At 45.3% G+C, this 121,896-nt stretch overlaps 1 protein-coding gene across 1 annotated transcript; it reads right to left on the minus strand.

The window, feature by feature from the left end:
• Positions 1 to 34,331: 34,331 nt before the first annotated feature.
• Positions 34,332 to 115,670, minus strand: SCD5 (stearoyl-CoA desaturase 5). Its single transcript, XM_007065635.4, has 5 exons — positions 114,968 to 115,670; positions 65,996 to 66,126; positions 54,711 to 54,916; positions 46,169 to 46,401; positions 34,332 to 36,268 (listed from the first exon to the last, which is right to left on the minus strand). Exons 1-5 carry the CDS (start codon positions 115,194 to 115,196, stop codon positions 36,078 to 36,080), a joined length of 990 nt encoding a protein of 329 aa, XP_007065697.1. The 5' UTR covers positions 115,197 to 115,670; the 3' UTR covers positions 34,332 to 36,077.
• Between the last annotated feature and the right edge of the window lie 6,226 nt (positions 115,671 to 121,896).

Below are 121,896 nucleotides of genomic sequence, written 5' to 3' on the forward strand. Positions count from 1 at the left end.
AATGAACTGGTGATGGAAGTCCAGCCCCATAACCTCAGCCGTGCAGAACACAGTGCCATCCACAGCCTCAGAAACAACTCTGACATCATAATCAAAAAGGCTGACAAAAGGAGGTGCTGTCATCCTCATGAATAGGTTAGACTATGAACAAGAGGCTGCTAGGCAGCTCTCCAACACTACATTCTACAAGCCATTACCCTCTGATCCCACTGAGGGTTACCAAAAGAAACTACACCATCTGCTCAGGAAACTCCCTGAAAAAGCAGAAGAACAAATCAGCACAGACACACCCCTAGGATCCCGACCAGGGGTATTCTATCTGCTACCCAAGATCCATAAACCTAGAAATCCTGGACGGCCCATCATCATCTCAGGCATTGGCACCCTGACAGCAGGATTGTCTGGCTATGTAGATTCCCTCCTCAGGCCTTACGCTACCAGCAATCCCAGCTATCTTCGAGACACCACTGACTTCCTGAGGAAACTACAATCCATCAGTGATCTTCCTGATGTTACAAATTACACCTGAGAGGACACGCACAGTTTGAATTTAGGCTGAGGCACAGAAACAAAGTCCACAACTGCAGAGTTCTTAAAAGAAACTAAGTTTATTACGCTCGAGTGTGGTGCCCCCCTGCTAGCCATCCTGAATACAGATGATATAAAGGTTATATATTTTTTAGCAAAGCATGTTGCCCTCGTGCATCGGAAACCTTAGCCAATAAACAAACTCTTGTCTTATCTACCACCTATCCCTGCTTGGTGCATTCCTCATGCTATACCGGTATGTTAATTACACAGCATGGTCTTAAAGCCATGCATCAGTAACTTTTATTATTAAAATAAAAGGCCTCACATCAAGGCCAAAAAATTAAAAACTAACAAAAACCAAATACTAAAAGTCAAGGCAGGCTAAAAACAAAAAAAATTTTTTTACAAAAATTCAGTATCTAAGGATCACTCCTCCTGGTGTATAATGTGCTGGCATTTAAACAATGGTGGGCCCCAAACCAAAATAAAGTCACATGTGCTAACTTTTCCTTAACACTGAAAAAACACTCCTGGCCACTATGGATGTAGAAGCCCTCTACACCAACATTCCACACAAAGATGGACTACAAGCCATCAGGAACAGTATCCCCGATAATGTCACGGCAAACCTGGTGGCTGAACTTTGTGACTTTGTCCTCACCCATAACTATTTCACATTCGGGAACAATGTATACCTTCAAATCAGCGGCACTGCTATGGGTACCCGCATGGCCCCACAGTATGCCAACATTTTTATGGCTGACTTAGAACAACGCTTCCTCAGCTCTCGTCCCCTAATGCCCCTACTCTACTTGCGCTACATTAATGACATCATCTGGACCCATGGAAAAGAAGCCCTTGAGGAATTCCACCATGATTTCAACAATTTCCATTCCACCATCAACTTCAACCTGGACCAGTCCATAAGAGATCCACTTCCTAGACACTGCAGTGCTAATAAGCAATGGTGACATAAATCACCACCCTATACTGGAAACCTACTGACCGCTATACATACCTACATGCCTCCAGCTTTCACCCTGACCACACCACACGATCCATTGTCTACAGCCAAGCTCTACGATACAACCGCCTTTGCTCCAACCCCTCAGACAGAGACAAACACTTACAAGATCTCTATCCAGCGTTCTTACAACTACAATACCCACCTGGGGAAGTGAAGAAAAAGATTGACAGAGCCAGAAGAGTACCCAGAAGTTACCTACTACAGAACAGGCTCACCAAAGAAAGTAACAGAATGCCACTAGCCCCCAACTAAAACCTCTCCAGCGCGTCATCAAGGATCTACAACCTATCCTGAAGGACGACCCATCACTCTCACAGATCTTGGGAGACAGGCCAGTCCTTGCTTACAGACAGCCCCCCAACCTGAAGCAAATACTCACCAGCAACCACACACCAAAAACACTAACCCAGGAATCTATCCTTGCAACAAAGCCCGTTGCCAACTCTGTACACATATCTATTCAGGGGACACCATAATAGGGCCTAATCACATCAGCCACACTATCAGAGGCTCGTTCACCTGCACATCTACCAATGTGATATATGCCATCATGTGCCAGCAATACCCCTCTGCCACATACAGTGGCCAAACCGGACAGTCACTATGTAAAAGAATAAATGGACACAAATCAGACGTCAAGAATTATAACATTCAAAAACCGGTCTGAGAACACTTCAATCTCTCTGGTCACTCGATTACAGACCTAAAAGTTGCAATTCTTCAACAAAAAAAAACTTCAAAAACAGACTCCAACAAGAGACTGCTGAATTGGAATTAATTTGCTTGGACTCCATTAAATTAGGCTTGAATAAAGACTGGGAGTGGATGTGTCATTACACAAAAGTTCAGCTATTTCCCCGTGTTTATTTCCCCCCCCCCCCGTACTGTTCCTCACACCTTCTTGTCAACTGCTGGAAATGGCCCACCTTGATTATCAATACAAAAGGTTTTTCCCCGCCCTCTCCTGCTGGTAATAGCTCACCTTACCTGATCACTCTTATTACAAGTATGTAGGTAACACCCATTGTTTCATGTTCTCTGTGTATATAACATCTCCCCACTGTATTTTCCACTGCATGCATCCGATGAAGTGAGCTATAGCTCACAAAAGCTTATGCTCAAATAGATTTGTTCGTCTCTAAGGTGCCACAAGTACTCCTTTTCTTTTTGCGGATACAGACGAACATGGCTGCTACTCTGAAACATGTCATAATTGATATTGTTTATCAGAAAGGATGAGTGACAAAACCTGGAGAGGGCCCTTCTGTAAGAAGGGCACATTAGGCTGGAAAAATAAATTAGCTTGTCTCTGCCCATGTTGCACGAATTTTAGTGGATAGGTCTTCTGTAACATTTCTGTTCTACCTTAATCCAGATGAGATGATTCTGTGCTGGCTTCATTATGGTCACTTTGTGCTTTACCTAGGAATAAAACTAGGGTCCTGTTTTCCCGCTGCTTGGAAACCTAGTTTATTAAACTGGATAATGCCATCGATCTATTTACAGTATAAGGTTGATACAGAGTTGTAACTAACATTAAGACTGAAACGCACTACACATTTAAAACTAAAAAGTGACTTTGTAAAAGTGACATGGGTTTCCAGCTCTCTTGTGTCTCATTCAGGATGGAGTGCCTTGTGAGGTGTCTCTACGCTAGCTCAGTGTCACAGACTCACAGCTATATTAGTTATTTTAAATAATATTTCTGAGAATCTGACAATTTCAATAGTTATTTCTTTTAAAAAAAAAAATACCCTTTAAGTTATGTCGTATCGAAAACAACTTTCCGGGTCACAAAAAAGAAAATGAAAAGATGAAATAGAATTAGCTATAAAAGCACAGAAGGGTTCTATACTTAAGTTTGTACGTCATGAAAACAACAAAGTTGCTCAAGATTATCAAATAACTGCCAAACAAAAATTTTATGCACATGAAGTTCAAGAAACTCAACAAAACATGGATCATTTGAAATAGATGCAGACACAAAACAAGAAATTACAACAGTTGAAACTGTACTAGCATGGGATATAGATGACATTGGCACATGGCCACAATCTTTGAACAACAAATTACGTGACATTATACTTGAGAAAGGATATTTGAGACCTTCTATTCTCACAGGGCCTAAAGACATTAGAGGTAGGAAATTCACAGAAAACAATTACTACAAAAGACTTTCTAATGGTGAAATTGTCAACAGATGGTGGCTTGTGTACTCTAAAGGCAAGGATGCTGTATTTTATTTCCCATGCAAGATTTTCCAACAGTTGCAATTTTAACATAGCGACCGTGGGTATTAATGATTGGCAAAATCTTAGTCAAACATTACTGCAACATGAAAAGGCACAACACCACATTAAGTGTATGCACAAATGGTGTAAGCTGATTGTAAGGTTAAAAAAAAAAAAACCCACAAAAAAACCCTAAAACAAACAGAAAACTCTTGATGCCCAAAACATCAAAGATTGCTGGAGTTGGAGAAGCAGCATTGGCGTCGTGTTCTTGAACATCTATTATTGAATATCAACAAACAATCTTGCTTTTTAGAGGAAGCAAATTATATAAATTTGACAAATTATACCAGCCCAAAAATGGCAAATTTTGGGCCTTGTACAACATCTTGGAAAATTTGACACAGTGATGAACAAACATCTCCGAAGAATAACTGAAAATGAAATACTTGACCACTATTTGGGACCAAGAATTCAAAATGAACTGATCATGCTAATGAGTGGTAAAGTGAGAGACAAAATTGTTTCATTGGTTTCTTTGGCAAAATATTTTGCTGTAATTCTAAATTGCACTCTGGCCATAAGTCATTGAGAACAGATGATGTTAGTAGTGAGATTTGTCGACATTAGCGATTCAGCACAGATTCCAGTTAAGGAATCATTTATCGCATTTTTAGAAGTAGAGGACACTACAGATTTTGGACTTCTTCAAGCTCTCCATGAACTAAAACAAATGGTATTGTCCGTAATGAACATTAGAGGACAAGGCTACAACTGTGGCGCCAATACGAGAGGATGCATTTCTGGTGTGAAAGCTAGATAGCTAGTGGAAAATCCAGGAGCTCTTTTTGTTCCCTGTGCATACCACAGCCTTAACTTGATTTTGTGTGATATGGCCAAGTCTTCTGTAGAAGCTATTTCTTTTTTTGGTTTGCTGCAACACATTTACCTGCTCTTTTCAACTTCCACTCAACTATGGCAAATATTCAAAGCACATGTCAATGGTATTACTGTTAAGCCCCTATCTGAGACATGCTGGGAAAGCAGAATAGAAAGTGTAAAAACATTGAGATGTCAATCTGAGGAAGTTTACGAAGCCAGAGATCCAAAGCTGAAAGTGAAGCACAGTCATTGGCCTCTGAATATCCAGCTTCTAACATCTGTCATAATCTGGTTTGACATTCTTGTTAAAATCTCATATGTAAGCAAAATAATGCAGAGTCCAATGATGCAGCTTGATTCAACACTTACCTTACTGAACAACACACAAAACTTTAATGAAATACAGAGAAACTGGATTCAGAGAAGCACAGGTTACAGCAAGAGAGTTTGTGGGGGCACCCTGCAACCAAAATTTCCATGTCCGAACGTGACAAGAGTTTTGGGGAAAAAATGGCAAGTGGAATATGAAAGAGCAGATGAGCCAATAGAAGATCCAGAAAAGAAATTTGAGGTTGAATTTTTTTCATGTTGTGATGGATAAAGCAATATCTGCCATTGATGAAAGATTTAATACCTTACAAGCACACCATGAACAGTTTGGATTTTTGTATGACATAACCAAATTCAACGAAATAGGAAAACAAGAGCAGCTAATGACAAAGAGCAAAACCCTAGAGAGCCTCTTGAAGCATGGTGATAGTTTTGATTTAAATGGACTTGAACTGTATGAAGAATTGAGAACATTGTCATCCATGCTGCCACATACAAAATCGGCGGTGGACATTGGATAGTTTATTCATACCAGCAAACTTGTTGACATATATCCTAATGTGTACATTGCCACTCATATTCTAGTGACAATTCCTGTAACAGTAGCATCAGGAGAATGGAGTTTCTCAAAACTGAAGCTCATTAAAAACTATCTCCACTCTACAAGGAGTCAGGAACGCTTGCCTGGTCTTGCTATTCTTGCAATGAACAAGACATCACTTCGTATTTGTCATACGATGACGTTATTACTGATTTTGCAGCCAAAAAAGCCAGAAGGATTGCTTTTAACTAAAAACAAATCCTTGTTTCAATACCTCTTCATAGTAATTTCCAATAAATGTTGACAAATTAAAAAAAATTATTTGCATCATTCTGTCAATAAATCAGATTTTTTCTATAGCACTACTTATTTAGTGCAAATATAGTCCATCAGCATTATAGCGTGCTTGATTAAAGACAGTTTTAAAAAAATTAAGTGCATGTGGCAAGTTTTCCAATACGTAAGCTTACATTTGTGTTGCTAAGAGCAAGTCGGGCGTAGGGCCACCAGTTTAATAATACTGCGTAGGGCCCCATAAATCCTAAAGACAGCCCTGCTGAGATGCCTACATTCCGGTAGTTGTGGGACCAGCTGCCTGAGCTAGGGTTTTCTGTCAAGCTATGACTTATTTGGGTACACTAACATCACTGGCAGACATGGCTTGATTTTTCTTATTTTTGGAAAGAGCTACTATACAGATCAAGCTCAGTTACAAGAAAATCAGTTCATTAGTGTAGAAGGTTCTCTAAAGTCAGCAAATGTAAGACCAGTGTCATCCCAGAAAAAGGGAAGTACATGAGGAATTCAGCAATAGTGACAAGTGGAAAAATGATTCACTTTTTCCCCAAACAAAGAAATTGAAGTTGGTGGCTAATTATTAGAATTATACAAATAATGGATATTTTGGTTTGCTGCAAGCTCCAAAAAAAAAAAAAAAAAAAAAAAAAAAAAAAAAAAAAAATTGTAAATTTTTTCAGGTCCAACTGAAAACAATTTTTTAAATTTTTCAGCAAATCAAAAAAAAAAAAAAAAAAAAAAAAAAGAGTCCAGAAAAATTAGTTTTGGGTCAAACAAAACGGTTTGTTTCAACAAAACAAACATTTCATTTCGCTTTCAACTATTTCAAAATTTTGATTTTTTTTTTCATGAAATTGAGGAAATTTTGAAGTGAAAAATAATTTTGAACTTAAAAATCAAAACTTTTTGTTTCAGAATTGTCCAAATGAAGTGTTTTGATTTTCTCTGAACTTTTTATTTTTAAGTCTTCTTTTAAACCTCACACAATTTCGCAAAACCAACACAAATATGTGAAACATTATTGCAACTTGTTATATGGAAGGGCCAATGAGTTCTGTGTAGGTACAACTCATAGCAGGATCAGGACCTCAGGCTGTATAAGAAATTTTATATTGTATGATTATAACTCATTAAATATATCATTTCCAATGAACCATATTTTAAAAGCTTCAACATGGGAGCAGAGCTCAGCCTTAATTCTGCATATCCTGACTCATGAGTGCTTGATTTCTTAATCTTAAAAGCTAAAGAAACAGAAAATAGGGGGGGTTTGTACTTCTTTGTGGTATATGTAAGAGGCCTAAAAGTCTACCCCACCTCCCCTGAAAAAGAAACCCAAAGACTCTTTATTCTGCTTGGTTTTTTTACATTAGAAATTTAGATCTTGTCCACACTTTTTTTTCCCTGGAAGACTATACAGATAGCTGGAGAATTAGTAGTAGGTTTATGATAAAATAGATACCATGGATGTGAAACCTGATTAATTGCAGGCAAATGATTTTTACTCAGGCTGTTCAAAATTGTGTTTGTTTTAATTAACATTTATTTAATTCAAATGCCTAAGAGCACAGTTGGGAGAAAAGCTCTCTTGTTTAAAATTTAACACATCAGCCCATTCAGTTAAGTACTGAGTGAGCACCCATTCCATATATCTGGGTTCTCCGCTGAAGTCCTCCAGCTAGGCAGAGAGGGAAAGAGGACTGAGGGACTGATTAAGCATTACCTTGCACAATGTGCACTTATTTTACAGCAGTGCAAAGTAGGTATAAAATGAAGCCATTCAGATTTGGTAGTGTTTTATGCTCACTTTGCACCGTTATGAATGGCTGTGCATGGTGCAGGCCAACAAAGGATCAGTCCCTTGATATTTCTATGGAAAGGACAAGCAAAATAAAACAAGAAAACTTGTAGGCCTTCCACATACATGATAAAGCAAAAAGGGCACATGCCTGTTTTATTTTAATCCTCTCCAGTCATCTTTGCCATGGTGTCAATTTTACTTTCATTCTTGTGGAATATATTTATTAAAAGATAGCTTTAACCACCTGACTTATGTCAGGCTCCCATCCTCTCCAAAAGCACAGCCAAGTCTGGGAAAAAATTGGCCAGCCAGCAACTCCAAAATAATAAGGAGATAAAAAACTGGCAACTGAAGATTTATCAGCAGAGTTGTGTAACCTGCATTTATGGAATAAGACTCTGTTAACCAATCCATGAACTAACATAGCAACCAAACTAACATTTCTCAAATTCAAGGATAGCCATACAGTTTATAAGCTAGATCACTCATCGCCATCTGCTCATCCATCTCATAGTTTTATAAAAATACTGAGATAATTAAAAATTGCCCTACCACCAACATGAGCATTGGTATTCGGTCTTTACCACTCACATTTATTCCAGTCTAGTCCCACTATAATAAGTGGTTCTCAACTCCCCATTGTAGGATTTCCCACTGCAAAGTGTTCAACTGTTAATTGTCTTGATCAGCAAGTCAAAACATCCCTGTAAATTCCATTGCAAGAAAGTGAAAGTGTTTAAACTCTGGAAGTGAACTAGATGGCATCAAACTGCAGAGCTATTAGCAATTTGACCATTGTATTATTTTTAGATTGCAACTGTATAGTGAGACAGTGAGTATTCAATCTACTTTTAAAATGGGACAATGTGGTATAGAACAAAATGGATCAGTACACTGAGAATACAAAGTACCCCCTCCCCCCCAACACACACACACCCCTTGCATTTGGATACATATAGGTGAACACTTGTACATGTGTAGAGCTCCATTAAAGTTAATGGAGCTTTGCCTGCACAGACCTAATTGTGCGATCGGGGCCTATGGCTCTGAAGTCGTAGGTGTTTTGCCCTATGCTACTATTTTAAACAAACAAGTGTACATTTATGAAACGTATGTGACACCTCCATACATTGCTAGCCATTGGGTTATTCCTTCACTCCAATGAAAATAGTCTTATGAATAATAGCAGCACTCAGCTAATACATCGCACTTTTCATTAGTAGATCTCAAAGCTCTGTACAAAGGAGGTCAATATCATTATCCCCATTTTACAGATGGGGAAACTGAGGAACAGGGCAGTGACGAGACTTCCCCAAAGGTCACACACAAGTTTAGTAACAGATCTGGGACTAGAACCCAGGTCTCCTGAGTTCTAGTCCCAGTCATTACGAATAGGAGTATTTCTGGAAGGCTCTTTATTCAGTTGTGTTCTGCAGAAGATGTAACAACAGAAGAGTGCTAGGATTTCCTCACCCAATGAGAGAATGAAATGTTCTGAAATTCTTAAGTCCCAGTTCCTTACATTTTCATCCTTTCCCTGGTTGTTCTTGCACCAGTACCTATGTTACCATCGTGTTTCAGACAGGTTAATTCTCCCTGTTTAAGACACACACTGCAGCAACAGGCACCCTAGAAATAACTAAAATTAATTATTATTATTATTAGCCTTAAGTCACCGTTGCACCCTTTCAATTCTGGGTCAGTGGGGAAATGGAACAGCCCCTGCTGTAAATCAGGCAGCCCAGAATGGCTGTAGCAATGTGCACTATGGCCCCTTCCCCAGCACTGCCCCCTACTCTGGGACTTGTGAGGGGGCCTGTGCATGCCAATCTATGGTTTCCACTGTTCAGTTGCTCTATAGCACAAATTCTCCCCTATGTGACTAGGCACTGCGGGTACAGGAGCTGGAACAGAGAAGAGAACCCCTCACAGCATGCTTACGCTTTTTAAAAGCCACATGCGGTAATTTAGCCACAGCCTTCCTCTTCCCGGTGTGTGTTACATCCTCATATGGCTGCCAGTGAAGTCTTTCATTTAGGGTCCAGACTAGTGCAACTCCAGCTGAAATTTGTGGAAAGATTCCATTTGACTTCAATGGATGTTGGATCAGGCCTTTAGACTGTATGCTATACAGGGCAGGCCTTCTATGTATTGTCTGTGAAGAGCCTCACGCTACTGTGAGTGTGAAGGAGTAAGAAAATTGTATTTGATTTCTACCCTCCCCTTTTATTTATTGGCTTTTCTATGGCAGTTGGGACCATAGAGTCTGAGGTGCTCAGCCATTGATTTATCCTCAGAACTCCCCCACGAAAAAGAGGAGATTGCCTGTCTATAAAATGGGAATAAACTAAACTGCAGGGATATTAAGGTCTATCACAGTAGTGGGTGGGCAAGGTTCTGTGACCTGCAATGTGCAGGAGCTCAGACTAGATGATCATGGTGGTCCCTTCTGACCTTAAAGCCTGTGAGGCTATAAGATCTTTAAAAGGTATTGGTGTGTCTAACTCCTACTGAATCCGATGGGAGTTAGGCACCTAAATGCCTGTGGAGATCTGGGTCTAAGGAACTCGCCGAAGGTCACAGAGGAAGTTTGTGGCAGAACTGGGAATTGAGTCCAACTCTCCTGAGTCCTAATGCTGGGCTTTCATCACAAGACCGTCCTTATTCTTTTACAGTTCTTTTCTAAGCTTGTAAGATTTTATTGTGCTGTAATGTCTTTTCTGTAAGCCTCCTCCTGTTTTCACACAGACTTTTTTCCTTCATATCTAAATCTTTCCCCAGATGAGGACAAAAGGGCTCACATGAGAACAGTTGCCAACCACCTCTCAGAGAGTTCAGTTGAATTTGGATGACGGCTCAACTTCTATATTAGTTTCCTGGTGCGTGTCCTATTTGCCATCATCTGTTCCATAACACGTGTGCTATTATCAAAAACAGACTGTTGATCAAATACATTAAGACTGTTTACAGTTCAAAACACTTTTTTTTAAACCTGTCACATAAATCTTAAACCTTGGTTTCTGTGGGACAGTTATATCTCAGAGATGAGCAAAGCATATTACATTTTATCAGGTCATTTGGCATCTGCTTTTCTAATCCTTCACTGATCTAGTTTTCTGAAAGGTAGGGCATTGTTAAAGCAAAACAAACCCAACCCAACGACTATAAAATAGTCTTAGCTATCTATTTTAATTGAGCTAAGTCTCACACAAATTTTTCGTATAGCTAGAAGTATTAATTTCAGTGGTCTTTTTAGGATTCCTCCTTTTGAGATCAGGTTCTATGGGAACAGTTGTCAAGGAAACCCACATCACGTGACTTTTCTAGTAACTAGTTCATTCTGTTAGTCCCCAATATAGACAACACCACTCTTCTGTTTTTATCTTTGTAGCTTATTATTACAGGTTTTTTCCCTTTGTCTAACGTAGCAAGAGTGTAGAGGCTACTTGGCAAAAAGAAAAATCCCTGTTTTGACGGTGCTTTAAAAAAAAAAAAAAAAACCAAACACCACATCTAGCTGTTATTTTTCTGTGACTGCATTTTAATAGATGCATCGTCTAACCATTATTTTCATAATCAGTTTCCCTGTTACAAAGCATACCTTTGTAAAATTGTGTTTCACTGTAATAATGAAATCCAAGACAAAACCATGAGAAATTAAACAGGATTGCAAATACTTAGCACTAATATAGGCCACCATTTTCAATAGTGGCCATTTGCTTTCACTGGTAGGTGGCTCAGAACTGGGGTGCCCTACCCAGTTAGAGACATGTTCGGTCTAATTGTCAGAGCTGTGATCTCTGCAACCCAGCTCCCTTTGGCTCCACTTAGCATTTGGGCTCTCCACACTTCTGAAAGTAGGCCCTAAGGCTAAGACCTCAAAAGGTATTTTGGTGCCGAAATCCCGTTGAACTCCATGGAAGTGAGATGCCTTGTTAGTCTCTAAGGTGCCACAAGTACTCCTTTTCTTTTTGTAAATACCTTTGAGAATCTGGAAAAGTGTCTGAGTCTCAAAAAAACAAAACCAGTGATTTCTTGATGTCAATGACATTTTCAGTGCATTCAGCTCCTAAAGGCTGATCCTGCACCACTGAATTCATCGGGTGCAGACTTCAGCTCCGACTGAGGGTGCTGGGAGTTCAGGGCACTCAGCCCTTTGGAGACCCAGACCTGCAGGATGCTGGACAGAGATTGGCACAGTTCCTAAATGTGTTTACTCATGTGAGCAACAACAATCCTGTCTATCGGGGGAGGACCTCATTTGTAAGAGCAGCGTGCCAAGGCATCTTGTTTTATATTATTATTACAGCAGAACCAAGAGGACTCAACTGACAGAGGGGCTCCATTGTGTTCGGTGCACACAATGGACACAAACAGACCACCCCAAAGAATATACTGTCTAAACAGACAAAAGGTTGGAGGGGATACAATTACAGGTGAAGTGCCTTGTCCAAATCACACAGATGAGCAGAAGCAGAGCAGGATAACATAAGAACGGCCATACTGGTCAGACCAATGGTCCATCTAGCAGTCTCCTTTTATGAAAGAATGTACCTGTATTCATACCCTACACACTATGGTACAAAAGTACACCTTGTAAGGTATCATTTGAAAACATATTTTACCAGGACAATAATGACCAGTAAATTGAATGTGGCAACATTGTATGTTTAGTTATAAAATTCCACTGTATGGTGTTATTAACAAATGTTCCAAACCACACAGCTCCGCCCAAACTGAGGTTTGCAAACAAAGGAATGTGTGCTCTGCTTAATTTGCATTTAAGCAGTAAACAGAGTCATTAAGCAGGGAGGGAAACAACAGAGGCTCAAACAGCCAAGAAAAAAGCAGCAGGGAACATCCTTCCACATAGATTCTGTCTCCTGATGCCCAGCTGGAAATATTTTTCAAGAGGAGGACTAAAACTATAAAAGGAGGAACAAACATCCCAAGTGAACCCTATGTATAGTTGGGATTATGTTTTCCAATGTGCATTACTTTGCATTTATCAACACTGAAATTCATCTGCCATTTTGTTGCCCAGTCACCCAGTTTTGCGAGATCTCTTTGTAGCTCTTCGCAGTCTGCCTGGGACTTAACTACATTAAGTAGTTTTGTATCATCTGCAAATTTTGCCACCTCACTTTTCACCCCTTTTTTCCAGATCATTCATTTATTAGAACCAAGATTTGGATTCCCAGTCCTGTGCTTTATCCACTAAACCATACTGCCTCTCCTATTGGTATTTGCCAAATAGCCAACAGTTATCCTTGATGCTCAGAGACTACTGAACAAGTACTTGATCCTACAACATGGACCCTATACCCACATGGAATCCCCCTGACTTTAATCCTTTTGCAGAGCTGGAGCCTATGGCCACAGAATAAGTTATGAAGAGCGGAAGAATTTGAGGAAGATAGAGAGACTGCGAAAACCAGCTATGGGTCACATAAGAAGGGATCTCTGGCCATTAGAAAGGTAGGTAGCAGCATGGAGCTAGTGTAGTGGGAGAAATTAAGTGCCCAATCTTGCAAACTTTTCTCTACGGGGTTATTTATGAGAATAAAGATTTGCAGGATCACACCCTGAGAAAGGCTGGTAGATGTGAACTGGGCTAGGGAGATCTGGTGAGGAGTGTCTCCTGGACTGGGTTGGGGATAATGCAAGGGGCTTCTGAGACTGGTAACCCTGCACAATCCTGTGCTATTAACACTGTAGAGCACACCTGGCTTCTGACATACTGTACTGGGGGCGAGGGGAGCTATTTTAGCTAATTCATGTTTGTAACAGGCATTAATGCATTTGAATACACAAACTAGCAAACCACCAGTATTTGTGGATGAAATAGATCTAACGCACAGTTCCGATGCTATTTTGATAAGGATAATATTGTTGCTGCTATCTGTCCATATTGCTTTATGTCCGTGTCATAAGGCACACAATATTCTGTTACCTTTGTCTGGTGAGATCCAAGAATATATTCGCAACATCTCTGTGCACAGTTATGCTCTGGAGCAGCCCTTTTTCATTAGATGGGGTTTTTTTACATAAATCTTACAATTTAAAATGCGGTAAGAAATGACAACATGTAAACCCATTAGCCTGATACTAGGAAGTACTGAAATTAAAACAGAAATGAATCCGAAAGATTGGAGAAGCAGCAGTTTACAGTAATTACTAAAACATTTCCTAACTCCTTCTAGGATTCCTCGAGACCTGGGAAACATTATTATGTACATACACATACTCCCTTCTAAACTGTCCATTCCCTAGCTTTAAACTTTGAATTACCAGCTATAGAAGACCATTCCCTCTATTATATATTTGTTTGCCATATCTTTTCTTAACTATACAATGAAGTGCTGTGCTCAGCTTTGAAAACTTGGAGAAATGCTACACCACTTCCTATTTCTGGGAATTGCATAAATAGTTCACTGTTTTCAAAAGGCAGTCAGTCATAGTTCCCCAAAAAATCATATCATAAGTGAAAGTGTCAAACAAAGCTGTTTAGACCCTTCTCTCTGCCTCAGCACCTGGGAAGCTCCTGCAGTACTGTATGCTTCACATGGCTTTCCACCCTCCCCCCCGCCTACTTATACAGTATTCAGGGAGATATCAACAGCGCTAATTTAGCCCCAAGTTTAGGCTTCAGGAAAACAAAATATTCGCATAACCAGTAAAAATGCTGTTTGGAGGTTTTAAAATTCCATGTGAAAGCTTTGTAAACTAATATACTTTCAGATCACACTTTATAACCCAACATTGCAGGACTGAAAACCTGAATTTAAACCCCACTAAAATATGAAAAATTACTTGATTGATTTTCCTCACACCAGCTAAACAAACATTACTATCAACCTGAAACTTCCCACACTGACTGATGTGATTCATCTTATTAGTCAGCCAGGCTGACTACTGCTATAAAAGGTTGACAGGCTCAAGCTCTTTGGTTACAAAATAGGAGTTAAACGGCATGCTGTTCTCTTCAGTAACTCCAAGAAGCACTAGAAGTCAGAGTCTACATCTTTCATGGTGAAACCACGCCTTGGTTTTTTTTAAAAAGGTTTTTCTAATTCATCTACTGCTGCCTCGGTCACATTTCCCTTCTATTGATGATATTTGATCTGTTATCTCAGGATTACTGTCCTCCCTTTCCAACTCACACTTCTCTGATTTTCCTTGTAGCCAGGGGATTGAGTATCAGGGTGGATTAGTTCAGCAGCTAGGGAGTGGATAACACTGTGCAAATGGCTTTCAGGGCAGGCAGTTAAGATAAAATTTTTAACAATGCACGGAAGAGCCAGCTAAGAGCCTCTAAAATCAGCAGGGCAAAGCTGGAATAGCAACCACAGAGGCCCTAACCTGATTTCCCATTCATAGGTGTTGGAACCAGGGGTGCTACTGCACCTCCTGGCTTGAAGTGATTTCCATTATATACAGGGTTTACAGTTTGGTTGAATGGCTCTCAGCACCCTCACTATAAAAATTGTTCCAGCACCCCTGTTCCCATGATTTGAGGAGGCTGAGACATTTTGTATTGCCGAGGCCACAACTCGCAGTGCCATATGCGCTGCACTTGTGGTTTTTCTTCTTGATAAAACCATGGAAACCCATGCCTTAGGGGTTTTTTTAACAAATGAACCAACCCACCCTTACCAGAAGAGCAACGCCCAAAACAAGGAAAAATGCACCCCCTTTGAGTTGCTCATTATTACTGTTTTATTAGATGCAGTGTAGTTGTAGCCAGGCCAGTCCCTGGATAGTAGCAAGACAAGGTGCATGAGGCATAGGCGCCGACGCCGTGGGTGCTCGGGGCTGAAGCACACATGGGGAAAAATTAGTGGGTGCTCTGCACCCACTAGCAGCCAAGCTCCCCTTTCCCCCCCCGCGAGCTTGCCACGTCCCCACTCCTCCGCCTACCTCCCAGCGTTTCTCACCCAGCCACTGCCAAACAACTGTTTGGCAGTGTTAGCATGCTCCAGGAGGGAGGGGGAAGAAAGGCAATGTGGCGCGCTCAGGGGAGGAGGTGGGGAAGAGGTGGGGCTGGGGCAGAGCAGGGGTCAAGCACTCAGGGGAAAGTGGGGAGGTTGGCGCCTAAGGCGTGAGGCAATATATCTTAGTGGATCAAACGTCTCTTGGTGAGAAAGACGAGCTTTCAAGCCACACAGCGAGCGCTCTTCTTCAGGTCTGGGAAAGGTACAGCTAAGTGAATGGTGGAACAGATGATTGTTTAGCATAAGTAGCTGGCACATTTCAATGTAGAATGGTCCCTTAGAATGTGTGTTTGTGCTAAACAAACAATCTGTTCCACCGTGCATTTAGCTGTGACACTCTGTGTACTTTCCCAGACCTGAAACAGAAGTTATCCAATAAAAGATATTAGCTCACTCACCTTGCATCTCTGTTTTATTAGACTTGGCTGGTTTCAGTTTCTCTCAGCATCGCATACAGTGGGTGAAATTCTGGCCCCAGTGAAGTCAATGAGAGATCTTTCTTTTGATCAGTAGGTCTGTGGTACAGACCTTAGCGGGTTTGTATTTTTGTTAATCGGTATTTGTGTCCATACATCTACTCAGAAGTTTTATCTCACTAGATTTTACAGTCTTTTAGCTGCAGTTCTATACCCTCACTCCTATGCTATAATCTGTCCTTCTTGTGTACTTTATTACTAGGGTTTTCAGTATTCAATCAAGAAAGTTTAGTGTCAAGTACAGATTAAGAGTGATTCCATTAACAATATGCCCCCAGAGAATGCTGCACAAGTGGGTCAGGCCACTGCAAATCAGTTTAGTGCCAGAGTACTCCCTCTGAGCACGAGAATAATGCTACTGTTCTTGCACAAAAACCCTCCATCTTCCATTGCCCAATAGCCCGGAACTTCCAAGCCTTAAAAATATCATGCTGGCACACTTTGTGATTCTGAGCTATGTCCCATTTATTCCTTTGTAACAGATATACAGTTTAGTGTTTATTTAATGATAATCTAGCCATGCCAATATCCGGTAGCATTTCTCTGGCAGCTATACTGTGTTGAAGGATCTGTTCACATTACGCCAAACAACAATACTTACCCAGTTGAAATAGCAGGGGAATTTACTTATGGAGAATATGATTACCTGAGTTGGAATTTGGCCTGAATAGCATTCCTACATTCGCAAGTTGTTTAATGAGATTTGTGTTCACCACAGTGGCCAGGATCTCGTCTTTCAAAACACCATCTCTCTCCAGCAGCACAATGCCTTATGACATGTTGGAGGACCGAGGGAAGAGCACCACTTACAGCAGGGGTCAGCAACCTATGGCATAAGTGCCAAAGGCGGCACATGAGATGATTTTGAGTGGCACTCACACTGCCTGGTCCCCGGCCAGCGTTCCCAGGGCTCTGTTGCCATCCTGGGGTTCCAGCTACCGGCCCGGGGCTCTGCTCCTGGCCTCAGCCCAGGGCTCTGCAGCTGCCCTGAGCTCTGGCCCACTGGCCCCAGCCTGGGACAGTGAGGGGTGCAGACAGGGGCAAGAGGGGGCACAGCTCAGCGCCTCCACCTTAAAAATTGTTCCAGCACCACTGTACTGGGATATTTTTAGTCCTGATTTGCTGTTTACATCACTATCACGTCACGTGGAACAGCGCATTGCGTTTCATGTTGTGTGCACCGTCTGTCATGATTTTCACACCCCCCCCCACTGTAAGTTGAGGGGTACATTTGACAAAAATGTCAGCTCCTAAGAAAGCAAAGTTAGATGTCTGTTCATTTCAGCCTTCTTGGACAGACACATTTGGATTTATTCAAAAGAAGGACTGTGCTGTTTGTGCTTTTTGTTGTGAGTGTTTTGTTGCACATCAAGTGTTTGACGACATTTTCAAACGAAGCACAAGAAAACCTTTCATGACAAAGCAGACAAGACTGAATCAATCAAAAAGGCAGTAGCAGGATATGAGAAGCAAAGCAGTGTTTTTAAATGCTTAAGTGCAAGTAAAAATCAAGCCACAGAAGGAAGTTACAAGATTGCACAGTGCATTGCAAAAAACGGAAAGCCATTTACAGATGGGGAATACATAAAAAGTTTCTCTCAGCAGTTCGGAGGTTTTCTTCAATGATTTGCCAAATAAAAAGATTCGTATCTAGAATAAAAGAACTGCCTGTCTCTGTCAGAACAGTTGAGAGACGCGTAAGTGAAATGGCAGAAAACATTAACGAAAAGCAGACAACTGCATTAAAAGACACAACAGTGTTTAGCATTGCAGTTGATGAGAGCGTGGATATAAACAACGTTCCATGTTTGGCAATTGTTGCATGATATTGTGCTTCTGATGAAATCCAAGAGGAACTTTGTTGCCTAAAACCCCTGCACGGCACAACAAAGGGGGAAGATATAGCGGAAACTTTTGTAAACCATTGTGAAGAACGAGGAGTTGACATCAGAAAAATATTGTGTGTGACAACAGATGGTGCTCCTGCCATGGTCGGAAAACAAAAGGGATTTGTAAAGTTACTTGAAGATCAAATTGGCTGCCCGACAGTCAAATTTTACCATACCATCCATCAAGAAAACCTAAAATTTCTAATTCAGAGCTTAATGATGTGATGGATACAGTGGTGCAAATTGTGAACGTCCTTGTTGCTCGATCTGCTTTGACTCACAGACAGTTTCAAGCACTGCTAGACAAGATGGACAGTGCTTATAATGACATTTCACTTCACAGCAACATTTGGTGGCTAAGTCATGGCAAGGTTTTGGTACGCTTTGTAAACCGTTTTGATGCAATCAAAGCCTTTTTGTTGGAAAAAGGACAAAACTACACCGAACTGGATGGTGACAAATGGCGGTGTAAGCTCATGTTTCTAACTGACATCACCGCTCACCTAAACAAGCTTAACCTCTGTCTCCAGGGTGCAGGGCAAATGGTTCTGAATCTTTATGAAACCTGGAAGGCGTTTGTTGTAAAACTAGCAGTTTTTTCTCGGGATATTCGAACTTTGACTTTCCGCTACTTCCAACACATAAAAGAGCTATCGATTCATCGACACTCACAGTGTCAATGAGATTGGATTGTACATGCAAGAACTGGAATCAGAATTTTGACAGATTTCAAGATTTCCAGTGATTTGGCCCAATGCTTTCTTTTCTAATTAAACCTGAAAAGTTCAACAAAAGCGACTTGGATTTGTCTATATTTCAGAGGTTGGGTGTTGAAGATTTCGAAATGCAGCTCATTCAGTTAAAAAGCTCAGAATTGTGGGCATCAAAGTTTGGAGATCTGCAGAGTGCACTTAAAGCTACCGAGAGAGATCATGGGGCCTCTATTCTGACCTGCTGGACGTCCCTGTCAGTGAAATTTAACTGTTTGAAGAAAATTGCATTTGCAATGCTTTCAGCATTTGGATCCACATAGCTGTGTGAACAGGTATTTTAACACATGAAATCTGTCCTCTGTCCCTCTCCGAGCTGGTTAACAACTGATCACTCAGAAGCCTCTATGCAGCTTAAAGTATCCAAATAATGCCAGACATTGGAAAACTCAGCAAGGAAAAGCAAGGGGAAGAATCACACTAAACTGATAGTGTGATTTTATTTTATTTATTAATTTAATTTATTTATTAATTTAAAAAATTCATTATTAATTTTAAATGAAGCTTCTTAAACATTTTAAAAACCTTATTTACTTTACATACAATAGTTTAGTTATATATTATAGAGAGAGACCTTCTAAAAACATTAATGTATTACTGGCATGCAAACCTTACATTAGAGTGAATAAATGAAGACTTGGCACACCATTTCTGAAAGGTTGCTGACCTGTAACTTACAGCATCACCCTACTACTTCTTGCAATACCCTACATTATCCCTAGAGATCTTGTCTCTACCGTGAGGGCTGATCTGGTCACAACACTCTCTTGCTTTGGAGCATCCACCCACTTACGGCTCAAGTTCCTTAACTGTGAGTTAAGATTTGTGTGCTTGTGTGACTGTTGTTCCTGATGAACCAGTAAGAAACTCTGAGACAAGTTAGCCTCAGTCCTTTCAAGACACTAAAAATAAGGCTTTGCTAATATGTTCCTAAAGCTATTACCTTTTTTGGCAGTTCTCCTGTCAAATAAATTCTCATCCACTCTGGAATGAAAACTCAAGTCCATCTGACACCACTTAGACTTGAATTCATCCAGGCAACAGAGTAAGAAAGATATTAGTTTAACGGGCTGGAAGAAATCTCAGCTTAGTCAGTAGTCCTTCTCTCTTGCATTCGGCAGAGCTACTTAAACTAGTCTTCTACAAAGGGGTGGGGACTGTGTTACTGGAACACATATTAAACAATGCAAACCAGGACCCACAGGGATTATTAATCGATTAGACAATTTCCAATAGAAATTTGTGCTGTTTCAAGGCTGCTTCAATAGAAGAAATCAAAAACTAGTTTAAGTGACGGTCAAGTAGTCAGTCATATAAGGTCAACTACCTTCCTTCAGGAGACCGCCCAGAGCTTCATCATTTGTGAAGTACAAATGTTTATTAATATTACTAGGTTCTGGTGATATTCGTGCTAGAAGCAGGTATCTAGGTACCCATAGGTTTATTAGTGGTTGAACTGTAGACATTTATGTTTGAACATTGGCCTGATATTATTAGAGAGGCATGTTCTAGTGGGGTGAATATAGGACTGACAGCCAGGAACTCTTTACTTCTAATACCAGTTCTAACAGACTCCCTCTTGACCTTGGACAGGTCACTTAGACCCAGATCCTCAGAGATATTTAGGCTCATCACTTCCACAGTGAAATACCTTGAAGATCTGGGCCTTAGGGCCTTTAAAATAAACCATGTTGGAGGGACTGGTTACAGGATGATTGTCCCCCAGCACACTTAATGCATTGTTCCATGCTGCAGTATGGATAAGACTTGTGTTTCCCTGCAGCCTTGAACCTTGCTACAGAGCTGAATGTGTGTGGAGATATAGGTCCCAATTATACTGCAAGACAGAGCCATATTTTAACCCTATTAGGTTACAAAGGTGGAGGAAGAATAGGAGGTGGAAGAATTGAGGACAGGAATTTTCAGAATTGCTGGAAAAAACAGAGGACAAAAGAAGCTCTGCAAGCTGCAGTTGTTCCCAGAGATCCAGCCAGAAAACTAGGAAAAAAAAAAAAAAAAGCAGTTTTATCTACAGGATAGCTGATTAGTGACTGATCTGTTAACTACCTCTACCACAGAAACAGGCTACCCTGTAAGTCGGATACTACTTATTAAAAAAGCTTTGCCAGCGTGTCCATATGACATTGTAGCATTTATTTAGAAATGGTAAGAAAAAAAGCTGCCTTCTAAAGTGTTCCTTGTAAGAGATTTAACTCCCCTTTTAAAACTGGGTGCTGAATCTCTTATTTATTAAGCATTATCTAATCTGGGTCCATAAAGTGTTCTCTTGTATGCCTTTCACAAATGAGAGGGTCTATGCCACCAACAGAGGAATATAGTGTTTGCACTGAAGCACCTGGACTATGACCAAACTGGCAGTTTTCCAGAGCACTAAAACAAAACAAAAAAATGTATAAGTTCAGAGCAAGCTGCAACCAGCCATTCACCTCACAGGCACTTCCCAGAACTAGCCACACCCTGCTGGTGCCAGTCAGTCTTTATTGCTTTTGAACATCAGAGCTGTGCCCTTGAACAGTGACAGTTTTAAATTAAGAGAAGACATTTTTAATCAGATACTTTCCAAGCTCAACTATAGTTTTATAGGATATTGAAACTTTGCCTTCCTTTTCTCTGTGATGCTTAAAGTCATTAGTCCACACCAGCTTCTCTCAGTCCTGCTAGAGGAGGATAGGAAAGACATGGAGTGAAAGAGTCTCAGAGTTATAGATTCTACATGATCTTGGTCAAAAAACAACCCACAAACTTTTGATCATACAGTATGAAGTTTTCTTCATAAAGCTGAAAGAGTGTGAGGGAGTGGGAGTCCTGAGGAACCCTGGAAACAAAAATATCACTCTGTACAAATTTCCTTCCTATAATAAAAAGGAAGTCACCAAATTCTTTGCTTGAAGCACAGCTATGCCGTTGTTCAGTACATCCTCTCTGCTCCAACACCAGGAATTTTTTAAAATATTGTCTTAGCGACAGCAGTAGTATGTGACTCAAGCCACATTAGAAAGGAGCCCTATGATTGCCTCTACAAACATATCTATATTGCCCATACAGGAATTATACAAATCAGGACCCATCTTGCAGTGATAATAATCAAGCACTCAAATGCTGGTTTTGAGGTCATGTTCTGGGTTCAGACACAGGCATGAGGTTCTGATTGCCTTCAAAGGAAGCTCTTACCGACATATCCAAAACCAGAGATGGACTCATGATATACCCTGGATCTAAACTTCGGCTGTGGGTCCAGATGTGAACTTGAATGTGGGTTCATCTCTGTATTAGACTAGAACACAGCCATTTGTATCTTTGCACTAATTGCTTATTAGAGGGTACTGGGGGTGAAGACAACCTAAGTGTGGTCCACACTATAACATCTGTTGCTACTAGCACCAAAGGGGTGGCACCAGAGGTCAACTTTGCAAGAGCACACAAACCCAGACTGGTGGGGTTCTCAACCCCACCAGTCCCCTCCCAAGCTGAACTATGGAGAAAACTGGTCATTCATTTTCCACATGGCTAACTTTTTATATATTGCACATCTCATCTGAACTGTTCTCTCTCTCATTCAAAATTCTCCCATACACACAAGCTCTTTTAGCCCTGGTCTACACTAGGAGTTGAGGTCGAATTTAGCAGCGTTAAATCGATTTAACCCTGCACCCGTCCACACAACAAAGCCTTTTTTTTCGACTTAAAGGACTCTTAAAATCGATTTCCTTACTCCACCCCTGACAAGGGGATTAGCGCTGAAATTGGCCTTGCTGGGTCGAATTTGGGGTACTGTGGACACAATTAGACAGTATTGGCCTCCGTGAACTATCCCAGAGTGCTCCATTGTGACCGCTCTGAACTGCACTCTCAACTCAGATGCACTGGCCAGGTAGACAGGAAAAGAACTGCAAACTTTTGAATTTCAATTTCCTGTTTGGCCAGCGTGGCAAGCTGCAGGTGACCATGCAGAGCTCATCAGCAGAGGTGACCATGATGGAGTCCCAGAATCGCAAAAGAGCTCCAGCATGGACCGAACGGGAGGTGTGGGATCTGATCGCTGTATTGGGGAGAGGAATCCGTGCTATCAGAACTACGTTCCAGTTTTCGAAATGTCAAAACATTTGTCAAAATATCCCAGGTCATGAAGGACAGAGGCCATATCAGGGACCCGAAGCAGTGCCGCATGAAACTTAAGGAGCTGAGGCAAGCCTACCAGAAAACCAGAGAGGCAAACAGCCGCTCCAGGTCAGAGCCCCAAACATGTCGCTTCTATGATGAGCTGCATGCCATTTTAGGGGGTTCAGCCACCACTACCCCAGCCATGTTGTTTCACTCCTTCAATGGAGATGGAGGCAACATGGAAGCAGGTTTTGGGGACGAGGAAGATGATGATGATGAGGTTGAGGTTGTAGATAGCTCACAGCAAGCAAGCGGAGAAACTGGTTTTCCCGACAGCCAGGAACTGTTTCTCACCCTGGACCTGGAGCCAGTACCCCCCGAACCCACCCAAGGCTGCCCCCCAGACCCGCCAGGCAGAGAAGGGACCTCTGGTGAGTGTACCTTTTAAAATACTATACATGGTTTAAAAGCAAACATGTTTAAATGATTAACTTGCCCTGGCATTCGCGGCTCTCCTGGATGTACTCCGAAAGCCTTTGCAAAAGGTTTCTGGGGAGGGCAGCCTTATTCCATCCACCATGGCAGGACAGGTTTCAGAGTAACAGCCGTGTTAGTCTGTATTCGTAAAAAGAAAAGGAGTACTTGTGGCACCTTAGAGACTAACCAGTTTATTTGAGCATGAGCTTTCGTGAGCTGTAGCTCACTTCATCGGATGCATAGCATATCGTGGAAACTGCAGAAGACATTATATACACACAGAGACCATGAAACAAAACTTCCTCCCACCCCACTCTCCTGCTGGTAACAGCTTATCTAAAGTGATCATCAAGTAGAGCCATTTCCAGCACAAATCCAGGTTTTTTCACCCTTCCCCCCCCCCCCGCAACACACACACATACAAACTCACTCTCCTGCTGGTAATAGCCTATCCCTCTTTGAAACCTCTCTTTATAATGCGCATGATAATCAAGGTGGGTCATTTCCAGCACTAATCCAGGTTTTCTCACCCCCCCCCCATACACACACCCCCCTCCAAAAACCACACACACAAACTCACTCTCCTGCTGGCAATAGCTCATCTTACAATGTGCACAGCAATAATCCAAGTTTAACCAGAACGTCTTGGGGGGGGTTTGTAGGAAAAAAACAAGGGGAGACAGGCTACCTTGCATAATGACTTAGCCACTCCCAGTCTCTATTCAAGCCCAAATTAATAGTATCCAATTTGCAAATGAATTCCAATTCAGCAGTTTCTCGCTGGAGTCTGGATTTGAAGTTTTTTTGCTTTAAGATAGCGACCCTCATGTCTGTGATTGCGTGACCAGAGAGATGGCAGGACACTTTACCACTCCAGGCCAGTAGCACGTACTCGGGAATCATTGTAGAACAAAGCATTGCAGTGTATGTTTGCTGGCGTTCAAACAACAGCCGTACTTTCTCTCTCTGCGTTATCTTCAGGAGAGTGATATCATTCATGGTCACCTGGTTGAAATAGGGTGCTTTTCTTAAGGGGACATTCCGAGGTGCCTGTTCCTGCTGGGCTGTTTGCCTGTGGCTGAACAGAAATGTTCCCCACTGTTAGCCATGGGGAAGAGGGATGGGCTAGCCACGCGCTGGGGGGAGGCAAAATGTGACCTTGGAACGAAAGCACATGTGCTATGTATGTAATGTTAACAGCAAGGTTTACCGTGAAAGAGTGTACCCATTGTTCTATAAAATGTGTCTTTTTAAATACCACTGTCCCTTTTTTTTTTTCTCCACCAGCTGCATGTGTTTCAAGGATCACAGGATCTTCTCCTTCCCAGAGGCTAGCGAAGATTAGAAGGCAAAAAAAAAAACGCACTCGCAATGAAATGTTCTCTGAGCTCATACTGTCCTCCCACACTGACAGAGCACAGACGAATGCGTGGAGGCAGACAATGTCAGAGTGCAGGAAAGCACAAAATGACCAGGAGGAGAGGTGGCGGGCTGAAGAGAGTAAGTGGCGGGCTGAAGAGAGGGCTGAAGCTGAAAGGTGGCAGCAGCATGATGAGAGGAGGCAGGGCTCAATGCTAAGGCTGCTGGAGGATCAAACTAATATGCTCCAGCGTATGGCTGAGCTGCAGGAAAGGCAGCAGGAGCACAGACTGCCACTACAGCTCCTGTGTAACCAACCGCCCTCCTCCCCAAGTTCCATAGCCTCCTCACCCAGACACCCAAGAATGCGGTGCGGGAGCCTCCGGCCACCCAGCCACTCCACCCCAGAGGATTGCCCAAGCAACAGAAGGCTGGCATTCAATAAGTTTTAAAATTTTAAAGTGCTGTGTGGCCTTGTCCTTCCCTCCTCCACCACCCCTCCTGGGCTACCTTGGTAGTTATCCCCCTATTTGTGTGATGAATGAATAAAGAATGCATGAATGTGAAGCAACAATGACTTTATTGCCTCTGCAAGTGATGATCAAAGGGAGGAGGGGAGGGTGGTTAGCTTACAGGGAAGTAGAGCGAACCAAGGGGCGGGGGGTTTCATCAAGGAGAAACAAACAGAACTTTGACACCGTAGCCTGGCCAGTCATGAAACTAGTTTTCAAAGCTTCTCTGATGCGCACCGCGCCCTCCTGTGCTCTTCTAACCGCCCTGGTGTCTGGCTGTGCGTAACCAGCAGCCAGGCGATTTGCCTCAACCTCCCACCCTGCCATAAACATCTCACCCTTACTCTCACAGATATTGTGGAGCACACAGTAAGCAGCAACAACAATGGGAATATTGGTTTCGCTGAGGTCTAACCGAGTCAGTAAACTGTGCCAGCGCGCCTTTAAACGTCCAAATGCACATTCTGTTAGGATATAGATATTCAGGCCTGTCGGTAAAGGCCTGTACTCTAAGAATTTAGGTGTATTCTTATCACTTGGCTAGTTATAGAGGTATAAAAGAAAGAATCAAAATCACTGTCTGCTGGTGTAAGGTCCTTCTCTTACCGTGACAGGCTGAGGCCCTGTTCTTAGGTTAAGGCGTTTGGCTAAGCAACAGAGGCAGCCATAAGCTGGGAAGTGAACGGTCACATCCTCACATTCCAAACTAGTCACATTGAAAGAAGGTGCTATTGGGCTGTTAGGAATACAATCCTGTCCTGATCATGCCGATCGAAAGGGAAGTGCCTAGAAGATGTAAAAGGAAACTTAGTTTGATAGCATCCTGTCTGGCAAGAACTCACTTATCAATAGCTGAGATGTGAAATCCTCACTTCTGTATTGTTTTGTCATTATAGTTCCCACTTTGCTATTGTTTGTCTGTATAATCTCTGTCTGGTTCTGTGATTGTTTCTGGCTGCTGTATAATTAATTTTGCTGGGTGTAAACTAATTAAGGTGGTGGGATATAATTGGTTACATAATCATGTTACAATATGTTAGGATTGGTTAGTTAAATTTCAGGAAAATGATTGGTTAAGGTATAGTTAAGCAGAACTCAAGTTTTACTATATAGTCTGCAGTCAATCAGGAAGTGGGTGGGTGGGGAAAATGGGAACAGGGAATGGGGGTGGGGAAATTGGAATCATGTTTGGCTAAGGGCAGGAATGGGAACAGGGACACAGGTAATGCGGAGAGTGGACCAGATGATACGTCTGAGAGAAGGGAGCAGGAGACTCCGCTGGTTGGAAGGCATGAGATGCACTGTCCTGAGATGGGGGGTTCCACGACCACCACTCCCAAGAGAAGGAGGCGGGTGGTGGTGGTCAGGGACTCTCTCCTCCGGGGGACTGAGTCATCTATCTGCCTATCAACTATTCAGCCTAATTTCATAGTGTAGACATAACTAATATCTGATCTTAGGGTAAGGGGAAGGACACAGATATTCCAATTAAATACCTATAGATTGAACTGAAGCAAAACTTGTTAGTATTACTTTGAAAAAACAGTGTCACAAATTGCAGATTACTGGGTCTGAAAAACAATTAATACTGCAGAAGTCAGAGGGGATGGATTCAGTTTGCATTGTTCTTGCTAGTTGAACAGGGAGATTCTGGATGTGGATCACCACTCATGTTTAAGACAGGAATGACAGGACTGTTGAAATGAATAGGAACTGGAAGTAACCTACCAAATAACTGATCGCTCCTCAGGGCAGTTTCCACAAAGTAATTCATCACTGTGATCCATGACTTAAATATCTTTGAACAACATTAATCACAATGGGACTGATCCTGCATCCTTTGAATAGCCATAGGTGCCACTGGAGTCGGGGGAGCTTTGGGTGCAGAGGGAGTACAGGCTAAAACCCCATATCTAATTGCAAAGAAGAGTAAATCACTAAAAAGCATTTGGGAGCCTTGGCTGTATGAAACAGACAGGAAGTCTTCACCTTGAGAACCCTAATTATGGAAAGTAGCACTGAAAGGGGTGGCTTTCTTGTTACAAAGCATGGGAAGTCAACTCATCCAAGTTTTAGTGCAAGTGCTGCAATTTAGTATTTTTTGTGTGTGTCACTTAATAGCCATTAAACTGATTGTTCAATTAATCCTACCGTTTTAAATTCCAGAGTTTGCTTTCAACAGTTTCTAATACCTGCTATTTTTGAACTGCAAGTCCATTCCATTTATTTATTATTTGTATTCCAGTAGTGCCCAGAGGCCTCAGTCAAGAATGTACATATGGTAGGAAACAAGTTCTGCCCCAAGGAGTTTACAGTACAGGGCCCTGACCCTGCAAAGGCTAGTAGTCCCATTGAAGTTAAATTCATGCATAATCCCTTGCAGAGTCAGGGTCTGAAGTGACTGATAGAGGGTGGGAGAAAGGAAGTATTCCCATTTTATACATGGGAAACTGAGGTAAGTAGTAACTTGCCCACAGGGATTGTCACCAATCCAGGAAGTGAACCAAAATATCCTGAGTTCTAATCCAGTGCCTTAGCCACAGGGTCCACCTTCCTCTCATTCAGTTCTATTTTATATTATCAACAGGGGCATCTACTGGAAAGCATCATCGCTAAGGTGATTGTCCCAATAAAAGGCAGCTCCCCTATTCACTGAATGAGTTGCTGAAACACTGCTGAGGTGGTTTGTGGGGGGTTTTAAAAGGAGTACATTGATACAGCAGCACTCGCGCTGGTTACGTGTTTCCATTCCACCCCTTAGGTTTCTTTCATTTAACTTCTTGAAGACTTTCAAAATTGGGTCTGAAATTTTCCAGATTTGGTCCCACCCAGAGATATGTTATAAATCAGATCAAAAATAGGTTTACAGTTTGAGATAGGGGGAAGCCACCTATGCTTTTCCACAGAGATTCTTGCAACCTTTCTTGAAGTACTCTGTAGCCCAAACAGCTAAAGTTAGGTAGCTCAAATGTAACAGAGAAACAAGCCACAGTGAGGAGAAGTGCTTTTGAATATCTTGGAGAAGAGTTAGGTTTAATTCAACTGAAGGTATGTCTACACTGCAAAAAGTGTGATCTTAACTAATGTGGATTAGCTAAATGGAGTTAACTTGGGTTAGAACAGCAGTGAAGACACAGAAATTAATATTAACTCAGGTTAGCAGCTGAAGTAAAAGCCTACAGGGATCTTGGGGTTGAACTTGAGCTGCTAACCCAAGTTACCATGTTTTCACTGCTATTATAACTCAAGTTAGCTAACCAAAGTGAAGAATGCTTTTTCTTTTCTTTTTTTTTTTTTTTGTGGGTCAGGGGGAAGGTATATGCAGAGTTATGAGCCTTTGGGAAAATAGGTCACATTCGATACACACCTAATACAACTTTTTAGCCTTGTCAGGAGTGCAGACAAGAGAGGCTGTACACACCTGGCTAATTTAGCAGCAGCATTAAAGACTCCTTCCAACAGCCACCACTCTCAGCCAGTCCCCATCTCTTGAAGAAAGGCACCAAGCCTTCATTGGGGGTTCACAGGTAGAAGCTTCAGTCTCACCTTGTCATCCACAAGTGCTTCATCCACATCCATCTTCCTCCTTCGTTCCAGTTAAGGGGGCATCTACTGGGATCTACAGCCCATTGTAACAAAAGCCAAAGGGCTGCTTACATCAGGTTGCCATGAATAGAAGAGTCAGTAAACAAGCTCACCAATGCTAAGTTCCAGCTATCCCAGTCCATCAGCTGATATACCTTGAAACCCCTCACATACACCTCTCCAGCAGGGCCCAGCCTACTTCTCGGCTCACCCCAGTGCTTTGGGAGCAAAGCCAATTTGTAAGAACAGGAGCTATACATGAGCCCAGCTGGTCCATCTCCTACCACTCCTTGGGCTTACATTAACCCCTTCCTTACCCTCAGGGAGCATGGGGTTCCTACAGCCCCTCACAGACACATTACAATGTTAGGTCCAGGTGCAGAGCGAATAAACTAGGGCTCTGTAGGAGTCCTTGCCTCATTCAGTGCATATTTATTTTGTAGGACAGATAGCAAAGGGCTCGCTGCTGTGGCAGGAGCAGGGATAGAGCATTCCAATGGGATTTATCCCAGTCTGTCTAAAGCATAGAATTGCTGATTCCTTTAAAACAAAAGCCTACCAACCCCACCTCCATAAAACTACACTAAGAACATTAGGGCGAATAGCAAGCAACTCAAGACCAAGGAAATGACAAGGCCTTCAACAGATCTATGTACATGCATCGTACTAAGCATTGATTTAAGCCTTAGCAGGATCAGGACCAAAACAAGGCCTGTCACGCTAGGGTGGTCCCCTGAGAATCCCTTTCAGCCTCAGTCACTCACCACAACAACTCCAGATCACCGTCATCACCTTTTATTGGATTCTTCTAGCAGGCCGTAGCCTGTGGAGTTAGTATATATTTACAGTCCATAGCCAGCTTTCCCACTTGCAACTAGGAAAAGGAATCATACTACCAGTATCTAGGCCTGTCTATGCCAGGCTTCCTTCATGTCTGTTTGCATAATCCCAGCTGCTGCAAGGGGGGGGATCTTCCCCCTCAATTAGCCCTTCAGCTGTAGCACTACTCAGTTAATTGAGACCCTCTGTCAACTATCTGGCTTTGAATTAGGTCCTAATTACTATAGCCTGGTGGGTATTAGAGACAGGGTGCTGATTTCCCTCCTGATTTAGCACCCCTGTAGCAAGGACCCAGTCCTGCAGCTGGTCCTATAGGGTCAGGAGCTCATGCAGAGCTAATTGCAGGACAAGGCAAGGCCTATGTTTGCATTAGAGCCGAGCAAAAATTTGATGTTATTGATTTGGGGGCTAAACCAAAATGTCTGAAAAATAAAAAATGAGTTCTGGTCAAAACAAAAGTGGGGTTGGGTTTTTTTCAGTGTTTCTCAGCAAAACAAAACCCATTTGGTTTTGGATCAAACAAAATATTTCATTTGACCCTCAAACAATTTTTTTTTCAGTTTTTTTGTTTAGTTTTGGGACATTTGGGGATTATTTTTTTTAACCTTTTAAAAAAATAGCTACATTTCAAAATGAAACAACACTTCTGAACTAAAAGTTGAAACAAAACATTTCAAAATGGCTGAGATGAATCATTTCAACTGTTTCAAAAAACAAATTCTTCTTTTTTTTTTTTTCAGCCTAAACTATTGACCGAATTTAATCTGAATTCACGAGTCATGTCCGTGCCTGTCAAAATGAATATTCTGGCAAATGTACTGTTTCCTGAAAAAATGTCGTCAGCTCTACTTTGCATGTGCAACCTTCCCCTGGCCCATTGTTTGTGTGCATTATGATTTGGGGCCTGATTCTGCACTGAGTGCTCAATGGGTGGACCCTGTGTCCATGCACAGCCTCACGACTTCAATGGGGCACTGTGTACCTACGGAGTCTGCTCTTCCAGAACTCATTGCAGGATCAGGGCCAAAGCAATACAATACGACACCATTTGTTTCCCTTACAAACTTAAGTGAAACTCTCTAGCATCTTGAAAGATGGGCTACATATGCCAGACAAATGCAGCCGTGAAAGTCATGCACACAGTAGACTGTGCTAATACAACGTGTAACACAGACTAAGTAGAATAACATAGGCCTTAGCTACACAAGGACAGTTTTTGAAAGTGTTCCTACTCTTGTTTGCGGGTGAACCAAAATTAATAATAGTGGGCAACTGCTCCAATATTTCCCTAGTATAGCCAAGGCCTCAGGGTAATGGAGAAAATGTGCAGATAGTCAAAATCCATGTTAGTTATCTGCATACTTAACTGGTTCATCTCCTGCATGGCCACTAAAGAAGGCTGTGCTGCTGGTTGATAAGAGAATGTGTAGTACACAGGTCCTAATCCTGCGGTGAGCTCCACCTGTCGGGACCTTATTGCAAGACCTGGCCAAAATTAAAGAATAAAACAGATTAGAAAAGTGATCAGAGAACAACTGTCTAGAAATCTAGTGTGGAACACCGTGGCAATAGAATAGGGTAACCCCCAAAGGATGCAAAAATATGTCAAGCTGTTGCTCCTGTATTTAGGGTAGTAGAAAAATCCTGTCTCAGTGCATTATCTAATAGGCCTAAACTTGCAAAAGTGACTGATTTGGGGTGCTCAACCTGAGACACCTGAAGGGGCCCTAAATGCTGAGTAGCTGCCCTCTGAAAATCAGCCCTTTTTCAAACATATCAAATTGGACAACCTGAAGTTGAAGTACCAAAATCATTAGCCAGTTTTGCAAATGCAGGCCACAGTATGCAAACATGTAATGAAATGATTCGTTACCGTACGCAGAGCCCTATTTTGGTGTTGAGTTATTACAGACAATATGAATTATTTCAAGAGCACAGTGAAACCTGCCTCACCAGCTAACCAGTCCCTCTGCCCTAACAGCCTGTAAGAGATTAACTGCATCCTGCCATGTAGCCAATTATATGGCCAAAATAACTGCAATGGCTGTTTTTCCAGTGTTAGACCTACGTGGAGAATGTTGTTGGGTCCTCAGAACTCCATTCACCATGGTGTACTTCTGGACAGTGCAAAGTGGGTATATCTGACCACACCAGTATGGGTTTTCTCTTTAATGTATTTTATTTTCCTATGCGTGCCTGTCACATGCTTCAGCACCCTTTCCCCTCCCAAGGTGTCACTCTGTTAATAAATTGTAATATGTCTGACATATGGCATAGCAGAGGTGTGTACACAATCTGTCTGTTAAGCAAAAGGTATTATAAGCGTAATCCTGTCTGCCTGCAGATCTGGGAAAACAGAGCAAGCTGCTGACTGAGAAAGCTGGGACTTGAACTGCAGACCCACAGAGAGCTATCCTGCTCATGTAAGTCGGCGTAGCTCCACTGAAGTGGCTAAAGAGCTGGCCCGCAGTTTGTGAGCTTGTGAAGAAGTCTGGCTGTCCCAACAGCATCTGGCACAGAGAGGAGATCGTCAGAAAGGATGTTTGTAACAGGGCAGGCTGTTACCATGACCTTGGGTCAGACTGTGCTCTTAGCCACTCGGCTGTATAGCAGGCATAACACTTGAAATCCAGGGAGTTACTCTGGGTTGCTGATGGTGTAACTGACAGCAGAATCTGGCCCTGTGGCTCTGAACTACATGTGAGGGCCAGGTTCTCAGCTTGTGTCAATCAGCATCACTCCAATGAACTCCACCGAAGAAGAAGAAGAAAGGGATTAGGTCTTTTGGAAATCAGGCACTCAGCATGAACAGTGTGTGAATACCAGGGGATAATGGGCTGAATGAAGTCTGTTGGAGGGCTAGGGAAAATCAGAGTTCAGGGATATGGTTTGGTTGACTATATTTTAAAACAAAAAACCCCATTGCCATTCCCTCCTAGGTTCTGTCCACTGGCATATTTTTCACCCTGTTCCCTCATACTACTTTTTTGCTCTTCATCCGTCCTCACCTCAAGTCCTACCTTCTTCCTTGCTTCTCTGCTCCAGTGTTCTGCCTCTGGAAGGTCAGCCCTAGCAGGCTGCATCACTGTTTCCACAATGGCTCAATGAGTCTAGTATGATGAATATTACAGGCCCCAGTTTAAGGATAAGGAATCTGCCACCAAGGGAGGGACTTGGTGATGTTCTGACTTGGGGGATTTCAGTCTGGTATGATACGTGTAGATAAAGCTTGCTCCTACTCAGATTGAGATCAAAGGGAGCTGTGACATTAGCACCTGTGAAAATCAGGCTGCTTTTATTCAGGAGCCTAAATATCAGAGCCAGTTGAAATTTGTTCACAGAAATATTTCGGTGACCAAAAAATGGGTCTTCTGATCAAACTGAATTTTTGTCTTAGAAATGCCTTATTTTGGTGGAAATTTTCTGGGCTTCTGATGAAAAATGGGAAACTGAAAATGTTAACATATATATAAATTTTTTTACCAAAAGCAGTTTGCAAAAAGCAAAACATTTTCCATTTCTGGTTTAAGATTTTTGTCAAAATCTTTCAAAATTTCCCAGGAACATTTTTGTTTTCCCCCAAAAATTTCCTGTGAAAATTATTGGTATTTTTCAACCAGCTCTGCTGCATGCTGATTTAGGTGCTTATCTTTAGCCACCGAAATGCAAAGTAAAGAAGAAAGTAAAGCACAAAGAAGTACAAAGCACATTGTTTTGATTTAGTAGCCTTAATTTTTTTTTTTTTTTTTTTTTACAAAATCATGTTTCTTTGCTGGCTCTCGAATTCACAAAAAGCATCTGTTATTTGCAAAGTTTTAGGTCCTAGTACTGCTGAAATGTGATCTAGTGCAGATCTCTTACATCAGTGCAAAATACCATTGAATTCAGTTTAACTCCATGCAGTCATAAAGATTCACACCAATACATCTATTTGCAGGATTGGGTCCATAATAGGAAGTAGTGAAGTTTTGCTCTATAGATGTGCTTGGTGAGAAGTGAACTCAACACAGTCCAGGGATAGTACTGGTATAATTTTGAGATCCTTCATTCCAAAGATTAACTGAAAGCTATAAACCCAAATTTAGCTCTCCATTGAATTCACGTTATTTCCCCAATCTGGTAAACCACAATAACAACAGGACTTTTTATAAAGGAACAAATCATCTATGAGAGGCATATGTATCTCTCCCTTGCCACACTCCCTCACATACACATCATGACCTCCAAATCCACCAACCAGCTACATTTTGCACATGTGGGTTCCTGCTCATTTTAGCCACTCTTTGTTGGGCCCAACTGTAAGATTCAAGGAAGCGAGAAAGCAGGTGATGATCTTGTAGCTAAGACCTTGGACAAGGACTCAGGAGATTTGGGTTTTGTTCCTGGCTCTGATACTAATGTCCTATGCGAACTTGAACAAGTCCCTTCCCATAGCTGTGCCTCAGTTTCCCCACCTGTCAAATAGGGATGATGTGAGGATGAATTCATTAATGTTTTGAGGTGGTAGATATTATGGTAATGGGTGGAGCCATGTTCAGACCTAGATGAGACTTCACAAAGGATTGTAGTAACCACTGGCCACAGAGCTGGAGTGTAATATTTTTGATCATTCATTCATAAAACCGCCATTTAATGAAAGATCTTCAAATAAGGACCAGGCCACAGGCTAATTCATAGCTGTTTATTGTAAATTATTCAAGAGTTTACATGTCATTAATGGCAAATTAACACTGTTAAACGCCTGCTGGATGAAGTACAGAATAAGGAAAATTATTTTATATTGGCATCATTTAAAAAAACAAAACTAAAGAAAACCGAAACAAACCCAAAAGAACTGAGTTTGGTTTGAAAATTGTACATCTTTCCTGAAAATAACTTGGCCTGATTCTCATTTATACTAAGACTATCCCTCCCCCCTCCCTTTGCAGTGTAAATGGGCGTGAAAGTGGCCACATGCACGCTGCCAGAAAAGGGCAAAGGGAATCTTAGGCCTGGGCTACACTAGAAAATTAGACCGGTTTAACTATGTTGGTCAGGGGTGTGAAAAATCTACACACCCCAGAGCATAGTTAAGCCGACCTAAGCCCCTATGTAGACAACGCTAGGTTGATAGAAGAATTCTTCCATCGAGCTAGTTACTGCCTCTCGGGGAGGTGGAGTACCTAACCCCTCCCATCAGCATAGGCCGTGAAGCGGTGCAGCTGTAGCATTTTAAGTGTAGACAAACCCTGTAAATGAGAATCAGGCCCTCTGTCTTCAAAAGTGCTCCAGTGCAGACAATATAAAGCCTTTCTCCTGCACTGGCTACCATCTAATACAAAGGGCTGTAGGTCCCATTAAATCGGACGTGCTGCTTTTACAAGGCAACTGTTAAATCCAGAAGCTATATAACTTTTTTAATATATATTTTGCTCTGAAACCAATAGAGGCTGCATGCAGTTGTAACATTAGGAAAAACTGTGATCTAGATAAAGGCCAGGTTTTAAAGACCTGATAGTGAAAGCTGGGAAAAAAATTAAGACACCTATTGTGCAGAAGTAGCTAAAATATGCATGCAGCTGTGGCTGTGACCTGTTAGAATATAAATTAGGTCTCCAAACATTTAAATCGAAGCTTTTTTTGGTTTAAGACGTAGTTGAGCAGTATATCATTACGAGTTACAATGTTTATGTGACAATGAATGAATCAGCTAAGCATGGCATCAGTTTGTATTTTGGCTTGTATAGTGTGTAGCTTTTAACACAAAAGCCTGCTTAGCAATAAATGAATTTCATACAAACAACGACAGTGGAGCAAGGGTCTTACAACCAGGATAAAGAAAAATAAGGAAACAGATTTTCAGACAAACATCTTTTTTAAAACTGATTTTTCCCCAGTACAGGGGATTTTTTAAACATTCTTTTCTGTTTGTTTTTGCAACAGCATATCAGGCCCTATCTGCAACCCCCCTCGCTGCTCCCCCCCCCCCCCCCAAAAAAAAAAAAATTATGTCTCAAAGTATGTTTGGTTGACTAGTAAAAACAAAACAAACATTCACCTGGACCGCACTTTGAAAGGATAGTTAACTCCTCCATCTTGCCAGGGTTAACACGAACAAGCATATTACAGTGTACACTGGACTTAAACTAGAATGACTAAAATCAAAGATCTAGGATGTTTAACACTAATATTAAATAATATCCAATATTTTTACACTTAATAGTCTGGGATTTGGACATAAAACAACTAATACGAAAAAAATTGGGACGAAATTCACCCCTGACATAAAGCCACTAAAGTAAATGGAGTTATCCCAGGGATTAATTTAGCCCATTTTATCTGAAAAAACTATTTTTCCCAAAGGAAAAAATGCACACACACACACACATACAGACACACACGACAGCATCGATTTACACAGAAATGTTACATTTTCAAGCACTGCCATCACCAGTCCTCTCTTTGCGGGCTAAGATCATCTCCTTGGGAGCCTGTTTTCGGTCAGTAACCAACCCCAACCAAAACATGAAGTCAATGAACCATGTGGTTGGGTTGAATTTCAAGCCAAGCTCGCTGGCTGAATAATCAAATGGAAAGGTGTGATGGTAATTGTGGAAGCCTTCACCTGGAAAAGCAAAAAGAGAGATTTTAAGTGCAGTGGCCAACATACGTCTTGTGATTAGATAGATTAGGGAGATAGATAGAAGATACCCGACTCTGTAACATGTTCTACCCTGGTGCAACCCCACCAGGTGCATCATTGATTTAAAATGCAGAGGGAAAAAGTTGCAGGATCGTGGCCTCATCTATCTATCTCTGGCTTCCCTTTTTGAAAAAGTTGCACCAGTTTCACAAATATTGGGTTTTACATTGATTTAGTTAAACTGGGCAAACTGCGGTGTGGATACTCATCTCAATTTACAGTTGGTTTACATCAGGGGCGGGCAAACTTTTTGGCCCAAGGGCCACATCGGGCTGCGAAACTGTATGGAGGGCCAGGTAGGGAAGGCTGTGCTCCCCAGAACAGCCTGGCCCCTGCCCCCATCCGCCCCCTCCCACTTCCCGCCCTCCTCAGAACGCCCGACCCATCCAACCCCCCTTGCTCCTTGTCCCCTGACCGTTCCCTCCCAGGACCCCCTGCCCCAAGCCGCCCCCCCCCCCCCGGATCCCACCTGCTATCCAACCCCCCCCCGCTCCCTGTCCCCTGACTGGCCCCCGACCCCTATCCACCCCCCATCCACCGACAGGCCCCCCGGGACTCCCATACCCTATCCAACCCCCCCTGTACCCCGACCCCTGACCACCCCGCCCCAGAACCTCCGCCCCATCCAACCGCTCCCTGTCCCCTGACTGCCCCCCGGGACTCCCTACCCAACCCCTACACCGCCATGAGCATGCCACCGCCGCCCCCTTACCATGCCACTCAGAGCGGCAGGGGCCTGCAGTGCTGATGCCCGCGCGGCAGCATGGCTGCGGGGGAGGGAGAACAGCAGGGGAGGGGCCAGGGGCTAGCCTCCCAGGCCAGGAGCTCAGGGGCCAGGCTGGATGTGGCCCATGGACGATAGTTTGCCCACCTCTGGTTTACATTGATGTAGCTTAATTCAGTTCACAGGAAGCTACATCTTTATCTATACAAGGTTTCTGTAGCAAACTTGGTCATCACATCAATAAAATGCATTGTGGTTTTGCTTCCCCCACTGAGAGGGGGCAGCAAAGACATTTGACAAACAATCCCCTATTGCTAAACCACATGATGGAAAACAAGAAGGGCCTGGGGTGCCTACTTCACAAGGTCTGAGTAGAGAGGAAGAGGCAATTAACCCTGAGACAGGCTGCACAGGGAGGCTGGAGAAGAAGAGTCAGGGCTGAATGTTTTTAATGAAGTAAATACTAATGGAAACTGCGTGATCATGGGAGACTTTAACTTCCCAGATATAGACTGGAGGACGAGTACTAGTAATAATAATAGGGCTCAGATTTTCCTAGATGCGATAGCTGATGGATTCCTTCATCAAGTAGTTGCAGAACCGACTAGAGGGGATGCCATTTTAGATTTGGTTTTGGTGAGTAGTGAGAACCTCATAGAAGAAATGGTTGTAGGGGACTACCTTGGTTCAAGTGATCATGAGCTAATTCAGTTCAAACTGAACGGAAGGATTAACAAAAATAAATCTGCAACTAGGGTTTTTGATTTCAAAAGCGCTGACTTTCAAAAATTAAGGAAATTAGTTAGGGAAGTGGATTGGACTGAAGAACTTATGGATCTAAAGGCAGAGGAGGCCTGGGATTACTTTAAATCAAAGCTGCAGAAGTTATCGGAAGCTTGCATCCCAAGAAAAGGGAAAAAATTTATAGGCAGAGTTGTAGACCAATCTGGATGAGCAAGCATCTCAGAGAGGTGATTAAGAAAAAGCAGAAAGCATACAGGGAGTGGAAGATGGGAGGGATCAGCAAGGAAAGCTACCTTATTGAGGTCAGAACATGTAGGGATAAAGTGAGACAGGCTAAAAGTCAAGTAGAGTTGGACCTTGCAAAGGGAATTAAAACCAATAGTAAAAGGTTCTACAGCCACATAAATAAGAAGAAAACAAAGAAGAAGAAGTGGAACCGCTAAACACTGAGGATGGATTGGAGGTCAAGGATAATCTAGGCATGGCCCAATATCTAAACAAATACTTTGCCTCAGTCTTTAATAAGGCTAAAGAGGATCTTAGGGATAATGGTAGCATGACAAATGGGAATGAGGATATGGAGGTAGATATTACCACAGCTGAGGTAGAAGCCAGACTCGAACAGCTTAATGGGACTAAATCGGGGGGCCCAGATAATCTTCATCCAAGAATATTAAAGGAATTGGCACATGAAATTGCAAGCCCATTAGCAAGAATTTTTAATGAATCTGTAAACTCAGGGGTTGTACTGTATGATTGGAGAATTGCTAACATAGTTCCTATTTTTAAGAAAGGGGAAAAAAAAGTGACCCGGGTAACTACAGGCCTGTTAGTTTGACATCTGTAGTATGCAAGGTGTTGGAAAAAGTTCTGAAGTAGTTAAGGACATTGAGGTCAATGGTAAATGGGACAAAATACAAAATAGTTTTACAAAAGGTAGATCGTGCCAAACCAACCCGATCTCCTTCTTTGAGAAAGTAACATATTTTTTAGACAAAGGAAATGCCGTGGATCTAATTTACCTAGATTTCAGTAAGGCGTTTGATACCGTGCCACATGGGGAATTATTAGTTAAATTGGAAAAGATGGGGATTAGTATGAAAACTGAAAGGTGGATAAGGAAATGGTGAACAGGGAGACTACAGCAAGTCCCACTGAAAGGTGAACTGTCAGGCTAGAGGGAGGTTACCAGTGGAGTTCCTCAGGGATCAGTTTTGGGACCAATCTTATTTAATCTTTTTATTACTGACCTCGGCACAAAAAGTGGGAATGTGCTAATAAAGTTTGCGGATGATACAAAGCTGGGAGGTATTGCTAATTTAGAGAGAGACTGGGATATCATACAGGAAGATTTGGATGACCTTGTAAACTGGAGTAATAGTAATAGGATGAAATTTAATAGTGAGAAGTGTAAGGTTATGCATTTAGGGATTAATAACAAGAATTTCAGTTATAAGCTGGGGACGCATCAATTAGAAGTAACGGAGGAGGAGAAGGACCTTGGAGTATTGGTTGATCATAGGTTGACTATGAGCCACCAATGTGATATGGCCATGAAAAAAGCTAATGCGGTCCTGGGATGCATCAGGCGAGGTATTGCGTTACCTAGGGAGGTGGTGGAGTCTCCTTCCCTAGAAGTTTTTAAGGTCAGGCTTGACAAAGCCCTGGCTGGGATGATTTAGTCAGGGATCGGTCCTGCTTTGAGCAGGGGGTTGGACTAGATGACCTCGTGAGGTCCCTTCCAACCCTGATATTCTATTATTCTATTTCCAGTAGAGATAAGGAGGTGTTAGTACCGTTATACAAGGCACTGTTGAGACCTCATCTGTAATACTGTGTGCAGTTCTGGTCTCCCATGTTTTAGAAGGATGAACTCAAACTGGAACAGGTACAGAGAAGGGCTACTGGGATGATCTGAGGAATGGAAAACCTGTCTTATGAAAGGAGACTCAAGGAGCTTGGCTTGTTTAGCCTAACTAAAAGAAGGTTGAAGGGAGATATGATTGCTCTCTATAAATATATCAGAGGGATAAATACTGGAGAGGGAGAGGAATTACTTAAGCTCAGTACCAATGTGGACATAAGAACAAATGGATAGAAACTGGTCATTAGGAAGTTTTGACTTGAAATTAGACGAAGGTTTCTAACCATCAGAGGAGTGAACTTTTGGAACAGCCTTCCAAGGGAAGCAGTGGGGGCAAAAGACCTATCTGGCTTTAAGATTAAACGCTATAAGTTTATGGAGGAGATGGTATGATGGGATAACATGATTTTGGCAATTAATTAATCTTTAAATATTCATGGTAAATAGGCCTAATGGCCTGTGATGGGATGTGAGATGGGGTGGGATCTGAGTTACTACAGAGAATTCTTTCCTGGGTATCTGGCTGGTGAATCTTGCCCATATGCTCAGGGTTCAGCTGATCGCCATATTTGGGGTCGGGAAGGAATTTTCCTCCAGGGCAGATTGGAAGAGGCCCTGGAGGTTTTTTGCCTTCCTCTGTAGCATAGGGCACGGGTCACTTTCTGGAGGATTCTCTGCTCCTTGAAGTCTTTAAACCACGATTCGAGGACTTCAATAGCTCAGGCATAGGTGAGAGGTTTTTCGCAGGAGTGTGTGGTTGAGATTTTGTGGCCTGCATTGTGCAGGAGGTCAGACGAGATGATCCTAATGGTCCCTTCTGACCTTAATATCTATGAATCTATGAAACTTTTAGTTGATGATGAAGCCCAGCTGAGCAAGAGGCAGACTAAACTGCTCTAAATCCAGGAATTAGGGAATAAGAAGGGGGCTGCAGTAACTTTCTGGGCTTAGAGAGGGAAAGGAACAAATGGGAGGGGGGATTAGAAGCCCTGGGAAGGGAGTACCCAGATGAGGGTAGAGAAGGAGCTGGAAAGAGGTGAAGTAGGAAGCAGCTAAGGGAAACAGCAGCAAGATCTGGGACAGTGCAGACCTTGCCCATTGGTTGTAGAAGTCCCTGGGCTGGAACCCAGAGTAGGGGGCAGGCCTGGGTTCCCTACCAGCCACTGGGGAAGTGGCACAGACTGGGCAGTAGAGCAGAAGACTGCTTGAGTCAGTTTGTCCAGTAGGACTTTGAGACCCTGGAAGGGAAAGACTACAGTGACCTGGCCAGAGGACCAAGCCATGAAGAGAGAGCACCCTGAGGGATGGAGGGGCAGTAACCTGACTCCAGAGAGAGAGAAGAGAATGAGACAATGGGGTGAGAAACTGAAGGAGGGGGGCGTCAGATTGGTCATGAGCTAATCCCCAGCTGTGGCCACAGGGAGGTGCCCCCCGAGACAGGAGTGATCCAACGTGATTTTACAAGGACACCCCTGGATGAGAACTATGGAAGAAGTTCCCTTTCGGCTCTATCACAAAATTGGCCTATTCCAAGGCTGTCACAAATGAACCAAAAGGCCCCACTGTTGAAAACAGCTTGACTGCTAGCGTAGGCAAAACAAATCTCTTTTCAGCTCAACCGAGACTTGAGGCTCAACCATGCCTCTATCACAGGGCGGCGCAAGGTTTTTTGTCTCACACACGCTATAAGCTAAACTGGTTTCAGTATTGGTTCCAGTCTCCCATTCCTGACAAGCTTTGGCAGCATCTAGCCCAGCTATTAGACAGGACATGCTGCCATCAGCCAGAGCCCTACACATGTATCTGAATCAGAGCATTGAGGGTTGGACTAGGTGACCTTCTGAGGTCTCTTCCAACCCTAATCTTCTATCATTCTGTGAACCCAAAAGAATAAGTTTAGCATTCTGAGGAAATAGCTCAGGTTCCCCATCAAACAGCTCGCTGCTGAATGGATGTTTCAGTTAAGGTAACAGAGAGAAGCGTAGCAGTTCTTTCCTAACAGGGCTTGAGTCATATGCTGGTAGAACTCTTAAGACAGTTATAAGAGAGAGGGATAAAAACTATGCAGCAGCAGGGAGCCGAGAAAACCTGCAGTGGGAGAGAGTGGAGGAGTCAGGCGGAGGTGAGAGCAGAGATAAGCTCCCTGACTTCCTTTCTATTACAGAAAACACTGAACATCCCCTGTGGCAGCTAATAACCCTTCCTATTCATTTCATTGCAGCACTTGTTCAAGGGGAATGTGCCCAGGCCCTGACATTTGCATTCAAGGGTGTCTGACATTCATGCAGTATTTACGTGTGGCAACAGTGCGATTGACTGTCAAAATAGCCACTATACTAGTCTATTCAAATAATAAGGGAAGAGGGTAATCATATGGTATGAGGCTTCAATTAATGCTGGGTTAGCCCCGGGAAGTGGGAAATATCTGTTTTTATTGGTTAGAGTAGCAGGCCAGAGCTTTGGTTTTGGGACACAGATGTGTGCCGTCCAGTAGGCAAAATTATTGTGATTAAAAGGGGAGGAGGAGGAGATAGACTATCACAAGCTCAGAAGCACGGATAGTGGGAAGAGCAGAAGTCAGGTTCAGTTATGTATGATGAATACAGAAGCTAAGATGGTCCGAAGTAGGGACCTCATAGGAGCCTAAATCCATACTTAGCATCTAAGGGTGGAATCTGTAACAACTTCCCAACCCGAGCAACCTCTACATCACCACCTATTACTGTTCTAATTGGGAAGAACTGTCCAAGGAAATGGAAAAAAGAAACCCGATTTCAGACATTTAATGCCTACACACTGTACAAGACCCCTACTGAGGCAGGGACCAGAAGCAGGCAATACAAACTAAAGCTGACGATGAACAATGCAAGATTTTCCGCTAACAAACAATATACAACCTCATCAGTGACAAAGCACCCAATATAGTCTGCATCCCCAAGACCTGACTGGATTCAGCAAGCCCTGTGCTCACGCACCTCATTCCCTCAGGATACCAGGTACATCACAGACCTAGACAGAACAAGGCGGCAGACGGCCCTGCATTCATCTTCTCAGTAAACATCCAACGCAAGAGATGTGCCTCATGTAAGACAACTTCTTTTGATTTGATGCATCTGGCAGTCGAAACCAGACCCAAAGCTAACATAGGTTTTATGCTCATTTACAAACCACCACAGATTAAATGATTCACAAAGGAGCTCACCGACCCCTTGTCAGTGATGGTGGTGAAATGCTGCTGACTTGTCATCCTGGGAGATTTCAACACACACATTCGACTAGGCCACAGATGCCAAAGCCCCCTAACTCATCTCCTCACTTGCCACCCTAGGACTTGAACTGGTCACCCCTGATCCAACCCATGCGCTGGTCACACCTTGGACCTATTTTTTGGCCTAGATGTCAAAATGGAGAACATCACAACACAGCCACTGTCTTAGACAGATGATCACCTCATGAAGGCAGTGGTCAGAGACCTTCCAGCACCCAGGCAACAAGAAGGTCCAATGATCCTGATTCAACCACGAAGACTCATGGACTCCAACCAGTTCCAAAGCCTGACAAAGGACAATAGCACTCCATCCACAGGACGAGGGGTTGAGAACCTTGTTACCTTTCTACAATCAGCCACTGACACACTGGCCCCCACACAGCCTCTTCTTCCACATTGCTCACACAGATCTCCGTGGCTACTGACGCCTTGTGCTGGGTGAAGAGAGAAGGATGGAAATTTGAGCACCAATAGAAGAAAACAAAGGCTGATTTAGAGAGGATGAAACATAGATTCCTCAAAGCCTAGGCCGAGGCTATATTACAAGCCAAGAGAATCTTCCTATCAGCCTCCACTGTGGCTGCCAAATCCCTCTCCAAGCAGTTATCCAGGATGGTAAACAGCTTCATTAATCCTGAATGAAGACAACCTGCTGTGCAGCAGAGCACCAAGTGCTGTGAAGATCTATCGTCCTACTTCACTGAAAACATCACGCAGCGTTAGGAAGCCTGCTCAAACAGCTGGAATCCACTCCACCTCCACCCACCAACCAAACAGCCCACCTGCATTCCCAGAGTTCATTCATCAAGAAGTTCTTGACACCTTAAAGGAGTCTCAGCCAAGAGCTGTGAATCCAGCCCATGCCCTTCCTGACTTGTGAAAGAGTCTTGAACAACTGGTGCCACTCCTGACTGAAATGATCAATGCCTCATTCACAGAAGGAAACTTCCCTTCCTCCTTCAAACACACACTAGCCTGACCATTGCTGAAGTAACCCACCCTAAATGCTTCGGTCCTAGCCAACTACCATCCACTGTCAGACCTCTCATTCCAAGCTCATAGACAAGCTAGCAAAAGGTGAACTACAAGCTCATGTAACTGAAGCCAACATGACCTAGACCATCTCATTCTGGATTCAGGCCAGGACAAAACCAAAACTGCCCTAGTGGCACCGTTGGACGATCTCCTCCTGCCAGCGGATAGAGGAGAGACATCCATTCTCATCCTTCTGGACCTCTTGGCAGCATTCCACAATGTTGACTGAGATTCTGTTGTCTCACCTGAGAGAGATGGCAGGGATCCAGGGTAACATGCTAAAATGTCTTAAGCCCTTCCTGGAGGGGTGCATCCAACAAGTAGTGCAGGGAAACTGCACCTCTGCTACCAGACTACTCACATGTGGAGTTCCACCAGGATCAGTTCTCTCTCCAGTCCTTTTCAACATCATATTCACACATGACCACAGCACTACCACCAAGAGGGCCTAGTGCTTGGATAAGATCAGCTCATGGGTGAAGAACAGCTAGCTGAAGCTGACCCCGAGCAAGACAGAGGTGATGCTAGTGGGCAGAGGAAAGTATGGTGAAGAGCTTGCAGCTACGGTGCAGTCTTCATTGGTTGAAGATAAACTCCCACAATTGGTCAGCTAGGTCCATAGTCTAGGAGTACTCTTGGGTTCCTTGGAGACACTGAACTCTCACCTAGCAGCATCCATGAGTAACTCTTTTTACCATCTCTCCTTGGCTAGGAAACTCTGTCCCATGTTGGCAGATGAAGACCTGCCCTCAGTTATTTATGCCTTCGTCCTCTCTTGGCTGGATTACAGCAATGCAATATACCTGGGCATGAAGCCTTCAGCACTTAGGAAAGTCCAGCTAGTTCAGAACACTGTAGCACATCTCCTCAGCAACACGGACTACAAAACCATGAACATATCAAACCTGTCCTCCACTCTCTATGCTGTCTTCCCAGAGATTTGCAAATTAAGTTCAAGGTCTCAGGCCCAGGGTATCTAAAGTTCTGTGATGAAGCCTGTGGTCAACAACTACGCTCCTCTAGCACCACGGAACTCTCAACAATAAGGTTAAAGCTCATCAGTCCAGGAGACACAACTTTCTCTGGGGGCCAGGCCAAGACGATGGAATGAACTCCCGCAAGGAACTAGGGGCCGTAGCAAACCTCATTTTCCTCTCCAAATGCAAGCCACATTTCTCTGGCCTTGTCTTCTCTAATATAAAAAAAACATAGCAACAGTGATATAAAACGCACCCTACCAAAACAAGACACTGCACTGCACACACTTCTCCCTCTGGGGAGAGGATGAGAGGACAAACAATATATGCCAAATGTGTAGTGATGTTGCTTAATGCATGACTGAAAGGCGCTCAGATACGACGGTGATGAGCGTGGTTTAAGAACCACCTGGAATACAATAGGCTTCCATGGAAACAAAGTTAGGCTTTTGAAAATCCCACCCCAAATACATGGTCTGATTTTCAAAAGTGCAGCATACCCAACAGCTCCCACTGGGATGGCCAAGTGTTCCTGGGCGCTCAGTATTTCTTGAGATCAGCCCAATTACTTAGGCACCTACATACATGAACTAGGGGAGATTTTCATAGGCACAAAGGGCAGTTAAACACCCTACTCCCATAAGTGCTGGGAGCCTAACTGCCCTTTGTGCCTTTAAGAATCTTCTCTGTAGGCACCTAAGTTGAGGCACACATTTTTGAAAATCTTGGCCAGAAGCAGTGGCTTTATATAGTGGCCACAACGGTTTTGGGGCTTTGCTGCTTGTAAGCTTTGGCTGAATTTCATCCCACTTCTCCCTCCGAGACTGTAATAATTGTTTCATAACTGAGTGCCATGGGAGTGCCTGGCCTGCTGGTGACATGGATTTAGTTGAGCGGCCCTTGTGAGAGAAGAGAGACAGGGCTCAGGTCAGTGTAATAAAACACACAAGGAATCTTTACTTAGGATGCTAGACGCTCATGGCCTGCTGTCTGGCTCACACGCTGTGCTGCACAGGATTACTGCAGACAGACTGCCTAAATCCTGGCCAGGATTAAGCACTCAAGGAATGGATTGCTGACTATCCTATGTGCATGATTCTAGTGGCTGCTCTGTTTGCAGTGAAAGGAAATCCCATTGCTAGCTAGAGCTCGGCAAAGTGCAAAGTAACCCAAGTTAAAGCTTCAGAGGGACATTTTGCCTGGTACTCACCAATGGCTCCTAAAGTGACAAATGCATTCTGCCGGGGGCTGATGTACTTGTCATAGGGTCGATTGCCATACATGTGAGCCGCGCTGTTGACCAGCCAGGTGACGTTGAGTGAGACGGTGTAACGAAGGATGGAAGCAAGGAAGTAGGAATTCCACAGACTCTCCTCCCAGATGTACCAGGGCACCAGGGTGGGGATCACAAAGCACATTAGCACTACTGAACTCTTATAGTACCTACAGGGAGAAAAAGGGACAGGAATAACAGCATTACTGTGACCAGAGCGGGAGCTGCATGGTTACTGAACTGGACTAGGATTCAGGATACTTGGGTTCAATTTCTGTCTCTGCGACAGACTCCCTGTGTGGCTTGGGGCAGGTCACTTGATCTCTCTGTGTCTGGATTCCTCATCTGTAAAATGGGAATAATAGAACTTTGTTTGTCCGAGTAGTCTATTTAGATAAGCTTTTTGGGGCAGGGGCTGACTCTTGCTATGTGTATATACAATGGCTAGCACGATGGGACCCTGAGCTCATTCAAGGTCTCTAAGTGCTACTGTAATACAAAATAATAATAATATTATTATATGAAAAATATATTTTAAAAGAAAATCGGTCATGCAGTTCCTGTAATTCCTCCTTTCCTCTAAGCCTTGTACAGAGCTATTTACTGGGAGATTTATTTTCTTGAACAGAGAAGAACATCTGTATATTTCACAGGCTATTGGGCAGTTTACTCACTTGGTGCTGACCCGGGAGTTTTTACTCATTTCTGATAGTCATATGTGCTTGTGCTGCCTAGCGGACAGAGCACGGGAGTAGCATTAAGGAGCTCTTGGTTTAGTCCCAGCTTTGCCACTGGCTTTCTGCATGACCTTGGGTAAGTCACTTCCCCACTCTATGCCTCAGTTTCCCCATGTGTAAAAGTGGAGATAAGAGAATCTATGGATAAGAAGCGTTATATAAAAGACAGGTATCATCGTTATTATGCCAAAGAAAGTTCACTGGAACAGAACTGCAGCAGATGAGGAGCTCTGCAGATTACCAACTCACTCCAGCAGGGGAAAAATAGTCTAAAATCGAGCTGGTTTTCCAAACTGAAACAAATAGCATCACAGCAGATATTAGCTGCAGTCAGCCATTTGGACCTTAATTTGTTTTTGCACAAAAAAATGGTGCTGACATGGCAGCATTAACTAAAGTAAATGCAATCTGCCCTCCATTTTACCTTCGAGTGCAGAGTTCTGCTTTATTAACACAGAGGACATTTTCAAACCATTATTCGAAATACTCAGAAACAGTTGCCAGCAACAACCATGCATTAGGAAGGTAAACAATTTTTCATTCTTAAAAGCTTGTTTCCTCCCTCCCTTGCTCGGCACCTTTGTGGTTATGTTTCCAACAGCCCGCTCGAAAGAAAAGTGTGAAGCTTAATTACTCATGAGCGGTAAGGCCAAAACACTGCTTGTTAAATGTCAGGAGCTTTTCTGTTCCTCCACAAGAATGTTAGCAGTGGAGTGTTTGGTCGTTTTGTTTCAGCTCTCTCCTTGCCTATTTGTCAGCTGCTGTCAATAGGCTACATGGAAGATGTGTCGGCTTTTAATGGGAAGTTGCACAGGCTGACTAAAAAAGGAATAATTAAAAGCCTTTGCTGAAGGGAAAAAAATTACCATAAAATTGCAGCTGTTTTCTGTCAGAGTGAAAATTGCATTCAACATTAATCTGTCCACGGGGAAAAGACAGGTAACGTCAGCTAGGCTGGGGGAAGGCTGAACGCAGCAGGGGAAGCTCCAGATATGCATAACTCGCTTGTTTTGTGTTTCAAGGGGAAAAGGACTAGTGATTCAAGGTTTTATGACAGTCAGAGTATTTAAAGCCATAAATTACAATTGATCGAAACACTGGAGATCAAACTGTACAGCGCAAATCCTCTATCTGAACACCCCGGAACTTTGGGAAAGTTCCGCTTTGGCTGCAAACTTTGCAACTGGGGCCTGACTCTACGAAATGCACCAAAGACCATTTGCCCTGTGTCCCAGTACGGCAATTAAGGTATATCAGCTGGGCTGGACTGTCCAACTATGTTTGTGTCAAATGCACCATTATCCTACAGCTAGCGAAGATTCTTCTTGAGCCCCAACCATAGGAAACGCTGCTTTTGGAGCAGGGATATTGGCGTTCTCTCCCCACTGCTGCATGAAGCACCAAACGACTACAGCGGCAGAGCGAAGACAGCCATGAAAAAAGGTCCAAAGAGGCTACAGGTCTGTTACAATACATATGAAAGTTCTGTCTAGGCACATTAAGCCATGATTAATTTCCCTAGCAAATCACAACTTGCACTGGCAGCGGTCCCATGCCCTTAGGTCTGCTAATCACTTGACATTAGTAATAGAATGGACTGAGAACTTTGATGCTAAGGAATTAGCAGAGATTCAATGAGAGGAGAATTATCATGCAGGTTCATGTCTGTCGATATTTTGATATTGAAGCACACTGAGCATGTTGGCCACTGGCACGGTTTTTATTTTCACTTTCACCACTCAGATTGCAAAGGCACAAACTCCTCCATAAAGGAAGAAGAAAATTAGAGGATATGCTCTAGCTCAAGCAGAAGTGAAGGGCAAGAATTATTGGGAGAGGTTCTATGACCTATGTTACAGGTCAGACCAGACCCTAATGGTTCCCTCTTTCTTCAAAATCTATGACTGAAAATTCTGTCATTTAAGCGGGTAACACAGATGTAACTGCAAGAAGATTTTAGCCTTTTAAAAATCTTCTGGTATCTAGGCTGATTTGATTGGGCACCAAGTCCCCATCACGTCACAAACCCTGGGCCTGAATTTGCCTACCTGGCTATACAAGCAGGGCCTTAGCCAGCACCCACTCAAGTCAATGGGAGGCCTTCCATTGACTTCAATGGGCAATGTATCATCATCAAAATCTTTTACTTGATTTGTGGTAGCACTTAGGGTCCCCAGTCACAGACCACAGCTCCACTGTGCTAGGCCTTGTACAAACACAGACCAAAAAGACAATCCATGCCCTGATAAACTTACAATCTAAGTCATGTCTGTGGTCCGCCCACTTCTTTATTTTTAATTATTTGTATTCTCACATAGTACAAAAATAGAGGAGGGATTTTCCTCAAACTTTCCAGTGAAAATCACCCCTTTGCTGAGACTGCATAGAAGATTTCAGTCCCCACCGCGGGGCATTTTGGAGACAGTTATAGGCACATGTAAAGAAGAAATTATAAAACAGAGGCAGATACAGACCAGGTGTCTGAAGGTGGAACTCCAATGAAGGCCAGGGGTTCGCACCCGTTTACTTTCAATCAAGCCCCCAAATCTATAAGCAGCTGTAACAATGACCGATCTATTTCTTCCTCAGAATTTCATGAGGAAAAGTAGTTTTCAAAGCCCTGAAATGTGACAACTTGCTCCCACAGTTCAGCCAAGTTTGTACAAGACACATACACAAAGGTGTGGAGGAAACAAAGCTGAATAGTGCAAGAGGCAAAAAGAAAGGGAGAGAAGGCTGATAAGTGAAGCAGAATGCTAAACTAAGCCAGGAGGGAGGCAAAAAGGTGTGTGTGTGAGAGAGAGAAAAGAGTAGGGTTGCCAACTTTCTAATTGCTGAAAACCAAACATCCTTGCCCTGCCCCTTCTCCCAAGGCTCCATCCCTGCCCTGCCCCTTCTCCGAGGCCCCGCCATCACTCACTCCATCCCCTCTCCCTCCATCGCTTGCTCTCCCCTACTCTTGCTCAGTCGCTCATTTTCACCAGGCTGGGGCAGGGGTTGGGGTGCAGAAGTGGGTGAGGGCTCCAGCTAGGAGTGGGGGCTCTAGTATGTGTCTGGGGATGAGGGGTTTGGGGTGCAGGAGGGGGCTCCAGGCTGGGGGGTGGGGCTGAAGGGTTCAGAGTGTGGGAGGGGCTCAGGGCTGGGGCAGGGGGTTAGAGTGTGGGACGTGGTGCGGGCTATGGGAGGGAGTTTGTGTGTGGGAGGGGGTTCTGGGCTGGGTCAGCGGGTTGGGGCGCGGGAGGGGTTCCGAGCTAGAGCAGGGGGTTGGGGAGCGGGAAGGGGTGAGGGATACAGGCTCCAGGCAGCGCTTACCTCAGGCAGCTCCCAGAAGCAGCCACCATGTCCAGCTCCAAGGCGGAGGCGCGGCCATGGGGTCTCCATGTGCTGCCCCCGTCCTCAGGTGCTGCCCTCGCAGCTCCCATTGGCCATGGTTCCTGGCCAGTGGGAACTGCGGAGCCAGCACCTGGGGCAGGGGCAGCATGCGGAGCCCCCATGGCTACCCCCCAGCTGGAGGGACATGTCGCCACGGATCTGGGTAGGGATGGGAGCCTGCCTGCCCCGGTGCGCCACCGACCAGACATTTAACGGCCTGGTCAGCAGTGCTGACCAGATCCACCAGGGTCCCTTTTCAACCGGGCGTTCCAGTCAAAAACCGGATGCCTGGCAACCCTGGAAAGGAGGAGTGAATGGCAGAAAGAGTATAATGTGACAAAGGAGCTGGCAAGCCATGTGGAATGATTCAACAGAGAGAGGAGCAGCAAAGAGGCACAAGAGGTGAGGAGAGAGACAGACAGAAGATAATGCGCCATAAGATGGAGAACAGGCCAAGAAGAGCTGAATAGTCTGAAGACAAAACAAAATGAGGGGCTGGCAAGAGAATTTAAAGGTGCCACAGGCAAGCCTGCTTAGCAGGGTAATGCGCAGTGTCCCACAAGGGCTCGGCACAGGAGAATGAGAGGCAATTTATCCTCAGACTGACAGGCAAAGGGAGCCCTGGCTCAGCATCCCTCGGTACTTAAAACTGTGGGGGGAAGGTTGCAAGGGGTCACACACAGACCTGGCAAAAAGCACAATTATAAAAAACAGGGTGGGTCATTGAGGGGAACTCTTTGCTGTCTTACCAAAGTTGCTGCTCCCAGATTATGACAGACACCCACCCACCCACCCAAACTTTTTTCAGGCCACTTTAAGCATGAGTATCCCTCTGAACTAGGCCTCCTCAGACAGGGCGCCTCTTATTTTAAACCCAAATTTACCCCCATACATGCTGATCTCACAATATCTCGCTTTCATCACTGCAAAACAGTGGCACCAGAAATGCAGCTGTAGCTGAGGCAACATTATTGTTAGACCTGGTCCAAAATTAAAATAAAGAAAAACATTTCAAAGTTGTTTTTGTTTTGCCAGGATCAAAATGGATCCCATTTTTATTTTTGTGGGGTTTTTTTGTTTGTTTGTCAAGATGGTTATCAAAATGTTGATAGAAGCTTTTTATTTATCAACAATTTAGGTTTCAGCAAATGAAGTGTGTCACGACACATTTCAACAAAAAAATGCAATTGAAATTTCAATTTAAAAAAAAAACACAAAAAGTTTTAGCAAAAAGTTAAAGAATTCAGTCATGGCCACCGTTTTTTGCAAAAAAATGTGGTTTAAAACGTCAGCCATTTCACAAGGAAGAAAAACAGTTACTTGAAATCTTTCGGCCAGCTCTGATGATTACTTGTGCAAAATAAGTGAACCTCCCTTTTCTGCAAACTCCGAGCACGATTGTATGCGTGTATGTCCTTAACTCTGAGCTTTGGTCCCGTGCTGTGCAGTTAAAGGCCAGCGATTGTTGTACCTTTACGCACACAGAATTGTTCCTTACACCAGGGGGGCTCAACCTTTTTTTTTCTGAGGCCCCCCAACAGGCTATAAAACCTCCACGGCCCCACCGGTGCCATAACCACTGTTTTTTTGCATATAAAAGCCAGGGCCGGCATTAGGGGGCAGCAAGCAGGACAATCGCTTGGGGCCCCATGCCACTGGGGGCACCATGAAACTAAGTTGCTCAGGCTTTGGCTTCAGCCCCGGGTGGTGCGGCCCAGGACCCCGGGCTGCAGTCCTGTGCAGCAGGCTTTGGCTTTCTGCACTGGGCCCTAGTGAGCCTAAACACCAGCCATGCTTGGTGGACCCCCTGAAACCTGCTTGCAGCTCCGCAGATGGCCCTGGACCTCTGGCTGAGAACCACTGCCTGACACGGAGTAGTTTCATTCCAGTTAATGGAGCTGATTATTCATGGACTAAGGCACGACTCAGTGGGCCAAGTTCTGCTCTCTGTTACACCAGCGTAAATGTAGAGTAGTTCCATTGAAATTAATGGTTTTACTCCAGATTTACATTAATGTAACTGACAATGGAATTGGACCCAGAGTGAGTCAGGATGTCACATAATCTGGTCCTAAGAAATCCACTAGAGAGGTACAATTCACCATTATTATTACCAATCAGACGTCGTTTGTTTTTCCAGGAAGTAAATAATAACCTTCTGTTCTTACAACATGGTGTTGACATAAACAGGTTTACGTTCCTGAGAAAAAGAAAATGTAAACTCTAAATTCACTAGACTAAATAGTCCAAAACTCAACTGTCAAGTCCAGAGCAATATCAATTGCTAAGGCCTTGGCTACACTTACAGATGTACAGTGCTGTGAGTTAAACCCGCCTTCGTACAGCTGAGTAGGGAAAGAGCAGCAGTCTGTCCACACTGCCAGCTGCCAGCGCACCGTCTCGTGGCCACATTTGCAGCAGCATTGGGAGCGGTGCATTGTTGGCAGCTATCCCAGCATTCAAGTGGCTGCAACGTGCTTTTCAAATGGAGGCGGGGGAGAGAGAGTGGGTTTTTGGGGGGCTGAGAGTGTGTCAGCGAGCTGTCTTGTAAGTTCAGACCCTCCTCCCTCCCCCGCCTCTCTCTCACTCGCTGACTGAAAGCAAAGGGCAGCTGTTTCTTTTTTTCCTCATAGACGAGCTAAGCAGCCGCTTGCCGAAACAGACCCCAATGCCCCGGCACAGCCGCCTCTCTCTTCAAGCAACCATTAGCTGTCAGCATTCCAGACGGAGCCCCCCCGCCTGCCTCTCACTCATTCCAAGCCAACAGGGGCTGTGTTTGTTTTTTTGATAAGCAGCCCCAGAAACGGAGCTTTGAAACGGCATTTCTGCGTCCAGAGTTCACAACAAAACAAGATTCAGAGTAGCAGCCATGTTAGTCTGTATTCGCAAAAAGAAAAGGAGGACTTGTGGCACCTTAGAGACTAACAAATAAATAAAATTTAAGCATAAGGTTTCGTGTAGCTCATGAAAGCTTATGCTCAAATAAATGTTAGTCTCTAAGGTGCCACAAGTCCTCCTTTTCTTTTAACAAAACAAGAGAGGACGCTTCAGTTAAAAGGCTTATGGGGAGTTTCCGGAGGTCAATAACGTTACTCCCCGTTTACACTGGAGCTGGAGCATCTCAGCCAATGCGCAACAGCTGTTAATCCTCTCGGGGAGGTGGAGTACCAGGAGCGCTCCAGCCAGGGAGTCAGAGCGCTCTATGTGCCTTGCCAGTGTGGACAGGGAGTAAAATGGAGCACTCTGGGAGGCTTTACTGCAGTATAACGTGCAAGTGTAGCCAAAGCCTAAGACAATCTTCCCTGCACAGAAATGTACCTTATGCCACAGTTATATAAGCACTACAGAAATGCCTGTCTGAGATGGGAAATGATTCACTCAAGCAAAGGTGAGAAGACAGTTATGGAAGCTCAAACACACTGCAAAGGAGACTTTGCAAAGTCCTGTGGAATTCTCCACTGCTCTCCAAAAAGCAGCTAAAAGAACAAGACCAACTCATTGCATCAGTTTCATCCCTGGTCCAGTCCCATTGACCAGGGATTAGTTCAGCCCTTCCTGGGGATTTCTGCAATGCAAAGATAGGCGTGACCACCCTCTCTTCCCAGTAGTGTCCAAAAATAACACTCTGGCTACCAAACAGAATTGATCCTATCCGGCTTTTAAAACCCTCCTGGTCACACATTCACCACTGAGAATAGTGCCTACACCCTGTGCAGTAACTACTCGAAAATATTATAATTTCAATACTGGCTGAAGCATCCAGATCAGTGTCCCCTACCATAGTGATGATAATGGACTGGGGAAGGCTGCAGTCTGGGCTGTACTAACCCAGCGGGCCAAGCTGATGACATCTCATTTTATAAAGGAATTAAGGTACTGGGAGAGGCAGCAGTTCAGCTCGACTGGGCCCTGTGGGTCAGGTTGGTGATCAGCAGATAATTCAGACAGAGGGATATGTTTTATTCCTCATTGAGGCTGTTAATGATGATCATGTTTATTGCATTCATTGATATAATCCAATTAAAAGCTCCAAATGCAGACTTTTCTTTTTTTCCCTGTGACTGCATGCCCTGGTGTTTTTGGAAGAGGGGAAGGTAAGAAAGGGCTAGTTTGCTCCGGCAAGGGGGCCTGGAAGTAAGAGCTTGCAGGACTGATCTCCTGGTACCCAACAGGTTACCACTGGGAGGGTGGGCTCTACTATTTCCAAACAAGTTTAGGGAAGGGCATGTTGGGGAGGAAAGAAAAGGAAAGTATAAAATAATGTATTAAAAATAGACTAAGTGAACTCCCCTCCCCCATCTCCAACCCTCGTTCCCCCCAAACCTCCGCTCAGATCCCCCCTTGGGAGTAGTTCCAGAGCTTTCACTTACTTTCTTTGAAACCGTACAACAGGGTCATCCAGCAGGTCAGTGAAATCCAGCTTCCTGCCTTTTTCTATGACATCGCGATGCTTGCGGACAAAGAGCCAGCCGATGTGGGAGAAGAAGAAGCCACGACACGCATTGTGGGGGTCAGCGTCCGTCTCTGAGTACTTGTGATGCACCCGGTGGTCTCGACACCACTCAAAAATGTCATTCTGTGCAGACAGCAAGGGAGGGGTGAGAGATGCAGACTTGGCATAATGACTTTGGTAGCACCTTATCTCACACCCCTCCACACACACCCCAAACACACCCTAATATATTTGAACCACAGAATAATTCTCTGTATCCGCTAAGAAAAATAAATCACGTAAGGATTAAATCAGGGACTGAAACCACTAGGGGAAACATGGGTTTATATACACAGAGGGTTGGCACTCTGACAGCCAGACCTGCTGTTTCCTAGAATCATAGAAGATTAGGGTTGGAAGAGACCTCAGGAGGTCATCTAGTCCAACCCCCTGCTCAAAGCAGGACCAAACCCAACTAAATCATTCCAGCCAGGGCTTTGTCAAGCCGAGCCTTAAAAAAACCTCTAAGGATGGAGATTCCACCAGCTCCCTAAGGAACCCATTCCAGTGCTTCACCACCCTCCTAGTAAAATAGTGTTTCCTAATATCCAACCTAGACCTCCCTCACTGCAACTTGAGACCATTGCTCCTTGTTCTGTCATCTGCCACCCCTGAGAACAGCCTAGCTCCATCCTCTTTGGAATCCCCCTTCAGGTAGTTGAAAGCTGCTATCAAATCCCCCCTCACTCTTCTCTTCCGCAGACTAAATAACCCCAGTTCCCTCAGCCTCTCCTCGTAATCTCCCTAATCATTTTTGTTGCCCTTCACTGGACTCTCTCCAATTTTTCCACATCCTTTCTGTAGTGGGGGGCCCAAAACTAGACTCAATACTCCAGATGTGGCCTCACCAGTGCCAAATAGAGGGGAATAATCACTTCCCTCAATCTGCTGGCAATGCTCCTACTAATACAGCCCAATATGCCGTTAGCCTTCTTGGCAACAAGGGCACACTGCTGACTCATATTCAGCTTCTCGTCCACTGTAATCCCCAGGTCCTTTTCTGCAGAACTGCTGCTTAGCCTGTCGGTCCCCAGCCTGTAGCGGTGCATGGCATTCTTCCTTCCTAAGTGAAGGACTCTGCACTTGTCCTTGTTGAACCTCATCAGATTTCTTTTGGCCCAATCCTCTAATTTGTCTAGGTCACTCTGGACCTTATCCCTACCCTCCAGCATATCTACCTCTCCTCCCAGCTTAGTGTCATCTGCAAACTTGCTGAGGGTGCAATCTAGCCCATTTTCCGGATCATTAATGAAGATGTTGAACAAAACCAGGCACAGGTCTGAGCCCTGGGGCAATCCACTTCATACTGGTTGCCAACTAGACGTTGAGCCATTGATCACTACCCACTGAGCCCAATGATCTAGCCAGCTTTCTATCCACTTTATAGTCCGTTAATCCAATCCATACTTCTTTAACTTGCTGGCAAGAATACTGAGGGAGACCGTATCAAAAGCTTTGCTAAAGTCAAGATATATCACATCCACTGCTTTCCCCATATGCACAGAGCCAGTTATCTCATCATAGAAGGCAATTAGTTGGTCAGGCATGACTTGCCCTTGGTAAATCCATGTTGACTGTTCCTGATCACCTCTCTCTCCTCCAAGTGCTTCAGAATTGATTCCTTGAGGACCTGCTCCATGATTTTTCCAGGGACTGAGGTGAGGCTGACCAATCTGTAGTTCTCCAGATTCTCCTTCTTCCCCTTTTTTAAAGATGGGCACTATATTTTCCTTTTTCCAATCGTCTGGGATCTCCCCTGATCGCCACGAGTTTTCAAAGATAATGGCCAATGGCTCTGCAATAACATCAGCCAACTCCCTCACCACCCTCAGATGCATTAGATCTGGACCCATGGACTTGTGCACGTCCAGCTTTCCTAAATAGTGGTGAAAGAACAGGTGAAGGACTGAGGGCTGCTCACCTCCTCCCCATACTGTGCTGCCCAGTGCAGCAGTCTAGGAGCTGACCTTGTTCGTGAAGACCGAGGCAAAAAAAGCATTGAGTACCTCAGCTTTTTCCACATCATGTGTCACTACGTTGCCTCCCCCATTCAGTAAGGGTCCCACACTTTCCCCGACCTTCTTCTTGTTGCTAACATACTTGTAGAAACCCTTCTTGTTACCCTTCGCATCCCTTGCTAGCTGCAACTCCAGTTGTGCTTTGGCCTTCCTGATTACACCTCTGCATGCTCGAGCAATATTTTTATACTCCTCCCCAGTCATCTGTCCAAGTTTCCACTTCTTGTAAGCTTCCTTTTTGTGTTTAAGCTCACTGAAGATTTCACCGTTAAGCCAAGCTGGTCACCTGCCATATTTGCTGTTCTTTCTGAACATCTGGATGGTTTGTTCCTGCGCTCTCAATAAGGCTTCTTTAAAATATAGCCAGCTCTCCTGGACTGCTTTCCCCCTCATATTAGCCTCCCAGGAAATCCTGCCCATCAGTTCCCTGAAGGAGTCAAAGTCTGCTTTTCTAAAGTCCAGGCAGGGCCATCCTTAGGATTTATGGGGCCCTATGTAGTATTATTATACTGTTGCCATTACGCCTGATGGCAGCCCGGGCTCACAGCCTGGGGGTTGGGGGCAGGAACGAGGCAGCAAAGGATACTGCGACGCTCGGCCCGCCTCACGGCGACAGAAAGTCACAGTTCCCCGCAGAGACACCGGTACCTTCTCCCTCACGCAGAATGGACATGCAGAAGGTACCTAATTAAAAGCACTAAATTTGGGAATAAAAAATGTCAGTTACAGGTTTTTTGATAGGCCCTGAAATTTGTCAGAGATTTATTTGCAAAAACTTTGTAGTAAGGGCGAGTCAGCTGTCTTGCTGAATACAACGTTAAATATTATGGAATACATGACGCAGCTCTTCTCTGTTTTACATTTTCTTAATCAGTATTTCTAAGCTGATTTTATATTTTAAATGTACTCTTAAGCCTTCATAAAATAATCATTCCAGATTACTACATATTTAACTCACTGAAACAAAGACATTATTTTAAATTAATCAGTCACAAAGGTTTAGTGTGTTCATTACAATGTTCATTGCTTTTAGAAAAAGGGAACTCTAATTTTCTTTGGGTGATCTCCATAACAATAGACATGTTTATGAAATTTCACCAACTTTAAAAAATATGTTTCCAAAGATTTTAGGCATAACAAAGGATTTTATATCTTATAAGGTACTGATTTTGCTGGAGGGTTCTCTTAAAACTAGTTCATCAGATAGTCAGAAGTAAAGAAAGGGAAACTCTTTGTCCAGCTATCTGGAAGGAAAGGGGTGTTGTCCTTTTAAGGGCTCTCTTCAACAGGGGGTGAAGGGAGAAAGGGATGGATAGAAAGGATAGGAAGTTTTTTTTACTATAGTAATTACAATTAAAATGTGTATTTTAGATAAGGGTGGTCTTTTGAAGGATTTATTTAAAAACCTATATGTCTGAAGATCCAAGCATTTAAGGCTAAAGATGATTGTGCATCTAAAAAAATCTATGCAAGGATTTTTTAAGAGATATGATTTTATAATCTTCACCAACTCACTAATGAAATATTATTAAAGCAAGTTTTAAACTAAGGTCCTGTAGACTAACATGTTCTGAGTAAATATTACAGTAATGCACGACTGTTTTTGTCAGTAAATTCAGAAACTGACAGTATATACCTGGGGTTTGGCAAATGCTTGTTAAATGGCTTCATTACCGCTTGAATGGCTCTTTAACAGTTTCAGTGTTGTGCTAATAGGGCTGGCAGGCTTTTTCACTTTTAAGTTACAAGATCCCCTCCAGAGTAAGAGTCACCAGGCTGCAGCAGCCAGCTGTGGGAGTCTGCAGGAAGGGTCAGAACAGGGATAGGAAGAGCCGGGACGGTGGACACCAAGACCCAGTGGTGCCCCAAATTTTCAGGTGCCCTCCTCAGCCTCGTATTCTGGTCCAGGGTCCGTATTCTGCTGCTCTTCTTTCTTCCTTTTTTCAGGATCCTGAACTCGACCATCTCCTGGTCACTGCTGCCCAGGTTGCCACCCACTTCTACTTCCCCTCCCAATTCTTTCCTGTTTCTGAGCAGCATGTCAAGAGGGGCACGGCCCCGAGTTGGTTCCTCCAGCACTTGCACCAGGAAGTTGTCCCCAACACTCTCCAAAAACTTCCTGGATTGTTGGTGCACTGCTGTATTGCTCTCCCAGCGGATGTCAGGGTGATTGAAGTCCCCTGTGAGAACCAGGGCCCGTGATCTGGAAATTTCCCATTAGTTGTCCGAAGAAAGCCTCGTCTCCCTGCTCCACCTGGTCTGGTGGTCCATAGCAGACACCCACCACCACATCACCCTTGTTGCTCTCGCTGCTAAACTTCACCCAAAGACTCTCAACAGGGTTTTCCTCTAGTTTCATACCGGAGCTCTGAGCAGTCACACCGCTCCCTGAAATACAGTGCAACTTCCCCACCTTTCTCCCCTCCGTGCTTCCTGAACAGGTTATACCTACCCATGACAGTGCTCTAGTCATGTGAGTTACCCCACCAAGTCTCTGTTATTCCAATCACATCATAGTTCCTTGACTGTGCCAGGACTTCCAATTCTTCCTGCTTGTTTCCCAGGCCTCTTGCGTTCGTGTACAGGCACCTCATGTAACTAGCCGATTGCCCTGCTTTCTCAGTATGAATCAGGAGCCCTCCCCTGTTGCACCCTCCTCCTTGTGTTTCCTCCCGGTATCACACTCCCCAACTTACCTCTGGGCTTAGGTCACCATTCCCCGGCGAACCTAGTTTAAAGCCCTCCTCACTAGGTTAGCAAGTTTTCTTACCCAGAGGAACCAGCTCTGCAGTGGAAAGGAGGTGACCCTGCAGAAAGGATTTTATGACTCTGCATTCCTGGAGCACTGTGGAGCTCAAGGTGTCCATGTCTCTTTCACCCTTGCTCTAAAATTGGCCCAAAGCCCAAAATTCAGAAATGGTTTCAGCCTCTCCTAAAGTTGCTGGACTCCAGAGTGTTTTCATAGAGCCCATGATAGAGATGGGGCTTGTTGTGAAGTTTAGATCTGGATTCAACCTTCCCCAATGGTTGTCTTATTCTAATTTGGGGGTGTTGATTCAGGCCCATTTCCAATTCTAGTAACAAGGACACCAAGGAATTTGTTCAGTGTCAGAAAATAACCACCCATAGTGGCTGGTGCATCAAATGTATCCAGATAAAGGCAACAGACACTGGTGGTGCTGAAATCCAGAGTGTCCTTCTTACTGAGCCAAATGAGACAACAAATCTGCCCTAATCTTGTCCTTCTTAGTGATTTCCAATAAGCCATACTGGAAAGTCACAGCTGCTGCAGGCCCAAATAATGCATCCCTTTCATCATGGACATTCTTCTTTCCCAGGATGCAGATTCACTACCTTAGGAAGAAACGAGTGTTTGCGAGACCCAGAGCTGAAAGAAATCAGATTCACCTTCACTGTGGTTACTGGAGCGCATATCCATGAGAGAGCTCAGAGGATATTTTTTGAAGATAGTTTTCCTGTGGGTCTCTGAGTCAGCAGCATCTGCCTGGAAACAGGTAACTCTCACTCTAAAAAAATCAGACAGCTGTTCTACTGCTGGAGGAGATGCAGTTGGGAGGATGGCTTACTCCCGAGTTCTGGTTTAGTCTGCTCAGCAACAGAGCCAATGTCACTCCACTGTCCACAAACCAAACGATGGTACCCATTCATTATAGCTCATCATCATCATCAACTTCTCTAGGGACCAACGCAGCACAGAAAATGGGTCAGATCTTGTGAGGTGTCAATGACCTTCTTCTCCCATTGAACTTATCGGGAGTTCAGCACCCTACAAGAGTGGGCCCAATGTGTGACAATGGACCAAAAAGACCTGGGAGAAGGAACAAACTGCAGTAGCCTATCCCTAGGCCAAAACAAAGCTCCAACAGAATTTTAAACTCCTTAGCTACCTGTAGCTTCAGCACCAACAAAAAACTGCCCACAGACATGCTGGAAAATTAAGGCTCAGAAAAGCCAAAAATGATTTTCACTCACTGGACTTTTGTCACTAGTTTTATTTTCATCTTCAGGTCTTTGTGAGAGTGACTTGGGAAGCCAGCTATAATGATGGTTGTTGTTGGAGGGAGAAGGTAGGACGTGTACCTGATTTAGGTATTAGAGTGTCTTTGTTATAGGATCTGGTTCCTTTGTGTGCAAATGGGCTGGGACTAAAACCTTAGATCTAAAAACCCTGAACATTGGATCTCAGGTCAGGGTACAAATTACAGCTCAGGCTCCTGTCTGCTCAAGTTGTCATGAGATATGAAGGTCAGTTAAAAGTCTGATGGCAAAGAATGGCTGTTAACAAGCTTACCTGTCCCATGGTAAGCATAAATTCTATAGCCACAGATTTCAAGAGTGGGTACGTAAAACGAGGCACTTGAAGGGACTGAAATACCGTAAGTGGTCTGATTTTCAGTGGTCCTGACCATCCAGTGTCTGCAATGACAGCTGCTGGGTGCTGGACATCTCTGAAAATCAGGCCACTTAACTAGGTGCTTAACTATACATTTGGGCTCCTAACTTTAGGCCCCCACATTTGAAGATGTTAGTCTGTGCTCTCATCTATAGCAGTGTGTTAAGCAAAGTCCATTCCGCAGAGTGGCCTCTTCTTCTTTCCCCCTCTTGGCACAACATGGAAGGCAACACAGCATATGCCCTCCAAAGCAGCAAGTGTTTCAGGAAGGGCAATAGCATCATCACTGTCGGTTGCAGCAGCTTTCTTTTCAGCAGGAGAACAGAGCAGACGGACAGCTGGGGGTTTCTGTGAAACATCCAGAGTGAGGCAATAACAAAAGACAGAGCGTGCGCTATTATTGTTGAAGAATGCAGGAAGTCCAAGAAGACAACTGCATAGGTCCACAGTTTGTGAACGGAGAAGCTTTTGTTGCCAGAGTTGGTAGACATCACTGCCCTGCATATCAGTTGCTGACTTCTGAGAGACTGTATGGTGTGAATGATCAGTACTGCTGAGGGGGACTGAGCCACAGAACCAAAGAACCTATCTCCAATCTGTAAATGATGAAAATGTCATCATCCTGAAATTGTACCTGGAAGACTTCCAGGACTGCACATAAATAACTCCTTTTGACCTCCGTTCCAGCAGAGAATTAAAGAACAATGAGACAGTGGAAAAACCCAAACTCAGCTCGACTATTGTCCCCCACTGTAGCAAAGTGAGACTAAGTGACATTTGTATGGGAATGTTAACATACCAGTAACCACTGAAGTCCTGATTCCTGTCATGTGACAAGGGTATTAGTTTTATATAACATTAACCCATGTCAGGTGACTGGGACCAGGAAATACAGACAAGTCTCTTTCCAGCATTCCTGTCTGTCACACCTTTATTTCCATGATATCAGAAGAAAACGAAAGCTTTGGTAAAGTGAAGTAGATGAAGTCACCGGAACCTCCGTCTGGCTGAGAACTATCAGAGATAGTCGCGCTGCTTCCAAATCTGACAGGAAGCAAGTAGCTTTGCGGAGAAACCACAGAGTGTGAAACCCTCCATAAAGCTACAAGGGGCAGGTCCAGAGGCACTGGAATTTTACATTACACTCCAGTGGGAGCAGGACGAGGCCTGAGGACTGCTAGACAAAAGTCATTTATAAATGACAAAAAGACACAGGAATGTCACTTGGCAAAAGGCACATTTTCTTTACCAAATGAAACTATTGATCACCATGTTAGAGGCCTATACAATAAAGCTATTTGTGGTTGAGCCACCAATCAGGTCAAAGCAATGTTAGTGCAAGAAATTAACTTGGCTATTCATAGACCAAAAAATATTTGCAGGGCTGGTGAAATACGTGCTTTCCCCAAATGAAAGTGTTAGCGAAAAAGAGAGAAAGAGCTGAAGTGCATCTAATTAAAAATGCATCATGACAGAATCAACAGGCAACCAAAACAGCAGAGACCAGAACGGTTTGTAACAAATACAGAGGCAATCACAACGTGATATGTAAAGGTGTCAGACATGAGGAGTGTGGTGCCAGACATGTAGTAGCAGCACACATTTGAAGTAAATACAAGAGTAAAATACATACACGAACATACAGCTAGAAGACAAAGCTATGAGGAAGATGCAGACCAGATGTCTTTGCTGGGTCTCTTAGAAAGCTTGCAAAGTGAGGTTTTCTAACAGGCTGGTTTGTGACATAGGAAATAATATGAGCTCAAGTGAAATTCCAGACAGATACTGCAGCTGAATGCAAGGTAATCAGAGCAAAATGATTAGTGACTACCTGATGTTAGGGTCAAAAACGTAGCTCTTTTCATACAGGGGGCACAAAATAAACCCATGCGGTAGAATCACAATGGCACATCTCAGTAAGAGTGGATATCACTCAGCAGGGTTTGACATAGTGAACGAAAGGAGCCAAGCAACAGGTGTGTGAAGTAAATATGATTCAGCTACTGCCCCATTTTTGAAACAAAAAAAGTGACTCAACCTTACGAGAGCTTGAGAAAGTAACTCTAGATCAGGGGTGGCCAACCTGGGGCTCTGGAGTCACATGCGGCTCTTCAGAGGTTAATATGTGGCTCTTTGTCTAGGCACCAAGCTACAGGCGCCAACTTTCCAATGTGCCGGGGGGGTGCTCACTGCTCAACCCCCCTGCTCTGCCACAGGCCCTGCCCCCACCACCCCTTCCCGCCCCCTCCCCTGAGCCTGCCATGCCCTCGCTCCTCTCCCCCAGAGCCTCCTGCATGCCACGAAACAGCTGATCGGGAGGTGCAGGGAGGGAGAGGAAGGCGCTGATCGGCAGGGCTGCTGGCGGGAGGGAGGCACTGGGGGCTGGGGGAGTGCAGCTGTTGGGCGCCTGCTGACATATTACTGCGGCTCTTTGGCAATGTACATTGGTAAATTCTGGCTCCTTCTCAGGCTCAGGTTGGCCACCCCTGCTCTAGGATGGATGGTCAAGAGAACCCGCTCAGGTACCTCCAAGCACAAAAATCTACTGGGAGTATCGAGATGAAATTCCTGCATCTGATAGGGTTTGTGCAAAAGACATCATGCCACGATAGTACGCAGCGTGAAGTATAATCCACAGTGCCTGTGGAGACGTGCTTATACTGAAATATTAGACATGGCGGGATGCTGTAGCTCCTCCAGTGCGACCTGCTGTCCCTGAAGCCAACATAGGGCAATGGTCAGCAGTCATGGCTACTATGATAGTAGTCCTGTGACTGGCTATTAAGGGGAGTAGGGCTCAGCCTGGCCTGTGCCTGATCAGCTACCCCTCCACCACAGACATTGGATCCTGATTGGTTAGGGATCATCTGGCCCTGTCCAGTTATAAGTCCCATGCAATGCCTGCAAAGGGTTGTGAGAGCTCAGCTGGATGGAGGGGGGTTGTAGAATGGAGGGCTGGTTCCTCTGGTAGGCCCTGGAGAAGGGACTCCCAAGCATGCCTGGGGAAAGACTAAGGAGGGCTGCATGAGGGAGGCTGGCTCCTGTGCCGGGCTCTGGAAGAAGGGAAATTCCCAGAGTGGGGAGAAGCCCTGAGTCACTGCTCTGTAGGAGAATGGGAAAGAGCGGAGAGCTGAGCCAGGAGGAGAAGTAGACCCTTGTGTTTACGTTGCACATGGGGCTAGGGTCTAAATTTGTTACCAGCGCCTCACCAGTGGTGCTGAGGGAGACCACTGCCAGCGTGTGTGTGGCTGAGACAAGGTGAGTAGTGCAGTGGCAAGCCACATATGGGTGTTGTGGAGGGTGACCCTGCCACAGGCCCCCCACAGGTGAAGTGAATTAGAACAGCCCTCAGGCTGGTATAACTTCCACTGGGTGACCTGGATGGCGCCATTGTAACTAAGTAGGGGTGCAAAGGCAGCGCAAAGCCATTTTTAGGCACCCCACTTATCTGGATTTACACTGTACGCTCTTCAGCCATCGCTGATAACTGAGGCCAACGTATCCAAGTGTGAAATCTGCAGAACACAGGAAGCAGAATTCAAAAGAACCACTGAAACCACAACGGTCCTGATCATCCGGATCCGAGGTGGAGGCAGGTCTACAGCAATTAAGTGGGGAAGATTTCCTCTGAATAGTGGCCAGCTGCTCCATTGATTCTTTGTTGACTGTTCATTGATTCAGCTTAAAAGTTGAACTGTTGTTCATGCAATGTCATGACACTTTGCAGGGCTGCTTTGCATCAGTGGAGTGGCAGAAAACAGCCAGTGCTCATAGAGGGAGCGAGGGCAGTATGATCAAATCAAACATCTCCTAAACTGCTTTAAACAACAGCTCTGCTGTGCTCTTTGTAATGGGAGGAGAGATTAAGGAGATTAGCGCTATCTAGTTTAGAGAACAGGATGAATAAGAGGCACCATAACAGAGTTATACAAAATAATGAACGGTAGAGAGGTCCCTAGGGTGCTGTGATTCACCCTCTCTCATAATGCAAGAAGTAGAAGGTGGCCAATCCAAATGAAAGGAAACAGGCTGAAAACTGATAAAAGGAAATACTTCATAAAGTGTAACTTAACCTGTGGGACTCAACGCCACAAGATGTTATTGAAGCTGACAGATTATTTATATTAGTAATAAGATTATTTACAGTTACACTAAAGAAATACATGTAAGTGATGCTGTGTTGCCGAATAGATAATGCCCTGGACTAGGATTCAGGAGGTCCGTGACTTGCCTGCTATGTGACCTTGAGCAGATCACTTCTTATCCCTGGGCCTCAGTTTCCCCATCTGTAATATGGGGCTAGTGATACCTCCTTTGTAAATCTGCTGTAGAAAACCATGACATGTTGTTTTATTAACTAAGATAAAAAATTCGCCTAAATGATATCATAATCCAATCTTGAGTTGCCTGGTTTTAGGAAGAAACTTTATTATATGGGTATGGTAGCATGTAATTGTCCTCAGAAGCATTGGTACGGAGCACTTTCAGAGACAGCGTACTGGACTACGTGGACCATTGCTCTGATCAGGTTTTCCCTTGCACTGGATAGTGTGTACAAATAAAGAGGTGACCACTGCAGCCCTGCTTTCGCACAGTACAGAAACTGGTGGACGTTTGGGTTTACTTGGAATTTTTAATAGTTGGCCTCTCTTCACAGAAGAGACCCTTGTGCTGGCCTGCAGAGAACACTGCACAAAGACTGAAGATCACATCTGACAACCTCATCCCTACCTGAAAAGCCATGGAGTTGGCTGCGGCCAGGAACATCCTCAAAGGCAGCTTGGCTTTGTAGGACCTATGACTCCATAAACGATGTGCACCAGCTGTCACCCCCAGAGCCGTCATTAGGAAACACAAATATGCTGAAAGACAGAAATATATATAAATAGTGCATATCAAGGGTCTGTTTTTATTCTTTTCCTTTGTTAAAAAAAATTCCTTCTGCTGTCTAGTCAACCCTACAGGGAGATATGTCTCCTAGTGGAGAGGGCACTGGACTGGGAGTCAGGACAACTGGGTTTTCCTCCCAGCTCTGCCAGGTACCTGCTGTGTGACCTGGAGCAAGTCATGTCACCTGTGTCTCTTCTCCCACCCTTTGTCCACATAGAATCTAAGCTCTTCTGGGCAGGGACCGTCCGCACTGCCTAGCACAAGCAGCTGACGACGTTGGTTGGGACCTCTAGATGCTACTGTAATATAAATGGCATCTAAGAAAAGTGGATTAGTCTGGTGCATTCTGTACTGCACCAGAGGAGCCATTAACTTCCTTTCGTGATGTTATGTCGGAAGGGAGGCAGCCACTTTTTTTGACGGGCACCATCCTCTGCACCCTGTCCACGTCTTTTGTCGAGTCTAATTTGTCAGCTAATTGAACAGGTGCCATTCACACCTCTGTAGATAAAGGTTCTGTCAGAGTTCCCATTATAAAACCCACTATAATCAAGGCCTTATAACTTGGCAATAAAAATCCACTCTCTGCTGAAGCTGGACATTCAAGGACTCTTAGCTTGCAGGCATTTTTTTCTCCCCCTTCAAAACTCTTCTGTGTGCATTTTCCACTTCTGGCCCAGGCAGCAACAAAAGGGTCAGTTTTAAAGTTTGATTTTTTTTTTAAGCATCTGAAACAAAAATTAACTTCAATGTTTTTCCTTTTTTTCTGGGTTAGGAGATTTTTTATTTGCCTCTGGGCCCAGTCAAACTCTGTTTTCTTATAATTTCCATTATGGAAGAAGCATATGGCATTTCCCCACCCATCTTTTGGCTATTTCGATTATAAACTCTTTGGGCAGAGACTATCCACCTAGCACAATGGGGCCCTGATCTTTATTTTGGTCTCTAGATGATACTACCATACAAACAACAATAAAAGTAGGAATAAGGCGAGTGCTGAATAAAAATACATCCCTGCCCCTGCCAGTCCTGGAACCAAGAGACCAGCTTGCACACTTAACCATTAACATACTGCCTTAAATCACCACCGTACTCTTCCTTTCTCCCTGAGGGGTCAGGCTTAAAGTTAGGCACATAAGTACAGTTGTCAGTGTTTACAAAAATACTTACGTGCTCAGCGCCTAGCAGGATTGAGCCAAAAGCAGCTCAGGCTCTATGAGTTATAGAAGAGCCCTAGCTCATCATCTTTTCTTCCTTTTTATTTTTTTTTTAATTTAACAAATGTTTCATGTGTTTGTGACGAGAAAGCTGCTGCTGTGTACAATATATACGCTAATGGACCACAGCAGCAGATTTGTTTTCCAGGTGACAAGAAATATACAAAAAATTTTCATCTGAAATTCCTAATTTCAAAAAGTTAATTTAATTTACAAAAGCACAGTTGTACTCAATTGAAGTCACTTTTTAATAATTGTGTGCAGTGACTATTTCAGACTTACGAACCAGGAAAGGGCCCTTTCTTGTGTCAGGTTTCAGAGTAGCAGCCGTGTTAGTCTGTATTCGCAAAAAGAAAAGGAGTACTTGTGGCACCTTAGAGACTAACCAATTTATTTGAGCATAAGTTTTCGTGAGCTACAGCTCACTTCATCGGATGCAAAGCTCACGAAAGCTTATGCTCAAATAAATTGGTTAGTCTCTAAGGTGCCACAAGTACTCTTTTTCTTATGTCAGTTTGAGTCATTCACTCATTTGTCTCCTGATGCCATACACTTTGATCATCTTGTTATTATCCCCAGTATTTCTGAATCCATTTGTAATAAATACTGCATAGATTGGGTTGTTTTGTTTTACAACAAAAGAGAAAAGGCTGTAAGAATAATAATACAGCTGTGCTGCTCATCTTCTCGGAGGAAGCTGGGGAAAAGGCAATTATATACAATCCATACAAATTGGACCAGTGTTCAAAAGCAAAATCCACTTAAACCTTCAAAATTCAAAACTACCCTACTGTCACAATCTATGGCATTTCTGCTCTCTTAAACAGGAGGCACTTATTTCACAAAACAATTTCAAAAGTGTAAACTCAAACAAGCTTCCACACAGTTCCAGGTCCAGCACTGTCTGTGTTGTTTAGCAAGGACCTCACCATGCTGGGAATACATACGTGTATGGTGACTATATATGCCTATTTCAGTCTCTGAATAATTTTATGCAAACAAAAAGAAAACAGATTCCATCTGCACGAGATGTTTTGTATTATTAAGAATTTTAATTTTAATTTGCCCTTTTAACAGAGAATGTTAGATGTCAGTATATCATGCATTTCTTCTCACCTGGAGTAAACACACATGGCTGAGGTTTCCTGTCTATTTGTGTTTATATCATATCCAGCAGCAACCCCTGCAGTGTGGTTGCAAGGAAATGACCTGAAATATTGGTGAAATTGATTAACTGCAAAACATCTACAGTTCCAAACTGCAAAGGTTATGACACAACCTGAAAAAGATTGCAAAAGTATCTATTAACTCTTGTCACGGAGTCCCCGGGCGATGCTCTGGAACTGCTCCCTACGAAGCCAGTCAGGACTCTGGGGAAGTCTCCTTTCTGTGAGCAGACTGTCTTCAGGACACATAGCTCACACAACTTCCACCTTCCTGGGTCTGACCTCGGAGCATTCAGCATCCTCTGCCCCTCCATGCGCTTCCCACAACGAGTCCGCTCAGGCGGGGTCCTGGGGAAGCCAGAGGGTCCTGCACCCCAACTTCGCAGTCAGACGTGACTCTCAGCCAGCCAATAAAACAGAAGGTTTATTAGACGACAGGAACATGGTCTAAAACAGAGCTTGTAGGTACAGAGAACAGGACCCCTCAGCTGGGTCCATTTTGTGGGGGGCAGTGAGCCAGACAACCACGTCTGCACTTCACTCCATGTCCCCAGCCAGCCCCAAACTGAAACTCTCTCCAGCCTCTCCTCCTCTGGGCTTTGTCCCTTTCCCGGGCCAGGAGGTCACCGGATTCCTTTGTTCTCCATCCCTTTAGCTCTCACCTTGAAGGGGGGAAGGGGCAGGCCATCAGTTGCCAGGAAACAGGGTGTTGGCCATTCTCTGTGTCCAGACCCCTGCACACACCTGCCCTCTAGGGCTCTGCAATGATAATACACCCTTATCCCACCACCTAGATACTTAAGAACTGCATAGGGGAAACTGAGACACCCCCACACTATTCAGAGGAAACATTAAGAACAGTCCCGCTTTGTCACAACTCTATAATCACAGTGGGTGAAACTGTAACATCAAAAGTTGTGACACTACTCAGGACTCTGGGGCCGTAAGTCATCTTCTTGCCACCTGCCTCCAGTGCAAGATTGTCTTGCCTTTGCCAGGTGGGTGTTAACTCCCTAACGCAACCAGCCTGTCAGTCACTCAGGCTGTACCAGCCCAATCTTTGCCCTGCAGGTTGACAATAGTTGCATCCCGGTCCCTTCAGAGTGTCTCTTTGTGATGTCCAGTGTCTTTCCCCCACCTAGGACATACTGCATCCATTTTTTGTCTTTATTCACTGACATGCCACTCCCTCACTGTTGAATCATTCCTTTTCACATCCAAGTGGTTTTGATGTTTATAGCTTATCTTTAATGGCTTTCCATTGACTTTTTGGGTTGTTGGAATGGGGGACGATTGAGCAACACATTACATAATCGGCTAGCCAAGGAGGGTTAACAATTCCCTCCTGCTTGAATGGGCCATTACCAAGACATGATTCCCTAGTGACTCACTTTCTCTCCAAGGCCCTAAGGACATGACTGTCAATACTGTTACATTAGTCCTTAAATATTACACACATTTCACAAAGATTATGAGTATTGATGAGTCACAGGCCTTCAGAAGAAACCCAACATGCTACCCTTGATGGATAACTATCATGAAAGTGGTGTATTAGGTGGAGTGAGTTTGTCAAGTCTGAGATAGGAGCTGCTTGTTAAGAACTCTGAACCCTTTGCCAGTTGGCACTAATGGGCCTGAGTCATGAGAGGAAAATGCAATAAAAACTTAATTTGCCAAAATGTTTGCAGATTCTTGTGCTGATTTTCACCCAGGCAGCCCCACTGAAGTCAAAGGACCAAACAGACTTCAGTGGTATCACACCAACAATGGATTTAGCCCAATTTATTTGCCCATTGTGAGTCACGATCATACTGAATTTGGCCCTAAATTAGTTCCATTTTCCATGTTCCAAATCAACATAAGAGAAAGCAAGCAGAGTTTTTGGGAGGAGGGGGAAAGTTGGCGGGGAGAAGGGGATGTTGAACATTGGAGGATAAAATGTGGGGAGCGTTGAGGACTGGACTATGATATTGAGACAATGGCACCCTAGCTGGCTTTCAAACATCCTCTAATGGGGCCTAACACGAAGTCAACTGGAAAACTCCCCATAGACGGGCTTTGGATCAGGTCCGTGACAAGTAAAGCTCTCTCTGGGCAGCAACAGTCGATACTACCTCAATTGTCTTCTAGACTACAGGGCAATCCTGGGTGCATGCTTCTCCTCATCTAGCCTGTGCTCGCTCTGTATGATCCATTGAGGACCAACACTTGTTCAGTGGCCTCTTACCAAGGTTCGGTGGGCGCTGTTTGCAGCACTGGTTTGGACCTCTGAGATGGGGTGGCTGCTGCTGCGGTGGCTCAGGGCTCTTTGAAGGCCCTGATTCTGCAAGGTTCTTAAGCATGTGCCTATCTTTAAGGCATTAGCAGTTCTGTTGGCTTCAACACTTAAACTAGGGGTCACCCAATGAAATTAATAGGCAGCAGGTTTAAAACAATCAAGAGGAAGTATTTTTTCCACATAACACACAGTCAGCCTATGGAACTCCTTGCCAGAGGATGTTGTGAAGACCAAGACTATAACAGGGTTCAAAAAAGAACTAGATAAGTTCATGGAGGATAGGTCCATCAATGGCGTCCCTAGTCTCTGCTTGCCAGAAGCTGGGAATGGGCAACAGGGGATGGATCACTTGATGATTACCTTACCTGTTCTGTTCATTCCCTCTGGGGCACCTGGGCATTGGCCACTGTCAGAAGACAGGATACTGGGCTGGATGGACCTTTGGTCTGACCCAGTATGGCCGTTCTTTTGTTAAAATCAGACACATACTTAAGTATATTGCTGAATTCAGCCTGTCTTTTGATTCCTGAGAGTGGGATACAAACGTTAATTGAAACTCCTATCATCCTTCCCACACATCATTGTAATGAGAATAGCTGCAAAGTATCAGGTCAGGAAAGATGATGACGTGATGAAGAGTCCAGACTCTTTAATTCTCACTCTAGGTTCTTTGAAGCTGGCTCTCCAGCCTTGTTCTAATTTTTTGCACAAGGTTTTTTTAAATGAAAGGACTGGGATGCCTATCAAATTAGAAAAATTCATTCTGTTATTTATGACATATCAACTTGACAGCTTATTATCCAAAAAAAGGAGAGCCTGGCACAAGTGTCTCTAAAAGGTGGCCTTCGAAATTGCCCCAAAATGCAATTATGGGAACAAATGTGTGACGAACAGGACATACGGCATATCCAGTTTATACAATAAATAACAATATGTTGCACAGGATCCTGTGGCCCTTGTATCATTGTGAAAAAGATATTGGTTATGGGTGTTTGGTTCAGCCCTTTCTACAAGAGAGGCTAGTCATGACATTTGGATCTAGAGCCAAATTCTGAAATAAAAGCCGAGGCCCTCCACATTTCAAGAGCAGTGGACTTGGTGTTTATGTTTGGGCCCATCTCTAGCATGTCATTAATGGGGACAGAGGTATCGCTGAAAGCAGCAGCAGCTGGGACCTCCATCTAACGCAAGAAGGGTTCCAATGATTGCAGAGGATCAGATCATTTCTGTATCCAAGGGCAGCATCTTAATGGTGCTCAGTTGTACAAAAGTAGAATGAAAGATAACTGGGTTCAGAGGGAATAAGTTCATTACACTAATGGAGCATTGATTTTCCTTGTCAATTCACTATTTATTTCCCTTTCTCTGATGGGTACGGGGGGGGAGGGGAGGGAAGGGGGAGAGAGACTATACTGGGCCAGATTCTCAACTGGCATATATTGAAGTAGCTCCATTTAAATCAAACTGTTTGCACCAGCTGGAAATCTGGCCCTTAGACTTTATTTAACACAGAGGTAAACAGCAGCAGGGACCCTGAAGAATGTGTGTTATGCTGAAATGCCACCAAGGACAAGAATTTTAAAGCTGAAAGAATGAAAACATAGTGCTTGTTTGTTGTTTTAATGTGGGAAGTGCCATCAATGTTCTTGGGCACTGTCCATCCCTTTATACGGTGGCTTCCATTCGGATGGTCACCAAAACACTTTAAAAGCTATCAGCCTCGCTCCATTCCCAATTTACACCCAAGTAACTTCAGTAAGATCCAGTGGGTATAAATGAGAGAAGGATTTAGCCCTAACATTTTTCAGGAATTACTTTACCCACCACTGGAGTGCAATCACCTCTGGGGCAGAACGTGGTATCTCTGTAGCAGTGACTAGCAAGGCTGCCACAGCAGGGAAGGACAGGAAGTGGCCAATGTAGTATCCAACTGAAACTCTAAGGGTCATTTTTAGGTAGTTTCACAGGCAGGGATTTAGCCAGGACCCCAGGCTCTTTTAAGACGTGCCACGGGATCTTTAATGGCCACAGATGGTCAGGACTTCATTTTGACAACTCAGATGACAGACAGATTAAAGAAAAAAAGTGTGCATTAAGGGCATGATCCTGACAGGTGCTCGGAGACCATACCTCCCAGGGACATCTATGGTGGTTGAAGGCTGACAGCACCTCTCCAAGTTGCTCAGCACCTTCCAGGAACAGGCTGTGACAAAGTCCAGTCCTGAGCCAGCTGAACCAATTGGAGATTTCCTATGGGCTTGACTGGGACCGGGATTTATCCCTACAAAAAGTAGCCCATGGAAAAGCAGCCTTTCTTTCTCCCTTTTCAAGCTCCACAAGGAGCTCTCCAGTGCGTAACCCCCAACCTCCCATCCACAGCGATTAGAACAGCTGACGAGAACTGAAGGGCAAGACCAAGGAACTATCTGTACTGGGTATACAGGTAGCGATATAGGTGTAGTAGATATGATGGAGCAAATCCAGTCTTACACCTATACAGCGCATCTACTCTGTGGGATTTACAGTGGGCAGCTACACCAGCATAAATATTCCATACATAACCCTGAGAGCTGAAATAGCCCAGCAAAAAGTCCCCAACAGCTCCAGGACCAGAGCAAAAGCAAATCTTTTCAATCAGATGTATTTCATGGTGAGATTAGACGTGACCCTTGTGGGAAATCAGGTCCTTGCAAATGTTACTTCACCACAGCCATCTCCTGATTTATAAGTAGCTAATAAGTCATCGCAGATCTACAGTGAGAAGACTCTAATCCCCACCTTTCCTCCGCAGAATAAAATACCAACTCAATTTCAATTAGTTCACCAACTATTTGATTTTAAATGAACTACCTAAAATAATCAGAGTTGCCATAGTAATTACATGAGGAGATAGTAGCCATTTATATTCCTGGCTCGTTTTCAGAGCGAGACTGTCCTGACATATAAAAGGACTAAATTTAGAGCAAACCTCTCCTATTAGCAATTCCCCTATATTCCAGAAGCTCCTTTCTGGATTTGTAATTGACAAGATCACATAAGTAGTAGCCAACGGTAAGGTCATATGCTTGAGTAAGGAAAAGAGCTGGCCACTCCCAAAAACGCCTGGAATCAAAAGATCACCAAAACATTAATGCTGTAATCATTTTATTTTAATGGATCTGTTAGTGCCTGGCACATGGTTTAGCTCAGAATGCTGGCCAATGATCATAGTTGCAAGGTGGCCTTTCGTGTTTATTTTACTGAGCTAACTTCCGAAATGTCTTGTGCTGATTTACAAAGCAAAGCAAAATATTATATATATTTTGTAATATGTAAAAAATATATATATCCCACAAGAATGTGCAAAGTACAGAGAGTGAGCTAGCACAGCTAGATTTGCTGATACTAGGTTAAACTGGCATTCCCTCTTTGCTCCTCCACACCTCTGCAGCTCGAGCCATCAGGCCAGAAAGGACCAGCGGGATGGAGTCTGACCTCCTGCCTAGCACAGCTCGAGAAGCCTCCCCACGTGATCCCGCCCTGACCTCCTGGCGGAGCCAGCACAGAGCTCGGAGAAAGACTGGCCACGTGCTGGAGAATCCCCCACATCCCAGGCCAGTAGGCCCCTCACTCTTAAACTGGCATTTTGAGTTTAGCCTAGTCTGAGAAAATCCAGTGGTGCGCTCTCTCTCTGCTTCATACATTATCCCAGGTCATCCCCAGTATTGGAGATTCTGGAATCAGAGCACGGGCGACAATTTTATAGATGGTGCGTAAAACACACGAGAGCACAGCTGGATCTCCCACAGCTGGACTGCACTACAGTGCTCGGAGCAGTAAAACACTGTAGGGGATCGGTGCAGGCTGCCCCCGCCACCACAAAGGAAGATGTGGCACAGGCAGTCGTAAGCGGTCATAAACAGGCCTTGGGCCATCCTCTCTCCTGCCTGTGGAAATAAACCCACGTACAGAAGGGAGGATTTATTTTAAAAAGATGCACAACTCCCAGGCAAAGCACAGAGTGCTAACTGGGAGGGAGGGCCAGGAGTGGCACTGAACAAGCTGGGAGCATCGCCCGTGAAACAAGCGGAGGCTGATGATCCCTGAGGTTTGTGGAGGACAAGCCAATGAATCTTGGGCCACCAGTACTCCAGCCCTGCTGCCAAGGCCAGTCTGCTGCTAGGTAGCCTCCCTACTGACCACGCATGTGTAACACCGACAGACCCTGGTCATCGGCGGGATCAAACCTGGGACCTACAGAGCTTAATGCATGAGCCTCTACTGCACGAGCTAAAAGCCAGCTGGCTGTTAGCTAAGGCTATAGAGCAGATTCATAATCTCTCTCTCTCTCTCTCTCTCTCTGCCACTAGGTGGGACAGAACACCACACCCAGGAGATGTGTGGGTAACACATGCACATCCCTCTCATGGTAAATGCGGAGAAAGCTGGGCTGGGGGAGTGGAGTGACATCCCTGTGGCTCAGATCAGCAGTCACTGATGATGCGTCTTGCGCTGTAAATTATCCTGCCATATGAGAGGAACATATGCACTAGGAGCTAGATTCTTCCACACAGCTCAGCATCCCCAATCAGGGCCAGAGGTTCGAAAAGCACTCTGCTACCATTTAGACACCTAGATAAGTGGCTTGGCACGTTGTGTGCTGAGCACTTGAAAATCCAGGCCCGTGTGGCTCTTCCATCATTCTTCATCCTGTCTGGCAAAGAGATGGCAGGGACAGAGGTGGCTATGTAGAGGATGAGGAGGAGCTGGGGCTGTGAAGCTGCCTTTCACCTCCAAAGGACCCCACCACCAACCCCATTTGTGTGGCACTACTGTGCTTCCTTTCCACGCTGAACCTATGGCCCTTCACCCCAAACCACTTCATTCATCTACCTCCAACAAGACATTCCCTATATCTAGCAGCCTTCCCAGACCCCTCTCCTTCTCTCATGTGCACTCTGCAGCACATAGCCCTTCTCGCCAGCTGGAGAAGGAAAGAAAGCAACGAATATAAAGCCCTTCCCAAGATGAAGATATGGTCAACGTGAGTTCGTGAAGCACTCCAAGGCATCAACGATACCACTTACTCCATGTGTGTGGGTGGTGATGAAACTTTCCCTTTCTGCAAATCAACAGAAGCTGCCCTCTCGATGCTTCATATTAAAATCAGTGTTTTAAATCTGCCTTACATCCAGCCTGCTTTCTGTTAGAGAACGAGCAGGAGGACCCAGAGGCAGATTGAGTAAACGGGCTTCTTTATTGTGGTACTTGTTCCCCTAGACACAATTGTTGAGTAAGCACAGAATTAGTTACAGCACACCCTTTTTTATTTAAGTTAGTATGTAAATACCTACATTTACTACAACACCCGTAAACTCCTTATTTAGTAATATCAACATCCATACAATGAATATTAATAGCTATATGCTGAATATAATTATTCCCGCCCCTGTTTACAGCATTCAGCATATTTTACAGACATTTTTACCTTGAAGATACATTTCTTTGCAGTAATTGTAGCCACAAGTTCCCTTAATTAGCAGTTCACGGGGGGGGGGAAAAAGGAGGCCATGACCCCAAACTCGTTTATGTATCTGGGAAAAAAAGGAAGGGTAAAAAACAACACTTTTTTACACAAAGGGTATTCTTTTTAGACAACCACATTCCTTATGCAGCTGCAACACTTATCAATCCTTAACAAACAAAAAACAGGGGGGGAAATGGCACTTTACTATCAAGACAAAAAATAGTACTTGTCTGTGCCTCACTCCCTATTGCCATGATAGCACACCAGCAGTTTCCCAGGTCTTTCCTTAACCCTTACATATCCCAACCCTTTCTACTAGTGCTATGCAGATGGCATCCTCATCCTGATCAACGAAAATGACGACTGCGGAATTAACATACAGATTTGCAGAGATCACCGTTACTGCAGAGAATGGGGCTGGGGAATAAAGAAACAAAGATCCAAGACTCCCCTTCTGGAAAACCTGCGTTTCTCTGCAACTACTTGAGACGGGCAGTGCTTCAGATGAATGAACATCAGTGAGCGCTACATATCCCACTGTGTCCTCCTGGCTCTCCTCTCATGCACAGTCCATGTAGAATATCTGCTGTGGTAAGAGTTTGTTTTAAAGAGGTGACAGGCAAATTTGTTACAATTACCACTATCCGAGGACAACATCCAAGTCATGGCACCAAACAGCAAAGGGATCCAGCCCTGGGGGATGAACCTGCCTCGGCATTTTGTTCCCTGTGTTTCACTGAGCTTCGGTTGGGCTTCACTTCTGTGTTCGAGCTCACTTTGGTATTGCCAGGGTCATTTCTCACTTCAGAAGTGTTGGGCTGATGTACAAGGGAGAGTTTACGCTACTTGGCTCAGGGTAACTACTGCTCTGCCGGAGACTTCATCCCACCCATGATTTCATCCCTCTTGGGGGGGGGAGGGGGTGCAGAGTTACAACAGGCCTGAATTATACCATTACCAGGGGGACATTTTTAACTAATAAACAGCCACTGGTTTTCCATGCCCAGTGCAAAAACAACTGGTGTTAAGTTTTCAGAAGAATTGAAGACATGCCACTTCCACCAACTTCCTCAGCACCTCTGATTATTGGGTAAGGTGTTTGAATATGAATATATAGTACTCCAGTTAAACAAACAATGAATTCACACTGCTGTGGCTATTTTGGGTAATGTTGATTGCTAATTTGGCTCCTGAAATTAGATCAGAGTGTCACTGATCTAAAGCAAGCTTAGGTGCTTATCTCCTAATGAAAGTCAATGGGAGTGAGGCACCTAGGTACTTTTGAAAAATCCCACTAGGGGCCCACCTGCATCTTTAGGCACCTAAATACCTTTGTGAATCTGGCCTCTAGTCTCTCTGTGCCTCAGTGCCCTATTTGTAAATGGGGATAACAGCACTGCCCTGCCTCTCAGGGGTGTTGTGAGGTTAACACATTAAAGATAGTGAGGTCCTCAGATATGATAGTGGTGGGTCTATGTATATAGGCCAAACCCTGCTGGCTTACTCAAGGAGTTGGAGTTTGCCTGAAAAAGTAAATTAAATAAGGGCCTTTAGATTTGAGCCACACTCGGGAGAACTAATGGAGAAGGTTTTTCAAGGCAGGAGGAACAAGCAATGCCCCATGTTGTATGAAGGTGGACAAGGAGTCTAAAAGGGCTCTCAGGATCTTCTCACTAGTCACAGGACTGATGCTGAGGGCAAGCTAACAACGGAGCAGGATGAAGAGCAAAAGTCAAGGTGTGAGAGTGCCGGGAAGCCAAGGCCTTGATGTTTCAGACCTGGCCTAATCAGTAGCACAGCAGCGAAAGCAGGAGCTTTGAAGCCATCTGATAATAGGTTGTCTCGTGCCAAGATTCAAATCTACATACAGAGGATTTAAAAGGATGCGGGTGGAGGGGAGAAGAGACGCAGGGAAAAAGATGTCTGAAAAGAAATCAGAGGAGAGAGTAGGAAACATTCATATGCCTTAATCAGTGAGCAAAGGGCCTTGTTTTGTTCTGTGCAGGAGGCAATGGCCCACGTAGGAGGCTGAAGAACAGGGGAAGGAAGGGGGATACCCGTGTGGGGGGATGAGGGGGATGAGACAGTTTCCCTTTAGTGCAGTGAAATGAAATGCAGAGCCAGGCAGCTACCAGTGTAATGTTATTAAGGCCAGGGGAAGAGGATAAAGATTTCCCAAGCCATTTCCCGAGAGCTGGCGTTAGCTCAGAGGAGCACTCGCTTTGATCATGAATTCAAAGCTGCAGGCTGCATCTGGTTCACTCAGTCTTTGGCATGGTGCCATGCCTCAGGCTCTGGCATGGAGGGAAAGTGTGTTACTGTGGCTGTGAACGCAGCCTAACATTCACCCCAGCCTGAAAATTGTGCCCTGTGTCCAACTGCAGCAGATTGCTCTTCTTCCTCCATATGTGTGCCCAGCAAGCCATCCGAAGGGAAGCCTCTTCCTAACCCCAGGCTCAGTTAGTAGTGGGCTTGTGCACTGAAGCATAAGAGTTTATATCTGTTCCATGGAACTATAAATGTTCTCATTATTAGTCATATACACATCCAAGCCTAAAAAAAAAACTGCTGAGCTCTTCGGATCCAATGACATCTTGTGGAAGTGAGTTCCACAGGTTTATAATGCACGTTGGGTGGGGAGAGGGATTGTTTTATTCTGTGTCACAGGATAGCTATTTTTGATAGAATGCCTTCACAAAAGATTAATTAACTTCCTGGGTGGAAGGGTTTAAAAGTTACTTGCAGTAGGGGCTCAGTTTCCCATTCTCACTGCATATGGGGGGGAACAGCCCTTGCTTAGGGGCTGTTTCTGTGTGAACACCTGAGTGCTTTTTGCCATGTTGGGTGGTTCTCCAGAGCAGCAGGTTGCTTGGGTCTGTGTAACACTGATAGACACCAGTTGTTGGAGTGCGGGATCGAACCTAGAGCCTCCGGAGCTTAGTGCATGAGCCTGTACTGCATGAGCTAAAAGCCAACTGGCTGTTTAATAAATTTGCTCTACAGCCGTATCTCTCTCTCTCTCGCTCTCTCAGTGGTCTTGGTGCCACTAGATGGGACAGTCTCCAGCAGGTATTTGGGTTACATCTGCAGGCCTGTGCAAACTCTGGGATTATACATGCCTGATCTAGGCTAACGGGATTAAGATGGCTCATTTGACCTTGGATATTCGTACTGTTGTGTGTTGGATTAAACCCCATTGGCGGTGTAACCATCACCCTTCATTTAAGATAATTGTAAGACACCACTAAACTCCTTTATGGAACCAGGTAACTAAAATAACGGCAGCCTCCAACCAAAACACAGGCACCATCCAAAACAAAGGCATATGTGAGGCTGCTCAGGAATTTGAGCTGTATGGGTGAAGGGGCTTCACGGGGTATTGTTTTGAGTCGAGGTGTATGACTGCATCGGAGAGGAGACCAAGACCACAACCACAGAGGCTGAGAGAAAAGCAGCTGAAAGCAAAGGACAAAATCCTGGGAGCATGGCCCGGAGGAAAATCCTAGAGAAGGAGCTTTTGAGGCTGAGAGCTGACTGACAGAGGCTGGGTCCTCTGAGCAAAGATACGATTTCCTGTTTGAGTCCTGCTGCTCTGTTCAGGAAACCAGGACTTCGTATGTTCTAACCAAACAGGATTGTGCCAAAGAAATACCCAAGTCAATCACCAATTTCTTTTTCTGCCTGGAACAACTCACAAGACCCCAGATTTCTGCCTAACTGCTCGGGTCAAAAACAGGATTAATATATTTACAGTGGAGGGGGCAGGTGACAATTCCAGGCTGCTCTTGCTTCACCCCAACGCCAGTTTGCTGCTAGCAGAACATTGTCTTTAAGGGGGGCTCTTCTTCAATTATTTTAACAAAGTTATGGCCTCTGAAGCACCCTTTACGGAATCTGGTACCTGTCCACATTACCCCTGCCCTCTGCAAAGCTTTATAGCATTAGCCCAGCTCTGGCTCTCCATATCCCAGCTGTACGTCACCAGCCACAGAGCTTATGTGCCATAGCACGCACATGAGGCTCTACAGCACCTGCTCTTCATTCCTGTCAGGCAGTCGCAGGGTGTTTGTGCTGCTCCATTTGCGTGTGCAAGAAAAGGTTGCAGACCCATCGACTCAGCTATCAGTGCTGCGAGAGCACTCGCTGGCGATGCATCCTACCACAAAGTGCAGGGCCTAGTTAGCTCTCCAGCACTCAGCAGCAGGGCAATAGAGCAGTGTTGCTATTGTAGGCCTTGCTGTAAGGCCATGGCTCACTCTTACTAGACTCTTCCTTTTCCTCCCTCTCCCCATTTTCCTGACCCCTCATTGATCCTGGAGTGCTGGAATTACCACATGGGTCCTTGCCAGGGAGGCTTGGGAGAGGGGTTGTGATACACCCCCATATGACCCATCCTGGGGTTGGCTACCAGGGGCTCTCTCAGCAGTTGCTGTGGCTGCAGGCACGATGAGCCTTCCGTGCTCATAGAATCCTAGAACTGGAAGGGGCCTCGAGAGGTCATCTTCTCCAGTCCCCTGCACTCGTGGCAGGACTAAGTATTATCTAGACCAGGGATAGGCAAACTTTTTGGCCCGAAGGCCACATCGGGGTGCGAAACTGTATGGAGGGTCAGGTAGGGAAGGCTGTGCCCCCCAAACAGCCTGGCCCCTGCCCCCTATTCGCCCCCTCCCACTTCCCCCCTCAGAACCCCCAACCCATCCAACCCCCCCTGCTCCTTGTCCCCTGATGGCCCCCTCCTGGGACCCCCTTTCCCAAATCACCCCCCCCCCCCGGAATCCCACCCGCTATCCAAACCCTCCTGCTCCCTATCCCCTGACTGCCCCGACTCCTATCCACACCCCTGCCCCCTGACAGGCCCCCCAGACTCCCACGCTCTATCCAACCCCCCTCGTTCCCCAACCCCTGACCGCCCCAGAACCTCCGCCCCATCCAACCGCCCCCTGCTCCCTGTCCCTTGACTGCCTACTGGGACCCCCCGCCCCTAACCGCCCCCTGCTCCCTGTCCCGACTGCCCCCTGGAACCCCCTACCCAACCCCTCCACTGCCATGCACCGCCACCACCACCCCATTACCATACTGCTCAGAGCGGCAGGAGCTCGCAGCCCCGCTTCCTGCACGGTGGCGTGGCTGCATGGGAGGGGGAACAGTGGGGGAGGGGCTGAGGACTAGCCTCCTGGGCCAGGAGCTCAGGGGCCAGGCAGGACAGTCCCGCGGGCCAGATGTGGCCCGCAGGCCGTCGTTTGCCCACCTCTGATCTAGGCCATCCCTGACAGGTGTTTGTCCAACCTGCTCTTAAAAATCCTCCATGATGGAGATTCCACAGCCTCCCTAGGCAATTTATTCCAGTGCTTAACCACCCTGACAGGAAGTTTTTCCTAATGTCCAACCTAAACTGCCTTTGTTGCAATTTAAGCCCATTGCTTCTTGTCCTATCCTCAGAGGTTAAGAAGAACAACTTTTGTCCCTCCTCCTTGTAACAATCTTTATGTACTTGAAAACTGTTATGTCCCCTCTCAGTCTTCTCTTCTCCAGACTAAACAAATCCCATTTTTTCCAATCTTCCTTCATAGGTCATGTTTTCTAGACCTTTAATCATTTTTGTTGCTCTTCTCTGGACTTTCTCCAATTTGTCCACATCTTTCCTGAAATGTGGCACCCAGAACTGGACACAATACTCCAGTTGAGGCCTAATCAGCTCAGAGTAGAGCGGAAGAATTACTTCTCTGGTCTTGCTTACAATCTTCCGGCTAATACATCCCAGAATGATGTTTGCTTTTTTTGCAACAGTGTTACACTGTTGACTCAGATTTAGCTGGTGATCCACTATGACCCCCAGATCCCTTTCCGCAGTACTCCTCCCTAGGCAGTCATTTCCCATTTTGTATGTGTGCAACTGATTGTTCCTTCCTAAGTGGAGTACTCTGCATTTGTCCTTATTGAATTTCATCCTATTTACTTCAGACCATTTCTCCAATTTGTCCAGATCATTTTGAATTTTAATCCTATCCTCCAACGCACTTGCAACCCCTCCCAGATTGATATCATCTACAAACTTTAAGTGCACTCTCTATGCCATTATCTAAATCATTGATGAAGATATTGAACAGAACCAGACCCAGAACTGATCCCTGCGGGACCCCACTCGTTATGCCCTTTCAGCATGATTGTGAACCACTGATAACTACTCTCTGGGAATGATTTTCCAACCAGTTATGCACCCGCCTTATTGTAGGTCCATCTAGGTTTTATTTCCCTAGCTTGTTTATGAGAAGATCATGGGAGACAGTATCAAAAGCCTTCCTAAACTCAAGATATACCACATCTACCGCTTCCCCCACTATCCTCAAGACTTGTTACCCTGTCAGAGAAAGCTATCAGGTTGGTTTGACACGATTTGTTCTTGACACATCCATGCTGACTGTTACTTATCACCTTATCTTCTAGGTGTTTGCAAATTGATTTCTTAATTATTTGCTCCATTATCTGTCATCATCATCTATCAGTGAGTCAGTCTTCCTCACGATCATGGCACGTACCAGTTGTCTCCACTTATTGCTGAATACGTACAGGCCACTTTGAGCCCAGCTTAGCCAGGGGAACAGTAGCTGGTTTGTTGTGCTTTCATTGTGGTGAAGCAGTTCAGGGGCTGTCCACCTGTGATTACATTTCAAAGGCATGGTAGCATATTTCAGTCAATTAGAATGAGCACTTTTATGCTGAGAGGAGAGACTGGAGGCTCTGTGCAAGCAGCTCTTTGATCTGGAGCGTTTAAACGCTGTGATCTAGTGCTGCCTTTGTTTGGTTTTCTTTCAGTCTAGATTTTCAGAGGGGAAAAACAACTGTGAATGTAAGCTACTAGGATTGCAGTTTCAATTGGAATCCTCTGGCCTTCTATTGATTTTATTTCCTCTCTTTTTCTGAGGAATCATGACAGCTCTTTCCACTTCGACAGGGATGTCGGGCTAGGTCCACACATAGGTATCTAAACTGGTAATTAGGTACCTAAAACTAAAGTACAAAATTTAGATCCTCAAAGCCCCTGCCAAGTTGCCACCGAACATCAAATTCTCTAGGCTCCTGAATTTCCCCCAGTAAAGTCCCCGAGGTACCTGCTAGTGGGCATGTGCAGAGCTGCCTGTGTCCTCAGCCGCTCTGCACCTCACTCACATCTAAACCCCAGTAGGATTCTCAAACTAGGCACCCCCACCTAATTCACCCGCAGGGCCCGATCCGGTAGGCATGCTACAAGCATGCCTAACCCACACAAAAGACAACAGTGGTGCCACCCCTTGCACCCCAGTGGTTACAGCACCTGAGATGTGGGAAGCTCAAGCAGCATTCTGCCTAAGCAGGTACCCAAACCCAGGTCTACCACCTCCCAGATGAGTGCATTAAACACTGGGCTATAGGGCGAGTCTCTCTCTAGTTCTCCCATTGAAGCTGTTCCACTTTATATAAGCTACTTAAACATTCCTTGGAGCAGGGACTGGAAGCTGGGTTTCCCCCGAGTGCAAGTACATGAACCACTGGGCTACGGAGTAAATCTCACCTCGCTCTCTAGCCCAAGGTCGGTGACTAAGCCCTTTGAGGGGCAGGGCCTAAGCATTTCCTACTGGCTAATTTAGGCAGATCCCTGCTCAGCATGCTGGCTTCTGATTTAGGCACCTAATTCACCCAATGCATTGTATAGGAACCTGAGTGTCTCAAGCTGGAGCTGTGGATTCCACTAGCACCTAAACTGATCAGGCACTGCAATGCTGAGCCGACATTCTCTTTGTGGATTTAGCCCTTTGTCTTTCTACAGCAGTGTTTTAAAGCTACTATAGTACACAGACTTGATGCTAATGGAAGAAATTGGTGCTAGATTACTGCAGAGGGGCTCTGGGCTACAGTCCTGCGATTTCATCCTTGTGGATGGAGCTTTATACCCACATAGAGTCAGTGCAAAAGTACAATGAAAAATCGCAGAATTTTGAACCAATTGCAGGATCACATAGGGTTGCCCTAGATGGCTTCCGAACCAAAAGTCCAGTTATCATGGGATGGGAGGAAGCACCAGATCATGAACCCGCGCGAGCCCCTGCTGAGCTGGGGCAGCCTCCTACCTACAGGCAGGCTCTTAGAGAGGATCCAGTGAGCAACAGTGGAAGGTGGTGCAAGCAACAGGGGTGACACCCTGGGGAAGAGGCAGGGCAGAGGCGGGGCTTTCAGAGGGAAAGAGGTGGGACAGGAGTAGGGGTCTTGGAGGGTCCCGTTACCAGCAATTAGAAAGGCGGCAACCCTTGGATCACAGCCTTACTTTATAGAGTGTATTGCACACAAAATGCCTTTATATGGTAGCAGAGGGAGAGGTCTTCCTTAAGAGGCATACCAGGCGAGGAGATCTGAAGATCGGGAAGTTGCTGAGATGGAGAGATGTAAGCCACCTGTTACACACGGCAGAAGCTGAGGGAACATTCTTGCACCAATGGTAGTGATGCTGTGTAATGGGCAAAGAGGAGAACAGCGGTTCACAAGGAAAGGGAAGTGGGAGAGGATGAGAGAGAGTTTAATCTCCAGGATCTTTCCTAATATGCAAACCAGAAGCCGGTGACTTGCCAGGCTCTGAGTTATGTTGTGCACGTCGGCAGATGCTATTTATGGGAATATTCCACAATCAATAGACAAAGTGGTGTTGTTTTAACATTTTTGTTAACGATCTAGAACAAAATTAAATGACATATGAATTACAAACTACAGAAGATGCTGAATTTGGAGGAGTTTTGAACAGCAGGGAGGACAGAGAAACGCAAAGGGACCTGGGCAGGATAGGGACATAGATAATGAAGAATAAGATGAGATTCAGTCTGAAAACAAACAGCAAGGTAATGCATCTCTGGGAAAATAACCCCAGACAGGGATATTCAATGGGGAAAAGAAACCGGGGAAGCAGCAACCTGGAAGAAGGCTGAGGGATGTTTGTTGACAGCAACTAAAATATTCTGAGTTTGCAGTATGATATGGCAACAAAAAACATCCATGCACTTTTGAGCTGCAGACACAGGGCTATCATATCACACACCTAGAGAAGCAGCATAAACCATATCAGGCCAGTCCTTTAAAAATGGAGCGGATTGGAGGTGAACAGCCTAAAACATTAGGGCCAAATATTTCAGGGGGCTGAGCGCCCATGATCAAGGCTCGATTTTCAAATGAGCTCAGTACATTGGGCATGGGGCTCTTAGAATCATAGAACTGGAAGGGACCTCGAGAGGTCATCTAGTCCAATCCCCTGCACTCAAGCCAGGACTAAGTAATCTGGCGTTGTGTCCCATGGGTTGGGTGCCAAGCATTTGTAAAAACCTGGGGTGAAATTCAGGTTCCACTGAAGTCCAGAGCAAAATTCCTACCGACTCCAGTGGCCCAAGATTTTACCCCTGGCCCTTAAGTAGTTGCCTGAATGGAAGCTGAATTCTTTTGAAACAAATCTGGCCTCTTTTGTGGGTACTGATCTCCTAAACATCTGACCCTGGGCTCTTTTGAAAATCTGTCCCCACCTTGTCCAGTTAATAGGCATTTACTATTGGCTGAACCTGCACAGTACATAATGAATATTACAGATCACTTGGGATCATTATCTGGTTCTAAAATAAGCTGGATAAAAATGTTAGTACTTTCACGATTCTACCCTCTGCCAAAATGGACGAGTATCAACTCTGCTGGCTCCTGAAACAGAGGAAATACCTGCACATCCTTCTTAACAGAAGATTACAAAACGCCGCAACAGATAACATCCATCCACACACTGCCAAAAATCCAACATAACCTAGTTACATCGAGTAAACTGCAATTCTCTCTCCGAGGGGCAAAAACACAAGTTTTAAAAATAGGAGTTGCGAGACAAATCAATTAGGCATTCACAATGTTGCCATTGATAATCTGTAAAACATGCTTTAAAATAATGAGTAATGTCATGTGAACATTCCTGTAAGAAGCCAAGGCCGCATTAACTAGACATCAATTGCCTGCAAGCTCCCTCTCCTGCTGAAAGATATGAGCTTGCAGATAGGATAGGAAGATACGGAATATCAGCACAGGAAAACAGCATCAGAACCAGCTCTCCCCTTCCCATGACAGCTGGATAATAACCCTACTATTGCAGTACTACAAAGGGAGTGGATATGATTTTCAAAGCTCCTAAAAGCACATGAGGCACCAGTCCCATTTTCAACATTGACTTTGGCATTCCTCAGTCCCAATGAGATGAACTGTGTTCTTGGAATTCAAAAGCGACTGCAGTACAGTCCCATTTTCAAAAGTGACTTAGGCACTTCTGAAAGTATTATTTAGACTATGAAATTGAACAACTATCTTTTAGGCCCTGATTCAGTGAAGCACTTAAGCATATGCTTAGCTTTAAGCACATAAGCTCAAGTCAAATTACTTGAAACCCTAGCTAGCCAGAGATTTATTACATTATATTATTTATTATGGAAAAATAAAATAAACACACTTTAATCAAATGGGAAGAAAGACAAGTCTAACAAAAACATATAAAGGCTTATTAGAGAACTAGAGACCCTCCCTTCCTAATGCTGCACACAATTAGCACCCAAAGCAGCAAAAAGTAGCAGAAAACAAATCAGGGCAGAGGCTAAGGTTTAATTACTGAAGGCATTCACAGGAGCAAGGCAGACATTAGCTTTTCTGAATACGATAGTTATTTATAGAAGTAACTAAGCTGCATAATTTTAAAATGCCAAGCACACAGTTCAGCTCTTAAGAGAAATGACGTTCCTTGACGCAAATCCAATTAAGTGAATCTTTAAAGCACTGAAATGACTCTACAGTATAAAGGGTGCGGAGGTGGGAGAATTCACGATGAGCTTTCATTTTGAGGTCACTGCTTTATGGAGAGTAAGCTATCTGTCCAAAGGAGAGCATACTCAGGAGGCAGAGAATACTTTTCACATTGGAATCCACAGCACTGATGTATATTCCAGTCTTCGTGCACTGGCACCTGACAAATCTTTTGGAACGTGCAGTATCATGAAAGTGGACAGGAGTACAGCATGTCTGACGCACAGAGAGAAACTGACAGACATAAACCATCGCTATGTGGCATTAAGCTTGTGGCTAAAGCCAGGAGATACAAAGGTAAGGCTCCCACTCCTCTTTACATCTCATCACTTTGAACCCTGTCACAGTACGGGCAGTACCTTGTGGGAAGGGCCTCAGATCAAAACACACCTGAAGCAGGCTCAGAGCTTTTGCACTAAAACCTCTGGCTTTTATCAGCAGGTAGGAATTTTTTTTTTTTAAAGTCAAAACTGCTTAAAATAAAATAAAAAATAAAAAGAGAGAATAATTCCTCACAAATGATCTTGCCTTAGGAGCCATTGACAGTCTCTCGTTTCAATCATTACAATAGGCTTTAAAAACAAACCAAGGACCAGGTCATACGCAAGGGGGAGATTTAAAACCACACAGTAGGGACAGAGGAGCTGTTATGCCATCACAGAGGTCCAGTGGCTGCTGCACTCACCACTCTGGTTTGAAATAGCCCAAACCTACTGACCTGGAGGGTATGCTGCAAACCAGGGGCTTATGGGACACAATGACGGTTGATCTTGGTGTGGTTTTTTTTCTCCCATTGATTACTGTTCTTAAGGGTTAATTGTGATAGGGGAGGGGTGGAATTGATGAGCTGGATTTGCTTCTGTTTAAAATACAATCCATGTAAACACTCTCCCATTCCCCTTACCCTAAGGGGAGAGGCTGCGAATAATTTCGCCTGCCACCCTTTGTCTGTCTGATCTATTTAGCCTGTCATTTCTCTGGGGCAGAAACTGTCTTTTGCTATGGTGCTAATGGTGCCAGTCACCACCATGTTCCTTGACTTCTCCCCATCCCCAAACCTTCACCTCTTTTTCCATAGAATCATAGAATATCAGGGTTGGAAGAGACCTCAGGAGGTCATCTAGGCCAACCCCCTGCTCAAAGCAGGACCAATCCCCAATTTTTACCCCAGATCCCTAAATGGCCCCCTCAAGGATTGAACCACAACCCTGGATTTAGCAGGCCAATGCACTGAGCTATCCCTCCCCCAAGCCAGGACACCAGAGTTAACACCCTGATATGGAAAGTGATCACAGAATCATAGAATATCAGGGTTGGAAGGGACCTCAGGAGACCATCTAGCCCAATCCCCTGCTCAAAGCAGGACCAATCCTCTTTACATCCCCATCCTGCAACAAGCTCCATGCAGGCAGAGCCCCACGGGCAGCTTTGCCATTCACTCCAGTGGGAGCAGGATCTGGCCCATTATTTACATGCATTTCCCACACATGCCAAAGGGAGGGGCATACTCCTTAAAAATGAATGCAAATTCTAAGGTGCCTGCCGCAGAGGCCCTTCTCAAGGGCAGACTTGAAGATAAACATCAATCCATTAGCTTGCTGCTGCAAACTGCAACACAGAATGCTGTTCTGTCACTGTGACTGAGAAATATACAGCGCCATCTACCACGGTCGTCAGATCCAGTATATTACACTGCTCCGTCCCTAGGAGTCTCTCTCACGCATCCCTGCACACACCCCTCTACTCCACATAAAGCTTTTCACCTGTGAGGACCCGATTCTCCTTTACACTCGTGCCCCTTGCACTGCTCTCGCAGCATCAAGGAGGTTGTTAAAATGGCTGCCAATGAGAATTGGTCCTTAAATCCTGATGCCCAGCTTCCTACTGAAGCACCTTGCGCGTTCTCCCCTGCCCGTGCAGCTCATGATCGGACAGTGAGTTCAATTTTCAAAACACTGCAATGCACTCAGAGGACAGTGCTATCTATGGTTGGTGCACAGGCACAGAAGTGAGGGCACCTGTGTTTACTCCCATCTTTGCCACTGAATCTGTGTGTGACCTTGGTCAAGTTACTGAACTTCAACGTCTCTGTTTCCCCATCTGTTAAATGGAGATCGTAATATTATATACACACCTACCTCGCATTGGAGTTGCAAGGGTTAATTAGTGCTTTGAGATCCTCTGGTTAAAAATAAAGACTCCAAAGAGTATTTAATGCGCAGTTTGAATGCTTAGGTGGCTGTTCCTCAAACAGGATGTAAATACCTGCTTGTGTGGCGTCTTGTGTCGTAGAGCCAACACTAGGGGGCACTACAACACATGTGCACAGTGTCAGTTTTAATTCCTGCTGGACAACTTTAGAAGAATGAAAGTGACGACTGGCAACACCTAAAGTGTATACAACACCGTTTATCCCAAATAATAATACTACTACCCAGTTCTTACAGAGCACCTTTCCTCCATAGATCTCAAAGCACTTTACACCAGAGGTCAGCATCATTATCCCCACGTCACAAAGGGGGAAACTGAGGCACAAAGTGATTTGCCCAAGGTCACCCAGCATGGCAGTGGCAAAGCTGTGAATAGAACCCAGGTCTCCTGAGTACCAACCTCGTGCTCCATCCATGAGGAAAGACTGCCGAAAAGGATCTCAACACACTGTAAAGACTAGGTGAGATTTTGTGCGGTACCACCTTCAAGGCCCAGTACAAAACTGGCAGCCTGAGCACATACCTGCCAAGTTTTGTGCCGCTCCATGGGACTTTTCATACCAATTATTTATAAATATGCAAAATAGCCCATTAAAATCATCTGGATATTTGCACATAATTTGTACGTGGCCATAAACTTAAAGGTCAATACTCTGCCCCAAACAGTTACGGGGTCAGGGCACAGAGCTGCCCAAAACCTGGCAGCTGTAGAAGATGGCTAGGGAGTGGGAGGGCACTGTCAGGAGAGCAAGGGGAAGCTGGGTTTGTGGGGGGTGTCTGGGCAAAAGATGGGTGTTGTTGGGGTGGAGGTGGCTGGGGGAAGCTGGGTTTGTGGGGGTGTACAGGATGTGTGAAGGGGAGGAGATTAAACAAAATCGGTGGCTGAGGGAAGCAACGAATAGCTCATGGGGGCGGGGGTGAGGCTGGACAGTACCTAAGGTTGGTAGTAGGGTAGCTTGGTGGAGGAAATGGAGACAGTGGCGTTTGTGGGAGGCAGGTGGGTGAAGTGTCTCTGGGCTGGGCGCAGGCTGGCAGGTTTCTGGAGCCAGTACAGGCCGTGTCCCTATTGCCTCCTCCACTAGCTGCTGCTCACTTACTCCTGCCAGCTGCATTTTCCCTGCTCAGAGCCGGCAGGGGGAGCAGACAGACAGAGGGGGAGCAGGTGCCACAACGGCCTCTGGCAGCAGAGCCCCACAACTCTAGTAGCCCATTCCTGCAGCCCAGCTCAATGTGGGACATCGAGTCTGGGTGCTGGGAGTGCGTGAGTGGTGGCCTGGACATGTGACCCTGGCATGCCTGCAGGGATGGGGAGGACAAAGGCAGCTTTGGGCCCTCTCAACTCTGGGCTGCTTTAGAGATCGAAATGGCCTCTAGACATCTAAGTTACAGCAGCACCATCCTGAGCGGCCTATGGGCAGGAGCACCACCCAGAATCCCCACTCTGCTAGTCGCCCTGGGCCTGTTCCCCCCTGTTCTCAGCATGGCCCCCAGCTTACAGAAGCCCAATGCAATGCCTAGGCTCAGGAAATCTCCCCTTCCCCCCGCCTGCTGGGTGGCTTTTACAGCTCCCTTTTGTCACTGCAGCAGCATATAGCCACTGGAGCACCAACACAGTTCTGCAAAGTCCCACTCATGAGCAATATGCAAAATTCCTCCCTCGCTTGGTAAGTCCGTTTTTGAAAAAAATATTCAATTTTTTTTTCCTAGGCAGTCATCATGATAAAGGGCAGACAAGTCCTTTTTCTAGCTAGGCCAGCACACTTCTGGAACAGTTTCACAGGGCTGCAACACCTGGGTTTTACTGGAAGTCTCACCTCCAAATGATGACAGGCCCAACAGTGCTTGGCTTACGAGATCTGATGCGTTCACAGCCCCAGGCGGTACAGCTGCAGGCTAGATTGCGTAAAGGTATTTACATTTTTGCCAACACTGTAGGACTCTAACCATTCATTTGAACTGCTAATGCCTCAAGCATTTCAAGGATCAGGAGGGGAGATCCCATGGGCATACGATAACAGATAGAGCAGCTATTTATTTTGCTTCTTATGAATGAAAAAGTTCTTGATACATGTATGACCATAAAAGATTATCTTCCAGCTCTGAATGATGATTTGAAAAAAAGTGAGACCCAGAAGTTACACGTCACCTGTAATGACAAAAGCTACATCATCTGTAACCTTTTACACAAGAGGCCAACTGAACGCAATGTTAGTGCTGTTCTAGGCAGAAATCGTTCCTGTGCTTTACTTTGTTTTGATGGACAGCTGCAATGGCAATTCGTGCATGAGTTTAATAAGAAATTTTAATTTTTTTCAGTTCTAGGAGCTATAGATGGAACTATATAGGTGTCTTGAGTAAACCTCAGTACGATGAATCATTTCAAGAGATTTGTGCCTTATTCACAAGACCATCCTTCTCCACCATTTATGAGAAGCCTAGGTCGTTACACATGTAAATGGTAGGGATGCAATCATTTGAATCTGTAAACACCAGTTTTAGTGTGAAAACGTGGGGGGTTGTGTGTACATTGTTGTAGATTCACCTGTTGCCTCTACTCATAGAGCCAGGGCAAAATAGCTTGCCCATGAGTTTTGAAAATCTCATCTGTAAAGTTCTTACTTTTGAATCAGGCTAGAAGAGTTGTATTAAAATTGACTTTTCCAAGGACAAAACAGCATCTCAAAGGTGATGGAGACAACCAGATCTTCATTTTGAGCAATTTTTATACCCAAAATTAGGATTTCTTTTTCTAAATTAAAGGGCAGGGTAACCTGTATCCCCCTAAAAAATAAGCTTCTAGACTTTGCCGGGGCGGGGGGGGGGAGGGAGTTTATGGCTCATGAAATGTACAGGACTATTTGACCCAGGTGGAGGCAAGAATGGGCTTTTCAGAAGTGCTCAGTATTGGCCTAACTCTGCTCCTGCTGAAGACAATGGAGTGGTTTACCATGGACTTTACTGACGGCAGAGTTAGGCAAACTGTGAATGCTTTTGAAGCTCTCCGTTGACTTTCTTGGGAGCAGAGTTAAGCCAGCATTTTTGAAAATCCACCCAAAATGTACTGACTGAGATCAAACACCAAGTTAGTAGCAGAGCCAAGACTAGAACCTAGATCTCCTCTACCCAAGTCTGATACCCCACCTGCAGCACCAACCTACCTCCCTCCGGGCTTGTTCTGGCTGGACAGCTCTGGAGAGTGAAACCCTCTACCTGAAGAACAGGTGCACAATGGGTAATATAGTGCAAGCTTCTCCACCCTGTCCTACCAATAAGCCTCACCCACTGACCTGGAAGTAACCGTTCTTTAGGGGGTATTGGGTAGTTCAGTCTCCAGGCCCCATTTAGTGTTTGGTTTGCTGCCGAAATTGCTGGGGAAAAAAACAATCAAGTGGGTGCTAGTTAACATGGTGATTCTTGTGATGTACACATCTTTATTTCACATAAGCCATTGCACAGCCACCAAAGAACAGCAAACATTGCTATCAAAGTGACTTTGGACTGAGTTCAGACTAGCAACCAAGAGGCAAAAGGCATTCTATCCTATTTAGCACCCCCTCACTCCCACCTCCTTCCCATGTTTCAAAGGAAAAAGCATATTTGTTTGCAGGCCAAATGCGTGACATCTCAGAACGAAATCGACTGAATCTAAAAGGAGACCTCAAAATTCTTTGAACAGCTCTAAATTAAGCTCTGAGAGACGGAAGTCACAAGCACATCAAAGCAAAACGAGAAGCAGAGTTTCAGACAACAACAGAAGAGGACTCTCCAGCAATTCCTCACCACCACCTCCTTACCATCCTGGGAAGAATTCCAAAGAGAAGCAATCACACGCTTCTACCCCAGCAATCACCAGCTAAATGAAATCGAACAGTCTCAGTCTCTGCACACACAAGCTTTCTGGGATGGTCCACAGATCAAAGCCTTTTGGTTGCACATGTATAAAAGCTTCTGGCAACTCCCCAGGGCAGGAATAGTAAGATGTCTTAAGTTGAAGACGAGTCATGATTCTAAATTCATAAAGTCAAATGGGGAAAAATCATGGGGACAAAATATTTTCAGTATCCACTGGTTCGGGTTCCTTCTCCACTTTGAAAGAAAATTCCAGGATCTGGGAAGGTGATTTCTGCACCTACTTCTGTATTCCCTGCTGAAAGGGCTCTATGGGAAATGGACACTGGTGCACAGTTCTAGGGCCAACTCACGTCTTCCACTCAAGAGTCTCGGAGATTTTCATGGGAGTTGGGTGCCTAACTCCCTTAGGCCCCTTTAAAAAGCCCAGCCTTAATAAATACCTACATTTCGCAACACTCATGGAATAAAAACTCATGCCGCTGTCCCTAGCTAGGGATGATATTACTTCCCATTTTCCAGACAGGTCAACTTTGACACAGAGGGCCAGATTCTAATCTCAGTTACTACAGTGCAAATCCAAACTAATTCCACTGAAGTCAGTGGAGATGCTCCATATTTCCACCAGCATACCTGGCATCAGAAACTGGCCCAGATGCCGTTAGCGACATACCAAAGGTCCCACAGGAAGCTAGGGACAGAGGCAGAAACCAAATCTTCCTGATCTCTCTCTCTTTTTTTTTTTTTTTTTTTTTTGGAAGGCTAAACCACACTGGCAACTAGAATTTGCTCCAACAAGTTGAACAATTTAAGGATTTTTGAGGTTACAAAAAGCAAGGCATGACAATTTCCTAATTTCTCTGAAGTTTCCAATGTTCCCTTCTCTCAGTTCAGTAAAATAACATTTCATCACAACACTGAAAACACACAGGACACAGATTTTACTGACTCCCCTGTGGGCAACCGCACTTGTCCTTAATCAGTGGTAAAACACCACAGTGACAAGTGCTTTATAAATGCCGATAGATAGGTGAATTAGGTCTTGATACTGGCTCATGCCACGAGCAGTTTTCAAGGGCAGAAGGAAAGACGGTCTTGTGGTTAAGGCATTAGACTGGGATTGTGGAGACCTGCATTTAATTCCCAGCTCTACTAAGGCCTCCGTTTGTGACCTTGGACAAGTAACTTAATATACCTGGTGATTTCAGGCATAATTCTGCATTGCCTTGCTCCATGTGAGGTATTTGTGAATGTCCCGCTTGCTTTGCATGGGTGCAAATGATTACATAAGGTGGAGGACCCTGGAGAACCAGTTCCATATATGTAAAAAACATTACTTCTTACGTCTGTCTTGTCTTTGTAGACTGTAAGCCTTCCTGGGCAGGGATTGTCTCTTACTAGGTCTATGTGCAGTGCCTAGCACTACCGTAATCTACTAGGGAAAAACAGAGGTTGGTCTCCAGCCATTATTAGCCTGCCTAGTGCCCCTTGCTCCAGCTTATTTATTTAAAATAGGTGTCTTCGTACACAAATGAAATTGGTAACAAACAAACAAAAACCCCCACCAAAACCAATCCTGGAAAATACACACTCACACACTCTTGAAGTTGCTAAGTGACGGCCATCTAACACATCATATACAGAACCCAAGCGCTTCACAACGAGGAAGTGACTCGTTAAAGGAATTATCAAGCTGACACTAGTCACATGATAAACAGAAACACAATGGACTAGAGTCTGTGCTGCATCTTCTGACAGGTGCAGTGCAGAAGGCTAACGGGGGCGGGGGGCGAGGGGTCGCTTTACATCCCCTTTGTGCCACATGGATTACGCCTGCACCAAGGACGAACACAGGCCCCCCCTCGCCAACAGCTGCTCTGATTTACAAAAGGCTCCCTATGGCTGCCCATGGGCTGCTCCTCCACCCCTGCCCCCCTCAGCACACGCCCTTCCACATCTGACTCCATCCCTGGCATATACCCTGGAGTGGACCATGCTGGGGCGTGTACGAGCCAAGGTGTGGTGCAGGATCTGCCCAGTCATCACTTAGCAACCTAACTGGTTTTTTGTTTTGTTTTTTTAATTCAGGGGTTTTAGGTTTTGAACTATTTTTATGTCTAACAATATAGCACCCAAGTCCTTCCCTCTGTAGGAGGATCCCACACCTAAAACCTGTAAGCCTACCTGTGTATTTTATGTACATACTGCATTTAACTCCCTCGGAAACAGAGCCAACGGTTCAAAAAGTCAGCACTAAGCTGCTTATTTGTAATATTTACCATCATCAAGGAGAACTTCTGACACAAATGGGGTCTCCCACTTCTCCATCCTTTTGTCCTTTTATCCTAACAGACAAACTCAGCGCAATCTCGCTCATAAAAAATTGAAACTGCAGCCTTTCACCCAGAGCTGAATGTGTATCAAGCACGGCCTATGGTAAATTACACTGAGCAATCCCATGTAAGAAGATCAGAGAACAGAAGAACTCTTTTGTCTTAAACATAAAAGCCAGCCCACAGAAGCAGAGAAAGCTGAAACAGTGAGTGCCGGAGTTAAGTTTGCAGCATGGTTTCAGATATAAACCCATTGTCCCTTGCTTATAACTTTCTGAAGCACTCCTCTTTGAGACAAAATTGTCAAAGCTTGGATCCTGATGCACTGCAGTGCATTATGTGTGGGTGCATGGCTCACTGCAGGATCAGGACCTTGGACTCCGCCAACTGGTGAATTTTAATTTTTGGGGGGCAGAAAATTTTAGCATATGATGTTCAGCCATCTCTGTACACAGAATGCAGGAACGGGCCCAGTTTTACATGCGTAGTAAAAGACACCAGCCAGCCTATAACTGACTTAAGCACATGCTTAAGACTAATCAACAGTTCAGCAAAGGCCTGATCCAAAGTCAAGTGCAGACAATGGGAGTCTTCAGTGGGCTTTGGATCAGGCCCCAAAACACTGATGTACCTGCTTGACTTTAACTAAATGCTTTTGTTCCATTGACTTCAAAGGAGCAGGAGCAGGCCGATGATAAGAAGTATATACTACAGTGAAGGCAACTGATTTAAACTTGTGTAACCCTTCTGCCCATCAGAGTTGGCAGCAACAAGGGCTGGGTTCAGTATCTAGGGGTTCCATTCCAATACACAATGCAAAACCGGCTCGAGCCCCAACCTCGTGACCTGGGACCAATATATACCACCCCTGCTGGGTGCCTCTAAGAGGTAATACTTCCCCTCTCACAAGCACAGAGTCTGAGTGTAGCAAAAGCCTTTTAATAACAGAGAGAAACAATGTGGCATTATGTTGGGGAAACACCACCAACAGGATTCATAACACAACCCAAAAGCAAAAAACCCACCCCAAGCAATTTGGGATGTGTCCTTTCCCTTTGGTTCTTGAGTCCAGCAACCCAAAGTCACCCAAAGTCCCAAAAGTCCAACAACCCAAAAGTCTCTGTCCCTGGTCAGTGCAGCACCAGAGCTTGAAAGTTTATCTGCAGACTTTTACCTCCCAATCGGGGTGGAGATGCAGGGGGAGTTTAAGGGGCACCTTACGTGGTCCAAAGCCGATTGCCCCACCTCCCCATGAGGCTCCGCTCCTCTCTGCCAGCCATGCCCCACGAACTGCTCCAGCCATCCCACAAACTGCTCCGCTCCACCAGCCGTCCCATGAGCTGCTCCAGCCGTCCCACGAGCCGCTCTGCTCTGCCAGCTGTCCCGCAAACCGCTCCTCAATGTATCTTCAGGCTCCCCCACTACTTAACACAACACTCAGTGATTTCAGCTCTTAGTAAGTTTAGCTCTTTTGTGATTTCAGCCTGTAGTAGGGGAGCCTCAGTGCTGGTGCACCATTGGCCCAAAGTGCCAGTTCAGCAGCCTGTAACTAGACTCCTAACGGAACCAAAATTAGCTCTGATATTCCACAGTGGAAAGAGGAGGAAGTGCAATTAGCATGTAAGGCCCTCACCAGGGGGCCCGTACCACCAGGTATAACTTAGATAATATTTTTACTTCACAGTCCAAGAGACACAGACAAGGTTTTCATCTCAAGACCAAAAACATCAAGACACCTGATCATAGCCTTTGATAGATATCCCCCAGCCTCTCTCAATTCACTGAGTTTTGGAACCCATGTCCCTTGCCTAGCGAGTGCTACTTAGTTGATAGCGAGTCCCTCCATTATAACAAAAGGCCAAGTACAGTTCCACTGTCTTTGATTCACATAATCAGGATAATTACAATTTATTCTTCCTGCCCCAATAACAGAGAAACTGGGGATCCCACAGCAGCCAAAGTGACCATTTGGGCAGCTATGGGCTCATGCTAGGCAGGGTGGGTGTGCCTATGCAAATGAGATCAGCCCCTGAAGTTCTTTTCCACAACTTGTCACAACTCACCACCAGATGTCAGGGTGGAGCTCATCCTGACTCTGCTTACACTTGTGTTTAATTTTTTTAAAAAATATCATATTTTTCCATACTGAGAGCCAAATGAGCACTTGGAAGAAGTTACAACAAATCCAGTAGAGTTGGCTCCACCCCACCTCCCTTGAAGCTGCTCTCCATGTAGGGTGCACCTCCTCCATCCCCAAAATGACTTCCCTTCCCTTGAAGCAGCTCCTTTCATTGGCGAGGGATACCCCTTTACCCTCAGTATGGCTCATTCTCCCTGAGACAACTTTATAAGTGGGGAGTGCAGGAGAGGCACACTGCACATCATGAAATGGCTTCCCAAATAGCTCAGTGCATAGATGACTCTCTCCACTCCCACTCGGCTCTCCTTTCCAAAAAATGGGTAGATGGGTGACTGATTGTTTTTTCTTAACTGTAAAAACCTCATGATTTTAAAGCAGGAGGTGCTCCAATTCCTCACTCAATAACAACTCACCTGAGCATTCACACCCCAGTGATTCTGAGACTCTTCTTAACTGCCTAATTCCCTAGAGAGACAAGATGGGGAAGGGAACATCTTTTATTGGACCAACTTCCTTTGGTGAGAGAGACAAGCTTTCCATCCACACAGAGCTCTCCTTCTTCTGTGTGGCTCAAGAAAGCTTGTCTCTCACCAACAGAAGTTGGTCCAATAAAAGATATTACTCTGGCACCCCAATATTCACCACTGACATGTAATCAGGATATGTTTTGCACAAAGTATGCCTCATGAGGTATCATTCTAAAAGTGTTGATCGGCTAGAGATTAATATCTCGTTGGATGGTGTGTACTATCGGAGTCTGTGTAGTTACGAAGTTTGGCTATCATGTATGTGTTACTGAAACATGTCACGAGGTTGAAAACATCCACAAGCCGCCTTTCAGGTACAACAGTAAAAAGGCCAAACAATGTGAATGGCTGTTTGAGGAAATGCACACAAGCACAAGGATTTCCCCAGGAACTGTGTACAATAGAAACCTCTCAGAGATCGCACTACACAATGGGAACTGTTTGACCCAGGTCACAGTGAAAGAGCTTTCCAGCAAGTTGGAAGAAGATATAAAAGAGGGAAAATGACATCATTATGGGACCTCACTCTCCCTAAAACCATACACTTGGAAACACCTGAGGAATAAAGATTGAACTGGGGGAAGTGATGGTCCCAGGCTAACAGGATTTCTAGCCCGTGTATGAAACCTAGGAAACCCAAGCTGCAAAGCCAAAGCAGCTTGTGCCTTAAGAATCTGCCAGTCTGTTTATCACTCAGGGTGAGAATTTGTTAATTCATATCCTACCTATCTAGTATGTTAAACGCAGTTTGCATTTTTGTTTATTTACTAGGTAATCTGCTTTGATCTGTTTGCTATCACTTATAATCACTTAAAGTCTATCTTTTTGTAGTTAATAAACTTATTTTATGTTTTAATCCAAATCAGTGTGCATTTGATTAAGGTGTCTGGGGAAAATCTCAGCTTGGTTTCCACAAGCATGCATGGTCCTCTTCACATTGAGGGAGAGGCAGATCGGGTATTAAACCCATATACTGGCCAGATTTGACCAGGGCAGGACAGTACTGCTCTGGAGTCCTAGGCTGAGATGCTGGTGCTTAGGGAGCTTGCCTGTAAGTGCAGCTGGGTGTGTCCCTACCTGTGTGAATGCTGGGGAAAGTGTAAGCTTGGAGGGCTTTGCAACTTGTCACAGCAGCACAGTGAGAGAGGGAGCCCAGGCTGGTGGGTCAGGGGGTTCAGTGGTACCCCAGTTCCAGGTGGCACCCCAGGGAGAACCCATCACAATTACCTCACCCACCCTGCCTCTCTAATATCCTGGGATCGACATGGCTACAACTACAGTGTGTGGAACGGCAGAGAGGCAGGTTTCTAAGTGCTGTGTAACCAGGATAGTATTAGGGGCCAGGGTGGGGACTCACAAGCTAAATCTGGAAGTGAAGACCACTGACTAGGCGACTGGCCAGTCATTCATTCCAGGAAAGTTCCTTTGATTACTGACTCCATCTAATTCAATTCTGGCCCATTTACAAGCAACATCTGCAAGGTCGGTTATCTGAGGACGGATGGAAAGTGCCCCTTGTTCTAGGATTCCTTTTGTTATTAAGGTTGAGGCTCACTTGGAAAACAAAAATAGCATATAGATTTCCTGATGCCAGCATCTGACAAATATGCTTCTCTTTTGTATCCGTCCTGGCGCTGTAAAGCTCTCTGTGATATCCGCTCTGATGCTGTGCTTTGGCTCTCAGGCAGCTACATTAACTTGGTGTGTGCTGGCCAACATGCCTCGGGTAGGTGGGACGGAACGCAGGCCAGGTGCTGCCTCGTGCAGCAGAGTCATGTTGACTTGCCAACTTTCCAGTGGAGCAGGGCATTATACAGTTAGCCAGGATAGTAAAAAATAAAATCTACTGATTGATGTTATAATTAAAGATGAGCAATTCGTTGCAATGTTACAAGTGCAATTGTAATTGCAGGGAAGGAAGCTCCAGCACCAGTGCTGAATCCTATTGATTGAAGCAGACTTTTTACATCCCAGTGCTTTGGATGTAGTGGAGGGTAGGCAGCTATTTCCTCCCCCGCAGCATCTGCAAAGTCTAGAACAGCAGCACAGCTCCAAGCAGCAAGCAGCCTGAATCCACACTGCCTCCACCTGGCGGAGGAGTCAAATATTGCTCCATTTACCATTAGCTGCCTGAGAATCTGCTTAATGCGGATAGAGCCGGGTACAAATACACCCTCTTCTCTCGCTGTGAGTCCCTTTCCAGTCTCACTGCTGGAGGTTCGAGGTACAGGGAATAAGCTTTGGTCAACTCACCCTGCCCCTCATAGCTGGTCAAAGTCAGCGGAGAGAACTTGGGTCCATTATTGATGGGGATTGCTCATGCCTCTTTCCACGAGGGCCACCTGCCTACCATCTTAAGGCAAAAGTGATGGTTAAACCCTTGCTTAAGGGACCACCTCTCGACAGTCCTGTCTATTTCCAGCCTCTCTCAATCTTTGCCTCTTTCAGGAAGGTTATTGGGAGTTGGTGGAGAACCAACACCGCTGCATCTACTCTACTGTGCGCTGCCTCTCGCTCTGGTGTTAGCACCTGCTGTGGTACGGAAATGGACAGAGGGCCAAGGCTGATATTATTAGATTTCTCAGCAGCCTTTGGGGCTGTTGACATTACTGAGCCTCTCTTTGAAAACACCTGTTTAATATCACCAAGAAAGAGATGTGCTCTGGTGGTGTAAACACAGACCTAGGAGACAGGATTGCCCCACCTGGGACACTGCTTCCCTCTCTGGTCTGAGACAACTCACTTAACCGTTTTGCCTCAGTTTCCCCATCTGTAAGATGAGGTATAATAATATCTACTTACCCACTTTACAGTGGTGTTGAAGCTTAATTAGCAAGTGTATGAAAAGCTTATAAAAGTGCCCAAATATTGATACTTGTAACTGGCTGAGGGCACATTTAATGTGCCTCAGGTTTCAGTGGGTAGCCGCTAAGTTAAAACGGAGGAGACTCACATGACACCCAGCCATCCCCAGATTCCATTTTGGAGCAGCGAAAACATTTTAAAAACGATCAGTCTCCTTTTTAACCTTGAAAGAGGCACTTTGTCTGCAAGGGTCTACCACAGAACCACATGCCACCGAGCTACCACCAGCTGAGCATGTCTAGTCACACATCACTAAGAGTGCTGGGGAGGAGTCTCAATGCTGCTTGCCAGGCAGGAAGCACCGTCCATTGAGTGGCTGAATTAGTTGATGGGCAACAGCGGCTGGGGCACCTAAATATGTGGGAAGCAAGATTTAAAGAAGGAAAAAGCAAAAAGTCACCATCTTCTCTTGCTGTTATAACAATGAGCTCTCTTCCTGCCCTTCCTTTTCTTGCATCATTTAATTACCTTCCCTTGTTTTCCTGAAGAAGCACAGCTAAGAAGGGTTCTGTACATGCCGCAGCATCTGGGGTCAGGGGGTTTGTGAAGAGGAAAGGAGGGGGCAGAACACTGAACCGCCAGGCTTGCAGACTAATTATCCCCTGGCCCCACACACACACCTACCTATTGCAGCACTGCTTCCCATCTTTTAGTGTCAATAAAGCCTGAAGTGTTGAGTCACAAAGGTGAGGTTCAATCCCACATCACCCGCAGCTCCCTGAGCTGCTCTTTTTCTCGGGTCTCCTCCACTGGATCTTTGGCAGGGAGAGGGAGAAAGAGAGCGAGCGCGCACACCCTGGGGGAGGCCTAGAATGTTACTGTCCGGCTGCTGCTGTCCCTATTCTCTAAGGGCGGGGGGAGGAGGGGGGGGGCGCATGTGTTTGAGAGATTGGTGTTTGGGCTCCAGGGGAAGGAGCTGAGATTCTCAGAACTGCAGCCAGCTCAGTAAGCACATGGCGGGCACTTGCCATGCCCCCCTTCTCAGAACTGCAAAAGAAAAGCGCCATACTGTGGACCGACGTCCTCGCTGCAGGAGGATGTTTACTGTTGGATCTGTGGGGCTGCAGGATTATTAGCGAATGTGTTCCTCCTGCTCATTGCCCAGAGGATATAATCTTTAAACGAGGCTTCCAAAGGAAAACAAATCATTGTGTGCACTTTGGTGCTTCTTTATGACGGAGGAAGGCCTCAAAGGCTTGGCTGGGTTCTTCTGAAGTTATTTCTGCTCATTTTTTACATTAGAAGCTCAGAGCTTGCCTGCCCGGTTTTTACTGCAAGAATCTGTGGATCACTAAAGAGCCAGGCAGACTGTGAGGGACCTTGCAAGTGAAAACTGATAAGAGGCATGATCCCAAACCCACAGAAGTCAATGGAAAGATTCCTATCAACTTCAGTGGGCTTCGAATCAGGTACTAGCTGAGAGAGGAAGTGATTTCATTCATACTGTTGAAAACCCATTTCCAACATCTGTCCAAGCTGCACTTGGCACAGGACCAGAGGTCACGGGCAAAGATGGCTTTATGGTCTTATCTCTGTTTTGCTTACTGTGCGTGGGGGTCCCAGCTACACTGGGAGGTGGGCATTCCAGCGTGAGAGAGGTTGAGGACCACTGGTCCAGATGGCCTATAGTAATAGATTATTCCGTCCCTAACTTTAGGGTTCTGATTTCCCCAAACGCTACCCGCAGGGATAAAACCAATATGGAGACCTATGAAATTACACACACATGGGGTTTGATCTTGCTCCTGTTAACAAAAAGAGCTTTGCTATTGATTAGAGGGGGAGCAGGAGCAGGCCTTATATCTGTGCGTGTTTGTTAGGCAAAGAGCTGTCACACAGCCTTTCGAACTAGACAAAGGTTGAGAAAAACCTAAGTAGTCCTAGTTGTGGGCAAAATTCAGCCCTGGCATAACAGACACTATGGAACTGTGCCCACTTATCATAGGGGTGAATTTGGCCCCTTAGTTTTCAGGTTTCAGTTGGCTTCTCTGCTGAGCTCTAGTAGAGATTAGGCCTTTGCAGGCTTTAGCAGTCAAGAAAATTGTGTGGCCCTGGGTCAGTCTAGTCTGTGAATAATGAGATTTGCCTTGTGATATGCTTGTAAGTGCACATCCTCACTTCAGGGCACCCCTCGTGCCCTGACGTAGTATTGCGGGGGACTTCACCTCTCATACACACCTTGGTGGCCACTTCCTTTGCCCTGCGATGGCCAGCCCACGTCTTCTCCCACCTCCCGCCCTGGGTCTCCGGGGCTCAGCTCTCTGGCCAAGTCACATAACAGTTCCTTCCCCTTGCAGAGTAACTAAAGGTTCCACATAAAGTTAACAAACAGTGTCCACACTTACAGTTCTTCTGCCCTTCTCAGGCTTGATTGAAATCCTCTGCTTCCTGGCCCCTGCAGCGATTTTCTTGAACCATTTCTTCCCCAGCAGGATTCCCCCACTGCTTCTCAGCAACTCCGGTAGTGTAGCTCTGAGGAGCTCACTGCTCACTATCAGCCCTATCTCACAGCCCCCAGGAGCCCACCCTGCTCCCTGCGGGTGACTCAGCCTGACTCCCCTTGTTTCTCTCTCTAGAGTTCTCTTCCTTCTACTGCCTTTGCACCCCTGCTTCAGCAGCGCTCTTGCTGCTCCACCGCCACAGCTGGACTCAGCCTTTCTAATTGAGTCCCATTACATCCTGCAGGGCTCACTAATTAACCCTTCTGTTGCCAGCTCATCCTTGAGGCTCAGGGATACCTGCTAAATCACGGGCAAGACTGAGCCTAGCTTGGCTCAGAGGGCCAGTCTCCTAGCCCAGGACAATGCTAAGAGATCATGGCTGCTTCTACTCAACACTGCTGATTGCAGTGGCATCAGTGACCCTTCTGGGACCTGACTGACAGGAGAAGACCTGCACTGAGACTAAGGGCTGGTCTACACTGAACAGTTACATCGGCATAGCTACGTCTATCAGAGGAGCGAAAAATCCGCACCCCTCAGAGACATAATTAAGCCGACATAACCTTTGGTGTGGACAGCACTAAGTCATCAGAAGAATTCTTCCATCGACCTAGCTGGCCTATCTCGGGACTAACTACAGTGATGGGAGAACCCCTGCGGTTGCTAGCGTGAGTGTCTACACCAGGGGTCAGCAGCCTTCGGCACGTGGCCCATCAGGGTAATCTGCTGGCGGGCTGCAAGACATTGTGTTTACATTGACCATCCACCGGCACAGCCCCCCGCAGCTCCCAGTGGCTGCGGTTCGCTGTTCCCGGCCAATGGGAGCTGCAGGAAGCAGCGCGGGCCACAAGCACGTGCTGGCCGCCGCTTCCTTCAGCTCCCATTGGCTGGGAACGGTCAACGTAAATGGTCAATGTAAACAAAATGTCTTGCGGCCCGCCAGCGGATTACTCTGATGGGCCACGTGCCGAAGGTTGCCGACCCTTGGTCTACACTGGGGTGCTGCAGGTGTGCTGCTGTAGCGTTTTACGTGTAAATGCAACCTAAGTTCGATTAAACCCTCCTAGTGGACATTTCTGAAAGGTGTGGATAAGTCCTTAAAGTACTATCAGCAGAAAGCATTTGTCACCAGTCCCCTGCCCTCGAGCATGCCTGAAACCCAAAAGCCTGTACAACGGTCATTTGGATCACTCTGCACCGATGGAACCGTGGTAAGATCTTTTTGCAGTGACAGTTAGGGTGATGCGGGGGGAGGTTTAGCCAAGTCCCTGTTAAATTGCCATTCTTCACAGACAGGAAGGATTTAAGGTCCTATGTTAGGACTGAGGGGATTTAGGTTAAGCTCTCGGTACAGGCACAGGTCTTCTGTGACTTTGGACAAATCAATTATCTCCCGAGACTTCAGATCCACATCTCTAAAATAGAAATATTTCTTCTCTCGTCCCCCATTGTGTGTCTTGTCTATTTAGATTGTCCCATCCCCCTAGAGTTTACAATCTCTTACTCTGGATATGTTCGGCATCTGGTTTTACAGGAGTGCTCAAAGTCAAAACATACACATACTGTATAAAGAAAAGGAGGACTTGTGGCACCTTAGAGACTAACCAATTTATTTGAGCATGAGCTTTCGTGAGCTACAGCTCACTTCATCGGATAGTTGGTCGATAAAATGCCAGTAGATGGCACTGAAGAATACACAGCGTAGTTCCTGGGTTTTATCAGACCAATACAATACAGCTCGTTGTTGTGCACGGCAAATTGTTTTGCCTCTGCAGCTCTTTACATGGAGCACTATCGGGGCCATATCTTGGTTATGGCCTCTAGGCACTATTCTAATACAAATAATAATGCTGCAGTTATTTTAATCTGTTTTATAGACAGATCCAAGCAACAGTTTGGCTGCAGACCTGAACTTTCTCAGAGTTCAACAGTGCTCAGCTACTGGGTTTTGGCTCAGATGCTGTTGGGCACGATCATCAGTCAGGCTGAACTCCCTGGCCTGGTCTGCACCAAAAACTTAGATCAACCTAGTTACATCACTCGGGGCTGTGAAAAATGTCACACTCTATGCAACGTAGTTAGGTCGACCTAACCCCCACTCAGCTAGGTTGATGGAGGAATTCTTCCGCCAACTAACTACCACTTCTGAAGGGGGTGGATTTACTACAGTGATGGAAAAACCCCTTTGTGATGGAGCAGCGCTTGTAGTGTGGACATAGCCCCAGGCAGCCCAGACTTGAAGTGCACAGGGAGAGCTGGGTGGGAAGGCCTAGTAATGGCATAGGCCCTGCTTACAGCGCGTGCTATCCATCCATCCCTTTCAAGATCACGAACATGCCTCCTAAATATTGTTAAAACAAAAGCAACCTCTCACCTACACAGGCATTATTATGACAGTGGGGTTAGTCTAACGATTCTGGGGTCTAACTATAGAAATAATCACTTGGGCCAAAGTCCAGTTGGCCAGGAACCATTCTTGTGCTGTAAGCTGTTCGGAGTCTGGCACATCCTTAATTGTAAGAAGGGTGCTTGTCTGCCTGCTAGAGCTGCGAGAGGATTGAAGATGGAAGATTTTAGTATCACCAACCCCAAGTGTTCAAAAATCATGAGTCAGTTGCCCACCCTCCCATGAGATTAACTTAATTATGAGGTTTCAACAATAATAAATGTTGGGTTCTCTTTATTAGCTTTCTGGTTTTTAAGGTTGCAGGGTGCACTCAGGTCATATTCCTAAGCTTCTCTCCTTAACTGAAAGGGCTAAAACTGACTTTTAAAAAAAAATTAAAGCTGAGATTCTTATTAATCACATGACTCCTGGAGCTGGGGCTTTAAGTAAAACACCAGATATGGTGAGCGTCCCCATAAAAATGTGAGCGTTGGCAACACTGGATTTTGGAGTGAGAGAGACCCCCAGCTCTCTCTCTTTCTTGGAGATTTTAAATTTATTCTTATTTTGTTGTTTTCCTTAAATTAAAATAAAAAGCACATAGACGGAACTGTATGGAAAACATAAAAGACAACTGATTGCACACAACAAAGAGCTCAGAGAGAGAAGGACCAACAAAAAGGTCTGTTGGTTAAGAAAATGACAATAGGCACCCTTGCCAGTAATAGAAATATGGGAAGGGTTCCAGTTCAATGACGAGTTGCTTCCATACTCACGTTCAGAGACACACTGGTATTTTCCTGCCAATGGGAGTGCAAAGAAGTGGCTGGGGAGGGAGGTTTTCTAACCCTGGTGGGAAGCGGGGCACGTGTCGCGCACAGAAGACAGAAGCAGAGCAGCCTCCACCATGCTGCCGTCTGGCTTTCAGGGGTGGTTTATATACATAGCTTTGAGCAGGGCTGAGACAGAACGACTAACAGCACGCCATCCTATTTCACACCAGGGGAGTCCCTCCTGTTTTCAGGAGCTGGTGCTGGGAATGGGTCCTCAGGCTGCTGCTCCCTGTTTTCTGCTCCTGCTGGGAGGGTGAAGCTCCCCTCCCATCCTAATCTGCTTTATTGCTGCTTTTATTTTCCCATTCTTTGCTCCGCTGATTCACTTCACTGGGAGAGCTGGGCATGAATCCTCATGCATCAAACTGAGAGTGCTCCCCGCGCCATTACCTGGGGAAGTTCTCAGGAGATGAAACCGGGGAGACTGGAGCTGTCTCCATCAGCATAGCCATTCTCAGGCAGGCAAAACAGACTCATGAAGGTGCTGTTCAGAGGCCATGTGAAAGGTAAAACTCATACCATAGCTGAGGATAAACTCGGTTTACAAGTTCTTTGGGTTGGAGCCCCTGTTTCTATATGCTTTACACAGACATTGACTGTCACGGGCAGGATCCCGTCTGGTGCACAGCCCTCCCCGCACTAGATGGGGCTGGTGGGGGCAGTGGCTTGCATGCTGCATCCCTTGAAAGGGTAGTGCAGATTCTCCTCCCTCTTGCACTCCCTGGCTCAGCCACCCAGAAAGCCTCTGGGTAGCCCTCCTGCATCCCCTCTCCTGCCCCTGTGAGCTGTGGTTTACAAGCCACAATAAAGCTCTCTAGGTGCTGGTCAAAGCAGGGGAAGGGGAAGTACAGATGATCCTAAGTAAACAACTGACACTGGCTTGTCCTTGGCCTAATTTTTCCATTGTCTATTATGTGCAGCTGGATGCATTTCAGTAAGTTACCAATGGAAACGAATCCTGCTGAGTGTTCATTTTGGCTGTAACTGCTGTTTTCTAGGTAGCATGGTGGCCCTCTTTCATCTCTGCTTAGCATGAAGCGGTGACTCACTGATTAACAAGTTAATTGGGAGCAGTGGGAAGCGGATCAGTAGGGGGGCTGGGAGGGAAATCCCAGCCTGTATTGGGAGGGAAATGGCAGCCCCAGACCACACAGGGAGAGACTGGCTGCATTTGGATGTTGCAGGGGAAGGGAACGTAGAAAACAAACAAACCAATGGTATGGAAAACTCTCTGCTTGTGAGACAGCATTAGGAACGTGTCCCACACTAGTGCTGGCCACTGGGGAGTCACAGCTCTGCATACCTCTTACTGCAGTCGCTCCCTGAGGTGTTACATGCACTTTGGACATCATCGACAAAGTGCCTTGGGATGACTTCCTGGGGGGACACAGGGGGACGGCTACAGGCAGTTACCTCCCTGAGGTGCACAGATTCCACTCACCTGACTTCTCCCTTCAGGGATTTATACCACCCCCATCACCAGAGTATCCGACCACCTCTCACTTAACCTGCTTGTTGTCACTACACCTGTGTGAGGCAGCACTGCCGTATTATCCCCATGTTACAGATGGGGAAGTGAGGCACAGACAGACTCATGGTCACACTTTCAAAGGAGCTCAACGTCCAACATAAAAAAATCTGGCCACTTCTTTTGGTGCCTAACTGGGAGCTGAGCTCTGTCAAAACTCCAGCCTGAAGTGACTTGCCTCAGGTCACGTGTGAAGTCTGTTGCAGAGGAAGGAATTGAACCCAGCTGTCCTGATAACCAGGAGAACCACATCATCCTCCTGCTCAACCGCTCAGGGATTCACTGTGGGTTGTAGGCTCCTTCTCTTTCAGGGGAAAGACAGGCCCTTAGAAAGAGTCCACCTACGTGGCGACTGTCATCTTTTAATGAAGCAAAAAGGTTTCCCGTAGAGTTGGGCCTGAATTGCAAAGCTCACATCCAAATCCAGCTCCAAACTATCCTGAAGCTTGGAGAAGTGGCAATTTGGTTCTGGCTCCTCTAGTTGCAATCATCTACAGCACAGCAGGGACGTTTGGCCTGGAAAACTGAGCGTGTGAGGTAGCTGGAGGGCCCTATTCTGCCATCCTTGCTCCACGTGTCTGGAAGATGTTTGACCAGCACGACCCAGGGTCTCTCTCTTATAAGGATTACGTTGTCTGCTGACATATTCTAGGAGAGCTCATTGTTCCACATGCTCCACGCACCTGCAGTTCTCTCATAGCACCATGAATGCTAGATATACTTTGTTTAAGCAAACGTGGCTACCTCAGGCCCAAAGAGAATGCTCTTATCTCTTCTTTGCTTTTTTAAAAACCCTGACTCGTGAAACCCCCAAAGTATTCACTCACTCAATCAGTGCAAATTTGTGTCCCTATTACTGTCACTGTGGTCTTCCTCCCCTGCTCCCCACTGCATTCCAGATCTACTTGTCATGCCTTGCGTCTCTTTAGATTGTAAGCTCTTTGGATCAGGGTCTGTCTTCCTTTTTTTAAAAAAAATACATTTATACAGCACCTAGCACAGAGGGGGCTCAATCCTGAGTGGGATCTCTGGGTCCTACTATGATACAAAGATTAATTTGAGGTTTCAGAGTAACAGCCGTGTTAGTCTGTATTCGTAAAAAGAAAAGGAGTACTTGTGGCACCTTAGAGACTAACCAGTTTATTTGAGCATGAGCTTTCGTGAGCTACAGCTCACTTCATCGGATGCATAGCATATCGTGGAAACTGCAGAAGACATTAATGTCTTCTGCAGTTTCCACGATATGCTATGCATCCGATGAAGTGAGCTGTAGCTCACGAAAGCTCATGCTCAAATAAACTGGTTAGTCTCTAAGGTGCCACAAGTACTCCTTTTCTTTTTAAAGATTAATTTGGTTGTGATTCATTATTCATAATAATACAGAAGAGATTCCTCTGAAGATGAGGGGGAAATGCTGGATGGACATAGTTCTTTTCTCACATGCTTCTGTCAGCTCTTGGCTCCAGTGTTCTGCTCTCCCTACATCATTCTTTGTTAACATAAATGGGGATTTGGTTTCCATAAGGAGAGCAGAATTTCTTAAGTAAGATCTTAGTGCAGGTGTGACAGCAACATTTAGTCTTAGGGTTGCAAACTATGTTCTGAATTCAGATGGACTTGGAAATACGTCCATGTTGGATGGAGTCACTGGCTGGAAAAAAAGAGAGGTGGAGGAGTGAAGGAGGACTTCCAACCACTTCTAAAAGCCTTCCACATGCACCTTCCTACTACCCAGCTAAAACCTTCTACCCACAACCTTTCCTGTGCATAGCACATGCCCTGGGTCTTAATTTTAACAGCCTTCTCCCCATAAGGCACTAGCCCTTCATAGCTTCCTCTACATCAGAACAGAAAACCCACACACCCTCTAAACTGGTACAGCAGAATGTGGAGGATGAGAAGGTCATACCCCAGTTCATTGAGATGTTAATTATCTCACACATGTACCAAGCATTGCTACCCTTCACCAGATGTCTAGCTAAGGTACTTGTATGGCCTCCATTACACTAGTATCTGAGCATGTCACTGTCTTTAATTGTTTACCCCCACAACATCCGTGGGAGACAGGGCAGTGCTATTAGCCCCATTGTACAGATGGGGAACAGGGGCTCAGTGACTTGGCCAAGTTCACACAGGGAGTCTGTGGCAGGGCAGGGACTTTAACCCACGGTAGACCAGACTTGACGTCCATGATATTTCTAAGATTTGGAAAGAAGAAGAAAAGAGGAGGAAAACAAAGCTTAAAAAGAGCTTCACAGCCCTTCTTTACACACCACAGAGGAACAAATGAAGGATGCAACGAAAATCAATTGCAGGTCACCTTTAGCACTTTTGACAGCAAACCAAAATACTTAGCTAGTCAGCTCCTTGTGACAGGGACCGTCTTTTGGTTCTGTGATAACACAATGAGGTCCTGAATCCAGGACTGGGGCTCCTAAGTGCTCTCACAATACAAATAAATAATAATTTCTCCCTTAGCTCAAACACCCCACAGACGTGTAGCCCTTATGACAAATGAGACCTTCATTCAGCTGCCAGCAGTAGTGAGGATTTTATCTCCTTGACTAGCCCATAGGCGGCCAGGTAGGCACTCACTCCATCCAGCAGAGGGACAGTGGTAAACCCACATATAAGGCAGAACCTCAAACACTCAATCTATTCTTTTCTTTTAGCCTCCTCTCAGTGGAGGAGATGGGAGGGACAAGATAAAGGAAGCTATATGTTCGGTTCTCTTTCCTAGTGCAAATCTTTGCTTTCTCCTTCTCATCATGGCCAGCTACAGAACAGACAAGAGAAGCCATCCCGTCTCAGAGAGCATAGCTGGGCCTCCTCCTTTATTTTCTCATTGCTTGGCTCTTACAACTCTTGTCTGGTTTTCAAATCTCCCCTCTCCTTACACTGTGTGCAGCATTCCCAGAAAGATACAGCAGGGGGTGGTTTTCTAAACCCTCCCAAAATAGAGAAGGTAGGTATCTACATTGCAGCAAAAGGGAGGGAGGGAGGGAGAAACAAACCTGTTTTCCACATGGATTTTAATAGAGATCAGCCGTTTCGCTCATCACATTTTTCCTCCACTTAAAAAAGGGCAGAAAAAAAGAAAAAATTATCAAAGAAAGTAATGGATGTAATTGAAAAAAGTGGCTCCGTTCTGTTTCTACAGCAACTGAAATCCCAGGAATTATGCTAGCAGTGCTGTCTAAGGCACAATCACATTGTTACAGAACAAAAGACTGGGAGATTTTATGAACAATTAGAGCAGATTCTTTTCCCTTTTGAACTTTCGACAGCTCTGCAAAGCCTGACTCTGAAACACACTTGATTCCAAAAAGCTGATGGAACAACAGCTGAAATAACCCAGGCTGTCTTCGTCATTTCCACTTGGGGAGAATGGGGAGTGCTTACTCCCTTGGCTAAGCAGGTAACGCATGCTCTGGCTGTGTCATGGAAGGGTTTGATCTACTTCTGCAGCAGACGAGATCTACGTCCAACAGTGCTAGCGTGGGCTTTTGATTTAGATTTGATATATCCTCCAGTCTCAAAACACAACCACCTCTGGAAAGAGCAGGGCCAGCCATGAAAATGCCCATTTAGAGACTTTGGAAATGTTGCAGAGGGAAGAATAATCTGACTAAACCCTCTGGGAATTATTAAAAGGAAGCGGAAGGGGGGGGAGATTGCAATCAATGGTAATCAAGGCCACAGACAGCTGACTCAGCACAGAAACCACAAACGGGTGTCCAAGGTAACAGAGACATAATGAGGCTGCTATGGATTTGTGAGGGATACAGAATCTGTCTTTGAAAGACACAAGCATGGAGATCACCTTCATCTAGAAAACTTTATATGCGTCAGTGATGCTGTCCTCTGCTAGCAGTGCTCAGTCTCGGCCTGGGATATAGGCCACCTCCTGTGAACCCTGGAGGGGAGGGGGGTGTTTCTTTTAAAAGACATAGGACTAACAAGGCCTCTTTGTTGTGTATCCTTTGAACCAATGCTCTGCTGATGGAGCTGGCGGTCCTGGCACCACTTCAGTGGGCAGGTTTTGGGATAATGGATCTGAAGTAGAGATGGGTTACACTGACAAAAAACCCTCAGGTCAGGTTCAGTACAGCCGAACCCTCCCCTGCCCCAGCCCTCTCTTTCCTCTATTGAAATGGGTGGTTGGGGATAGGGAGGCCTCTGTTTAGCGTCTACACTGCAGTTAGACACCCGCTGCTGGCCCGTGCCAGCTAACTCGGGTCAAGGGCTCGGAGCTGTTTAATTCTGCTGTAGACGTTCAGACTTGGGCTGGAGCTCGGGATCTAGGACTTGCAAGGGGGAGTGTCCCAGAGCTCGGGCTGCAGCCCAAGCCCAAACATCTACACCACAATTAAATTAGAGCCCCTTAGCCCAAGGCTGTTGGCACAGGCCAGCCGCGGGCGTCTAATTGCAATGTAGACATACCCTGAGAGCCTTCAGACAGCTTGTGTGAGGCTCACCGGGGTTGTGTGTGTGTCTTGCTCCCTGCAGCATGTGACCTTTGCTGGGATCTGAGTGGTTAGAGACAGAAAAGGACTATCAGAGCATCAAATACTCATCCCTCCCCTACCCGCGTATGAGGTGAGTGCAAGCACCTCCTCTCCAGAAGGAGGTGCCAGACATTGAACAAATACTACACTTGACTTGTTTTCATCCCCTTTTATTGTCCGGCCAGCCCGAGTGCTCTCAGGAGGCTGAAATCTCTCTACAACTGCTCTTAAAAGCAAACATGGAATTCAGGAAGGAAACAGAGCAACTTCTAATGAACAGGGTCTGGATCTAGAGCCTTTATCACCCCCTCCACCTCCCTCCTGCCTGTACCATCCCATGCCACTCTGGCTCACACACTTGTGGCTTTCAAGTAGCACAATCATTTCTTTTAAGGCAGAAGAGTAAAAGGCTAGAGCTGGCAAGTGGGAGCCAGGAGACCTGTATTCCACTCCCTCCTCTACCACTCACTCTCAGTGTGACAACCTCCCCATGCCTCAGTTTCCCCTTCTGTAGCTCTGGGCTAGCAGCATGCTTAGAGATGCTCTGATGAGAGGTTGGATGGAAGTGCAACGAGCCCTTATAATTGTCATTAAGGAACGCAGCGAGCATCAGCATAGTAGTAAATATATATTGGGGGTGGGGGGGAGAAAGTTGGGAACCGGAGCGCCCTGGAATTAAGCACCATTCCCTGCATACCATGTGTTATGCAGACCAGCGTGTCAACACACAGCTCCCCCAAACCAAACAGGGAGTGGAAGGGCCCTTGAATAACTCTCCACATTCCCAGCATGCACTAACTCTCTACATCTTTACTTATGGGCCTTGTCCTGGGTGGCGTCAAACCCCTTCATCTCCCACCAGATTCAGCAGCACTTGTGGGAAGCATCAGCAGCAAGTCTCGTGTGTTGCAGGGGGCTGGACACTTGGCTGCAGCACGAGCATTTTGGGATTGTGCATTGGCCCCTAATGGGCTTTCTAAAAACAAACAAAACCCAGTGAAGTCCCCCGCACAGAGGGGTCGACCTGCACCCACTCACTTAGCAGGGGCTGTGTCCTTTGTCTCAGCTAAACCTGGGGGAAAGGGGCCAACAGAAGTGGCTATGCTGACGTACCCATCAGAGCGCATGCAGTTAGGCCGGTTGTAAATCCCGACGCACAGGAACGGAGATGATTTGGGACGAGTTGCACGAGCCTCAGCATTTCCTGGGTTGCAGCCCTAAGTCACGGCTGCCCCCCAAAGTCCCTGGTGCATGCCACAATGCCCCACCCGGAGCTGGGGAAAAGGAGCAGAGAGCCCTGTTCAGCGTATCTCCAGCAGGTTTGCTTTATGCCAGGGGCACACATGACAGACACACCAGGGGGATTCTTCGGTTAGTGACTCTAGGGATATGTAAGCAGGCAAATAGCATCTACACGTACCAGGCATTAAAAGGGGGAAGAGGCTGGCAGGAGGACTGGGGGGTGGGGTGGGGGAAGTGGAGCCCGTAAGGAGAAAAAGTAACAACAGCCTGGACTGTATATGAAACAAAGAATTAAGAGTGGGAAGCATTTCAGGCTGCTGGTGTCTGATCCTGCTAGGTACTGAGTGCCCCCAACTCCCACTGACTTCAGTGCAGGTGTGGGGAGCTCAGCCCCTCACAAGATCAGGCCCTTAGGTAAGATTTCATCTCCCCCTCTCCCTTCCATACCCAGTTGTTTCATTGAGAATACTGTGAGCTATTGGTTCAGAAATGAGTCAAAATTACCAGGATCTGGGAGACAGGGGCAGGGACTAGACAAGACCATCTCCTGTGGGAAGGTGCTTAAAAACAGCCAATTGATGTCCTCATCGGTTGAGAGGGATGAAGTTTCTAATCTGACTGTTTCGGTTTTCCCACCCCCCTCCAGCACGGGAACAATGCTGATCCTGTTGCTCGTGGGAAAAGTACAGGGTGGTTTATCATCCTTTTGCCCTAGGGTGCAAATCATGCAGCAGAGGAGCTGAACAGCATGATTCAAGCTGAAGGAGGACTTTGAAATATTAGGCTCCAATGTGCGACTTCCCTCCCCCCCTCCAGTTTTAAAGAACAGTCGCGAACACAGGACTAATCCAGCCTTCAGAAAACAGAAACAACCCCCCCGCCCAAGAAAGGAGATGTCTCCTACAAGGGGATAACAAAGCAGACCCCAATTGTCGGGGAACTCACCCCAGATCAAAGTAAGCAGCTGGGCCTTGGGAATGAGGCAGAGGGAGTACACAGCTCCGATGTGAAGCAGTGTCATTAGGACGACATTCCTCCAGACAATCTGCTGGCTATATCTGGCACTCCCCTCGCTGCTCTCGGCTTTTGATCCTAACGGGCTTTCTTCTCTCCCATCACAGAAGGGGGTCCTTTTCTCTCCAGCCACTGCACAGTTGGCTCCTGGGCCCGACATAGCTAAGGAAGCAAGGTCTGAGTGTGCGTATGCGCCCAAGCTTGTGCGGTACCCCAGGGACCAGGGTCTGAGAGCAGCTACCAGTCTGACAGCGAAGGTGAGTAGTTGCTTGCTTGGAGGGTTGATGATTTATTTATTGTAGCGGACGAGGATTGTTCTTCTTTTTAGGTTGGGGATTTTTTCCCCTGCCTTCTTTCCCCTTCAGACCAGGTTTAAATAAACCCTACGAATGCCAGTCCTGGAGCACAGCATCTGTTGCTAGCATCTCATCCATGATGCTCCTGCTGTGCCAGAACTGAACTCCGCACAGCAACAGAGGGAAGAAAAAAAAAGGGGGGGAGGGAAAGAGAAAAAAGAGAGTGAAAGACAGACCTGCATAGCTACAGCCAATCAGAATTACATGTGGGGCTCTACAAGAGAGCTGCTCTGGCCGCTGGTGCCACATATTGGCTAGACTGAATATTCCCCCCCACGCAAACAGAATGCAAACACTGAGAGGGAGGGAATTGAATCCAAAGCGGTGGCCAGATGCAACTAGCCCTCCCCAAAGGCAGCCAAGCTTTTGTGAGGTTGCTGAGCCCTCTTAATTGCCCCCGGGTGGATGGGGGGAAAACCCCTCCATGCACCAAATCAGTCTGAACTCATTCAGTACAACTGTGCCTGCTTAATATCAATTGATGTCAAAGGACATATAATTTAACGTCAGTGGAAAATCCCTGCTCTAAACAGGACTGAGGGCCCAATCTGGCTCCCACTGGAAAATCAGGTCCCTTAATGATAATTACTGCACATGGTAACACAGGGAGAGGGCAGTTTTTCAGTGGATTGAACTGTTGAGTGATCTATTTGCAGCCTTGTTGCTTGCTATGAATGTACAATAACCAGACGGTTAACAATGTTACGGGCAATCTGCTGATAAACGGGCCTCCACCTTTACCCTTGGTGTGAGCTCACTGTAAAAACGGTGGGAAAGTGGCTATAAGTGTGTACAGTGTCACGATAAGCTGTAACAATGCACACCGATGGGAAAAGGAGCCACAGCTGGTGTTAAGATCATGCCTGGTAAACAAGAGACGCGTGGGACCAGAAATCAGTGAACCAAAATTGGTGGTGAAAATTAGGTCTAATTGATGAACCAAATAATGAGGGAATCCACAGCTCCCCTTTGGGGTCCTCATAAAGAGACTTGAAGGGAAAGCTGGCTACCCCAATGCTAGCTGACTGACTGAAAGATGACAGAAGGGGAAGGAGTGAGCTTCACCATCATGGCTGCCACCCCCACTGTCTCCTGGGTCCCCGGCTCCCCTACATCCTAATCTTGAGAGATGTTCTGGTCGGGCCAGATGACATCACCATCTCCACTAGCTCCAACTAAATCCCAAATACTACCTGGGATGTGAAACTGTGTTGTCCCCCCTACCCAACCCATGTGCCCTTTTCCTTCCTACCTTATTACTTTTCTTTCTTAGCCCTCTCCTTTTTCCTCCTGTCTAATAAGAGCCTGGCTTGGTCAGCCAAGACTGTATATTTAGCATCGCTATTGTAAGTGGTGACCAGAGAGGCAGCTAAATGCAATGCCCTAAACAGCCCACTGCTGGTATGAGTTTGCCAGGTCTCAGAGGCGCTGATCAGACCTTGTGCTGGGTCTGTGCTTTTTCAGCAGTAAGAGTCAAAACTGGAGACAGACGCTGCGTTTTCTGTCTTTCCTGTTCTCTTTTTTCCCCACTTTGGTGTGTGTTTGTCTTCTAGGAAATAGCAGCAGCAGTAACAAGAGCAGCTCCAGCCTCTCCCCACTAACTTCTTCTCTTTTCCCCAAAAGGACAGTATATACCATCTCTAATACCCTCTCAGAGGAGTTTCCTGCAAAAAACTCTCTCCAGCTAAATGGAAAGGGAACAAAGAATGTTGTTCAAAAGAAAAGCCTTATTTAATAGTGTGCATTTCAAATGCATTCAAATTGGCTTCTGTTTTCTTCGGGTATCTTTAATAAAAGGTTAAAGGGATTTTTAGCGGTGTCTTAGTGATGGTACCAAGCAGGCTGAGGTCTCTGTATACCAAACCCTGAACCTTGTTTAATGTCACAGGGTCATGCTAACACCTTTGACGTTTTGGGCCCATATATTCCATATAACAGCAGCCAGTGATGACAGTTTCCTTTTTTTTTAGTGGAGGGGGGAAGGTGTCTGTGCAAAATGTCTCCACATCGGTTTTATTGTCAGTGGGTGGAAAGTGAAATCCCTTGTTGGGAAATCCCAGTGTATGCCATCAAGTGCTGGGGCAAAGAGATGCCCCCACAGGTGGATTTGACTGCAGCTAAAAGGAGTGAACCGCAGTTGGTGGAAATAAGTGTCACTGCATTGAGGCTGCACCAGTCACACCAGCTTATGCCCATGGCCATCTTTTCTGGGTGGGTCCTGCTCCAAAGTGCAGTGACCTACAGCAGATTTAAGTTGCTGTCCCACTCCTTCCAAAAATCCCCTCTTCTACAAGGATTGGGCTCTACGCTTCATAATTATTCACTGCTCTGCAGAGAGGCAAAACCAGACCTAGGTCTCTGTGTTGGATCATATTAAAGAAGTTCTGTATTAAAATCACAAATGAGTTTGATTCCCCATAGTTTAAATTCCAGGGTATTACTAATTAAGAGGTCTCTTGGTTTTTGGTACTGTTTCTCTCCCTCTAAGTGTGAAACTTGCAAGCTGCTAATTGCGTTAGTACATTCTAAGACAGAGTCTGTTCTCAAAGCAATTCTTTGTAATAACAACTACTCACACAGAGAGAGACTCAAAGCAATACTCTGTAACAACAGAAACAGCACACAGAGACTCCCTGCCCTTTTGTTGTATTTATCTCACTTTGTTAACAATTGTGATTAAAATAGAGATAGAGGATGTATGTGGATGGATGCTTGGTGTGGATAATAACTGAATGATCAGGGAGGTGCCAGCCTAAGAATCCAGTTCCATCGGCTGAAGAAGGCGTCAAGTGGAAATAACCAGAGGACCCCCGGAAGGCAGACTGGAATCCACCCAACAGCCTCAAGAATGGGAGAACCAAAGAACAAGATAATATCTGGCAGCACAGAGCCATCAGGAATGTGCCATTTGCTGATTGATTCAGCAACAGCATGATGAAGCAATTCCCATAGACTGGCATAGGAAGAAATTCCTATAAAAATGGACTCTAGAAACTGAGAACTTTGGGGTCTGATTCTGCAAACCAACTTCCAGGAGCATCAGACAAGGCCCTGCTCCCTCCTCATGTCCAGGCCACCTGGCCAGTGGCTTGGCATGGGCAACTCTAAGGCTGGTAACTATGATGGCAACCTTGCAGAACCTCTCTCTCTCTCTCTTTGTGTGTGTGTGTGTGTGTGTGTGTGAATAAATATGAGATTGAATGGAATGTTATAGCTATAACTAACTGCTTACTATGATTCTTTCTGTATTCACAATAAATGTGGTATTTTGCCTTTTCCCCTTTAATAAGATCCTGCTGGTTTTTATTTTATTGGTATAACATCTGCACAGGGGTGAATTCCACCTGAAGGGCCCAAATCCTGCAGTCTTTACTCAGGGCTATTATGCCCCCTACTTCCATGGATAAGCCAGCTGGAGCAGACCAGAGGGGTAGGGAAACTCAGTGAGGTTGATGTCATGGGCAATCCTGTAAATCTTCCCCTTGAAAGGCTTGGGGAGGGCGGGAGGGGGGTGTCCAAACGTTCTAGATCACATTGTTCTGCTGCAGTAATAGATTAGAACTATCCCGCATGGACAGCTGACCCTCCTTGTGGTCCGACTGGCTGGGTCCCCCAGCTCCAAGCTGTCATAACTCCACCCATCTGGCTTTCACCAAAGAAATCAGGCAGTTGAGTAGGGGAGGGTGCCATGAAGAGAGACCTCTTCCCTGCTCCTCCCCCAGTCACACCCCATAGGCCCTACTCAGCCACTCCCAAGGAGTACAAGGGTGGGAAGGGTGGACTGGATCTACTAGGCTTTTCCATCTCTAGCTGCTAGAAGCCTGGCTCCTCCTGCCTTAGCCCTTCTCTAGAAAGAGTGTGTACTGCACCCATTAGTGTCGGTCTCCTTAAACTTCTTTTCCTTGGTTGCCCAGGTAATTAGGATTCTTCAAGATCCTTTGGGGGGATGTGCATCAAAAAGGGGGGTAGCTAAGTCTGAGATGTAACCATAGATATTAAGGTCAGAAAGGACCATTATGATCATCTAGTCTGACCTCCTGCACAATGCAGGCCACAGAATCTCACCCATCCACTCCTGCAATAAACCTCTCACCTGTGTCTGAGCTACTGAAGTCCTCAAATCATGGTTTAAAGACGTCAAGGTGCAGAGAATCCTCCAGCAAGTGACCCGTGCCCCATGCTTCAGAGGAAGGCGAAAAACCCCCAGGGCCTCTTCCAATCTGCCCTGGAGGAAAATTCCTTCCCGACCCCAAATATGGCGATCAGCTGAACCCTGAGCATGTGGGCAAGATTCTTTTAACTAGTTGTCGAGAGGGAGTGTGATTTGCTTCTGGATTTCACGTTGTGCAGTAGGGATTTCTGTTTATAGGTCCCAGTTTAGCTATGTGCATGCCTCTCTTTGAGGACATCCCATTGATATGTACATATAGCCCAAATTAAGACTTAAATAAGACTTGATTTTTTTTCTCCACATTAGAGAAAATCCTCTTACGTGATTGGCTGATTTGAGGATAAGCAACACCCCTGTTAGACTGTGCTCCTGTTCCATTCCTCTTCTTAGTTCTGAAAAGGGCCATGATTCAGCAAGGTATTTAAGTACCTGCCTAACTTTAAGTATGTGATTAGTCCAATTGACTTCAGCTCAGAGTCCACTACCTAAAAGAGAATTTCCTCTAGATATGGACAGAAATCAAATCTTAATGTGGATTATATCTATAAAAGCTGTGTCCCTTTCCCCGCCCAAGGGGGGGGGGGGCGGGAAATCTAGCAACTCCCTTTGTTAGCACCAGCCCCTAACGATGCCCGAAAAATGCCAAGAATCTTCTCAATTCTTAGTGTCTGAGCTAGGCTTTCACTAAAGCACTTTATTAAGGCTGCTGAAGTTCTGTAAGTATCTTTGTTCTGTAAGCCCAACTCCCGCCACCCAAAGTGCCTCTTGAGCATAGGCAGCAGCAGCAGCCATTCTGGAATCAGCTAGTAGCATTTACTCTCCTGAAGATAACAAAGAAGCCACTGCCGTAAGAAGAGCACGAAAGGGTACGTCAGCATTCTCCAGTTTTTCCCCTCCCCAAAGCATTATTATTTCACTTCTCACATGTGCATGCACCTAATCTTCCATCCATTTCTTTGCAACTCGGCCTTGGCCTCTTGTTTCTCGCTGCAACTGTAGCCTCATTTTTGTGCGCCGCGACACTTGGTGCGGGCTGCTGTTTAAAAGGCAGAACCCTCTGGTGTTCTCGATCCCAGAGCGGGATTTGTTAATACAGAGTTCACCAGTGTCCAGAGGATGACCCAGATTCACAGAGAACCGGGGAGGGGGGTTGGGGGAGTAGGGTACTGTTAACTCGTGCATGGCTTCATAGGCTGCTGATACAGAGCAAGGGAAGAGAGAAAGCCCTGACTCCTGACCAATTTATGGCATTCTGTAGCTATTTAAAAATCAAATGTCAAGATCAAGTAAAATATTTGCCTGCAACTCATTCCTTACATTCTTGAATGGTTCCCTCAATACAAATGAAAAATGTTCTCTGAGTGTGTTTGCAGCACACATTGTCTTCAGTTAATTGTTTTGAGGGGTCACTGGAATTAGTCATTTAACTTGGATTGATGGGTTATTATATTTATTCCTTCAGGGGCTCAAATATTTAGGATGTTCAAGGTCAGCCTTTAGGCTAAGTACAAGTGTACATACATAGTGTCAGTTTAATAGCAGAGACATGCTTTCTGTTTGGGTTGTACCACATCCTCAGAGGGGGACAGACTCACTGATTTAATGAGTCTCTTCCACCTCTAAGTCCTTTGATCTGAGGCTCCACACTGGTGCACTAACACAGTAATAGTGACATGGCTGCAACCCTCTAATGTAGATACGCTCCACGCACAGTGGAGTATAACGTCATCTGGTAAATTACAGAGTGAACTGCACTAGTGGAAGGTAATTTTGTGCTGATGCAGGGTAGGGTGACCAGACAGCAAATGTGAAAAATCGGGAAAAGAGGTGGGGGGGTAAAAGGAGCCTACATAAGAAAAAGACCCAGAAATCAGAACTGTCCCTATAAAATCGGGACAGCGGGTCACCCTAATGCAGGGCCTCTACACCAGGGGTTTGTGCCCTGGTGACTGCACTGATGCAGTTACATTACTACAAATGTCCTTAATGCAGACAGGATCTTCTAAAAATCAACGAGGTAAGCTTTTCAGCCATCAGTAACATATGGAGGCCAGGGGTGTATCTTAATGAAAAGATCTACAGCAAAACCATTCATACAGACCTCAGTTTAGCAAGGTACTTAAGCACATGCCTAACTTTCAGCACATGACTTCAGATGGATGTCAAGTAGTCCTACTGACGTCCATCTGCTTAAGCAGATTAAAGTATATTTCTGTAGCGCGACCTACAACACTAACTCTTTAAATGCCTTCCAGCACAAAATCACATCACACATGCAAAGGGGAAATTTGGAAAGATCACCCAGCAATTTTATTCATTAAAAACGGCAATCC

This window comes from Chelonia mydas, chromosome 4 (assembly GCF_015237465.2).
Source record: "Chelonia mydas isolate rCheMyd1 chromosome 4, rCheMyd1.pri.v2, whole genome shotgun sequence".
NCBI lineage: Eukaryota > Metazoa > Chordata > Testudines > Cheloniidae > Chelonia > Chelonia mydas.

Bases quoted from the DNA above. Each gene is read 5' to 3' on its own strand.
- SCD5 (XM_007065635.4), bottom strand. From the start codon at position 115,196: ATGTCGGGCCCAGGAGCCAACTGTGCAGTGGCTGGAGAGAAAAGGACC. The intron at 54,917-65,995 runs GTAGGGATGAGG...CTGTCTGCACAG, and splicing joins CCAACTCCATGGCTTTTCAG to AATGACATTTTTGAGTGGTG. The intron at 46,402-54,710 runs GTAAGTGAAAGC...TTCTCCCTGTAG, and splicing joins GTTGTACGGTTTCAAAGAAA to GTACTATAAGAGTTCAGTAG.